The sequence below is a fragment of the Nuphar pumila genome, chromosome 1 (assembly GCF_984573655.1).
Source record: "Nuphar pumila chromosome 1, dmNupPumi1.hap1.1, whole genome shotgun sequence".
In the NCBI taxonomy this organism is placed as follows: domain Eukaryota; kingdom Viridiplantae; phylum Streptophyta; class Magnoliopsida; order Nymphaeales; family Nymphaeaceae; genus Nuphar; species Nuphar pumila.
The window spans coordinates 23,341,104-23,453,859 of record NC_143249.1 but is presented as its reverse complement, the minus strand read 5'-3'; the positions used below and the strand labels follow the sequence as shown (position 1 = coordinate 23,453,859).

At 36.5% G+C, this 112,756-nt stretch overlaps 5 protein-coding genes and 1 non-coding gene across 6 annotated transcripts; 4 read left to right on the top strand and 2 right to left on the bottom strand.

Moving 5' to 3' along the window:
• Positions 1 to 13,252: 13,252 nt before the first annotated feature.
• On the bottom strand, positions 13,253 to 14,966 carry EMB3137 (Ribosomal protein S13/S18 family). The gene is made up of 3 exons (XM_089992009.1): positions 14,749 to 14,966; positions 14,288 to 14,512; positions 13,253 to 13,579 (listed from the first exon to the last, which is right to left on the bottom strand). The coding sequence occupies exons 1-3, from the start codon at positions 14,863 to 14,865 to the stop codon at positions 13,406 to 13,408; spliced, it is 516 nt and encodes a 171-aa protein (XP_089848135.1). The 5' UTR covers positions 14,866 to 14,966; the 3' UTR covers positions 13,253 to 13,405.
• A 3,833-nt stretch (positions 14,967 to 18,799) lies between these two features.
• On the top strand, positions 18,800 to 34,018 carry LOC149848348 (putative thiamine biosynthetic bifunctional enzyme, chloroplastic). Its single transcript, XM_090011260.1, has 10 exons — positions 18,800 to 18,857; positions 21,691 to 22,009; positions 22,121 to 22,195; positions 22,371 to 22,446; positions 22,536 to 22,611; positions 22,921 to 23,055; positions 24,750 to 24,814; positions 25,021 to 25,148; positions 32,238 to 32,491; positions 33,314 to 34,018. The coding sequence occupies exons 2-10, from the start codon at positions 21,791 to 21,793 to the stop codon at positions 33,840 to 33,842; spliced, it is 1,557 nt and encodes a 518-aa protein (XP_089867386.1). The 5' UTR covers positions 18,800 to 18,857; positions 21,691 to 21,790; the 3' UTR covers positions 33,843 to 34,018.
• A 1,955-nt stretch (positions 34,019 to 35,973) lies between these two features.
• Positions 35,974 to 36,046, top strand: TRNAA-UGC (transfer RNA alanine (anticodon UGC)). The gene has a single exon. It is a non-coding gene; the product is annotated as a tRNA-Ala (tRNA).
• Positions 36,047 to 49,014: 12,968 nt separating this feature from the next.
• LOC149848346 (chromatin assembly factor 1 subunit FAS2-like) lies at positions 49,015 to 70,542 on the top strand. The gene is made up of 12 exons (XM_089992837.1): positions 49,015 to 49,128; positions 56,534 to 56,645; positions 67,042 to 67,068; positions 67,270 to 67,342; positions 67,421 to 67,524; positions 67,791 to 68,014; positions 68,120 to 68,222; positions 68,455 to 68,527; positions 68,824 to 68,912; positions 68,999 to 69,137; positions 69,290 to 69,390; positions 70,160 to 70,542. The coding sequence occupies exons 1-12, from the start codon at positions 49,015 to 49,017 to the stop codon at positions 70,390 to 70,392; spliced, it is 1,392 nt and encodes a 463-aa protein (XP_089848963.1). The 3' UTR covers positions 70,393 to 70,542.
• An 11,382-nt stretch (positions 70,543 to 81,924) lies between these two features.
• LOC149848345 (putative pentatricopeptide repeat-containing protein At3g49142) lies at positions 81,925 to 82,933 on the top strand. Its single transcript, XM_090004109.1, has 2 exons — positions 81,925 to 82,246; positions 82,518 to 82,933. The coding sequence occupies exons 1-2, from the start codon at positions 81,925 to 81,927 to the stop codon at positions 82,931 to 82,933; spliced, it is 738 nt and encodes a 245-aa protein (XP_089860235.1).
• Positions 82,934 to 110,511: 27,578 nt separating this feature from the next.
• LOC149848344 (transcription factor IND-like) lies at positions 110,512 to 110,940 on the bottom strand. The gene has a single exon (XM_090004099.1). It carries the CDS (start codon positions 110,938 to 110,940, stop codon positions 110,512 to 110,514), a length of 429 nt encoding a protein of 142 aa, XP_089860225.1.
• Between the last annotated feature and the right edge of the window lie 1,816 nt (positions 110,941 to 112,756).

Here is a 112,756-nt window from a genome sequence, read left to right as displayed (position 1 = left end):
TGGCATGAGCAGGTTTAAAGAGTTAGCTCCAACCGGCTTATATTTCTTCACAAGGGATGTCCAGGTTGGACTCTTTTCGGAAGGAACCAAAATAGCCGTTGGATCAAAGGTCGATTGATATTTTTTGATGCATAAATTAATATTGTTTTTATAATTCTAAAAGTTTTGAATAGTTGTTTTTTAATACATTATAAAATTTTATTTATACATCAAAACTTTTTGTACCAAGGGTTGGTCTCTAAGTTTTCAATCATGGAGATCATATCCATATGGTCAGACCTGAAAAAAAAACACTTTGTAACTTCTTTGGCTTGGACAGATCCCCTTCTTATGTATATATTTTATAGCGTACCACCGGCCTACTATGAGTGAATGGTGTTTTTGGGTTGTTTTTTGCAAATCCGACCCTACAGACGTGTTTGACATGGTCGATTCGCTAGGAAATGATACTTAGATCATGTTTTTTTGATAAAAAAATATGTTTTTAAGCCTTGAATATTTATGTAAATCTTATACTCTTATAAGAAAAATCAACGGGTTTCAGAATCAGACGATCCAAGAGTCAATTTTCATAAAACCAATTTTCATAACACATCTATATGGTCAGATTTAAGAAAAACATGTAAAAAAACTCTTCAAAAACTCAATGAGCTAGCAAAGTGGTGGGCAGCTACCACCTACTCTCTCTCTATATATAGTAATTGAAATATGTTTACAACTAAATTTGTTGACTAGTATGAACCAAGATTTTCATAGTTTTTTTTTTACTTTTTTTCAAATATGGATGTGATCTAGTGTAACGTCGTAAATTTATATAATTTTTTTTAAAGATTCTTTTTTAAACCAGTGAAAGTGATATATAATCTATTTTTTTACCCAAATAAACTTGGGCGGGTTACAGTCAAACTACAACACATATATGATTGAAATAGAGTACTCAACCAACCATTCATTAATTTAAAACGTTCAATCATAATAAAATCAGAGTCTTAACACATTATTAAAATATCTAAAATACCCAAAAACCAAAATATAAGCCAAGTATTTAGGAAAGAGCAATGACATTTGTCTTGATACCACCACAAGTATACTGCATCATCAAGTTACTCATTGCCTAAAAAATGATAAAAGTAAGGGGTCAAACCATACTCTAGTAGGTACGTAACACTCTGCCATATAATCAGGAAAATAAATTTTAAATATACAAAACATGCAATAAACATATCAATTAAGCATATCTCACCAATCCAGATTACATGTATACATATTTGAGCATACAGGTAAATAAATAACATTAATTACTCTTTGATTCGGTACCTGCATTCAAACTCATCAGTAAGCAAAATCATATACCATTACATACATTCATTTCATACATCTCAATATAAAGGATATGAATCATGTGAACCTCATCTCTAATGCATTGTCTCTTTTCTCGTACTGTAAGGGTACACTCTCGAGAACTTAACTTCAATCTAACCAATTCTATAGGGGTTCGTTATGCCATATATTTTATTAACCTCATGGACTCAGAAAGACCTGCAAATACCCACTGAATCGGTTAACCACTAAGAGACACTTCAGTGGTCCAGGAAATTAATTTCTACACTATAGAGTGATGAATCTACCAACCTAAGGCTTATCAAGTAGTCTTGGTTTCCTACGCTGAGGATGGGAAACCGAGGAGATGCCTCACTCTCCAAATTGATCATTTCTTTTTTCAGTCGTGTGAACCGTCTACCCTATCTAAGGTAGACACTGGTTTGAACATATACTTAGTGTTGATTAATTAAACTTGCAAATCAACTCAAGTACCTTAGCCACCAAGGGCCTCTAGCCCGAGCCTCCCTAAGGATGCTCTTACAACAACATAAGAAAAACGTTAACATATTCAAACCAAGCCTTCAATAACATATCCTCATTTCAGGATACCCTCAAGCTAGACTCATGGTAACATACTTCCCTCAAAACTACCCTTGAGGTTAAAGAGTATACATGAATGTATTACAATTATTCATTACAGGGTGTACTTAAACCCCACAATGGTTTCATCAAACCCAAGCTCACTCTCGAGCCATGTGCTCATAGGGTCCCTCATAACCCATGTCCCATTCTACATACTTTACATACATCTTTCAACGCAATGCATGATGATCATGTCTATACATAAATCATTTATGTATTATTCATACAATTTATCATCATACATGACTTATATCATTATGATTTATCGCATCAAGTAACATGGCTTTCAACATAATCATCATGCATAAACTTATCATGCCGTCACATATCAATTTTTTAGATTTCATAAACTATACACGAATTCATACATTGACTATGTGCATGTGAGCATGATATGCATCAAATCACATAGGTTCACAAATATTACTTAAAAATAGTAATTGACATAAATTATGCTACTCTTACAGGCTCTGCCATGTCTTGTATAAAGCTCTGTCAGCCAATCAAAAATTTTGAGTAATACTTATGAGTGTTTTCTAACATCTTCAATTTACAGATTCGAAAAAACTATTATATTTTTAATGTAGTAATTTTTGAACTGAAACTGGTTTTTCTGTCAAAAGACACATGTGCAAAACTCTGCGCTCTAAAGAAACAATGATTTATCACTCTATTGAAGGCCTATAATTTTTTTACTTTTTTAGATAATACCCTTATCTGTTATCTTTGAGCCGAATGTATTCTTTTTGCAAAATCCCTTGCCAATATTTTGAAATTTATTATGAAGCGAACCTCTATCAGAGAATTACATAGGTCATGATTTCTTGTAAGTAATAGATTCTCACCATATTGGATTCATCGTATTAGATGAAGTTTTGATACTTACTGACAAGAGTTATAATTTTTATTTTTTTTCTCGAGATGTTCAAGATTTTTAACGACACATATCAAAAAATCAGCTAAAAAATCTATAAAACAGATTTATTAGATTTTTCGTGGTAGGATATACCAAATCTAGTTTTGTACACAAGCCAAGTTTTCTGGTTTGTGTTATAGAAACAATAACTCTCAAACGATGGACCTTCTGGCCAAACCTTATTTACTGAGACTTTATGTACATGTCTACACGATCAACATAAAATGATTTCGTTAGAATCTAATTCGTTTGAGCATTATGATTTTCTCACCGACGCTCAATTATTAAAATACCAACCACATATATCCAATTTTCTGAATTAAAGCATAAACATGAAAATACTTATGCAGATAACTCTAATCATGGATTTATAAGCATGATACATACATATTCAAATGCTCATAATGTTGTAACATAGATTAGAAATCAATACAAGCATTATAGCACAATCAAATTCATGATCTAAAATACATCTTTGGAAAAACAATTTTTTCATAAACTCATATGGAATTTAATAAGACTAATTTTTTTCAAATCTATTAAACCATCATTTACATCAATTTTAACATCTTAATTGATCAAATCATGCATACAAATCCTTAAACATGCATATTAAAAACCGCTTTGCATCTAACCAACAAAACTACACGATTTTTTCCAAAACGGATTTTGGTAAAACCTCGAATCGAATATCGTTTTCAAAGAAGTCAATATTTTTGAAATATATCAGCATAAGGTATGTCATATACAAAAATTTAAAACCTCTCTAATGCAAGATCTATGGTTGATCCACTATGGATCTTGATTTTGCATTCCCTATATACCCAAAATCCATTTTCAAGCCTATACAATAGAAGTACCTACCTTGAATACTAGTTTCAATGGATTGAATGTCTTCTCCACTTGATGCAACCTCTAATTGCAGCTCTAATGACTACTGGAATCTCTTTTAAAGTTTGAAAAAGAAGAGAGGCAGACAAAGAGAGTAAAATAGAAAGAGAGAGAAAGGGGTGGGGACACCCCCCTTGTTATCTTCCTTTTTAAAAAGAGAGAGGGCACGACTTAGCAACCCACAATAAGATGAGAGAGAGGGTTGGTCGACCCCCCCCCCCCCCCCTTCCGCTTTTTGAATCTCAAAATCTAGCACAAGTTGGATTTAAAAGCTTTTCTTTTTTGCAAAATTTATTTCTTCTTCTTTCTTTCTTTCTTTTAGTAACTAAGGTTCAACCATGAGGGTGTGGGCCCACTTGGGGGCGTCCCACCCTCCTTGATTATTTACTTAATTAATTCTATTTATTTAATTATGAAAAACCTAATATTTTTAAAATAAATCTTGGGTCCATCCGATAAATTTTCAAACCTAATTTAGATTGAAACCCACATACTAAATCCAAATTTAAGTGAAATTATTTCTAAAACCAAATTCGAATTAAATTCTCATTAATTTTCAACTTACTCAATTTTAACTTTGGGGTTAAATTCATTTTTTTTAACTTTTGATAAAATCCCAATTCACTTGGAATTTTATTTTGAATCAATATACCATATAAATTACAATTCACAAGCATTTTTAAATAAGTAAAAATCAAATTTAAGATAATAAATCATTTTTTATTTATTTAAATAATTATAATTTTTTTTGCAGGTATTACATCTAGACACTTGGTTTTATAGAAACAAATTCTTGGATCATTCAATTACGATGTATAAGACAGATCTTTTAACGATTGAAAATCATTGTCTTAGAATTTTGATAAATATTGAAGCATAAAAAATCATATTTTTTATCCGAATATGATGATCCAATAGTCAATTCCTAGCAAATAGACCATGTTGAATGCATCTGCAGGGTTAGATTTACAATAAAACCTATGAAAATCTTGATTCTTACCAACAAACATATTTGGTTGGTAAACATATTTCAGTTTTCCTATTATATATAGTGATCTAGTAAACATAATGGTAGGAGGGTGTTGACAGTCTAAAATTTTCATTTTTAATAGTTTTTTGGAATCTAACCTTATAGATGTGATTTATATAGCTTGTTCAGTAAGAATCAGCTTTTTGAATAATCTGATTATGACATGCAAACATGTTTTCCTAAGGATTCAAAATCAATGGCCTAAATTTTTTATAAATCTTAAAGCTCATAAAATCATATTTTTTCGTCAAAATAACTTGATACAACAATCAATTCCTAGCATATAGAACATGTTGAACATATCGATAGCTTCAGATTTATCAAACATAGCTTGAAACATTGAAATTCAGTCCTGTCCACCACTTTATAGAAAAACCAATATATATATATATATATATATATATATATATATATATATATATAACACCTACTCTGATCATAAAAATGTTGAGCTAAGATTTCCATAGCCACAAGAAGCATTGAGCTTAACTGTTGTGAATTTAAAAAAAAAAAACAGAAGAGCTTAACTGTTTCTGGCGAGTGAAGGCATCTGACCGCCTTATTGTCACGCCCATTTGTCAGTATCAAACTTTATCCAAATAACCAATTGGGGGCTCCGCTTGTCTGGCAGGAGCAGTTGATACACGTCACCTTGTGTTGGGAGGTTGCAAGTTCGAACCCCAAATGGTATGGTTGTATAACTGTTAAGGGTCTGCCTAACCCCAGCTTTCTCTGTCGAAGAAAAACTTTATCCAAATTATGAGGCCTATTTTCGGAGTCTTGTGATTCCTTCCTCTTTACAGCAATAATTTCCATCACCTAAAGTCAATTCTCTCTCAAACGTTTCTTAATAACGATGAATGATAATGTAAAACATATTTAATGAGCTTTACTCTTATTGCAGAATCCACCATATGCTTGTATGCGTGCTTTTACAGATCAATACTACTCTCAATCATAAATTGCCCACATATGCCTCCCAGTGAAAAACGAATGGTTTGATGAAAGCCTTATATTTTCTCATGCTCTGACTGCAAAATTTTGTTGCATGCCATTTGCCCAATGTCACATGGAAGCTTTATTTTGACTCTCCTTTCACATCATAGTCACAAATATCGGTCGTTTTTTAAAATCTTACGATTTTGTTGTGAGATTTTCAAGAAATCAATTTTTTGAGAAAATTCAAAATGACTTAGAGAAAGCTGATTTCTTTGAATTTGAACTTTGAAATTGGAGATGTTAGAGCTTGGAAAATCGTGATTTTGAATTTTGGAAAATACTTGAAACATTCTTGAAAAACCAAAGGTTTTTGGGAAAATCGATTTTGAGAAAAATCAAGGCAAATTTGAGAAAATCGATTTTATGAGATGAAATTTGGAAAATACATCAAAAGGATGGGCTGTAGCCCTGTAAAATACTTTCATGATGCAGTCTAAACCTAGATGATGCTTATAATCCTGAGAAAATGTTACCTGAAAAGATTATATTTTTATCGCAATATATTATCACATTATTAATGCGGCATTTATATTTTTACATATTTTCAATGTTTATATAATTTTTAAATTTTTATATACTGATATGTTTCTGAAGTTTTTGGGAGATTTTTTTTTTAAATTTATCCTGAGATTTTTATTTGCTGAGAAAATTCCGATAATGAGTTTTGTGACTATGTTTCATATCTCCTCCCTGTACACTAGTTACATTAGAAACTTTCACAAAAGAGGACATTTTTTATGCAGCTGTGTTGCTGACCATTCATCTTGGTATTTCTGGTGATGGACACCTCACCCATCTTGAGAAATGCCAAGATGGATGACTGTCAGGTAGGTCAGCCGCATGCCACCATGCAGCAACGCTGCATATAATGTGAAATACTTCATAAAAATGGCTAAATCTCTGTTTCTGCAGTCGTATCCATGTGACAGCAGCTCTTGCCTAGCAAGTTACATGCTGCCAGATGGAAGATACATGTGCATATGTTAAATCACCAGATCTAAATGGATAACATTATCCACTTGAGATGGGGGAAGCTTGAGTAAGCAAAAGGGTGTTTTACTCAACTTTTACTTTTCTATTTTCTCTCAAAAGGATGAATCCTGTTTACTGCTACATTGTCTCTCAAAAGGATGACCTTTGATGCCATACAAGAGATCACAGAAGCACGAAAGAATAGAAAATATGCGAAGATGAACAATTAGAACATGAGACATAAAATAGGCAAGGGGTAAGCTCACAGAGTTTAAAACTGCCAGGACAATAATCGTAACTACGACAGGCAGAACCAGTGAGGTTATGTCTCTGCTCCTGGGGAGAGTTTATCAGTGCAAATATGAAAAAAGAATACAGCCACATAGCCACAACAGAGACACTCCTGGCATGCTATGCCTATGGAGAGGCTTGCTATGCTAAGAGACATCTCCCAAGAGGACAAATGCATCAGAAAGTGGGGACAAGAATAATTAGCCTCAAGATTCATGACAAAAGAAATCCAAATATATAGTATATCATTAACCCAGGAAATGAGAAATCAAACAAGCAAATATCATTCCTAACTGTACTAAGAGAGCCTACAATTATGATAGAGGGAAATGTTTTTTTTTTTTGGAGTTTTTTTGCAAATTGGTTCCCGCCTTTTTCGCCGTTATTACAAAGTAGTCCTTCTCTAGATGTTTGGTTAATGGTCCAACGCTGACCATGAAACTGACCATGCCCTTCGTCTCTCTCTCTCTCTCTCTCTCTCTCTCTTTTTCTCTTCTGCTTTCTTTATTTGTTTTGACTTTGCTCTTGTTCAGTTCATGGGTTCAACATTTTGTTGATCTTCGTGAGTGGTAATGTTGAATTTCTTTAGGCTCTCTCTCCCCAGTTGCACGCATCGCCAGCTTGTTGCTTCCTGAGAGAGAGAGAGAGAGAGAGAGAGAGAGAGAGAGAGGGCTTATCTTATCGTCGGTCGTCGGCTGGTGCTTTAATGTTGCCGTTGCCCTCTGCATCGCCAGCCAGTGGCAGCCGGTATCCGTCAGCGTCGCCAAAGAGAGGGAGCCCACAAGTGGCATCCGGCACCTCTCTGCGTTGCCAGAGAGAGGGAGAGTTCTTTGGCATTGTTGTCAGCCTCTACCCTTGGTCGCCATTGCCATTATGAGGGTAGAACTGTGAAATTTTCAGCTTTTAACAGTTTCCGTCAAGGGTGAGGGGTAGTTGTTAACCTCGGACCAATTTGCGAGGATTAACCAAAAGGTAGGGACCAATTTGCAAATAAGGTGGGGACTGATTTGCAAATTGCTGATAAGGCAGGGACCAATTTGCTAAAAATACTTTTTTTTTTATATATATAGGAAAGCTGGGGTTAGGCAGATCCCTACCTGTTCATTGATGAAAGAAAGAAAACATTACAAGTTCTCCAAAGTGGATGGGTGACCAATTAGGAGGTTTATCAAAACAGCCATACCATCTTGGAATGTGATAAAATGATTTTGGAACAAAGGAGATTTTGAAATATGTAAAACGATACAAAGAGTAAAGAACTTCCTCATGAACCGTAACTGGCAGTCCTCAGCCTTCCCACATGATTGTTGAGTATTCGAACTAAATCTCGTCTGGAACTCTCTATTATAATCTGATGATGACCATCCAACTGTTTTAGAATATGTGGCCAAAGATTCCATCATCTATTTTGTAGAAATATGGACCTCAAACAAACTAATCCTTTTGCCACCTTGTTACAATTTTGTTAAAGTACTGTGAGCTTTACCGATAGAATGCGGATAGAAATGTTTGTAAGATGCTCAAACTTCACCACTTATGTGATGCTAGGACACAAGTACTTGGATGCATTGATCCCATCTCCTCTGGGTTAAAAACACAAAGCTGATCCAAGTTATTTTATATTTCATCCTTCTATGATCTCAATTATTATGCATTACCATGAAAAAGGACTAGATTCCTCCCAATGTTCTTGTTACACAACCCACTAGATTTCTTTCCAGAATTCCAACAGATAATAATTCCAAAATGAGAGATCATGGTTTGTCCTTAAAACAAATTTTATCTTCGTACGGAAGACTCATACCAAACATTGCTCCTGTATTGCACATTTCATGAGAAATGTATTTTGGAGAAAACACATTTAGATAGAGTTATATGACACCTAATTTTATGTGAGCTGGCAAAAATTAACCAAGCAGGTGAAACTTATAAAACATAGAAAATCTGCAACTGTTCTATTCAAGATGCATTTTGAGGTCCCAGTCATACACGGCCTTAGTTACTCCAACCTCCAACTAGCCTTTTTCTTTCATCTTAACCTGTTTAGTTTCTAGATTATACTTTTACTATCCTGCAAATTGTCCAGATCAAATGCAATAGCGATAGAATGACACTATCCATAAATAGGGATCTATGGCTTAATCCATGATGTACTGCTCCCATAGATTGAATATCCAGAAGAACAAAAAGGAGAGAGAGAGAGAGAGAGAGAGAGAGAGAGAGAGAGAGAGAGAGAGAGAGAGAGAGAGAGAGTCTCCATTGCATATTTCCTTCATATGAAGCTCTGAAAGGGGTTGGTATAGGTGAAAATGAATCAAATAAAAAAGAAACCAGCCAGAATTTGCCTCAAGATGGATCTGACATTGATGGAGGGAGTGAAACATATTAATGATCATGGAAATGAAATTTCCAATAATTTATCAAACTTGTAAGTAGCACATGCAGGAACTTGGTCCTATTCCCTGGGTTGCGGATTAAACCATGTGGTGCAGGGTAGGAAACAACTCAAATAAAGGTTTCTTGCATGATGAGACACTTCAAAAGTTCTAGAGGTAATCACTTTGCACTAGCTGAGAGCTAGATGCTAAGTTGGAATGACTTTTAAAGTTTGCAAATCTTGAATATCATCCATGAGTATTCTCTTTTCATTCTACCCGTTAGGAGCATGACCATATTTAACCAAGTAAAATTTTCTAAAATATTCAAAATCATTTCAGAAGAAGGATCAAGATAGTTTTCAACGAAAGCAGCATCATCTCATGGGAATAGCAATCCAGTTCACCAGAAAGTTATTGAACAAAACCATTAATTGCATGAGGCAACCTGAAAAGAAGAAGCACTTTGCTGTTCAGAACCTGATACTGCCACCAGTTCCTTCTTCAACCAATTACCAATAAAGAGTTCTCAAGCAACCTTGTTGCAAAAGCATTTTGAGAATAGCAGATGACATTTCCAAGACATCTAATTTTTTGGCATTAACAGTGAGACCTAAATGTAATTCAAAAGAACCATATGAATGCACATTTTCTAGGTGTGATGAGGCAAAACATAACCCATAAGTAGGATGAAGTCATAAACTGAGAATGTACAAGCCAGATCATCGTCAAAGGCTAAAGAAATCAAAAGAACCATTGGCATTCAGACATTTTGTAAGATAACTACTGATTTTTCTTGCCTGTGGTATCAATCAGTCACCTGTATCATTAAAGGTAAGTTCTCAGCAAGAGTATTTCTTGGAGAGATTTTCAAAAGTTGATAAATCTCGGGAATATCTTGGAAAAATCTTGGGAGTTTAAAAAATTGAAAAAAATATAAATAACAACAAAAAACCTAAGAAAATAATAAGTTTTGTATTATTTTTCTTTCAAAATTACAGAGAAACATGTTTTAAAGGTTTTAAAATATAAAAGAAACAAAAAAATAGGAAATGCAAACTTAAAATTTAAAAAAAAACTCTGAAAATATTGTGATATTTTCTATTTGCCGATATTTTTTAAAATATCGTGATATATTCCTGAGGCAACCTTGAACTTGCCCAAAATATCACAATATTTTCAAAATATCGGCGATATTGGTGACTATGGTATCAATTGATTTGTGACACCTCATTATGGTCTTGTCAATCAACAGATGGGCAAATAACTGATTAAACTAGTTTTCCCCATAGACAAGAATGCTATCTCCACCCTTATGAGTAGATAGGAATCACCAATCACCAGTCAAAGGCCTCTTTATATCAGCTTCTTAGCAAGAAGCAGCAATTCTTATTCTTTCCTATTCATTTGGATCTATCAGTTAAGGATGTTCCCATTGCAAGTGTACGCTGATTCCTTGACATAAGTCACAGAAAAGCTGATCTAATGCACTTAGGGAGCATTTTGGCCATATTTATGTGAAACACAACCCAGCACTGATGTATGAACAAAATAGACTGATGTCAACGACTTTAAATTAAAATTTTGTGGCCAATACCACCTTCATGAGTCATTTTACCTTGAATAAAAGCATTTGGATAATCCCTGTAGTAGACGGGCTCTAACCCTTGCTAAGCCACCAATGGCCTTCTTGAATTCCTCCAAGGACTTTCTGAATTGGCACTTGGCACTCCAATCTTTTGGGAGTCTAATAAACCTTACAATGTCCAAACCCCTTGTAATACCTCAATTGGCTTGGCCAAAGGCTGCTATAATATGCATTCCAACTTCACCATCATAATTCATAAGAAAAATGCTGGTAGCTCTTCTATATGTTTCATGTTTTGACTCACTTTTGCCCAAGTGATTCTGATAATCCACTCTACAACATTTGTGATCAATACATGACATTTGCTCTCTGAACTTTCTTCTTGAATTGATAAACATACATAAGGTCTCACAATTGGCAATTTTAAATGTTGCTTTGAATAAAATGCAATATGAATGTTAATTGCTATCATCATGACAAATGCGCTTTGCATAGAAGATAGTATTCAGTCTGCATGCAGGATCTGAAAAATATGCAACCCTCATAGAAGTTCCGATTCCATTTTTCTAATTTTGCTCCTATTTTCTCATCCGACCTACTTCTTTCTTTCAATAATAAACATGGTGAAAATGATAAGGCAATGTATTTTTTCATGCAGCATTTTGAAAAGCTGCTTGTTTTTCAAATAAACAAAATGCTTGTCTATTTTGATCTTAGTAATACATAAGATGCATGACCAAATGGTCATATTTTCAGTCCAAGAATAACATAACCAAGATCTGGAAGCAGGATACATTGATTTTCAAAAACAAATGCCAGACATTTTGCCAAGACACTAAAAAAATGCATCATTAGTTTGAAATGAAAATTGTACATGTTTAAGGCTCTCTCTCTCTCTCTATCTATCTATCTATCTATCTATATATATATATATGAGGAGCCCCCTATATAAAAATGCAGCATTTGCTACCCTCTTGGGTAAGGAACCCCCTAATTGGAACTCATAGGCGGAGGTTGTTTTAACCAAATCTGACCTCATGGACGTGTTCTGCATGGTAAAAATAGAAGGAACCAACTCTTGGATCATAGTTTTTCAATGTAAAAATACTTTTTTTTTGAGGTTTGAAACTTTGGTACATTGTAGGCCATTGATTTTTCAGCCCTCTTAAAATTTGACATGTGCGTCTGAAAAACATGATCCAAAGGTCATATGATCAGATGTGAAAAAAAAAATATCACATTTTTCACTAGGGGGTTCCTTATGCACGAGTGTAGCAAACATTACCCATATATATATATATATATATATATATATATATATATATATATATATATATAGGGTTAGTCTAACATTAAACTAGTTGTGCTTAACATTAGATAGATTCAACCTTATGAAAATGACTAAAATATAATTAAAAGAATGGTACTTTTAGAAATGCACACCTACTTTTTGGGCATTACAGGTCTTTTAAACTTTAAGAGAATCGAAAAGTCAAACAACTTTTCAAAAAAAACAACTTTATGAATCCATCAAATTTACCTTTTTTGACCTCAAGAAGAAACCATATATTTTAAAAAATACCAGTTTTTAAGGGTATTTTAGTCATTGAATTCATCTAATGTTAAACACAACTAGTTTAATGTTAGATTAACCATTATATATATATATATATATATATATATTTCAGAACTAAAAAAGCAAAATAACCCCAAAAAACCCATTTTGCATATTTCATTTTTTAGGTTCCTATTGCTCCTGTGTATGTGTGGTCACTTTTTCGGAAAAAAAATCGCTTTCACATTTCAATTTCAAATTTGTAAAATACACCTTTTAACTTTTTGAAAAAATGTATTTGATTTTTGTTTCCCTTCAAAAAATAGACTACCTTTACTCGAAAAGGTAATGTGTTTTAAAAAATGTCATTGCTTTAATGTTGTTTGGTTGTTTCAATCAGTTAAATGCAACCAACGCTAATACAACTAATTTAATGTTGGATATATATATATATATATATATATAGAGAGAGAGAGAGAGCATGATTATAATCTAATGTGTATATCAGCACAAGTCATGATGGATAACTTTAATATTCAATATCATAAATGCTATATAAATAAAAAATTGAATCGGAAATCCCCTTGTGGTAGTTGGAAAAATATGCACCCTCTTAGCATGGTCTTCAATTAAACCGAAAAAAGAGGGAGAGAGAAAGGAAAAGGAAGAATGCACAGAAACCACACACTAAACGTTAAATCCTTACAAAAAGCAATTTCAAATATGGATATGGATGACACACAGTTCAAGCATTGTTGAAAGAAATAACCATCTCTGAGGAAAAAAACACAGAAATATATTAATGGCAGTACTCAAAATGCTTTTAACGAGCTCCAGGGGCCTTCTTCTTTCCAGCAATAGCAATCCTCTTTCCCTTCAACGTTCTGCAGTTGTTCTTCGTACGCTGACCCCTGCAAGGTAATCCAGCAATGTGCCGCATTCCCCTATAGCACTGAATTTCCTTCAACCTCCTAATGTCAAGTGCAATGGCACGCCTCTAAAATTCATCAAAATTGGCAGCAATGCATCAGTTCAAAGCACTAACCACCATAACAACAAGGGAAACAAAAAGGAAAAATAAATAAAATCATTCATTCTGGAGTAAGTGTAAAAAGCTCTTAAGAAGCATTGGTAGCGAATTCGAACCAAATTACTTAAAAGGTTTCGAGCTCAATGTAATATAGCAAACAGAAAGCATAGCACAAAAAAGTAAAAACTTAGGGCATGTTCGGCAGCTCCTTTCAGAAAGGATTTGAAATCAGAATGATTTCAAATCTTGTGATCTCAAATCAAAGGGGGTGTCCTGTGACTTGAGATCTCATGCTTTTTAGAAAGTGATTTTAAACACAAGTAAAACAAGTACAAATCACAGGTGGGCCCCTGTGATTTGAGATCTCATGTTCGGTTGCTCCTTAAAAATTAGCATCACTCTCTCATGCCCGTGAGAAAGTGATTCTAAAGGATGCAACAGAACATGCTCTTAATGATGGACTATTTCGCAAACTCTAGCACACTTAGCGATTAAGACCAACAAAACATACCCGAAAAATCATGTAAGAAATACCAACAACCTAAAATTGATAACTGGTCAAACTCAATCGCACAAGCAAATTCAAGCAATAGATAATGCACCGAGTTGGTCGATTTCAAGAATGCGGGATTCATGCATCACACAACCATGCACAACAGAAAGTATATATTTTACCAGGTCTCCCTCAATCTTGTACTTGGAGACTTCGTTTCGGATCAAAATCAATTCTTCTTCCGTCAATTCCTTTGTAATTTTGTTCTGCATGCCCAAATCATTCAGAATCTGTTTCGACGCCGTTCGGCCGACCCCATAGATATATTGAAGCGAGCACTGGATTCTCTTGTTGTTGGGAATTTCCACCCCACCAACTCTAGCACACTTGATAGTCAATCCCCGAAACTAGAAATGAAGAACATAAATTAAGGCCATTAATAAGAAAACTTTTAAAGCACGGGAAAACCCATAAAAAGGAAAACCAAGAAGAGATAGAATAATAGAAAATACGCACATAAATCACGGATTTTGTAACAACTAACTACCCAAATCGAAAAACCAACATCATATTCCATAACCAACAAAAATTCCAAGTACCCAACAAGGGAATTGGTGAGAGAGAGAGAGAGTAGGATGAATACCTTGGGAGGAGAAGAAGGTGGGTGGAAATGGGTGGGTGTTGAGACCCAATAAGTTTCTCCCTTGATGGAAAGCGAGGAGAGGGCATGAATTACCGGCAACGCTAAGGTATGGGCCATCTTCGAACACTACACGAGAGCTTGAGTGATTCTTCCTTATTCTACACCCTCCCCTTCCTCTGTATCCCCTCCCTCTCCCTCTCTATCTGTTTCAAGTGTTATCCATACTGGCACTCTTTTTACCAATTTCTTATCTTTCATTTACACCCATAGAAATTTATGGTTTTTCATTGGAGTGCTATGAATTGCTAAATTCCTTGAAGAGCGCAAAAATGTTAAATTCTATTCAATTAGGCAGTTTGAACTTTGAACCAACTTAAACGAGGATCCATTGGGGTCTGCAGTTCTGTTCCATTCATCCCCTATGTTTTTTTACCTTGCTAATGCAAGAAAAAACCCCGGGTGGAGCCCCACTATCACTTTGCCTTATGTAGCCCACCTCTAAAAGCTAGACACACGTGTGCCAGCTAAGTTTGATCCAAGGTCTCCAACTCAACACCTTCACAACCACCCTGCTCATCCCCTATGTTGCCCCCCATCTTTATACTACTCTTAAATCAAGTTTATCTGATCTTATAGATAGATTCAGCATAGTCAATTTAATAAGAATTGACCCTTATATCATATTTTTTTGACCAAAAAATATGATTAAACCACAAAATTTTGTATTTTGTCAACTGTTGATTTTTTAATCATCAAAAAGTCCGGAACATAAATCAGAATTTAGTGATTTAAATGTGGCTCACTAAATAAAGAATGTAGATTTATTTATGGAGTCCCATTTGATCAAAACAATTTGCATCAATGAAATCTCAATGAGGGATATGAAGATAGGGATGACATAGGAGATGAGTAACACCGATTTGTTGGGTCTGGACCATGCTGGTCTCCTTGGTTAAAGTCAAATGCTATGAACCGAAATGATACATTCCAATCCTTCATCTATGTATCTATATATGCATGTGCATGCGTGCTCGTGTAAGTGGACACTTATATGTTGGTAGACAAAAAATGGTTGTTTGTAATTGGATTGTCCCTAACTCAGATTATGGTTGATCCAGATAATTGCACAAAGTTTAGAGAGGTTTGAGATGAAGGTGGAAAGTGGAGAAGATTTTTTGCGAAAAACCCTTCACTGCATTTCACTTGCAGCAAATAATTGTTAAGGATTATTTTTTAAGCTTACTATGGGGTAAAAAATCATTCACTTGCCCAAGTTATTAAGGTCATGCTTCTACATTCTCACTACTTTGCACTTGGTTTGGGGTCCTTGACTCTTGTAACCCTCTCAATATTGCCTCAAGTTTGTCATCCATGGCTCCCATTCTTTCCTTAAGTTCACTTACTTCACGGTTGAAACCATCAAACCTTGGTGCTTTGTTCTAAGGCCATCAACAAGGTTTTGAGCTCAGGTAGTTATGGTTTGTAGGGATAATTGAGGTTCAAAAATTAGGTTGCAAGTAGGTACAGGTCCGGTTTCTTTGAGGGGTGTGTCAGGTTCAGTACAAGTGGATTTTAGGCTTTTGGCTCAGTTTGTTCTTGTAGTAAGGTATCCTGAAGGTGTGTGGTCAAAATTTTAGGTCAGTTAGCAATGTTTAGGTCGGGTTTTGGGTGTGCTCAAGTGGGAACAAGTCAAAACATGTTACGTTCTGTTAGACACAGTTGGGTTCAGACAAGCTTCGGTGCATAATTTTTTATCTCTGAACTCAGATCACTAAAAATTCTGAAATTTGGTCATGGAGCAGTTAACACGTGGATAAATCTACAGTAAAATGTTTGGGGGTGAAACTCCAGAAGGTTTGGGAGATCTAATTTTCTAAACAGGAAATAATTTTTCAGGACTGGCCTGGACTATGTTGGCACCCTTTCCAAATCAAGAACCAAGTTTGAGCACAAGCTTGAGATTCAGCCTAGCCAAACATTCCAGAGTGTTTTGTTTGCCAGCTTTAGAACAAGTTCAAGCATAGTTCTAAGTTTAGATACATATCAGTTTTTTTACGATGTATCAAAAGACTACAACAATACAAAGATCATAGTTGAATCAGTGGAACCTCTAAAAGTACAAGAAAACCACAATCAGAATATGCAAAAGAAGATTCTGTGCAATTCATTAGGATATTTGAGTTAACCAGCCAGTTTATACAGCTCAGGAAATCCACAAGCAAATGATGTAATAACAATCAACTAATAAATTAGACAAGTAACGAAAAAGAATTTAACAAATTAAGGCTCTGTTTGGGAGCCTTGAAGCGGAGGTATGTTGTGGTTTCTGCCAGTGCTTTCATGCTCTCTGCTGTTTGAGAGCAATGACGCTACCAAAACACCCCAATAAAAATAAACTTGACAACCCTAGCACCACATTTCAACACTATTCACATCTTCAATTCCACATTTTGACAAAACCATATTTTTGGCAACACATGAAAATGATGTTTTCATCTCAATGCAAGGCTCCCAAACAGAGCCTTACCTGTAAATAGTCAAATGAAAATACAAGCAAGCGCGCTTCACACACCCACAAAACAACTGCTGTCAAGCCAAACTGCGCAAAGATTGTTGTTGTAGGAGCTTGACTTAATTATTTTCTTAACATTAAATTAGTGTTTTAATTTGCATTGCTAGCTTAACAAATCATGAGTTGCATTGTTTGCATAAAATGAAATTGCATCGGGGCCAAACTCATCGCCTCCAAAAAAGAAGGGAGGACCAAATCTGAATGCCAATTGAAGTCTCTGTCTTAGGCCTAGTAAATTTGGGCCTGCCGAAAGTGTGTTTCTTGAGAAATGCACGTTCTCGCAGGAAAGTGCAACACGATTTTCATATGAAACTGTATGTTTCATATGAAATATGTGGGCACTACTAGTTATTTCTGATGGGGCCGTTCATTTCAGTCATGTGGGGAAGATGAGCACAAACGCCACCTTGGCCTGCTTTTATACACGGGAGGAGACAGAAGAAAGAGGGTACACCAAAAAAAAAGTGTGCCCCTTTTCGTATGAAATGGCTTCCCTCCATGGTCCCCACCCCAGTGGCAAAGCCATTTTCTATAAAAATGGTGTTTCCAGGGAAAAACATGAGAGCCACTAATCCTCCCCCCCCCTGAGTCCCACTTGAACAGGAGGGGGGCGGGGGTTAGTGACTGTCGTTGGTGGGTGACATGAGGGCAAACACACTGTAGTGTAGGCAGCACGTGGGTCTCACGTTTTCCTGTGGGCAGTTTGTTTCACACTGCTGGGAAAGGTGGCAATTTTCACACAAAAATGGACACCTTTCCCATAGAAACAAACAAGCAGGTGTTTGTTTCTCCCACAGAAAGGAATCCTTTCTTTTGAAAGCACCACTTTAGAGGGAAAGTGCTTGACCATGAGGGGAGGTATGAACCTATTTTGAAAGAAAAGCTATTTTTTTGCTCATATTGTCTGTCCCCCACTACATATTTCTCATGGATGTGTTTGTTTTACCTTTTAGCCCGTACTTTCCAAGGCACCTGGGAGGGAAAGTGCTTCCCTATGGGAGGAAGGTGTAAAGTTGTTTTTTCTGCTTTATTATGTGGGCTCCACCACATTTTTCTCATAAAGATGTTTGATTCGCTCCTCTTAGGAAAAATACTCATTTTCTTATAAAAGAGGGGTGTTTTATAGGACGAGCATGAAACAAACACCTTCCTGAAAAAACCGCCGGACAAATATCGCCATGATGTAACGCCAAACAAACCCAAAATTTTCGAAATATCATCTGTTTTAGAAAAAAAAGTACTGTGTTTCTTATCATGGTATCATTTATTAATGCGATAAAAATTTTCTTTTATAATTTTCATATTATTATATTTTTTGTGTTTATATATCTTTACGTTTTCGTATTTTTTTCAGATGCCAATATTTCCGTGATTTTACCGATAAAACCCCGATTTTTTCATCATTTGACGATATTTTCCATTCACGAGAACGAGATTTATGACAGTGAAGATAACGCCCATACTTTTGCACCCAAAAGGCGTCATGGCTTCTTCCCATCATCACCCTCTCTGGCTTTCTTTCTCCATCGGTGCTTGGGTATGCATCTCTCTCTCTCTCTGTGCATTTGCAGGCTATTGACGGTTGAGTGGTGTTGAACACTGCAGAAAATGCAACAATTTGCAGATGAAGCTTGATATTATATTGTTCGGTTTCGTGAGTTGATTCAACTCCGCATATTATCGTGACCCTTTTCTGCATTTTCCAATTCTCGCACAAGATTTTTCAGCGATAAACGGTTTACAAGTCCTAATACTTACCATCTCTAGTATCCTAAAGGCTTCCTCTTTGTTTCCCTTGGGTCATTGGCTCCTTCTTTTTCTCCACCTCCCAAATGAAAATTTAAGCCTTGCAGGTACCATCCATCTTCCCAGTTGCAACACCAATCTTCATCTTTCTCTCACTGGTAGACCCAGTTCATTCTGCTAAAGCATGAGTTCTTCCTTTTGTTGGTTTTTTTAACATGGGTTGTTGATATTCCTAAGCTTGGTGAAGGATTTCTGATTGGTAGGAGTGCCCACTGTTGGTTCGTGGTTGTATGAACTCGGTAACCCAGTTGATGGGCTTCTTAGTTATGGGCTATTTAGTGTATGGAGTCAGATTGTAAGACTAATAATGGAAATTCTTTGTTGGATCATTGCAACTTTTTTTGCTAGGTTAAACCCAATATATGAAGAAGGAATTGTCTCCAAACATGACAGGGAAGAAAAACGAGCCTGATTACATAAAAAGATTACAAGGTGTTGGAGAATAATTCCTTCTATTCCTAATGATTCTATTTCCTTCCATTTCCCTCCAATTCATTTCAATCAATTCTGCTCTATTACCATCTCCCAAACAGAGTAACTGCAGTTTTTATGGAGAGTAATTGGTTCCTTAGCGTTTGAATATGAATCGAGTGATGGAGTTTTGAAGTTTAGTGTTGATTCTATGAGTTTCATTAATGTGCCTTTTTTTTGGGTTATCCATCTCTCTTTTGGCCTATGCATGTTATTTTGTGGCCCAATTCCCAAATGGCAAAACGGGGTGGAACATCTGGTTTTTGTGTTGTGCAGTTGTATCTCAAAATAGTCTATTTTGTAGTATCATGGCTCTTGTTTTTTCACTGTTTTTGAATTGTTGATATTACTTGTGATTGGGTGGAACTCGCACCGGGACTCCATACCTGTACCTCAGAGTTGGATCCAGGTCTGGACCCACCTGAGTAGTGAAGATCTGTCTGATTGACATCCCTATTTATGCCTGACTGTTTCAAGGCCTTATATGTCACCTTAAGGTGCCATAGAACCTAGCATCTCATTGAAGCTTTTCATTTCATTATGACCATATGTTAAACTTTCTGTGTCTTTTGGTGAGAGAAGATTGTTACAATGATGTTTCTAATATAGTTTACTCTAGCATGAGTCATCTGTGATGGAGACATTTATGCACCATGTTGAGAGCGGTAATGTTAGTTGAGGTTCTAGTTAATGATAAGGAAGCAAGGTTGCAAGATCGTGGCCCTTGCCATTTGAAGGATCCTGCTACTAAGATGGTTTGATTATTTAGGCAGCATGTTGGAGGTAGTTCGATTGTGATTGTTAATGCATGGGTAAGCACATATATTTATCGGGTTATATAAGAATTTTCAACTTTTCATTGTTTCTGCATTGAAAAGAAAGATTGCTAGTGCAGTGACCACGTAGTTTTGATCACCAGGTGATTCAATGTCCAGTGATGCAAATCATCCTTCACTGAATATGCACTGTTTACACAACCAGTGACACAACAAATGAAATTGTTGACCTTGTTGCTTCTATTGTTTCCTGAACACATACTTGTAGCTAATAAAGCCTCAAACAAGGCTTCAAGTGTCTCAACTCTCTCAACCCAGCTCAGATCTGTTTTACATGGACACTTCACCTAGGCTGAAGTGTCAATTTCAGACACTTCTCGGCACTGTCACTCCTGGACACGACACTGACACACCATTTTTAGAATTAGGAGTGTATAAAATTTGGACACATGTGTCAAGTGTCCCACACCTTAAAAGGTGTCTCGACATGACGTGCCCAACGAGTGTCATGCCCGTGTCCAGTGTTGGGTATCATAGAAATGGGTGCCCAGTTTTGTGGAGACTTCCTTGTTTAACAAGTGTTGAGTATTTTAGAGTTGGAAGGTACTTACTGGGGAAGTATCTATCACGCATCGAGCATCCAACACTCCCATTAGTCTTGATGATTTGTTTTGACTTTTTCGCACTCAAAATCTTACATGTTCTCATTACATCATTGTCATTTGTATAAATCATCAAGGATTAGAATGTAAATGAGAAAGGAATGTGCATTTTATATTTTATAGTTTTGTTTGCATAACTCTCTCTCTCTCTCTCTCTCTCTATATATATATATATATATATATATATATATATATATATATATATATATATATATATAGAGAGAGAGAGAGAGAGAGAGAGAGAGAGAGAGAGAGAGACGTGTCCAAGTGTCTAGTTTTTTTAGACCTGCCGTATCCGACATTGACACCCATGTCAGTGTCCAAGTAACATAGGCTCAGATGCACTTTTTTAGCTTGATAGTTTAACATCTGGTATTAAGAGACAACTTACAAACTTGTAAATCTGGGTTCAAGTGTCTCCACTTGGCACCTAGTTGCATCAAGAATCTGACACTTTGTTTTACATGACTTCGTGGAAACTTGTTTGATGTAGTTCAGATCGGTTGTATTTGAGATGGCTCTGAGAAACTTAAGATATCCTAGTTTAAGATATGGTATACCAAAGCATTGATTTACTCTTTTGGTCCTCCCTGTCGAAATATTTATTGGCCGAACTTCTTGCAAAGCCTAATAAAGTTGAAACTTTTCTTGTCAGAACTGCTCTTCAAGGCACCGTATCCAAGCCTTCTTCTGGAAGGCTGCAGTTTGCTGACAATTTCACCAACAATTTGAGACCTTTAGGAATTACTATAGGAATGGCATCTGGAAATATAAGTGATGGAAATGTCAAGTATATGGAAACCTCCAAAGTGATTAGTGCAACTTCTAAAGTTCCTCATGTAATGACTGTTGCTGGTTCTGATTCGGGGTCAGGCGCAGGCATACAAGCTGATCTAAAAGCTTGTGGCGCACTTGGTGTTTTCTGTTCATCTGTCATTACAGCAGTTACTGCTCAAAACACTATTGGGGTTCAGGTGGTGTTTCTCCCTCAGTCTTTGTTAGATCTATTTCCATGCTTCGATTTTTAGGGTGTTTTTGGTTTCAGACAATGAAATGAAAACTTCTTGTCCTCATGTTCCAAACAGGGTATTCATCACGTGCCAGAGAACTTTGTTTCTGAACAACTCACATCAGTATTGTCAGATATGCATGTTGATGTGGTAATGTATCGGCATACCATTTTAATCCACAAGATTTGCCTTTTCTTATTCACATGTATTCTCCATAGTGTTCATGGACATGGTTTGATTAATGAATTTTGTAGTAATGTCATGAACCATGTGATAAAGTTTAGTTATCATTGTTGACTCCAGATGCTTATTGTCATATTGCCAGGTGAAAACAGGGATGCTTCCTTCTGTTGGTGTGGTTAAGGTTCTCTGTGATAGCTTAAAGGAGTTTCCTGTTAAAGGTACACTTCTATTTCTGTAAGAGGAAATTGATCAGTTTTTCATCAGATTCGGGGCATTAACTGTGGCATGATTTTGTTTTCAAAGGCAGCTTTAGTAGTAGATCCTGTCATGGTTGCTACAAGTGGGGATGTACTTGCTGGTCCTTCTATCCTAGATATATTTCGGTAGGTGAACTTCTTTTGCAAGACATATCACAATGTTAAGGAGATAACATCACCAAACATCTCTTAAATACTATGGCTGTTCTATGTGCTTGCTGGTCTGGGCCTGCTGCCCTAAGCATATTTCAATATCCAATTTTTCTTTTCAAAATATATTGCAGTGTTGGTGGTAACATTGCAAAACATCTCGTATATGGCTGGTCCACTATATAGAGAAGTCCTTCAATATCTGGTTACGTTTTTCTTTTTTTTTATTAACATATTTCTTAGTTGCTTCTAGTGTCTCATGGAGTTGCACATTGTGGAACCCAGGGAGGAGCTTCTTCCCATGGCGGATATTGTCACCCCAAATCTTAAAGAAGCATCGGCTTTACTTGGTGGCATTCAGGTTAAAACAGTAGCTGATATGCACTTTGCAGCAAAATCGATTTATGCATTGGGCCCAAGGTTGGAATTTGGCCTATAAATTTAAATATCTTCTTAATCTGCCAAGTTTCATATGCCCTTCAGATGAACTACATTTGTTGGCTGGAAATATTTCTTCGTTGACTTGCATAAACTGTAGTTGCTCCTAAAAATTATCTTAACTTTGGTCAGTTATCTTGCTTATTATTCCTAATGTGTGACTCACTTGATTCAAATGTTAGTGGCATGTAAAAGGACAATTTGAAGTTGTGGGTTGAATGTGATGGCTGGCTTGTTGAGTTGGAAGTTGAAACATCTTAGTTGAGGAATCTTGAGTTCTAATCTCATGTTCACTCGGGAGAAAAAAGGAAAAAATCAGAATTTGATTTTTATTTGAAGTCAATGTCCATGCAGGACATAATAACTGTGATGATGTGTGGAAAGAGACCTTTTCTTTTTTTCTGAATGATCCCATGGGAGTCTAATGGAGTTCTGAAATGTATTTGAAGTTCGCACAACTTAGGAAAATTGGGGGAATTTGTACCCCATAATGAAATCCACATTTTTTTCTATGATCACCTATAGTCTATGTCACACGGACTCGGCTAAGGAGGTGCCGCACCCGAGTCGACACGCCCCGACACGGGTGCAGACTCGGGTGCGGCTTCGGACTCGGCCCGGACTCGGTCAACGCCGAGTCGGACTCGGTCAACGAGTCCAGACCGAGTCCATCCACATTTTGGACTCGGTCAACTTTGACCGAGTCCAAAAATGTCCCTAAAAAACTAATTTTTTATATTTTTTATTTAAAAAAAAATATATAAAAAAAGGCACAGTGCAGATTGTGACTGTGCTGCGTGACTGTGACTGTGCACAGTCACAGACTGTGCACAGTCTTTGCAGTGTGCACAGTCACAGACTGTGCACAGTGTTGTGCCTGTGACTGTGCACAGTCACAGTCTGTGACTGTGCACAGACACACAGACTGTGCTGTCAGCTGTGGCATTTTAAAAATAAAATAAAATTTTATATATATATATATATATATATATATATATATATTTTTTTTTGCCGAGTCCCCGTGTCCAAAAATTTTAAAATTGTGCCGCACCCGCACCCGCACCCGCACCCGCACCCGCACCCGCACCCATGTGACATAGCCTATAGTTTTTATGCCTTGAAAAATGGCGTACTGCAATTTTTTAATTCTTATTGGATAAAGAAATGTTCCCATTCATCCTGAAAATGAATTTGGTGCTTGCATAAGGATGATATGATACAATTAGTAGGAAAGAAGTTTATCTGGAGTTAAAGAGCAGCGCTCTTTCAGGACCTACTAGCACAAACATGGACTTCAAATCAGTTTCTCCAAGCAAATAAGTGCTTGCCAACAATAACCAAATGAATAAATGGTTGGGGAGGTGATAAACTCCATTCTTTTCATTACAAAACCAATAAACTGTCATTTCAGGGTAGATTTTTTATTGTACCATGCTTCTTGGCAATGCACCTTGCCATAAACATAACTTGCATCATTGCTTTCTTCAAGAAGTAATTCCAGCAATTGTCTATTCATGAATGGCAATAGATATGTGTTAATTTTCCATTCTTTATAGGATCTATTTTTCTTGAAAGTCTTATTTCTAGGAGAAGTTTTAAGCTTAAGCATATGTATAATCCTCTGTTCTTTTTCTTGTGGTTTATTCTGGTTTAAAGTCTCTGTTCGTTTGTTCCAGAAATGTTCTGGTTAAAGGTGGCGATCTTCCAGATTCATCAGATGCTATTGATGTATTTTTTGATGGTAGGTTAAGATACTGTATCCTACGAATTTCCTATCTACTACCAAGAAAGTGCCATAATGCTTGCTTTCTCTTGACTGAGCTCCCGTGTGTGTGTGTGTGTGTGTGTGTGTGTGTGTGTGTGTGTGTGTGTGTGTGTGTGTGTGTGTGTGTGTGTGTGACACACACAGCATTCAGAGTAATGTAAAATTTTGGCTGGCATACATAGGTGTGCATTGCATTGAGCTCCAGGCACCACGTATCAAGACTTGTAATACTCATGGGACTGGTTGCACCCTGGCATCATGTATAGCTGCTGAGCTGGCAAAAGGTTCTCTGATGCTGCCAGCTGTCAAGGTAAGTTTATCATTAAGGCCTTATGATTTTTGTATAGCTAGTAATTCTCTCTAATTGTTGATTTCAAAAGTGGACATTCAGATTCTTTTCATTTCCATTAAACATTTAGTCTGAATTTTTTTGAAGGTGATGTTTGAATGCTACTTGTCTATGTTTAGAAAACCCTTACCCAGTGGTCAGCACCCTTAATCTTAGTGCAGGTGCTAAGAGGTGCTTATTCATGTTGATGATTTTTTCCTTGTAAATTCAAATGCTCTTCGTCTGGCTGATATTAGCGATTCTACTGTTCTTTAAGTTCATTTCCACTAAATGTGTCCCCTCAAAGACCACTATCTGGAAATGCATAGACCAAGTAGGATTCAAGTTGAACTGAGGGCTCTCTCAAGTATGGTTTATGTGCTAGTTTGGGGAGTTTTTGACTGCTCCTTTATTTCTTTTGTCGTGGTTGACTTTTTTACCACTTACAGTATTTCCTAGTCTTGTATTCCACCTCTATCTTTTAGTTCTCTTTCACATCTTTCTTGATTCTTTTGACTTTTTGATGATAGTGGAAACATGTGAAAAGGCCAATCATTTTTTTTCTCTCATGCTCAGTAGAAGGAAAATAGGTTTAAGGTAGACCAACAGTCACTGCCATATTTGGAAGTCCATACTGCAGAAATGTTGAAGGATTTGCTCCTTATGGATTGTTTGAGGCACATTTGTAGTGGCAACCTGTGACATTCAGATGCTTTTTAGCCATTAAAAACATGGATATAATTGGATTCTGAGTCAGATTTGGGTTTGAATGGAGATAAGTGTTAAATTGTAATTCATAAGACAATGTATTTTTTATATATATTTTATATATATAAAAGAAGATACATATACATATGTACATGTATCCATCTACTTATATATATATATAATATATATTTCTTTAGTTGTAGGGGTATTTTTGTCATTTCTACATTTTTACGCATATTCATGTTTTTGAATATGATTGTAATTCCTCTTTTTTATTTTTTCTTATTTTTGTAAATTTTCATTTCTTATTTTTGCTCTTTTATGTAATATTTCTGTACACAGTCAGTGGCTGACTGTGTACAGTGTACAACAGTCAGCCACCGACTGTTGTACACAGTTTAAAAGGTAGACGTTGGGCTAATTTCCAACGTCTCTAATAAGAGCAGTTGGGATGGGAATAGCCCAACGTCTCTTTAAGTGCTTATAAATAAGGGCTATGTGAGCCCATTGAAGTATGTTTTTTACAGTTGTCTCCTTAAGCTTATAAACACTGTGCATTTATTGCACTTCTTTTGTGGTGTAAAGCTTATAAACACTGTGCATTTATTGCACTTCTTTTGTTGTGAAAGCTTATAAACACTGTGCATTTATTTTGTGTCTTGAGTATTTGAAGTATCAAGTTATTTGAAAACTTGATTGTTTGCAAAGATTATTCACATGGTAGTTGAAGAAAGAAAGATCGTGTGGATTCTCACTTTTTCGGGTGCCTCAAAAAGCGTGCTTTCGATTTTTTGGTGATTGGAGTGGATCTTCTTGTTCATCCAATATTTTAGAAGACTCTTCTATCAAAAAAGGTCTAAAAATCCTTTGTGGTACGTATTCTTTTTCATCATCTCTCCTCTCTAATGGGCGAAAAAGACTCATTTTTCTCTCGGCTTCAAACTCAATGGGACCAACTATCACGTTTGGGTCGGAAACATGGAGGCTCATATTAAAGGGAAAGGGCTTTGGGGCTATATCCAAGGCTCGATTCCTGAACCGGAGCCAAAGATAACCTTGATGGAGAAAGGAGAAATAAAAATCCTTGAAGGCGAAGAAAGAGTCAAGGCTCTTGAAGATTACACCAAAAAGCATGAAGAATGGGAGATGAGGAATTTTAAAATTCTCTCATGGATTTTCTCATCCGTAGAAACAAGAATTAACGCCAATATTATCAAGTTTAAGAAGGCTTCTCAAGCGTGGGGGTACCTTGAGAAGAGGTACACCTCTAGGGACTTATCCCATAAATATTACCTCCAAAAGAGGGCGCTAACTCTTCATCAAGGAGAGATGACTATAAGGGAGTATTTTGTCGAACTTTCTTCTATTTGGGATGAGCTTGCTATGCTCGAACCCAAGTGGAGTGGAGAAGCCATAGAGCTTCGTCATAAACAATTGGAAGAAGATAATTTTTTTAATTTTTTGAATGGGCTTAGGCCTGAATTCGAACAAATCCGGTCTTCTCTTTTATCCGCCTTCACTTCCCCTTCTCTTGAAGATGTAATTACTAAACTAAGTGGGGAAGAGACTCGTATGGGTATAAGCAAGAACAACCCAAGTGTTCTAGCTACACCTTCCACTAATGAAGAAAATGAAGGAGTTAATGTCGTCTCAAGACCGATGAGCAACTTAAGGACCTACAAGCCTCCTCACTTCAAGAATCAAAACTCAAGTGGTCAAGGAGGGAAGAAGGATTATAACAAGCTTTTATGCCATTTTTGTAAGGAACCGGGGCATATCAAGCCTATTTGCCTAAAGTGGAAAAAGTTACTTGCCATGGCTACTACATCCTAACCTTAAAAGGAAGAGTGTTCGTCATCTTCAAATGGAGCTCTCTCATTGCAACAAATCGTGGATACACTTAAACCTCTTTTAAAAGAGGCTATGTCTGGAGCCGCCATGTCAACCTCTTCTCCTCCCGGTAAGACCTCTTGGCTTTTAGATTCGGGTGCTTCTTTTCACATGACCCCAAGTTTTAGTTCTTTTTCCGAATACTCAAAAAATCTTTCTCCATCTTTTGTTTCAACCACGGATGTAACATCTCTTGAAGTAAAAAGAATATGAAATTTTGAAAAACAAGGGTTCTTTATTCCAAAAATTAGATTTATACCCAAATTAAACTTGAATTTGCTTTCCGTTTCTCAACTCTCAGATCATGGGTGTGATATAAAGTTTTCATCTAACAAATGTTGGATACAGGATCGCCGGTCCGGGAGATTGATTGAGGAAGGCTCTAGGAAGGGTGATCTATACTATGTCGATTCTCTTCAAATTCCAAAGAACCCGTTTTGTAATGTTGTCCAACAAAAGGATATTAATGTGTGGCACAAGAGGCTTGGACATCCAAATATTGCAAAAATTTCTCATTTACCTTTTATTAAAAGTCTATGTAAAAGTGATTTCACTTGTAACGACTGTATTCTTGGGAAAATGAAAAAATTGCATTTTTGTCAAAGATCTATGTTTACAACAAGACCTTTTGAAATTATCCATTCAGATGTATGGGGACCGGCACCCGTCCTATGAAAAGGAGGCTTTGCATATTATGTCATTTTTGTTGACGACTACACGAGATATTGTTGGATTTATTTTCTTAAACACAAATATGAAGTTTTCTCGATTTTAAAAACCTATCATATGATGATTAAAAATCAATTTAATGGGAAACTAAAAATTTTTAGAACTGACTCTGGTGAAGAATACCTTTCAACTGAATTCAAAAATTATCTTGAAAGTCATGGTATTCTTCACCAAAGATCTTGTCCGAAAACCCCTCAACAAAATGGATTAGCCGAAAGGAAGCATAGACATATAATAGAGACAACTCGAACATTACTTGTTTCTCAAAACATCCCAAAAGGTTTTTGGGCTGAAGCGGCTTTAGCATCTGTTTATCTGATAAATCGGCTACATTCTAAAAACTTGAACAATATCTCGCCTTTTGAAAAATTGTATACCAAAGAACCCGACTATAGTCGGTTGATAATTTTCGGTTGTAAATGCTTCGTTCTTACTGACAAGAACGACAAGCTTTCACCAAAAGCCATTGCCTGTGCTTTTCTTGGATATTCCGAAACCCAAAAAGGGTTTCGTTGTTATAATATTAAGAATGACAAGCTATATGTTTCCAGAAATGTGAGTTTTCTAGAAAATGTTAATGGTTTTGAAATGAGTGAACCCTTTGAAGAAAACATGAATTACTCTTTTTTATTTGAAATGTTAGCACATGATGATGATAGTGATGACGATTTTATTCATAATGACGTCAATGATAAAGAAGATGACTCTTTCCATCCACCTATCTCCCAACATAGAAATGAAGGAGCATTGAGAGATCCTATAACATATACCCATAGAGATAGAAACAATTTTAGGAGTGCAATTGAAAAATTCAGTGAACCTAGTGGGTCCAATTCAACAAATGATGAAAACCTACGAAGAACTGAGAGAAGTAGAAAGATGCCTTCTAGGTTTATTTCATATGATTCGTTTACTCCTAAACATAGAGCCTACCTTAGAGCCATTCATTCCTATATAGAACTCCGAAATTTCGAAGAAGCCAAAAAGAATGATGAATGGCTGAAAGCAATGGAATGTGAGCTTTCAACTCTCAACAGGGCAAAGACTTGGGAGTTCCAAGATCTTCCTAAGGGTAAGAAAGCAATAGGGTGTAGATGGGTATTTAAGGTAAAAACTAAGAGCGATGGATCTCTTGAGAGATATAAGACTCGATTAGTTGCAAAGGGATATAGTCAAGAATACAGGATTGACTATGAAGAAACTTTTGCCCCTGTGGCTCAAATGGTCACTGTCCGATGTCTCATTACCATTGCCTCAATCAACAAATGGAACATCTATCAAATGGATGTTAAAAATGCCTTTCTAAATGATGATCTGAATGAAGAAGTATATATGGATGCTCCACCAGGAATGGAGACTCCCAAAAGGGAAAGTGCTTCGCCTTCGAAAAACACTTTATGGTTTAAAACAAGCCCCCAAGGCTTGGTATGATAGATTTAACTCCATAATGTTAGAAAATGGTTTTTCTTCCTGTTTCACTGACACTGCCTTATTTGTTAGAAAAACCAATGCAGGGATTGTCATTCTGCTCTTATATGTAGATGATATGCTTATAACCGGAAGTGATTCTAAAGGGGTTAAAAGTATAAAATCAATTTTGAATGATAGGTTTGAAATGTCTGATTTGGGATTTCTAACTTATTTTTTGGGTATTGAAGTAACATACTCTCATAGAGGGTATTTTTTATCTCAAACTAAGCTTGCCTCTGAGATTATTGACAGGTCAGGTATTACGGATGATAAGGTTTGTGAAACTCCTGCTATAGTAGGAGCCAAAATGAAGATTGATGATGGTATTTCTCTCTCTGATCCCACTCCCTACAGACAGTTTGTGGGATCTTTGATGTATCTGAGTATTACTAGGCCAGATATCTCTCATGCAGTTCATACTGCAAGTCAGTTCCAACATGCACCAACATCAGTTCACATGAGTGCCATATTGCGGATTGTGAGATACATAAAGGGCACATTGAACAAGGGAGTATTTTTATTCTCTTCTTCTGAATTAAAATTAATTGCTTATACTGACTCTGATTGAGGAGGTGACCCAAATAACTGTCACTCCACCACTGGTTTTGTGTGTTTTTAGGAAACTCGCTGATTTCATGGAGATGTAAGAAGCAACAAAAAGTGTCTCTATCCTCAACAGAAGCTGAATATCGTGTCATGACGACTACTACCATGGAAATTGTATGGATTCATCAGCTGTTAGAAGACATGGAGATCTCAATAGAAGGGCCCACCAAGCTATGTTGTGATAACAAGAGTGCAATTTACATTGCAAAAAATCATACTTTTCATGAGCGGACTAAACACATTGAGATGGACTGTCACTATGTTCGGGAAGCGTATCTGAAAGGAGTTATAGATCTTCCATATGTAACTTCAGAATATCAGTTGGCAGATTTGTTCACCAAAGCTTTGTGTGCTCCGCGATTCAATTTCCTCCTTGACAAACTTTCGATCATCTTGCCCGAAGTTTGAGGGGGGTGTTAAATTGTAATTCATAAGACAATGTATTTTTTATATATATTTTATATATATAAAAGAAGATACATATACATATGTACATGTATCCATCTACTTATATATATATAATATATATTTCTTTAGTTGTAGGGGTATTTTTGTCATTTCTACATTTTTATGCATATTCATGTTTTTTAATATGATTGTAATTCCTCTTTTTTATTTTTTCTTATTTTTGTAATTTTTCATTTCTTATTTTTGCTCTTTTATGTAATATTTCTGTACACAGTCAGTGGCTGACTGTGTACCGTGTACAAGTCAGCCACTGACTGTTGTACACAGTTTAAAAGGTAGACGTTGGGCTAATTCCCAACGTCTCTAATAAGAGCCGATGGGAATAGCCCAACGTCTCTTTAAGTGCTTATAAATAAGGGCTATGTGAGCCTATTGAAGTATGTTTTTTACAGTAAGGAGTTGTCTCCTTAAGCTTATAAACACTGTGCATTTATTGCACTTCTTTTGTGGTGTAAAGCTTATAACACTGTGCATTTATTGCACTTCTTTTGTTGTGAAAGCTTATAAACACTGTGCATTTATTTTGTGTCTTGAGTATTTGAAGTATCAAGTTATTTGAAAACTTGATTGTTTGCAAGGATTATTCACAATAAGCTATGCTGAATCCGGATCCGATTAGGGTATGTACCCTAATCAGATATGCATTTACGTGTAAACAGGTCAGATTTTGTCAGACTTAAGAGTCAGATTCAGGTTCGGATGTGAAAATACTAAAATACGATCTGAATCAGATTAGTGATTGAACTTGATTCGCTTTACCAAATCTGACTAAATGGACTCAGATTCAGTTGGACATCCAACCCAAACCCTGAATTTTTTGTATCCCTAATTAAAGTGCTTGTGCATGTGTCACATGAGAATTTACCTATAAGCATGTAACTGTTATTCCTTATACCATTTATGACCGCAGCTGTTGTAATAATATCGAGGTTCTTGTACCATACTGCTTTGTAAATGCAGCATTGCGAATAAGAAAAAGATTTTCATATATATGTGAATTTTAAACCTAGTCTGCTCAGTGGAAATAGTGGATATTCTGCAAACCTTCATCCTTTTTCTGGAAAAAAGAATTTCTTGTAGTTTCTCAATGCAGAAAGTTTTGTTAGGGAACTTTTTCTAGTAGGAATCATGATGTGAATTCTATTAGTCATTAATTTTACCTGTCCTTGTATGCTTCTAAAATTTCTGAAGTTTTAGCAGGCAGCAAAACAATTTGTTGAGCAGGCACTTGAGCACAGCAAAGAGTTTCTCATAGGAAATGGGCCTCATCGGCCCTTCAATCACTTGTTCATGCTTCAAACTAGTGATGCCAACCAGCCAATGAAGCAATTTAAGCCAGGTGACCTGTTCTTGTATGCAGTCACAGATTCTGGAATGAACAAAAAGTGGGGTCGTTCCATTTCAGAGGCTGTGAAAACTGCTATTGCAGGTGGTGCAACAATTATCCAGTTGAGGTTAGTTCTCTTTGAAAAATCCCTGCATGAAGTTGTTTCTCTGAATACTGAATGAAGCAATCTTTTAGATTAAAAGTAAATGCATGCCTAATCTTCACACTCTTGAAGAATATCAAATGACATTGTGACTAAAGGCGAATTTCTATCCAAATTGGTGATATATAGGATTCTCTTGTTGGTAATAATTTTAAGTCAGGAGATTTGTCTAATTTCATTCAGTTCATAGTGTTTAAATGTATGATGTCCAACATGTTTATCGAGTGATTCCAACTGACCTGCCAGCCAGGAGTCTGAGCTGGACCGGAAGGGCTCAGATATAATTTAAGTTGACTTAGAGATGACATGGATGACTTGGCTTGAGATTTTGGCAGATTATTGATAATTCAAATTGGAGTCTCAGTGATCTTGCTGAGCTGGTTTGGAGCAGAGAATATATCACAAAAACAGCACCAAGGCATCTTGGTCTTGAGCCAATAACTTTGAGAATAATCATCATTGGTGGTTATGTTTTTATATTCTAGTACTTTAGATTCACTTAATGAAGGGAATCTCTGTGCCAACCTGATTCTTTGGTCGTTATTGTATCAAGAGATGTAGAAGATTGGCGATTGTTTGGATTGTTGAGTTTGGAAAACAGCTGCAGTGTAATTGTGTATAAATTGGCTTACCTCAAAGTTGTGGAGTTAGGCTAATTGTTTGAGATGTCGTTGAGGTCCATTCATGGACTGCAAGACTTCAAATCAAAGTCCTTAATTGAGTCTGTCATTTTAGACTTTGATTGTTAGTGCTATGTGGTCATGACAGTAGTGATTCTTTTTGCAGAGAAAAGGGAACAGAAACCAATGAATTTGTAAAAGCAGCTGAGGACTGCATGGAGATCTGCAAGTCATTTGGTGTGCCCCTTCTGATAAATGATCGTATAGATGTAGCCTTCGCTTGCAATGCCGACGGTGTGCATGTTGGACAGTCAGATATGCCAGTCCCTGTGGCTCGCAAGTTACTTGGCCCTGGAAAGATCATTGGTGTCTCCTGCAAGACCCCCGCACAAGCCCGGCAAGCTTGGTTGGATGGTGCTGACTATATTGGCTGTGGTGGCATGTTCCCAACGAATACAAAGCAGAATAACCCCACTATTGGGTTGGCTGGACTGAAGGCAGTCTGTGAGAGCTCACCATTGCCGGTTGTTGCTATAGGTGGTATTGGCATCAACAATGCACATATGGTCATGGAAACTGGTTTTCCAAATCTGAGTGGTGTTGCTGTTGTCTCAGCACTGTTTGATCGAGAATCCGTTGCTGAGGAGACTCGTCGGCTGTGGTCAATCATGTCTAATGACGCACAAGGCTCATAGAAGTTGACAATATGCTTGCTTCAATTACCATGATTGAAAACAAAACTATTCTTTTTTGCTATTAACGATTTGTGTATTCAACTTTATTTATAATTGGTTTTTGCTGTAACAGCTGCCCACTGGAACTGAGCATAAGGAAAAAGGATATAAATAAATGATGGTTGTTTGTAGGACAATGAGAAAGTATGATGCTTGTAAGATGCAAAATTGTGGTACCCCACAGAAACTAATAAAACCCTAAAAAAGGCTGTTTCATAGATGATCATTTGTCATAAAGTAGTGGGAGCTGCATGGCTTCTAGCTTAATGAGTGAATTTTCTTCTTTTATTCTTCATTTTGGATAGTGTAGCTTTTTACTTGAGCACTGTGCTTCTTGCTCATCTTACACATCAATACTGGTTCCGGTTTTGGACTATTATCTGGATCATATATCTTACCTGTTTGCTGAATCGGTACCTGACCATGGATTAGTGTGACGTCTAACCTGTTGAATGGCCTAAATGAGGTAACAGGTTTGATACCACAGTTAATGATATTAATGCATATTATACACCTTCACTTCATCTATGCATGCTTGGCCTGACTTGATATTGATCTAATAATCATATTTGGATCCACCAAAGTAGGTCTAATAAGCTAACTTTTAGAATCGCCTGGTCCTACTAACTGGATTTGGATCTAGTTTTTGTTGATAGACCAGAGTGAAGTCCCACCCTAGTTCTGATCAATGCCACAATGTTAGATTGCAGTTATACTGTATGTAACTGATGGTCGATTGTATTCAATCCCCACCGCACATCTTGCCCGGGAACCGTGACACATGGCAGTGGGGCCCACCCAGACCTCCATCAAGTGAGATGTGCGGCGGTGATAGAATACAGCATCAAACATAATATGACAATAACTGTTCTCCAAATGTTAGGGTGCATCTGGAAGCCTCGGATCTGGTCAAATGTAGCAATGGGGATTGGGGAGTCACTGGTATGGGCGTGGGACCCACACGAGATCCAAGGCATTCAAATGATGTATCTCAGATCCTTGCTTTTTGAGAATGAGATGCATATTTCAATGGAATAAACTAAAATTGTTTTCTTATTTTCATAAAATTTTGGCATAGTATATATATTCTAAAAACTAGAAAAATGGAACACGAAAAATCAAAAACAAAAAAAAGGGGTTGGTATTGCAGTAAAAATGCTATATTTGGCAATATCACGATTCTATCAAAATTTTATCAATTTCGGAATTTCTCACAGTAAGATAGTCACAATGTCACTTATTTTGTGACATAAGTTCTGATTAAGATCCAAAATGCTCACTTTGCCTTGTTTTGAAAAATAAAGCTTTTAAGTTTTCTAACCTGCTGGGCCTGGACTTGATCCTGCATAGATCGAGATCTAATCTGACCTGGACCCAGTACAGGCACCTCTGAATTGGTTTTGGCTATGGATCTTATCAGATCCATGCAGGCCTAAGTCCCATACTTCAACAGCCTTAATTGTATGGCCATCTATCCTTAGAGAACATGGTATCAGGGTAAATTTATAAAATGATAAAATATCAATATAATCGTGATAAATAGAGAACATGGTAATTAATGTGACAGTTTTATTATGATATTATAGCAATCTTGATGTTTTTTAATTTTATTACATATTTTCTTATTTTGATTTTACATTTATTGAGATTTTCAATATTTTCTGAAAAAAACAATTATGGTATCACAATAACTTTACTTATTGCTATGGTTATCACTCAATCGAATTAACAGATAGATTGGCTTCGCCCGGCCTTTGATATGAATGCAGCACGTTGTTTTTTAACATAAGCTTTGAAAACCATGATCCAATGCATATCTGAATTGGATTTGGACCAACATGATTGAAATCCTTTTGGATTCAGATTCAAATAATGATCAATATCTTTTGTCAACATCAAACTCAAGATCAAACCCTGCCAATTTTTTATATAAAATCCTTATTTCCAATTTTTTTACTGGTTCCACTATTACCATATAAATTCGGATCCAGATTAAACACTACTATATCAGATCTATCTTGGATAAGGGTTCGGATTCGAGCTTTATATTTTATTTCATAAATAGATAAGTTTAGCTGATATTAACAGTTGTGGGGATGTAGCTCAAACGGTAGAGCGCTCGCTTTGCATGCGAGAGGCACGGGGTTCGATACCCCGCATCTCCACATTCCTTTAAATTTTCCATTTGGTTTCTTTGCTCCTTTTCATCTCTTGCATTATTTATTTGTATAAAGAATGAAATTCCTTTTTGTTTTTGCATTTAAACAAATTCCAACAAGAAATTGGTTGTCATGTCAAAAGAAAGCAAGCTTTGATGATCCAACACGGGGGCTACTTTTTGGCCAGACATGGATTGGATATTGATCAGTCTTTCAGCTGGTCCGTATCCACATCTATCAACCATGAACCGGCTCCGAGTACAATTCTGGTTCGATATCTAAGCAAACCTCATGAATCTGCTTCTTTATATATAGCCACATCTTAGAAGCTTATGTTTTACAGGGTTCATTTTTTATACGGATATTAGTATGAAGATCCATATCCTTAAAAAGGGAATTGGTTTAGATAGGAACCTGACCTGTACCCTAACCTATTTCATCTTGTAAAGAGAAACCCAAATATCAAATATCTTTCTGGCAAGGTTATACAAAGCGTTGCAAATATTGTATTTGGTTGGACCTATGACTCGAATCCGATAAAATATTCCTGGATATAGATCTTAAGATAAATCAGTATGCACATTAGGATTTAATTTCAATTTATTTGGCTTTTTTTTTCTCAGATCCAGATTTGGATTTGGATCAATGCTTTCTATCATATTTATGTTTGAATCTCTGGATCTAATCTGATCCATTTTTACAGTTTACATCCCATGTTTCCAACCTTTTCCAGATTCATATTGCCATATAAAATTTGGATCTGGATGCAACTGTATTATATCAAATCTAGTGCGAATTTGTAATTATTTCTTGAAATTGATCCGCCCTGTTTGCAGCCTTAAGCTGCTTCCTTTGGTCCTAATCTCTCATGGCCCATGGGGTTTATGCAAGAGAATTAGCTTTGAATCATGTTTCTTGCAAAATGGATGTGGGTCCCAAATTGTGGATCCCATATGGATTGGATTTGGCTTGGTGGGAGATGATGAAAAGAATTAAAAAGAAAAAGAACACGGCCAATTTATCCAATTTATATATAAAGTGAAGCTTTTAACATGTGTTACAAGATAGCCTGTTGCCCCCAAAAACATAGCATATAACACAAATAAGGTTTATTTTACTAATTAACAAGTTTGCTTAATTGGAGTCGGGTTGGATTTGGAGTTTGGAAGGCTCAGCTCACTGAATCGAATCACCAGGCAGATCGGACTCAACATGGTCTCACATTGGACTATGGCAAACCCATAACTGTTCAATTGAGTCTGAACAGGACATATATGCTTTTCTTAGCAGAAAATGACTGTACTATCCTTGAAATTTGTTGTATTCTCGAAAATACCTACTACTTCGCCAAAATTCTCTGCCTATCAAAAAATGTTGATTATCAACTTTCCTTGGATCATTTTACTCTTTACAGGTGTTTTACTTAGACCTGCGACATTCACAACAGATTATCGTGAAGCTCCTACTCAAAATGGATTTGCATTTTTATGAGGAATACTAGCGAATGTTTGGAGGTCAACATATATTTAGTGCACATCTTCCCTATGAGTTGCAACTTGTTTCAACAGTCGTGAGGAGATTGACATCTATTAGTCTCAGATGTTGGTTTTAATATGAGCTTAACAACTATTAAACGGATTGTTCTGAAATCATTCACTCGTTCATAGGTAGTCAACAACCATTAAATGCGTAATTGGAGAGATGTGTATCTATCAGTTTAGAATGTGATGATTTTTGCATAGGATGTTAGAGAAGTCATTTGATCATTCTGAATTCACTCACTTATTCATAAAAGGTCAACAATCGTTAAACGCACAACTGAAAAGATGTGAATTTATTAGTCTTGAATGTAATGGTTTTCGCATAGGAGGTTAGTTGTTTTATTTAATCGTTCTAAATTCACTCACTCATCAATAAGAGATCATCAACTATTAAACACGCAGCTGAGGAGATGTGCAACTATTACTCTCTCTCTCTCTCTCTCTCTATATATATATATATATATATATATATATATATATATATATATATATATATATAACAAAGACATTTCAGTTGCTCATGGCTTTGTTGTGTGGTGGGTTTGTGGTCTGATTACGATATTGATTTCCTCAATCTTTGTCATTTCTCTTACCGGTGGGGCTACTGACGTTCCTATGTGACATTCATCCCTCTTACAACACTCCAACAACACATCATCAATGAGTTTTTAGCCATTAAACACATCATCCACATATTTTTTGAAAAGACTTTGAATAAAATGTGAATCATTGTTTCCCATGTTTCTTCTTCCTCAATGATGCCCTTTGATCTTAGTGTCTTAAATTTAGTTGGTCCAAAATCATGAAAAAAGCCAAATGTTTTGCCAAAAAAGATGTTGTATCGAAAGAAGAGTTCTAAAAAGTCAATTTATTATTTTGTTGTCTTCACATTTAATGTTAACATGCAAATGAATGAACATTGCAAAACATTTTTGACCTAGTTGGAACTCATAGGGAGAAGTTGTTTTGGCCAAATCTGTCATGCATGTGTGAATGTTTTCATCATCATCAAAATAATAGGAATCAACCTTTGGATCATATTTTTGCAACATCAAAATGTGTTTTTTGAGGTTTGAAAATTTGATACATTGTAGGCCATTGATTTTTTAACCTTTGTAAAATCTGACATATACACCAAAAAAACCTGAACCAAAGGTTAGTTTATACTAAACTTAATAAGTTTATCGCATCTGAAAAGTCAGATGTGAAAAGTCAAAGTAGTTTGAATCAACTCTAGAATCATAGTTTTCAGACATAAAAAACATGTTTTTTGAGGTTTTGAAGATTTTGTACATCATAGGCCATTGATTTTTCAACCCCATAAAATATGAAATATACATCAAAAAGCTTGATCTAAATGCCAGTTTCTACTAAAATTAATACGTAGATCACATTTGGAGGGTTAGAAGTGAAAAATAATAATAATATTACATTTTTCAATGTGAAGTTCCTTACCCAACTTACATTACACCGCCCCCCCCCACCCCAGCTCCCCCCCCCCCCCCCCCCCACACACACACACATATATATATATAGGGAAAATGTACGAAGATATAAAGGGGAAAATTGTATGAACTTTGAAAGTCATAGGCATAGTTTGTTTTGGTTCAATCAGATCTTAATGTCCAACATGTTACAAATAGTAGTAACCATCTTTTTAGTTATGATATTTTGATGAAAAATGATTTTATGCCTTGGAAGATATTGCACAATGCAAGTTGTTGGATTTTAAAGCCTTATAAAGACATTCTTACATGTCATAACTTCTGGCTTGATTTTCAACATTGAATATTTATTAGACTAAAAATTTTGATATTGTGATTGGTTTTTTTATGGAGAGATTGAGATACAATGTCGGCCACGATAGGCCAATTTTATGCCCTCACACAAATGAAGGATGAGGATGTACAAGAGTTTATCACTCGGTGGATAGTTATGTATCATCAGATGAAGGAACCCATGTGCGAGTCCCGTGCTGTCATGATTATCTTCAATAACTTCAACTAACCACTAAAATGGCTTCATGACACCAAAAATTATGATACTTTTATAGTCCTAATCAATTCAACCACTTGCTTGTAATCCAACCCGAAAAAGGGCATGTATAAAGGAATAATATTCAAGGCTGAAGAAAGTAATGATAATGGGTCAAAAAAAGTTTGATTCTAAAAATTATGTCAACAGGGTGAATCCAAAAGGAGTCTAATCTAGGTCAAGGGCAAGTAGGGGCATCTCAAAATTAGGCCCATAATTGAGAAGTCACAAAGTAAGCATCAAGATCAAAGGGAGCCAAAAGCAGGATCCAATTTTAATTGGAACCTAAAATGGACCATTTTTTTTTTTTTTTAGGTTTAGAAAATCCTTGTTAGAAGTCCTAGAATCTCTATTACAGGAGAACATGATCAAACTACCTGGAGTTCCAAATTCCCCACTAATAAAAGAGAAAGATCCTAGAAAGTTTTGCAAGTTGCACCAAACTGTAGGACACGATAACAAGCCAATTGATCATCTTTCACCATGCCGTTTAGAATTACTTATAAGGGTAACTTCATCTCGTTGGTGAATAGAAATGAGAATCTCAGTATCTATACAATCTTTTCCTAGAAAATGATAATGTTGAAGCTGCAAATCAATTCATAAATTAGGATTACACAATTCGTTCATTTGAATCTCAAAAGTGGTTTGACATCATGGTAATTCCTCAAGTCATTGTCAAACCAGGTCATTTAGAAAAGCTTTGGGTTACTCTCAAGTCGAGAGTCACATACCAATTATTAAGGTAGATCAGAAAAGGCAGAACAATCGAATTAGCAACAAGTCAATGTTGTGTACCTTGACCAAGTTGTCAAAACTAAAGAACAACTAGATGTCAAAATCAATCCCAATTATTTCTCTTCATTTGATTGTACCTAGCACAAAGGGTTGATTACATCACATGATTCAGAAGAGTCTACATGCTAGTGCATCTCAGAAAAGGTGCTTCTTTCCTTCTCCATCAGCTGAATGAGTGTCGAAGCATCAACGGTATCATCATGCGCTTTGGAATCATAAATACCTAAGGACTTATGTTTGATGTGTTTATTATTCTTAGCAAAAGAGCTAGGAGATACCTAAGGACTTATGTTTGATGTGTTGTGTTGTTCTATTTGCTTTGGTGAAAGTGTTAAAGGGGCACATTTGAATCTAACACGTCATTTGTATTATCAATATTTATAAGAATGCCACTTGAATCCCACCAAGAAGACTGTTCATGAAGACTACATGTCACATTGAGTAGTCGAATTAATATATCTTTAACATTTCTTTTCTTTATCATAGCCAACAAATATGCACTTGACAACCTTTTTATCTAACTTGTCTCTCTCAATATCTAGAACATGAACTAAGCATACACAACCAAACACATGAAAGTGAGAAACATCGACCATACAATTTATATGGAGAGATATTGCCAACAGGTTTAAGAGGTGTCATGTTGACGATGTAGACACATACATTCTACCCAATATTCATATTTCACCTTCTTTGCATGAACCATACTATGAATAATCCCACTCAAGTAACTATTCTTATACTCATGTTTAGAATGATGTCTGGGTACGTGTCTGTATATAGGGTTTCTACTTTGTACTAGTGAAAATACTAAATTATCTAGCTGGAAATCACATGTTTGATATGAGTATAGTAATAATAATATAACAATAATATGTAACGAGTGATTGCATATTTACATAAACACTACAAGGATGAGGGTCAATAGAGGCAATTTTTTTCGCCGCTATTGCTATATTTCTCACTGCCTATAATGGTGTTATTTCTAGTTGATAAACCACCATTAAGAAATGATATTTGTTGACCAATAACGACGACATTTATAGGTCACCGTTTAAGGATAACCCAACACCAGCGTTGGAACTGAAAGCACTAATAGCGGCGAGGTTGTTTTAACGATGAGATCTTATCTCGTCATTATAAGCTATAACAAGGAGAATTAACTCACCGTTATAGGCTATAACAACGAGACATGGTTCTCGCCTATAACGGTGAGACAAGGATCTCACCGTAATCGGCTATAAACCTGCAAAAAAAAACAAAAAATTCATAATTTTGCTAACCGATTATTTAACCATTATTTATTTATACCTAACAGTTAACACTCTAAAAAACAAGCCATTATTTATTTATACCTAATACTCTGAAAAACAACATAGAAATCAATGGATTTTAAATAGCATCCATCAAACAATAGAAACTACTGACTAGCAAAATGCTGATTATCATTGTTCTTGAAAATTGTCTGCACGCTATTTCTCATTTGATCAATTATGCACCACATTGCTTCTCTCTGCTCACCTATTATGTATCCCTGATGAAAGTTCAGGTTCAAAATTAAGCACCAGAATATTCAACCACCAGCATCAAACAAAAAATATTAAATATAAAAGTCAACCACAGTTGTTTATATGTGTCAAGGTAGTTTGCTGTGAACAAATCTAATGCAGGATTTTAATTTACTAAAAAAAAAGGACCCTTGACAACATTGAATTTGTAACAAATCAAGATCAGTTGCCGTAACAACTCAAGCAATTGATAATACCAAAATCACAATCATAGCGTATCTCGTCAACCTCGAAATAGGTTGCGTAGTGAAAAAAGGGGGAGATTTGCGAGTACTCACAAAGAAACCAAACTTAAAGATGTGATATTTGAGCTTATGAGATGAAACAAATCTCAGAAACCCTAAGATTACCCAAAGATGACAACGTAAAGAGAAGAACAAAAATAAAATAAATACAAAAAGAGACAACAACAACGTCAACGCTAAACCCTAAATTTGTAATAAAATTGAACTTACTTAATTTATAGTAAGCTCAGATTTATTCATCCAGTAACAACGCAAGCACCACAAAACAAACATAAAAAACAACAAATCATGATAATGTGAGATAACCAAAACCCCAAAATCCATGGAGTTTAAACACTAGTTTTTGAGCTAGGGTTTTCTTTCAGACTTTGATCTAGTTTTTGACCTAGGGCATTGTTGAAGAGAGAGAGAAGGAGAGGGACACACCATTTTTGGGCTTTAGAAAGGACTCTGCAACTCCCCCCTTTTTCCTCTCGCAAACGCTTCTCTTGGTGATGGGTCTTGCATCATCCTCGCCCATGAGGTCGTCCTCCTTCAGCTCGAAGTCCACCGCTTTCATAAAATAGGCAAGAAGGCGAGAAGAGAGAGAGAGAGACACAAAAAGGGCTCATTGAATCCTTTTTATAGACATCACTCTACAACGGTAACATAATTGTTGCTCTTATAGAGTAAAACCTTATAATAGTGAGACTTACCTCTCGCCGTTATTGATCTATTCAGATTGCCATTATTGATGAAGCTAACCACAACAACATTCATGGTCGTAGTAGAGATAGCGGCGAGATTCATGGCTCGCCGTTATTGATGAAGCTAATAGAGGGTACACAAATCTCGTTGTTATTGCTTAATCAACATCAAGATTTTTTCTCATTGAAAAAGAGTCGCCACAATTGACCCTCATCCTTGTAGTGGTCACTCTATAACGACAACAATTATCTCGTCATTATAGACAAAGCTAATAGCGATGACAAAAATCTTACCGTTACCGATGAAGCTAATAGCGGAGATAAAAATCTTGTCATTATTGCTTTATCAACGGTGGCAAGATTTTTTTTTGCTGGAAAAGAGTCACCACTATTGACCCTCATTCTTGTATTGGTTACTCTATAATGGCGACCATTATCTCACCGTTATTATGAAGCTAATAGAGGGTACAAAAATATCATCATTATTGCTTTATCAATAGCGGCAAGACTTTTTTTCACTGAAAAAGAGTCACCGTTGTTTATCCTCATCCTTGTAGTGGTCACTCTATAATGACGTAACTGTCACCATTATAAAATAAAACCCTATAACGACATTCTAGGTACGTAGGGATGCCAGTAGATCAGAGAGAAACGAGGCTCCATCTCGCCTAGCTTCGTTTGAACAAGGGATAGAAGACATGAAACATAGAATAGATTAGGGATGGAGGTTAAAATCAAAACCTGTGCGGGGATGGACTTACTCTTGCCTCCGCCCCGCCTCGCTCATTCCCCGAACCCATTAAAAAAAATACTATTATACCTTTATATATTTATATATATTTTTCTAACCCTAATATAAAACCCTTTCTTGAATCTCTCCTCTCTTCTTCCTCTCCTTCCTCTAACGAATCACACAACCTCTCATTTCTCTTCTCTCTTTCCTCTAACGGTGGAAGGCGACAACTGTGGAATGATCGGAGAAATGGGCTGGGGTAGAGACCTTGTCCCCCGCCTTTGCCCCGATCCACTACCATCCCTAATTTCAGGGGATATCCAGCTTGCCATTATTGATGAAGCTAATAGCGGCAAGATTTATGGCCATAGTAGAGTAATGGCGGAGAGATTCATGGCTTGCCGTTATTGATCAAACTAATATCTGGGACAAAAATCTCGCTGTTATAGCTTGATCAATGGCAGAAAATTTTTTCTCACCGTTATTGACCCTCATTCTTATAGTGAATCTTTGCTTGTTACCTGCTTTATGATAATTACCTCCACCAAAATAATTATTTTCTTTCATAAAATGTTTGGAATACATTGATTGCACCTATCACAAGTTTCCACCTTATGTAAAGAATTATGCTTTGGGTTATAAAATAATAAGTATACAGCAAGTCCAACAAAATAGAGTGTTTAAATGTACCATAATGCAATAGCGTCCACAAAAAAATTTAAGAATTTTAGTAAAAATAGTGATCGTAGATCACAACACTTTCTCAAAGTTAGTGAAAAGGAAGAAAAGTACAGTTTGTAATTGTGATTATTCTTGCCTTGAATTATAGTCACAAGATCACCGACTTTGCAACCAAAATCACTGCTACTTTCTCATTTATGAGTCCCCACTTGTGACCAGCAAATATGCTCTAAATTATAAAATTACCATAATTTCATTTAGCATGCCACATACTTTTTAACATTTGAAAAGTATAAAAATTTATATGATATTTTTGCAAAAATAAATAATTAAAATATTGTGAAAATATAGTCATATCTAAAGGAGACATAAGAAACACATGAGAAATGTATAGGAACCATATAATGGAAGCATATTTCTTATGTAAAGTGAGAATGGTTTCTATGTGATGAGAAACATTTTCTTCCATGCATTTCTCACATTGTGTGAAATGAGTTTCCCATGTGGCTCTCGCAAGTTTTAGAAATTTTTTCGATTTCCTACATGTAGATGGAATCTTGGAAAATGAGCCCACTTCGCCTACCTCAAATCCACACGAACCTTATTGTTTGAACACATTGTATGACAACTATGTGTCCCAATCGGGTCATGGAGCATGTTTCATTCGTCCAATCTTATGACAGTCCTTACCTCTCTCTCTCTCTCTGAAGTTTTGGCTCTGTTTCACGCGAGGCCATATTAGAAACTGGATCTCTACTGATTCGAGTGAGTTCAAGTCACTGGTTATTGAAAATTGACACGAGCAAGTAGGGGTGCAAACGGATCAGATATCGGCTGGATCATAGTTGATCTGAATCCGAATATGATTTTAAGCAATGGATTCAAGCCCATAACACCAAAAATCCAGATCCAAATTTTACATGGTAATATTTGCATCTGCTATCGAAAAGCTGAAAACAATCAATTATTTTTTCCTTTTCCTTTTCTTTGTCATTCACATGTAAAACATGCAAATGGATTGGACTTGGTTAAGGTCTAAGCATATACAAACATAAGATGTACTTCAATACAAACAAGTTGGGTTTAGATTAGTTAGAATATGATCCAAATACATATGTAACTTTTATTTTAAGATTCAATCATGCTAATATTTTACTGAGTTTGAATGAAGCTTGGTTTGGGAGGCAGTAATTGCATGAATTTGATGGAAATGGGTTAGAGGGAAATGGTTACAAATGGATTTAGAAAGAATGAGAGAAATCCATCTTGTTTAATAGCTCATTCAATTCCTTCGAAGATTCAAGCTACAAAATTCTGTTTGATTATCTGTATTGTTTGGAGACATCTCTTGTTCATATAGAATGAGAGGAATAATAGATATAGGTAAAATAAGAGTTGGTAAATAGCGAGATCTACCATCTTTATTTATGGTCTCACTTTGATATGCTGTGCCTGCCCTTAACCCACCTCTCTCTCTCTCTCTCTCTGGCTTCGCCAATGTGAATAACCTTGAAAAAGAAAAAGAATATTAAAAAAACACACCTCAAGATTTGACAATAATAAGAAAACACAAATAGGATTTTGATATTGTTAAATTTATATTTTATTAATCAAAAACACATTTCCGTTAATGTAACTTAGATTATCTTAAACCCAACTTGAGTTGATAAGATAACCAAAGGGGTCCCCGCTTGTCTAGTAGGAGCAGCTAGTGCAAGTCACCTTGTGTTAGAACATTGCAGGTTTAAAACCCAATGGTACAGTTGTATAGCTGATAGGGGTTGGCCTAACCCCAGCTTGCCTTTAAAAAAAAATTAAAAAAAAATTGAGTAAAAAAGATAAAGGCGTTCATTTGTTTTTGGAAAAAGTTTTCCAAGGACACGTGGAGCTATTTGCATGCAAAAATGCACAGTATTTGATGTGTTTCGGTGGAGCCCACACCGCGTGGAAAGAGGCCTCAGATTCAGGTCCCCCCTTTCCTCGGTAGTGCTTCCCGAGTCGGACTTGAGTTTCGCGGAAGGGAGCTCCAAGCAGGCAGGTTATATGTTCCCCCAAGTGCGTGTTCCTGGGTCCCCACTGAGCACCGCGGTAAAGCTCCCAGTGAAGCTCTCTTCTGTGACACAATGGGCCCTTGAATTTTTTTTTTAAAGGCAAACCGGGGTTAAGCAAACCCCCACCAGTTATTATTCAATGTACCACTGGGATTTGAACCTGCAACCGCCCACTACAAAGAGACGTGCACTTACAGATCCTACCAACCACGCGTAGCCCCCGTTGGTGGGCCCTCCAAGTTTTGGTGAAAATAAAAAACACACTTAGTAATTGCAGCACGCATTTAAGCGTAACTCTAACAGAAGCCAACCTTGGCTTTTTTATTAACCATTGAAACGTTTTGGTGTCTTTTTAACATTATTAAAAACTTCGGTGTATTTTTTATTATCACCAAAATAGGTGAGTTTTAGAAAATTTCTCAAAAAAAGATTGTGGAACCCATCTAAGAGTAGGGATGGCAGTGGACCGGGGGAAAGCGGGGCCCCGCCCGCCTCACCCCGTTTGGACCGGGGATGGAGGGTATGAAACGGGGATGGAGGCGGGGATGAAGGTTAAAATCCATCCCCGTCCGGGGGTGGAGGCGGGGATGGACTGGCACGTTCCCCCGCCCCGCCCCATCCCCGCCCCGGCCCATCCCCGCCCCGCCCCCGCCCCCGCCCCGCCCCATCCCCGCCCCCAACCCTTTATATTTTTTTACATGTTTACTAACCCTAACTCCCTTTCCTAATTTCCTAACCCTGGAGCCGCCGAGCCGGGCCGTCGCCTCTTCCCCTTCCCCATCTGCATTATCATTGGAGCTGGGCCGTCGCCGACCACCGTTGGCCGACGCCAACCACCGTTGGCCGACAAGATCTCTCCCTCCTTCCATGGCTGATGCATTGTTTGACATTTTCTGAGATCTTAAAAACAACTTTTGACATGGCTGATGCATTGTTTGTTTGTCAGCGTATGAACTATCAAAAAAAGAAGGTAAGGTTGGGACACCTGAGAGACCACTCTCCGATCTTGGTAATCTAAGTTATCGTGGCTACTGGACTAGGGTTTTGCTTGACATTCTGAAGAAGCATAAGGGCAATATTTCCATCCTGCTTTCTTTCTGGACCTTCATGTTTTAAATTTGTGTTGCACTCTGTGGTTTTGCTTGTGCTGTCAAATCTTCTCATATAGTGGACACATTTTTCTGTGATTATAAAGCAGGTTTCAATAGGTTAATTTTTTCATTTATAGTGGTTGTTTGATTTGGCTTAATTTTTTTTAACATTTCAGATAAACTTATTTGCATATTCAATTTTCTAATTATTAAATAATATTCTCCAGTTCAGAAAAAATTGGATGATGAGGAACTGAGTCCATTCAATATCTTCTAGAGCATGATCCATGGATGTTATGTATTAGTTTACTAGGCACAAGTAAAATCTAATTTTTGTCTGGGCTATGAAGGCGGGGAGATCCTGTTTTCCATGTGGATGAATTCATTTATCATTAACTGAAATATTAACGTGAATGATTTCTAAGTAGGGATGCAATTTGACAAACGGGGACGGGGCGGGGGCGGGGCGGGGACGGGAAAGGGGCGGGGATGGGGACGGGGACGGGGACGGGGCGGGGGTGGAGGACATGAAACGGGGATGAAGGCGGGGGTGGAGGATAAAATCCATCCCCGCCGCGGAGGCGGGGCAGGGGTGGAGGATAAAATTTTGAGGCGGGGCGGGGGTGGAAACCTTGTCCCCCGCCCCGCCCCGCCCCACTGCCATCCCTATCTAAGAGTAGGGGTGGCAACGGGTCAGGTTTGGTTTGGACCCAGGTGAAACCAGACCTGTCCCAATTTTTGGAGTTTATTCGGACTCACCATAAGAGAAACTATACCCGAACCCGATAAGAACTACATGAACCAGTAAAACAATATTTTTCATCATTTTTACATTGAAAAATTATGGGTCTTAATCAGAACTTTGGTCGGGTCTGGGTCTGGTTTAAAATTTCACAAACTATACCCAGGTCCATGTAATAATCAGACCTTCGGGTCTGGACCCCGGTCTTCTTATTTATCACCATACCCGGACCTTGTAGGGTTTGGTTTGGGTCGGGTCTGCATAAACCCGACCCGTTGGCAGCCCTATCTAAAAGGTAAGCATTCAAACGACGATTGGTTGCTGTCAAGGGTATCCTTGACTAAGGCTGGGAAAACAAACCGAGCTGCCTGTGACTTGGCTCATGTTTTGCTCGTATCATTTGAACTTGTAGGATGGTTGGGTTCGTTGGATAGTTTACTTCTATTTTTTTTATTTTTTTTTTGTAATCCTATTTCTAGGCAGCTTAAACTTGGCTAAGTCAAGCTTAAACACTTCAGGCACGGCTCATTCAGCTCATTTACACTTGACCTGATCCAGGTGCAAGCTAAGTCCAAATGACTAGCTTTTAGAAATCAAGAACTACATAATCAACGTTTCCAAGTAGTGGAAGATATTGTCAAGGTTGGATTGGTTTTTTCCGTTATTAACGTACTAAAATAACGGGGGAGAGAGAGAGAGAGGTTTTCCCGCCAAAAGTCGGAGCGTCAAGAGAGAGAGAGAAAACATTTAGGGCAAATCTCTCTTTCTCTCTGGAATTTCGAAGAAGAAGAGGGGAAAAAAGGGATGAAGGGAGGGACGGTTCAGATCACATGGCACGATGGCAAACCCGTATTAACCCTAGATTTCCACTCCTCAACCGGACTCCTCGCCACCGGTGGTGCCGATCATGACATCAAGGTAAATTGCAATCCATCCCTCTCTCTCTCTCATACTATTCATTATCAAAGTCTTTTTCAGTTATTTCCTGGGCTCATGAGGAGCGTTGGTATGATCGAATTTTTAGGCTGTATTGGGAAATTTGTCTAGTTGGTAACGTGCTACGACCAATTTCATCATATGGGTACCGCCAACAATCGGTTCGAATTTAGAATTAAGGTCGGTTTGTAAAGTGGGTCTCACTCACCGATCATTGGTTGGAGTTTGGAACCAAGGATGGTCCATTAGTGGGTGCGCTTAGTCATGGAAACGCTGGTGTTTGAATTGATTTTCCATGTATGATTAGAAGGAAAGAGAAAAGAGATTGTGGGTGCAGTAATGTAATTCATATTGTATAAATTGGCCTTTCTTTTAGCGTTCATTTTCGCTTATTAGACACAAAGAGCACTGGAGTCAGCTGGTTTGCGCTTATGTTTCTTGCTGGGTTCCATTCAGCTGACTTGTTACTCACATTGCTGTGACTTCAGCTATTCTTGGAGCAATTAGTTAACCACGGACATATTTTAGTTTATGCTTGTCTAGTAGATTTACCAAGTCATCACCGCAAACCCTGAGATATTATCACTATGAAGGATAAACAAAAATCCAGTGCTTTGATTCAAAATCACATGGATTCATCCTTCAATACAGAACTGCCAAAACATTTGACTCTGCAGTCTGCATTCGTTGCAATGTAAAGGGGCAGTGAAATACATAATAGATGGTAAATGAGTTGGTATGAAAATCAATGAGCTGATTTCATAGAATATTATTATCCTTAAACTCGAACCTGAAATGGCAAGGGTTTGGAAAATTTTGTCCCCTTTTTGATGAAAGAAGTAGAGGGGTTTGATGCAGATTTCAATCCCATTCATGTATAGCAATTGTGATCAACTGTCATATTGTCATTCACTCTCAACTCTTTCTTGCGCCTTCTTTCATTTATTTTCCTTTTCCATATCACAATATTTGGGAATAGAAAATAAATTTCTAAAAGAAAGGTCTTACTCTTAGAATAAAATATCAATTAGTATTGGATACATTGTGTGGCTGGTAATATTTGTGAATTAGATTAAGATGGGAAAGCATGTTTCCCATCCTATGCCTTGAACCACTTGGCCATCTCTTCTACATAAACTTATTAATTATGATCCAGAAACCAAGTGAACAAAGTCAGTCTTTATTGAGTATAGGTACAACTGATCCATTGTCATATCAAACATTTTGTTGTAGAACAATCTTCGAGCTTCAAACGATAAAAAATTAAGACATCCTTGTTAAGACGATGCTCCCATCTTATTGATATTTCATTTCTACCAGATAATTACATGGGAATTATAGAATTCCTTTCTGTTTTCATTTAGAATTTTTGACAATCCCACCCATGAGATATGGACTCTGCTAATTGGAAATTTTATTGATAAAACCTCTTCAATTACAGTCAACATCTTCTTACGGATAATTTTGACAACTTCGGGAGAAAGAGGCAAATACCTATTACGGAGATGACATAATTTCATTCCTTTTTTCTTTCTTACTGTCATATTTATTCTTATAAGAAAAGAACAATTCTGTAATGAAGAAAAATATTGGCAATCACTTTTGTTGTGTATCTTTGATTTATGCAACCTCAGATGCTTTAATTACCAATTATAGTATTGACTGAATATCTCTTTCCTTTTTGTGCAATGTAAAACCACTTAAAATGTATTAAGATACCTTTTCCATGTTGATTTGGTATTAGAGTAGGGGAACACACCCAACTTTCATTTATTGGGCTTAGTCACACTAAACAAAAAAGCCCCATGCAAAAATTGTTATTTATAAATGTAATGAGATATTGCGGAAATATAAAGAGTGCATACAAGCACTTACAACAATGAATAAAAGAGACAACATCACAAGTCCACAAAGGGACAATACAATCACAAGCCTTTAAGAAGGCAACAATATAAAAAGCCTCTTATTGAGAAGAGAGAAAGCTCTCAAGAATGAAAATATACAAGGGGATCACCCCTATTTATACAAAAGGGAGAGGAGAGAAAGAGAGGCAAAATGCCTCAAAAGGGGGCTCCCATGGAGTCGTTGGGAGCCCCCAACGGTCACATTTGTGACCGTTGGGGGATCCAACGACTCTATGATTGGAGCCCCTTTTGGCCTTTAAGAAATACGAAAAATGAAATTAAAAAAATAAGAAAAGAAAAATACATTTAAACAAAAACTGAAAATAGTTGTTTTCTAAAACAACTATGTGAAATTACAAAAATACCCCTACCGGGTATTGATGTAATATACAGTATATATATACATACATATTAGATACATTTTAACAATAAATGCATATTAGACAACATGACAAAAGTTTTTTTGGAAATTGGAAAATGCTTTATAAATGTCAAAATACCTTGCTGTTGACAACATTTACATTTGCAATAAGATGGGATGATACCTAGTGCGATCTGGTATTTTGGTGTTCTAGGGAGTGGCAGACTGGAGATGGTCCTAACCTTTTGTCCTTTTCATGAAGCGGCTGCTCTTAGGACTCAAACCCATGTTTCCACACTAACAGCTATGAGGCAATTTCCTTCATGGACATTTGCAATGTGAGGTCTTGTAGAAATTCATAACTTCCATTTCTTGAATGGTGGACCATTCTTAACGATAACCATCTCATACAGGTAGTCCCATTTATAATTGGAAAATCTTTACCATCAAACCATCAGATTTGATTCCATATATTTTATAGGTTCACCATTTTCTTTACTTAATATTGTGAGCTGTCATATATTTTGAATTTCTCGATCAAGGTTGCCAAAAATTTAGCAATTTTCATAAGCACTGTGGGAGTGGAGGTGGAAGTGAGGGTTTTCTAGGCTCATGTGAAGCAAGAAGTGGGGAACAAATAGAAAATGCTTAAGATGCAAAATATAAAGATTTTTAGAATTCAGAACCTTAAAGAGTCAATATTGTTCTACATATGCTGTTACCTTTGTCTAACTAAATTTTGCTTTTACAAAATTTCTCATGTAACAAAAATGGATTTTCTTATTCTTCAATTACAATAATACCACAATAACCACTAAGGAGCACATAACAAATTAGCTTTGACATAACAACTCCGTGAATTGTATGCAGATTAGTACATAAGAGTGTGTATTATGAAAATAGGAAACTAAGTGAACGAGAGCAATAGACAAGAAAGAGAAAACTCTAGAGCAAAGCTTCATTACTTAGCCAAAAAGAAAATTATACATCTAAGAAGGGTCCCTCTTATGGTTACACTACAAGACAAATGACTCGTAACCACTAATTCCTACTAAAGTACAAAAATATCCTGAATAAGTAATCTATGTACACAAGCAAGGAGGGTAGCACAAAAATAATAATACATATGCTATAAACCATATTACACTTTTTCAACACTCCCCGTCAAACTTGAGATGATGCTAATGGACTCGTCACAAGTTTGGAAAGAAAGAATTGAAAGTGTAAAGGAGATAAACTCTTGGTAAATAAATCTTTCACTTGTTCCAACAAAATGATTCCATCTTCATATGCCCTCCTTGTAAAGTGGCAATCAATTTCATCGTATTTTGTCCTCTCATAAAATTCAGCATTTTAGCAATATATATGACACTACAAGGCAGTTCTTCCATAAACTTCCACACCAAACTCCTTAAGAAGCCACCTTATCTAAATAATTTCTGCAGTGACTTTTGCCATGGCTTTGTATTCTACCTCTGCAGTGGCAAAGCAATTCGCTGTTGTTTTTTGCTATTCTAGGAAATCAAAGAGCTTCCAATAAACACACAAAAGCTGGTAGTGGAGAGTCGATCCTTGTTAGATCCTTCAAAGTTTGAAATCACAGTATGCTCTAATATATATAGAGGATGAAGCCGAAAAGAACATCCCAAAGTGTATAGTGTCTTGCACATACCAAATAATCCTAGGCATAGCTGCAAGGTGCGCCGATGTAGGCGAACTCATAAACTGACTAACTACATGCACAACATAAGTAATGACTGGTCTGGTGATGGTCAAATATATCAAGATACCTACCAACTACCTATATATGGTAGGATCCTCAAGCATCTCTCCATCTGAATTTCTCAACTTGGTATTTGTTTCCATATGAGTAGACACTCTTTTGACATCATCTACCAGCCTCGCCTTGCTTACAAGACCGGTTGCATGTTTATGTTGTGACAAGAAGAGTCCTCTTTTTGAGTAAGCAACCTCAAGACCTACAAAATACTTCAAACACCCTAGGTATTTTATCTCAAAGATATCGACCGACCTCTCCTTGGTATCCATAACTTTCTGTACATAATCTCATATAATAATCATACACTTCCCTTGAGCAGAGGTAACTACAAACAAGGCAGGATCATGATGAATCCAAGTGACTTCACAACAGTGCTGAGCTTCTCAAACCAAGCATGAGGAGCCTGTTTGATCCCATATAGAACTCATCTCAACCTGCACAACCTTTCCTGAGAATTTGAATATCCATATAGTAGCTCCATATACACCTCATCCAAATCTCCATTTAGGAAAACATTTTTCATATCCAACTGCCAAAGTTTCTACTACCTTATAGCAACAATTGCAAACAATGTTCCTATAGTAGTAATGTGTGCCATTAGGGAAAATGTCTTTGCGAAGTCAATTTCGAATTGCTGGCTATATCCCTTAACCAGCAGTCTAGCTTTATAACTCTCAATTGACCCATTTGCATTAGTCTTGATCTTGTAAACCCATTTGTACCCAACAACATTCTTTCCTGGTGGGAACTCCACAAGATCCCATTTATGCATTCTCTCTAGTACACTCAAATCCTTAGCCGTAGCATGCTACCATTCCTCCTTATAAGAGGCCTCTGCATAAGAGTTAGGCTCAACATAAGAAAATATTAAAGCAAGATAGACACGATGCTGGGGTTTAAAGGAATCATAGGACGGAAAACGAGTAGGAGGAACAAACACTTTGGAGCTTCTACATACCCGAGGAAGTGAGGAGACTGAAGATGACTCTAAACTTGTGTGCTTTGGATCAATTGAGAGAATCAAAATTGGCCTCTGTGTTCCTTGCCTCCTCCATCTCTATATGTTACAACAACACAAAAGTGTGAATAAACAAGGACCACTTATGGGTCAAGTACAAAAGCACAAGGCCACAAGGGGCTGCAACAACACATAAAAAATATATTTTATAGAAGAAGAAGTGCTTGAGAGAAGCATACAAATGAGGAGGGGGAGGTCCCCTTATATACACAAGAGAGGGCTTAATAGAGCCGTTGGGAGCTCCCAGCAGCTCTATTTGGCTGTTTACGAAAAAAACCCTATGAAAAGGGGAAAACAAAAATAAAATAAAACAGATAAAAAGACAACCATGCCCTTAATGGGCCCAACCTATTACAATGACATAAAATGTTGAAATACCCCTGAGGGGTTAGAATAGGTATTTTTTAATTTGTATTTGTATGTTTATTTTTTAGTCATTATTTCAAGATTAATATTTTTGTAATTTTTATTTTTGGTCAAACTGTTTTGACCAAGCTAGTTGTATGGGCTGTAATGAAGTAAGCGGAATTACAAATAACAAAGTATAAAACACTTACAAGTCCAATAATAGACAAATACAAAGAGAATAAACAAGCACTTCAAGTGCACACACAAATCCACCAAGGGACAATGCCAAAAGGCTAACAAAAATAAGTATTATTGAAAAGTGAGAGAAAAGAAAATGATACATGTAAAGGGGGAACGCCCCTATTTATATACAAAAGGGAGAGAGAGGGACCCTTGGGAGCTCCCCACTCTTAGAGTCATTGGGGAGCTCCCAACGGTCGTATTTATGACAGTTGGGGCCCCAACGACTCCAAGAGGTGGGGCCCCAAAGCTCAAAAAGAAAAGAAATAAAAAAGAAAAGAAATAACAAAGTTTTTTCTAATAAACAACTATTAGTACATGTAAAAAGATTAAAATGCCCCTATCGGGCAATATATATATATATATATATATATATATATATATATATATATATATATATATATATAAACATGGGCTATGCCTATCGACAAGTTGGATGAGGTCCAACTAGCCATGGACCTCCCTCCAACTAACTGTTAGGCTAGTCCTCTCCTTTTTCTCTCTCTCACTTCCTTATGTAAACGGTGTGTATGTGTGTTTAAGTGATAGAGGATGGATGCATATTGAGTGTGTGTGCATGAGTGTTGTAGTGGGGTTTTTCTTGTATGTCTTTTGTGTTTATTTCGTATCAATAACATATTTAGCTTTTTATATCTTGTTTGTTCTCTTGTATTTGCATGGCTTATTGTATCTAGCCAAATGCATATTTATATTTGGATTTTATCTATGTTGTTATGTTTAGTTTCTTGTGTCTCGCGTTTCGTACCATTTCGAGACAGCAGCTTCTAAATCCCCAAAATCACCACAAACAAAGCATGATTCATAGTTACCAAGCTAAAACCAAAAAATCTGCAGCAATAGTGATAATATCAATAGTGTTACTAAAGAATCTTGAATTTATTGAAAACGAATGCATCTTCATCTTTGAAAGATATTACAGAAAATGAGTTATTGCTTATGGTTTATCCCCCAATTCAATTAAAATAGTGTCACTGTGGTTGCATTCTTATAAAAAAGCAATTCCTTAATTTTGTAAATGTTTTAATTATGTGAATACAGTTCTCATATCCAAATCCACATCTTTTGAAGCATACTTTCTACAGTATGAGAAGTGAACTTCAAAAGTTCCTAGCTATAAATGTATTATTTTTTAATGGGGGTGCAATCTTGTGTCAACAGTCCAAACTACACATCTATGGAAGCATGCTTTCTATCATATGAGAAGTGAGCTTCAAAAGCATAGCTTCCAGCTTTCGAGTAGCTTCCATGGAAGTGAGATTTTGATTTTTGATAGTTTCCATTTGATAAGCATCTCCAAAAGTGATGTTATGTCAAGAATCAAGATATATAATTTTGTTAGATTAAGCCATTTTATGGTTCTTAAAAATTTCACGTGATTATAGATTCGGTTCTCACGTTTGGTGCTCTGAAGAATCACTAAGTACCAATTGTTTGTTTCATGTTGGTTGAGTTTCTTAAGCAAGTCATCTATCATTGAATGGTACTTCCATATAAATTTTAGAAGGGTCAAATTATCTTTTTGAGATGGGGGTAATTGCAGATAGCTCCATGCTTGTTTTACATGAACATCGGTAATGTTAATGGAGTCATACTTATTTGCATGAATGCTACAAATGGTTGCCTATGTTTGTTGGCTTTTTCATTTTCTTTTTGCTTGGTACTTTCATTTGCTTGTTTATGTCTTGGCAATCACACCTAGTGACTTGATTTTACAGCTTTGGGCAATATCACAAGGTAATGCATCAAAAGAGATCCCAACAGTGTGCTACCGAAACAACCTTTCATACCATAGCTCTGCTGTAAACATTTTGCGCTTTTCTCCATCCGGTAAGCACACATATTTTTCTGTCACTGCAGAAGTTATTTTTGATGAAGAATAGTATGGGATCAATTCATAAATTACAATGCTACAATTAGTGGATTGTGAAAGATGTTGCTGAATGGTCATTTAGCCATGCAGTTTACTTTGTAGCATGAGACTTTTTTCCTTCAATATTTTATGTTCATGAAATTCATACATGTACTAATTATTTAAGGAAGCACTGTAACGACCCCAACTCATACCCTATGTCACATGGGTGCGGAGATGCGGCACTTTCAAAAACCTTGGGTGCAGGGGTGCGGAAAAAATAATATATATATATATATATATATAGAAGGGGCGTCCAAAATTGAAACTTCTAAATAAAATAATTTAAAACTTCAAAATATGGGTTTAATTTACACGTTGGACTTTAGGAGACCTTTCCTATTCTCAATGAAAGCTCTTAATTTCCAAGAATCTAAATAAAATCATTTAAAACTTCAAAATATGGGTTTAATTTACACGTTGGACTTTAGGAGACCTTTCCTATTCTCAATGAAAGCTTTTAATTTCCAAGATAGATTTTAGGAAACCGTTTTCTATTATCAACACTTTCCAAAGCTGCCTTGTTGAGAAACTCGTTTTATGTTTTTGGTGGATGAGAGGAAGTTTTATTACTATTAAATGAGGGAGAGAGTTTAATGAGAATTTATTCACTTGAAAATAATGTTGTTTAATGCATTTTAAATGAATTTAAAGCAAGGGTCTCTTTTTTTTAATTTTCCAAAGCAGATTTTTTAATCCAAAAATGGACCAAAATGACCCTGGATGCGTTGACCGCACCCAGGGTCGGATTGACGGCACTGGGTGCCACACCCGCACCCGCACGCGCACCCGCGTTGCGTCGTGTCGACGCGAGTGCGGCACTTGCCCTGTGCCATAGCTCATACCCCTTGAAAATGCGGATTTTTTTTAAATCATTGCGGAAGTCTTCCCAGAAACCCGGGGCCTATGTCACACGGACTCGGCTAGGGAGGCGCCACACTCGAGTCGACACGCCCCGACTCGGGTGCAGCTTCAGACTCGGCTCAGACTCGGTCAACGCCGAGTCGGACTCGGTCAACTAGTCGAGGACGAGTCCGTTTTTTTTTGGACTCGGTCAACATTGACTGAGTCCAAAAATTATCCATTTTTAGGGTAAAAAACAAAAAAATGATCTTTTGATATATATTTTTAAAATATATATATAGAATGAGTCTCAAACATAAGCCCCAGAAAAAAAAAATTCGGGGCAGGACCCGCGCCAGGGAGGAGCCCCAGGACCCCCCTTTTTGCAAGGGCAAAAGTACAATTTGCAAAGTTTATAAAAACACTCATGCTGGTGCCAAACTTTAGAGGACAATATATATATATATATATATATATATATATATAGCCGAGTCCCCGTGTCCAAAATTTTTAAAATTGCGCCACACTCGTGTCGCACCCGCACCCATGTGACATGGCCCGGTGTCTTTACAGTTTCACTCCCAATTGGATAACCAAACACACTACAAAAGAGCTTACACTTATCATCCACCAAACAAAACCATTATTCATTTATTTGAAAGAAAGAATGTTTAAGCAATAATTACAAGAGACGTATCAGAGTTATTTAAATGACATAAAAGTAAATAACAAAAAAATGAGCCACGCTGTCCTTCTGTGAACCGTCCAGCAAGAATGTGACACTCGTAACTTTCCCAGAAGTCAGTCGCTTCACTGATCACTTGCGACTGCGAAAAACTATAGAAGTAGGGTGTCAGAACTGAAATCCTGAGCACATGTACTTCTAATGAAACACGTGAGCATAACAAATACAAATAAGATTTCATGCAATCATTTAGAGGGAAGCAATTATGACAACTTCATAATTTTAATTAAGCATTCATACAACAGAGAATAATTTCTAAGCATGAAGAATCATTAAGCAATAGCATGGATCACAATTTAAGTAAGCAAGACATTTAGCATGCATTAAAAGTTAAATCTCATGCATTCACCATCATGTAACAATTAAGAGAACAAGTAAAATATGCATGTTTTAATGCATAGCAAGATTATGCATGATTTATGTGCAATGCATGACTACTTTATTATCTTTTATTAAAGTTTTACTTTTCTATATGCATGCCCTATTAAATGCGTACAATTTAAGTTTCTCTTTTTAATTATCGTTGCTCACGGATACACCAAACATGTATAATCCTCGAGGTCAAGTTAGGTTATCAGGGTAGCTTATACACAAGTTGTATTTTATTATTGGGTTTCAAGCTTAACCCTCGACCGATATCAGGAATCAACACAATCCATCGGAACATTGAAAATCAGTATCCAATGTCGAGGACACCATGAAAATCAACATTCACTGGTGCTACTTTCTTGGTATACTAAAACAACAGCTGTGTCTATACACCACCCCCAGGCAAAGTGGCGAAAACTCCCTAAAACCGTAGCCAGAAGAACGAATCTCAATGTCGGGTTCATGGGCAACAACAATGCACATAAAGGTTTTTTATCCTCGTGGTTTTCCCAAAACCGCAATTCCAAGAGTCCCGTACTCTCGACGAGACATCTTAGAAAGTACATTACACTATGCTTTTATTTTTATGGGATTATTATTATCCCATTTCTTTAAGTTGCAATTCAGCATGCAAACAAAGGCAACAACTCGCATATACCCCTGCGAGAGCCATCACAGGACTCTCGCTCTTGGAAACACATAGAACAATGCAATGCAGTACAAAATACTAATGGGATTTTTGCGATGCATTTAAAATAAATAAAGGAGCAAACTACAACTCGAGGCCCACCCGACCCACGATGATTCATTTCGATCATCGATGCACCATATGCAAAAAACATAACAACATGCCATATAGAAAATAAATCACATGCTTTCTAAATGCACATTCATATATGCAAATGTAGTATTCATGTGCATGTACCTTTATGTGACCATTTCACAAACATTTCATGCATTTATGTACATGCAAAACACACATAAATCTTATGTATGCCCATGCACTTGAAGCAAACTTTATCATAGTATGATGCTTAAGCATGTCACATCAAACATATAAACAATTCCAATCTTAACATGTAGTGAAATCAAAGTACATGTACATAACACATTCTTGAAATTTAACATGCATGGAGAGATTAAAATTCCAGATTTCACAAGCCAAATGCTAAAAGTGCATGTTCTTGATGCAGGCCTATCAGGCCAATTCAATTAACAAATCTAGAAATTGGTGTTCGCAATATAATATATCAACTATGCCCATATTTGAACCTTACATTATCACAACCCAATTCTCTCTCGAAGCAAACAAATTCTTTCATCCAAAGTTTGAACATGCAATCTTTGTGAATCTAAATCATGACTCTAGAAGCCCAGCTCGTTATAGTTACCAAATCAGCCTTTCCTTGTGCAAGGTCTCTCTCTCTCTCATATATGGGATCCTGGGTCATTTCAAGGGACAATTTTGCCATGATACTTTGGTCAAAGGCAATCTAATAGATCTCATTTCTATATAGGATAATAACTACCAGTAAAAGCAACATCTCTTCCCTCTGCAGGACTCATTTTGGTCTGTGCTGTCTCCACTTTGGGAAATGTTGAAATGAAAACTAGTTAATATTCAAACTGGATAGTCTGGAAAGTTTGAAAAGTGAAGTGTGACCAATCCTTTGTTTGGATTTTAAGAGGGAATCAAGCCTTTGCTTCACCCCAGGGCTAAGGTAGCTGCTATTTTGAGCTTTGGCCTTCATCCCCACTTTATCCATCCAAGCAGGGTTTAATTTAACAAGGAACAGTTGAACATAGTGTAGTTTTAGTTGCTGTACAATTGGCTGGTTTGGGAGGGTGGATCCCAGTTGCCTGAAGCAACCACATGGGATCAGTTTTACTTTAAAGCAATGTAGTCAGTATCGATATCGGCCATGTATCGTTTGGCCAACCATTCAGGTGAACTCAGTCAGCTGGGCACTGGCTGCCCATGGCCCAGAGTTTTTTTTAATGTTTATTTTATTTTTTTTAAAGAGTGCCTGCCCAGCCGAGCCCACTCAGCTGGGCTCAATGGCTCAGGCCTGGCAGGCCAGGCCTGTCAGCCCAGGGACAGGTCTGGCAAGGCCTGGTCAGTCAACCAGACTAGCCCAAAATAAAACCCTGTTTTTTTTGTAGGGATATGATCCAGCCGAACCTAGTCAGCTGGGTCTGTGTCCTGCTGAACAGGAAACAGCCCAGCCAAACCCAGTTGACTAGAAACACAACCAGAAATTTGTTTTTTGGTTAAGGATAACACCTGCCCAGTCAATCGGCTGGCCAGGTAGAGTCTGCCAGCACTTGGCAAGTGCTGCCAGACCCGCAGGGACTGGGTATTGCCCAGCCGAGCCCACTCGGCTGGGCTGTCAGTCGGTCCAGTACAGGTACGCGCACACACACACACACACACACACACACATATATATATATATATATATATATATATATATAGCTCATCTTTCAAACGTGTATGCATATGCATGTATCCATTCAGTTTAGCATGCAAGCACTGATTCATAATCCCAATATGCATATTCAGAATCATTGGGCATACATATGAAAAATAAAAAATTTAGGTACTCACGTGTATGTACCTACAGGCTCAACAGTACATGCATGAATTTCAAGAACATATGCACATTCGCATTTGCATAAATCTATAAACTTGTTTATGCTGATTTTTCATGACATTTTTTTATGGCACTTACCATGGGTATGCATTCATATAAAAAAAGATGAGATCCTTATAACGATTATGCAAATTTGTATTGCAATATGCATGCTTTCATAAGCCCTAGGGAACTCTATGACTCTAACACATTAGATAAAGCATGGGAATCAAATCCATTTAGAAACAAGCTCATAATACACCATTTTTGTCATGATAAAAATTGTTTCAATAAAGAAAAACATGTACAAAATTTTTTATGTGAGGAACGATCAAAAGAATCTAATGGAAACCGATATCCACCAAAAGAAACATCTAAATAAGCATGTCTACTAAAAAATTCTGTTTTAGCATATACAAAATTTTTGTTGCATGAAAGCATGAAAATAATTAAGAACACAACTATGGAGGAAGATCTACGCATCATCCTCCATGTGTTTTTACGAAAACATAGATTTAAACATTCTTTTCATGGATTTCCATCAAATTATTGCATGAAAATCCAATCTATATCAATTTCTCACTTGATTTAAGAGAGAAAACCCATACCTTGAATAAAAAAAATGAAGAAAAATATGGGTGAAGGTTGAAAAACGTGGCTGGAGGGCTGGAGCAACTCTCCTCCTCCTCTCCTTCCTCTCTTTTCCTCTCTCTTTCTTTCCTTCTCTTTTTTTTCCTTTCTCTTTCCTTGTTTTTTTTTTTGGACTTTATATAGACAAGAGAGAGGGTGAGGCCTCCCCTTCTCCAGCCCTCTTTAGATGGGCTGGAGAGGGAGAGTTTCCTCATAAGAGGACACTCTCTCACCTTTCTTTCCAAGAATTTCCAAAACTCAATTTTTTTTTTACTTTTTCAAAGTTTCCAAATTTCTTTAAAGTCCCTTCTTAAAATCTCTTAGCTCTTTCTAGGTAAGTATACAGACTCACATTTTAAGAAGTCTTAATCAGTCCTAAACCAAAATTTGGAATTAATATAATATAATATAATTAATTAAATATTAAATATTAATTAATTAAAAATATCTAAAAACTTTCAAAATAGCCAAATTAACCTAGAAGGCTCCCTAACCATATTAAACTCCAAATTAAAGCCTTATATTGAATTTAAAGCTGGGAAAACGTGGGGCTTGGATTTGGATCCGGATTCAGATCCAGATCTAGATTCAAAAATCCAAACCCATACCCAAAATGAAAATGGATCAAGAACTAGATTAAATCCAGATTTAAGTAGGTCTTAAATAAGATCCAAATCCATAATAATTTGGATCATAGACATTGGATCCAACCCGATCCAACTCCGGATCCGTTTCGACAAACTGTTCAATTTAAAAAAAATTGCGATTTTCGGACCAACCGTATCCCGAATCGAGGAAAATAAAATATCGTTGCGATCAGAATTCTGAGACGCATCCAACGACATATTACACTCATATCAAATTTCGCCCAAAATAACCTGAATTTCGCTTGAATTTAAAAGTAAAAAATAAAATTCTTTCTCACGCTTCGATTGGATTGTTAAGACCTTGTCGATGGGACCTGGGCCAAGCCCAGACTCAAAGACATCAGTCTAAAAATCGAGCCTCAAACAAATTTTCTCCCAGACTTAGCCAAATTTTCGAAAATCTCTAATTTAACTAAGTGTGAAAATACACGATATTACAAGCACATAGAAATGAATGACGTGTAAATATATAAAATTTTAAAAAGACTAGGGATTTAATAGAAATTAGTGAAGTTGCTTTGTCATCTCTCTCTCACCCCTTTTTGAAGCCTTTCTTGTCAACGTATCATGGCATAAGAAATTCCGGAGTGATACATTTTTCTTTTTTATTGTGTTGATGAGTGGTTTTTCTTGCTTCTGCTGCAGCTTTTGCCTTCCTATCTTGTCCATCCTCTTGTTAGCTTGGACCCCATGCTGCCATTCTTTTTTTCATATAGTTGTTTCAATCCTAATTGATCATTTACAGTTTTTGTGGGTCCCAGTACTGATACAGAAAGCCTCACCTTCCCCTAGCAGGTCACATACAGTGGTGTGTGATATCAGCCTTAGTAGTAATTTTTGCATGATAAGTGAACCCCTAACAAAAAGCTTATGAAAGATGACCTCGGGCTATGCATTTATAGTGGTTGAAGTAGTCAAAGAACAGTGATGACCTGAGGGTTCTACCTTTATCCTTTTGGCAACATCCATACAACTCTTCAAATTGTGCGTAAACTGTGATATTTAACTAAATATGCCAAATCTAGCTGAATAAAAGTCAAGTATTGGAATGATGGTCAAGTATTTCTGGCATCTAAATAGGACTATCGCCTTCTTGAACCAACTCGAGTCGAGTGTTTAATGCAAGGGGCGTCTTTGTGGTTTTGCATTTTCCATTCCAAATCTATTCAAAAGATCCATTGCATATTTAATTCAGTAACTTCAGTAGAGATCTACTCAAATCAACAATGGAGAATAATCCATGGCCCGTGTTGAAATGACCATATCTAAAAAAGCACCTCATGAGAGAGTTGCAATAATGCACATGACCACAGATTGGTCATTCTTCTTTATGTCACATGGGTGCGGGTGCGGGGATTCGGCACTTCCAAAAAACCCGGGTGCAGGGGTGCGGCAGGGGCAAAAATGTAAATATATATATATATATATATATATATATATAATTTTGAAGTTTTAACAGTTAACAGTAACACTAATAAAATAAAAAACAATTATCGTGAGTACATTTTAAAAAGCAAAAATTATATATATGCTAAAATTCATCATTATATGACTGTATTAACCAAGCTTAATCGAGTTTCTTCATTAAGCTCTACTGGTCTGAGCCGAGTTTAATAGTTTAATCGAGCACTGTTGGATGCATATATGGTTTTAATTTTTTGCTATTGAATCAAACAAATATCAGGATTTGATGGATATCTGATTACATGCAAAAGAACCAAATAAGATACGAACACCGATCCAAACGGGGCGAGACCCCATTTTCCCCCTGACCAGGACATATATGCTTGGTTTTCCATTAGACTCTTTTAGTTATTCTCTCTTAGTTCCGTAACTGAGCTACTATTGAATGGTAACCAAGCTGGTCATCCCTGAAGAAAGGCTGTATTGTCCATGATCATTACATCCTGCCCCAAAATCTGGCAGCTCATTGGATTTAGATATTTTGTATTAATTTTTGCAGTATGTAACCTACAGCCCAACGCATATCTCGAAGGAAATCAAAATCTGATTTAATATTTGCAGGCAGGTACAGTGGACTGCAATCTGTACGGGCCAACATCGGCATCATTACCCTTTTGCCTTCCTGAACCCTCTATTTTAACAGAACCATCTGTGCTCTCTTCAATTTTCAGGATACAGTATGGTTGTTTTCTGAGACCATCCAGATTTTCATGAAAAGTTAAGCTCTCATCAACTACGAGAGGTGTCAGATCTTCAGTAAAAGGTGAGAATGATGAAGAAAGCCACCAGGTGTAGTATCAATGCATTGCCTGATTCACTCCCCATCAAAGTTGCGGTGAGGACCAACATCCTGTCCAAGAGATAGAGGTATCTTCCGACCGCAATCCCCTCTGCAGATTTCGATGAGGATCATTTCCCTTCGACCACGAAGCAACTAAAGAGACAGAAGAAGCTCGGCGAGTCGCACTCGCTGCTAGAAGGAACCGATCTCTTCACCGTTGTCAATCGATTCTTGTTGAACCAAGCACCTAGCCTGCGCTTGACCCAAAGAAACGATTTGGAGAAGAGACTCCTTGGTAGTTGGCTACGGCATGTGGTTGTCGTAAAGAAAGTTGAAGATTTGTGTCTCGAAAGTCGCCATGTTGACAAACCAGTTCCTAAGTTTTCTGGCTGTCATGCCCATCTCAGCGGGCCTCTTTTTTTTCAAGTCCAAAAGTTGGATATAAATGACCTTGGGTGCGTTGACCGCACCCAGGGTTGGGTTGACCACACTGGGTGCGGCACCCGCACCCGCACGCGCACCCGCACCCGCATCGCGTCGACGCGGGTGCGGCACCTGGTTGGCCGAATCCCTGTGACAGTTTCAAGTGATATACTTTAGATTCTTGATGAGGAACTCTTGGCTGGAACACCTTTGGTTTGTTTGTCTTGGGACACATATCCCTGAGGTACTGGGACAAATCTGTTGAGGTATTTCATCAGATCATGAGCTCATGTGAAGGGAACAATTTGTTTTTGTTTATTTCCCCTCAGATAATGGAGGTGGTTGAGTCTAGTTTGTCAGTGACCAGTTGAGTAGAAAAGGAAGGATTAAGTCCTTGGGCCAAACTTGAAAAGGAAGAGGCTATGTAAAATGACTTCTATTGATTTGTTTGTATACATTCACAATGACAATATTTCCTTTTTACATATGCACATAAATACATGAATAGCTTATTTTAACTTGAGACACTAAGATACCCCTGGTAAATACAAACAAATCCAACTGCTAATGCAAAGAAATCAAGTGCATATAAATTGGCCATTTCTCAACAGTATACCCAAAGATAATTGTATATTTTGATCACCATAACTTGAATCTCATTTCCTTGTACCCCAAGTGTAATGTGAAGGCTAAACCCATATGATCTGATTAGCGTTGTCTTTTGTGAAAAGGTTGAATATCAGGAGATGAAGGCATGGTTAAGTGGCACCTGGAGTCAGCTAGTTAATACATGTATACAATCCAATGTATGATTGGCATTAGCATTTTGAAAGCCAGTTATCCATCGTCCAACTCTTACTGCAGCTTGAGCTGGTGCACTGGTCCATGCAATGATGGATTCTAGTGCATGTGTGGTTTGTGACATTGTTGCATTTGTGTTTACTTTTAAATAGTTTGATACTCAAGTCTTTTGGGTGCAGAACACTTTCTTTGGAAGTCAAAAGTAAACACATTGTTGAAATAAAGGAGGGAAGGTCGTGACAAGATATCACATACCCAAGATGCAAAGATAACTAGACATCTGTAGAAAAAGAAGATACCCAATGGCTTGTCGCCTTTTTTACTATGCCATGAGGTGTTAAAATATGATTCTCATTTTCTACTGAAAATCCAATTATCATGTTTCTTTTATGCTTTCCATCAAGTGGAAAAGAGCCACCAGTGCCATGCCAAAACCATTTTGTACCCTTCCAGTAAACAGCCTTCTCCTCTTTTGTTTAACAGTCATTTCGAACCCTTGTCTTCTGATGTTCCATCTTCCTCTTATTTATTCATAACCATGTCTAGAATAATGAATACAAGAACATCTTAAATTTCTATACTGTCTGAAGTTACAGAAGCCTTTTCCAATACCACCTGTCTGAGGCTAAATATCTTCATATCGAAAATTTTTAATTTTGTACAAAACCACAACCATCATTGTAATATCCTAATGCACACATTAAGAAGGTGGCTTTTAATTTCTGCTTATGTCTGCTGGAAAAACTTGCTCCTTATTTTTCGCTGTTGTACCACAGATATTGGCAACTTGGGCCATCCAGCATTCAACACTTTCACACTCTATATGAATGCATCTTATTACTCATTTTAGCACCTTCTTCTTATAGAACGTTTAAATGTATCTTAATCTTTCATACCCTTGTTTATGTTCGGTGCTAATGGTTGCTCTTGTAAATTTTGATTCTTTCATACTGATAATTTTTTGCGTTGATTATTCAGGAGAACTGCTTGTGTCTGGTGCTGATGGTATGTTTCCTTTTCTTTAATATTGTCAAATATCTTTAGTATTTGGTGTTCTATATACTAGTGGCTTACTATATCTTACTTGAAATTTACCAAGTGTGGCAGCTTCATCCATTAGAAAGCTTGTGACATATTTAGGGGTTTTCTGTTGTATCTTGATTAAATTCTTGGTAAAAGATGAACCTATCATTTCTTGAATCTCAGGTGGAGAGATGGTACTGTGGAAGATGCACAACACAGATGATGATCACACTTGGAAAGTATTGAAGACACTATCGTAAGTCATTCTTTTGTCAATTTCCATCTGTAATTATAACTTCAAACAACTCATTTGTTTTACCTGTTTTTGGGCCAGATTTCATCGGAAGGATGTGTTGGACCTGGAGTGGTCTTCTGATGGTGCATACCTTATTTCTGGATCTGTAGATAATTCATGCATCATATGGGATATTAATAAAGGTAAGAGGATTTTGGAGACTATGGAAGTGATGCAATCTGGGCAATAGCTTTAGAAAAGGAAATTGTATTCATTTTCTGATAATCAGCCATGCTGTTATATTAAGGTATTGAAATGCCTGTTAAACAAGCCATAATATATGCTTGACAAAAGCAAAAAAAGCTAATGTGTACCCATGCAGAATTGAAGATACACCATTGTGTTTTTTTTTCAATAATGTGAATGGAATTGCTATTTACACAACATTTGATGCTCTGTCATCAAGCAGGATCTGTGCATCAGATTTTGGATTCTCACTTGCACTATGTCCAAGGAGTTGCATGGGATCCATTAAGTCATTACCTTGCTTCCCTTAGTTCAGACAGAACTTGTCGCATATACATGAACAAGCCTCAAAAAACTAAAGGCCAAGAGAAGTTGAATTATGTTTGTCAGCATGTTTTGACAAAGTCAGAATCCCTAAAGCAAGATGATACCAAGGGTGACACTAAGGTTGGACAGCTTTTTTTCTTTGTCATGCTTGTCTGTGATCTTGTTTGTCCGTTTAACTGCATGTTCATCAGTTTACTATACTAATGTGATCCACAACCCTTCCAGTCATCATCAGATAAACACCATCTCTTCCATGACGAAACACTGCCTTCTTTTTTTCGAAGACTGACATGGTCACCTGATGGGTCATTTTTAGTTGTACCAGCAGGTAATATTGTAACTAAATGTATGTTTTTTTTCCCAAGAAAGTGTTTATGAGTGCTGTTTGAAATGCTTCAGTGCTTTATCTGATTATTCCAGTTGTATTATTTGCTTTGAAGTATGAATCAAGTTTTGTCCATTCTTTCTGCTGTATGCTTCCACTCACTACCTCTAATTTGGATATCAAGATTGGTTTTGGTTCATTTGATTTGACTTGCAAGTTTTCGCATCTGTGTCAGGTGTTTCCAAGTTTTCGCATGGTTCGACAACTTGCAACACTGCTTACATATTTTCAAGGAAAGATCTTTCAAGGCAAGAATTTATTTTTTACAGTTCTGTTTTTCTTTCTTAAATACTTTTTACAAGGATCCTCTTTATTGAACATCATTTACATGCATGCACATATATACAAGAAACACATACACATGCTCATATGTGCACTTGTTCCATGGCTTTAAATGAACAACTTTATCGAGTTTCTTTGTTCCATGTAATTCTTATAGTGGTGTAGTAAATGAAGAAAATTTTACTAATTTTACGAACTTGCAAAACACATTTTGGTTTCTACTTACATTACACATTCTTTATGTAAATTATTTTGGTGCCAGGCCAGCATTACAACTTCCAGGTGCCAGTAAACCTATAGTGGCAGTGCGTTTTTGTCCCATCATCTTTAGTTTATGTGGATCTGTTCCAGGTAATATTTTTTAATATATTACTTCATGTTTAGATGCTTCCATGAGTTATTTGGATGATGAAGTTGCTCTTTTTTGTGCAATACAGCTGCTTTCTTCAAGCTGCCATATCGCATTGTCTTTGCAGTGGCAACCCTGAACTCCCTCTATGTATATGACACAGAGGGTGTTACCCCAATAGCAATCTTGGCTGGCCTTCATTATTCAGCGATAACAGACATTGCATGGTACGGATCTTCCCTTTTTGCATCTTTTATACAACGATCTCATTTAGAAGTAACAATCTCCTTAGTTATGCTTAGTTATGGAGGACATCCTACTACAAAGTATAAAGTAACATAATTGCTGATTGTTTCCGGTGCACGTGATTTTTCTCTAGGTCATCTGATGCCAAGTATCTTGCTGTTTCATCTCAAGATGGCTATTGCACAGTTCTAGAATTCGAAAACAATGAACTGGGATCTCCCATATCCATGTCAGGTACTTGCCTTTTGTACTTTTCTTTTCTCTCTGGTTCTCTTTGCTCATCTCAATCTTATCGATTTGTAACCAAATAACCCATTATTAGCAGTTCAGATAATCTCTTATCAGGTTTTACTTGTAAATAAAGAATGATGCCGTTGTATCTTTGGATTTCATTTATTTTTTGTTGTTTAAATATCGTGCTAACTGTTGATAGAGAATAGTGCCCTTGCACTATGTAATGCAGGTGTTTCCTTGTTTGTGGAAGAACTAAGAAAAATTGATTAATTGTTAACATGTTACCTTTATCATCAAATTTAGTTGTCTCAAATGCATCAATTGAAAATAACTGTGATTTACCTATATGTAATTGTTCAGATTATTCAGTATAACATGCTTTTCAAATATTTTTAATTGCATTGGTAGGAAAAGAAAGGAAAATTATGGGAAAAAAAGGATATTTTGTTGGTTGAAATCGTGACCCAATTCAACTTTCAAATAGCTTCAACTTCTCAATCTAATCTAAGAATATAATTTCATGCTGTTTCAATCAACTTGGTTTGCATCACTAATTCTTCATTTACATCAAAACAGTCCAGAGTTTGTTCATTTCTTACACTTAAGGCCAATGAACTTCATATTCTTTTAGTAAGACTGAGCTTATGCAATCCAACAGAAGCCAAGTCTTTTCTGACCAACTTTACTGTCTCCATTCTAATTTTTCATGCTATAATGCTAAAGACAAGGCACTTGCAGCTAATGTAGTTCTCCTTTCATTTGTTATTAGAAAAAAGAAAAATGATTGGGAATTTGAAGTTGACAACAGAAACTGAAGAAAAGACGCCTGCTGTGGAGGTTAGTCCACCAGCTGATAATGTTGCATCCACAGTTGATGAAAAGATGGATACAAATGTGAACAGTGGCAGACGGTTGCCTCCTGTCCAAGCAGACACTTTGGGAGCCGATAAGCCTGCTAGAAGACGTATCACCCCTGTTGCAGTTGATAGGTCAATAGGGTGAGCTTTGTGGATGTACTCTTGAAGCCTGTACAGTACTCATTCTGGACCTGAGAGACAACACAGAAACAAGGTAGTTTTGTTTCTTTCATATTTGTAACTTCAGTTACCACTTTATGGGTTTAATGAAAATGAGTTGTTTGTAGCCTGCAAATGCATTTCTCTTTACAATTTTATATCACAGGTAGGCATTGATGTCTAATTTCGGGAAAAAGAAAGTTTACTACCTTGTAAATCTGCTAAAAAATTGTAGTGAGCTATGCTTATTCACTCCAGTTTTTAGGTTAATTAACATGATAAATGACCAGTCTAAGCAGATACCATCATCGAAGGACTTTTGATACCCAAGCATATTTCCACTGACTTTACTAAAATTCTGGAAACAAATATTGATTTTCCTTGCATTGCATTGCTTGTGCTGCTTGTGTGTTTGTTTTTGCAGGATGTGCAGATGGGATATGCTCCGTTGTGATTGCATGCAAAGCTAATATTTAGATCCCACAGGGTTCTTTCCTAAGCATATTTATATACAAATCTAGGTTCAGATCTAACCGGCAAGGTTTAAGGCCTAATAGTCTTTGTCAATTGATTGATTGTCTCGAGGATTTACTTGTGCCTGATCATATTAAGAACATGACTTGACTTAGCCAATCCAGACTCAACTGTCATGCTTGATTGTCAGGCCTTCCTCTAGGAGGTGATATTAATTGGAAAATTATTCAGTCAAATGACATGGTTTTGGGTACACAACACAATTTAGTTTTGTTTGGACCAATTCCATTAAGATTTGGCTTGAGTATAACATTTAGATCTCATTACTATTAATATACTCAATAAAAAAAATGACGTATGTGACTCAAATCTTGGATCCAATATGAAGCTTTTCTCCTGTAAGAGAGAGAGAGAGAGAGAGAGAGAGAGAGAGAGAGAGAGAGAGAGAGAGAGAGAGAGAGAGAGAGAGAGAGAGAGAGACTCCTGCTTGACAAATAAAAAGAGCCAAGGCCAGGCAACACTGGCCAGGTTTGGCTTAAATTCATAAACCTTCGTAAGGCTCCATGATAAGATCATATGCTATCATGCACAATATTACATACAATTTTTATGTGGAAAAAATACAATCCAATTGTCGGTTCCTACTATTTTGACCATGTGTCAGAATTGGTCAAAATGATCTCCCCTAATGTGTTTCAACTAGGAGAATTAGCGACCCCTTCGTTCGTTAAGCTAACCATCCAGTTACCTCATTCGATCCCTAATCATCATGTTGTTCACAGCAAGGTCTTGATCTTTTTAGAACATATTCAACCGGCTAGTGTCACCCAGTAAGGGTGACACCAGTTGGGCCATTCACCGGCCAATGGCTGGCCAGAAAATGCCAGCTAGCTCAAAAACGAAAAACAAAGCAAACAATGGCTGGGCATTTTTCGGACAGCCACCAGGTGGGAAATGGCTGGGTTGGTGCCACCCTTGCTAGGCAATGCCAGACTGGCCAGTGGCTGCCTAGAAAATGGCTGGCCATGCCAAAGCACTAAAAGAACGTGAAAAAAAAGTATGGCCAGCCATGTTCCAGCCAGCCACTGGCCAAGAAATGATCGGGCTGGTGCTGTCAAAATAAGTAAAATATAAAAAAAGAAAATCCACTAGTTTCCGACAATACCAAAAGGAACCAAGCTTAAACACTTTATGTTCGGTTCATTTGACTCTTTTGCCAGCCCTAGTTATGACAGAGAACATCTAGGATTATTAATTATAGATTTGGATTAAATTGTTAGAAAATTTTGAATTCTTCTCCATGATCCAGATAGCAACCGTTGTAGGAGATCAGAAACTCTTTTTTATTTGATCGGTGGGAATGATGTTTAAAGGTGCGCAATAAGGTGCTTTCTTAAAAGCAACAGTTGCCCAACCGAGAATGAACCCGAGTATAGTAGGGTTGTGCACAACTTTGCTTTTAAGATACAACCAAGCTTGCATCTTCTCATGCTATATTAACCACTCCTTGCATCGGGTAGGTTAGCCTCCATGACACAACTACCCTGAACAACTTCACAATCAAGGACGAGAAGAAAAAGAAAAACCCACAAGATAAATAGGAAAACACAAAGCGCCCATTTCACACTTTTGTTTTTGTTTATTAAAACTGACCTTTTTTGGACCATAAAAAGTAGCTGACAATGTAATTGGCCCACCAAGGGCGGCCACTGCCCAAAACCGGGTGCCACATGCACAGATCATGTCAACGTGTAGACACATTGAGGTTAACCCAAAGGTTGCAAGGCATAAAGAAAATTTACATGTCATAAAGGAATTTTGCAAGTCAAAAGAAGTTTACAAGTTATAAAAGAAGTTTGCAAGTCACAAAGGAAATTCGCAAGTCATAAAGAAAATTTGCAAGTCACAAATGAATTTTGCAAAATAAACAAAAAAGATAGGTCAAAGACCAAATCTAAAGCCAAAGGCAAGGCCAAAATTAAGATCAAAACCAAAACCAAAACCAAAACCAATCAATATTTATATTTAAAGTTTATTTGACAAGCCCAAAATTTAATGTACCTTGAGAGCCTTGCCCTTTAAGGCAACTCTCATCATTATAAACACATGGAGTTTTTCAAAGATGATGAAATATGAGACTAAACATTTTTTCATAAAACAAGTCTTTTCCTTTAAAATGCTTTGTCAAAAAACTAAGCAAAAGAAAAAAGTATTTTGCCAAAAACCTTGGTTCCAAAGAGGTATATTCTTGAACCAAATAACATTAGGACTGGCCAATATTTGTTAGATTAATGTGAATCAGTTCTAAAAGACTAAAACATACAGGTCAGGTCTAATATTAAAAATTTGGATCCAGGTCGGAACTGGTTATAAATCAACCAGTTTTGCTTTTCCGTACAACAGAAAAGTAGTAGGGATAGTCATAACGATTTTTATTTATTTCCATCTCTTTTAAAGCGATATAAGAATTTAAAGGGGCATGTTGCAAAATTTAAAATTATTAGTTTTATGCTCAACGTTAGTGTGTACAAAAAGTTGCTGCTCACACTCATAAAGGTGTATATCCCACCTAAGTGGTTCCTAAATAACCTTTCTTCAGCCCCATCTTTTTTTTTAAAACTTTTTAGATGTAGCTATTTTATTAGGCATAAGATACGCATCCCTCTTCAATCCTCTCATATGAGCCTAATTTAAATAGTAGATAAAATATGCACATGAATATTGAAAATGTAAACTCAAATAGTCCATTCATTGTTATCATCTCTCTCTCTCATAGAAAATGGCATTATTAATTTATTATGCATTCCTAAGTATTAAAACATATATATAACTCTCTCTCTCTCTCTCTGAAAAGTTATTATTAATTTATTATCCACTCCTAAGCATCATTCATTAAGGTTATCCTGTAGGTAAAACATCTTCTTATGAGAAAAGGATATATATTTTTTTGAGGAGAAAGAATATTATCAATTTATTGTCCAGGTAGGGCTGGAAACAAGGGGAGCTGCTCATGGCTCAGCTCATGTTCAACTCATAAAACAACTAGTTCAAACTCGTAACATAGGCTCAGCAAGCTGAACATGAACAGCTTGTTAAGTAATTTAAGATATATTTTACATCATATATATCATAAAATATATGATCAAACTATTTGGTTTGGTATAGTGGTAAAATCTTATTACTTTTATCTCTGAAATGATGCATTTTTTTTTTGTTATCCTGCTTCTTCAAGCTCTAAAACAATGTACTTTTTTTGTAAACAAGCTGGCTGGAACTTGATTTGTTTAGCTCAGACCCGTTATGAGCTCAAACTCGGCCTGGCTTGAATGAGCCAAGTTTGAATGTTTTGAGCTGGGCTCGTTTGGCTAGTTTACCAGCACCATTCTTAAGTGTGTTTTTTGGTCCGGGTTAAGGAAGAATCCTATTACCAACCACACATTGACAGGCCTCTAGTTGGTAACATCCTTGACTTGAGGTCTCCTGTTGTATCATCTAGGCAAAACATCTCTCTCTCATAGAAAGGGCATTTTAAATTTGCTTATCTCTAAGAGCTGGATACACCTAGCTAGGGAGGGAAGATCAGGTGCAATGTGATTGCACACTTTAGTGCGCTGCTGTACGTCATCACCTTCTATCTTTGGGATACAACTTGTCAGTTGTGGGGCCCAAGCAACGATGAAAGGTGATCAACTGATCATCCCTGGCTAGGTGGGTTGGCTTAAGAACATCCAAGTTGAAGGGCGTTGAGAGTTTGATACCACAAGGCACGTTTCTTGCCGCAAAGCTGAAGCTGAGAGTGAGAGTATTACCAGAGGGTGCAGTGTGCATTAAGGGTTTTACCAATGGTACCCTGCATTAGGGCTGGCTGGGTTCATGCCCATCTTGATTGCTGCTGATAAGAACTGGGTTTACATATCCCAGCTAGGGATGGCAGTGGAACTGGGAAAAGCGGGGCCCCGCCCCGCCTCGCCCCGTTTGGACCGGGGATGGAGGGCATGAAACGGGAATGGAGGCGGGGATGAAGGTTAAAATTCATCCCCGTGCGGGGATGGACTGACACTTTTCCCCGCCCCGCCCCGCCCACTTAATGATATTACTAAAATATCTTAAATAAAAAAATAAAATTACAAAATAACCACATTCATTAATACCCTTTTCTTATTAACCCTAACCCTATATTTCTTTATTCTATCGTCACAAAAAATCAAAATGCAAGATCGCATGCTTTGTTATGCGGTTTAACTTTGGATTGCCTTCTGTTGCTAGATTTCTCCCCCGATATCCCTTAAACCGTTGTGTTTCGATGATCGTTCGTGGTTTTGGCGTCTGATCGTGATTCTGGGGCTCCGATTCTTATGGTGTTTTGTGGTTCAGATTCTTCATCGTCTGTGAAATTAGGGTTTCAGTCGTTCGGTGGAAAAGAAAGTTAAGGTTTTGGGCATGTCGGTGATGGTTGCTTTAAGGCTTTTGGTGTCTTGAAGAATCGTGATTCAAGTTTCTTTCTAGGCGTTTGGTATCGTCGGTGATCATCGATGGGCGGAATTTGATGAGTCTTGTGGAATTAGGGTTCCTTGTTGTTGGTGGTGAAAATTTAGGGTTTTCTGGTTGGAGCTCGAAGGGAGAACGCGTGGTGGAAAAGAGGGTTTAGGTGTTTCGAGCTATTTGAATTAAGGTTTTGTTTCCAATTGAGATATGGAGCATGTGATCGGTAGCAGGTTTCAGCTCGGCCCGAAGATTGAAAGCAAATCTTTTGGTGAGCTTTATCTGGGTATGGCTTCCATCCCTGTTCTTTAATTACGCTTCTTTTGTATTTTGTTTTTTGTTATTGGAGTTGTTAATTTCGATTTTCTTTCTAATTCGGTTTCAATTTTTGATTTTTTCTATTTGTTTAAAAGCGCGATTTTTTCTTTGGGATGAAAATGCTTTCTTAGATTATGATTTTTTGCAAAGATTTTAGATTGTTGATCATTCAAAAGCCTGATATTTCTGGGATTTGTGCGATTGAATTTGTTACAGGCCTTAATACTCAAAGAAGAGAAGAAGTGGCTATTAAACTTGCACGTCTTTATTCATTTTTCATTTTTTTTGTTCATGTGTGCTGGTCGTAAAGTTATATGAGAGATGCTTTATTGCTTGTGCTAATTACCCTGAGTTTTTTGATGTGGCGATGGTGAGGCGGGGATGAGGTGGGGGTGGGGACGGGGATGGGGATTCATATATTGAGACGGGGCGGGGGTGGAGGTCCAAAGTCTCCCCCGCCACGGGGATGGACCGGAGATGAAGGTTAAATTTTTGAGACATGGCGGGGTGGAGACCTTGTCCCCCGCCCCGGTCCACTGCCATCCCTAATCCCAGCTATATATATATATATATATATATATATATATATATATATATATATATATATATATATATATATATATATATATATATATATATATATATATATATATATAGCTGGAGAAACCGCCATGATTAGAGACTGCCTGCTGTACTTATGATCACTGTCGGCTACTCTTTGGCTTGCGCAAGGGATAATGCCTAGATTTGAACCTAGACTCCCTACCTAGTGGCCTAGGCCCCATCCCACTATGTTGTTAAATGGGTTTTTGAGCTTTTCTGGTGCTTTTTACGCGAAATGTCTTGGGCACGATCGATTTACTAAGAATCCATGCTTGGATCATGTGTTTTTTTTTTATGAAAAAATAATGTTTGGAGCCTCAAAAATTTACAAAGATTTTAGACCGTTGAGTTTTTAAACTTTATAAAAACCCACTTATGTGTTGGAATTTGATCCCTATAAAATCAAGAAAATATATCACATCTCAGAATTTCAAAATAAAATAAAAAAGCCTACAAAACCCATTTAGCACCCAGTTTAGCACAAAATGAGTTTAGGACTGACCCATTACTCTCTCTCTCTCTCTCTCTCTCTCTCTATATATATATATATATATATATATATATATATATATATATATATATATATATATATATATATATGATGACGAGAAACCATGCAAAGAACTGGTCACTTAATGGCCCCACCCCCTGCGGGCAGGAAGTAGATCAGGTCATGCTGAACATGAACTTTTTGGTTATGCTAACATCATGGCCGTCTGTTTTGTATTTTGGATGAATGCCACGTAGCATATAACTTTTTCGTTTAACTTTTTAACTTTTCCGTCAATGGTTAAATTTTGAATGTAAAAAAAAATAAAAAACAACTTGTACGACCCCGAAAAGGCGCCTGCCCTTTCGGGCATCTCTTTGCGATGCCATTGTGGGTTGAAGAGGGTCTCTCTCTCTCTCCATTAACAATAGGAACCTCTCACTCTCAACGCTATTACCCTCTGCAAACCGACCCCTAATACTTTTTCAGCATCAATTTACAACAAGATGATGCAGGAATCTATACCCAACCCCTAACCTTTCTGACGGGTAGGATGATCTGGAGCAGAAGGTAACTATAAGATGAAAAAAAAGCGCTACATCAATGGTGTTGGTGGTGGCTTCTTCTTCCCACAAGGAAACCTCTTATTGGTCTCTCTCTCTCTCTCTCTCTCTCTCTCTCCTCCCATCCAATATTCTGTTGGATGTATTTTGGTAATGTTGAATGGTGAATGCTCTCTCTCTCTCTCTCTCTCTTTCTCTCTCTCGCCTCATTTTTTTTGCAACTCTAACCTGTTTATTATTTTTTGTGTTTCACTCCCTTCTTTCCTCTCCATCTAACCTTATTTGTTTACAAAATAAAATTCTGGTAATTTTCCAGTGAATATATTGAAAGACGTGTTGGTGGAACCTCAAAAAGCACTAACTTCTTCCTCCAAAGGATTATTGCATATATGTTCTCCTTTTATTTTAATATTATGGGTTAACTGAGATGCCGAGTTTGATTTTGTAAAAAAATTTATTGGGTTTTAGCTTTTTGCAAGTCTTGTTTCGTTTGTGAAAAATCTTCCTTTTTACATTGACATTATTATTAGTCTAATTTTTTTAATTTTTTGGTTTGTCAAAAAACTTTCTGAATTGATTAATTTTGTGGTAAAATTTGTTGAACTCACTAATTTTCTGGTATGTGGCAAAATTTGTTGAACATTGATGTTAAAGTTCATTGATGGGAGAGGTTGGTGTGCATGAGATGTATTCTTAAACAATGATGGTTTAGTTAATAACATTGACAAAGCTCAATGATGGGGTTAAGAGGAGGGTATGGAAACTATGGTGGTGGGGGACATTAAGTCAAGGAGGATTTCAATTACCAACCACGGTTTGCAAACATATGCAGTGAAGGAGGTTCATCAAATTATACTTTGATGCCCAAGCATCTGGTTATTTAATAAAATGGATCACATCTAGATTGGTTCCCCACATAGGTAGGTTGGGTATTTAGTGTCAAGATTACCAATTTCTTGTATCAAAATGAAAAATTATATCTTACCCACAAAAGAGTTTGGAAAATGCTTTTAAATTTGTTGGCATGGTACTTGGAAAGTCTCTCTAGTATCCTCTCCCAAATATTATTCACCTTTCTTCTAATTTCATATTATGCCTCTAATTTTATATAATTGGTACATGGCATGATGAAAGCTTGACTTAACCAATTTAAGTTAGTCCCAAAGTAAGTCAGGTTATGGTACTCTAAGAATCCATAACTTGAAAGTCAAAAAACAAACAAACAAAGATGGTCCAAGTTCTAAACCCATCTCATCCAGATAGAAGTAAATTGAACCCATTGAGCTGATCCGGGTATGAACTTCAACTAGGCTTTTCACAAGGGCTAAAATTTTCAAGTTAGCAAAAACATAAAGTGTCGAGTACGGTGAAATTCTATTCAAATATTGGACATGAGGCACTAGCATTCACATGAACAATGGTGTGAATGATGTTTCTAGTTAAAGCTGCTTTCATGGCTTTTTTCTTCTCTTTTACAAGAATAACTCAATATATAATACATGCAATGCACGCAATGATACTAAGGATAATTGCATCCGAATATCCATGAGTAAAAGCCACTTAGAGGTAGGTTTTGGAAAGTTTCTTGATGCATAAAGCGTGATGCGAGAGGCAGAATTCCCAACAAATGCTCACATGCACGCAGTAGTGAAATATTTAAGCATAAAGGGAAGTAAGTAAGAAACAATAGTGGAATCAGCTAGAAATTTAAGACCTTGATGCTTCCAAAAAAAAAAAATTTAAGACCATGTTTATACTAAAAATATTTATCGTATTACACTTTTATAATAAAAATATACATTAAAGATAGAATTCTTTTAACATGAGAAAGTTATACAAATTCAACTAGTAGCAATATATAGCCTACACAAGTAGAGAAGCGCTCCTCAAATCCGATTGTAAGAAATCAAACACCAACAACATTCCAAGTCATCCCAAAAGAACATAAAAGCTACTCCAAATCACATGCCACAAATCAAGAATCCCATCAACAAATAAGGGATAACACCATCTTCATTTATCTGCAAATAAAAAAAAAATCAATTAGAGAATAAACATATTCAAAAAATATATTCTATTTAAGTTCGTTGCATTACCATGGAACTCATAAACTGGTTGGTCATATGACATTTGCTAAATTTTAGATTATTTTTAAATAATCAAAATTTATTTTCATAATTCAACTTTTTTGGTGTTTTCAATTAATTCAGTTCACAGTTTTGTCGCCTATGCTAATGATTAGGTTACTCAAGCAACGAAGGAACCATCACCTAGGGCAAGCCTAAGATTTTTTTATAATGTTCTTGATGATGATGATTTTTCAAAGAAATTGTTGTGATGGGTTATTTTAGCAGCCAACTAAAAACTTATAAGTATCACCAAAAAAGAGAGCTTTGTCATAGTTGAAACTTAAATAGAAATGTGCTAGTTCAAATCTTAATAATTCAATAATTTTTGCCACAATCTAGAAAAATTAGTAAAACATATTTTCAAATATCATGGTACTAAAAAATTAGCATTTGATGACAATGACATTAAATCCACAACAAAATCAACTTGCTCCATCATGATCGAACCATTGTTTGCAAATTCATCACATAAGCAGCAACTTGCTCCATTAATAAACTCAAAGTTTCATCAATGTTTAGCGAATTTTGCCACAGACTAGAAAATTAATGAATTCAACAATTTTTCTACAAATCAAAAAAATAATAAATAGATTTTTTTAAATATCATTAGCATCTAATGTTAATGACATGATAAAAATAAGATTTTTTACAAACAACAATATTAAAGGTATATAGAGCTTGCAAAAAGGTTAAAAATCAAGAAAATCCACAAAATTCAACCATTGTTTAAAAATACAACACATACACAACAACCTCTTGTATCAATGAAGGTAGAGTAACATGGATGTTCGACAATTTTTTCACATACTAGAAAATTAATGAATTCAGCAAATTTTTCTACATACCAAAAAATTAATGAATTCATAAAGTTTTTCCACAAACCAAAAAATAAAAAAATAGACTAATGATAATGACATTGTAAAGGAAGGATTCTTCACAAAAGAAACAGGGCTTGCAAAAAAACTAAAAGCCAATAAAAAATTTAAAAAACCAAACTCGGCATCCTAGTAAAGCCACAATATTAAAATAAAAGGAGAGAGCGACCCATCAAAAGTTTTTTTGTGGAAAGAAGAAGCCACCACCAACACCATTGATTCAGCCTTTTTTTTAAACCTTCTAGTTAGCTTCTGCTCCGTATCATCTTAATCGTCAAGAACCCTTGCATAGAGAGAGAGAGAGATTAGGGGTTGGTTGTAGATTCTTGCATCATCCTGCTGTAAATTCATGTTGCAAGAGAAAATTATTAGGAGTCGATTTGTAGAGGGTAATGGCGTTGAGAGTGTCGTTAATGGAGAGAGAGAGAGAGAGAGAGAGAGAGAGAGAGAGAGAGAGAGAGAGACCCTCTACAACCCAAAATGACATCACAGAGATTAGAGAGAGAGAGAGTACAACCCAAAATGACATCACAGAGATTTACATTCAAAACTTAACCGTTGACGGAAAAGTTAAAAAGTTGAAGGAACAGTTGTACGCTACGTAGCATTCATCCAAAATGCAAAACAGACGGCCACGATGTTTGCATGGGCAAAAAGCTCATGTTTAGCATGACCTGATCTGCTTCCCTCCTGCGAGGTAATTAGGTAAACCCGAGTGGGTTTACTGACACTCGAACCCTTACGGAGCCCACTAGTTAAAATAAAAGCACCTGCCATCTGCACTAGCCCTCTACCATGTTTTCCCTCATAGATGAACGACCCTTAACATGGGCATCAAGTACTGTCCATCTTTGAGATGGACGACTCTTGTTGAACCAAGCACGCTGATGCTCTGCGTAGGATCCTCTACACAAAATGGGTTTTGATTTCTTCCAACCCTTGACCCATCGCCGGTAACAATGCAAAATGTTCGACGAAATGCCTCGAAGAAATCTTCTATCACCAGCCACGCTGTTTTCCATTCTCAGAAGTTGCGGCTCTCACGAATCGTTGGTGAGAGGGAAGGTCGCTCACGTGCAGATTCTGGTTGGTGGGCTTCTTCCGGACGTGGTTTTATCGACGGATCTTTTGCTGATGTACTCAAGATGCCAGTGTTTAGGAGAGGCGCGCAAAGTGTTCGACGATATGTCCCGCAGAAATCTGCATTCGTGGAACATCATGATTGATTCTTACGCGCAGAATTCACTGTGGAGTGAAGCTCTATATGCATCTTTAATGAGTTTCGGAAGATGGGTTTTCACCCAGATCACTACAAAATCCCATGCATTCTCAAGGCGTGATCTGGAATGAATGATTTGTTGGCGGGCAGGAAGCTTCATGATTGTGTGATTGTATCTGGATATCACGACAATGTAGCCGTCGGTAGTGGGCTTGTGGATGCAAGATGTGAAAGTTTATTTGACGCTCGACAAGTGTTTGTTGAAATGTCTCACAGGGATGTTGCTTGGAACGTAGTTATTTCTGGGTTTGAGAGAGCTGGGTATGGGAATGAAGCTTTGAGGATGTTTTGTGAAATGCAGAGAGATGGGGGTGAGAATGGATGTGATGACTGTTCCAAGCATACTGGCCTCGTGTGGGCAAGAAGGAGAACTGAGAGTTGGTAAAGGAGTCCATGGAAGTGCTCTGAAGCTTGTGTTCTTTCCAAACATTGTAGTTGGTAATGCCTTGATCGATATGTATGCAAAATGTGGGTGCTTGCATGAGGCACACCAAGTTTTTGTTGAGATGCCCTGGAGGAATGTGGTCACTTGGACATCATTGATTTCGTGCTATGGGATTCATGGGAAAGGGAAAGGGAAAGGGAAAGGGAAAGAAACCTTGTTATTTGATGAGATGGTTGCTTGTGGTATTGCACCCAATTATAGAACCTTCACTGCTGTTCTTACTTGTTGCAGTCATGCAGGCCTGTTGGATTAGGGTCGAAGAATTTTCAATATCATGAGCCATGACTATGGGGTGGATCCGTGTGTGGAGCATTATGCTTGTATGATGGACCTCTTAGGTCGGCATGAGCTACTTGATGAAGGTTTAACATTCATCCAGGTTATGCCTTTGGCCCCAACTGCAACCGTATGGGGAAGCCTTGTTGAGTTCTTGTAGAACATATAATAATGTAGAGATTGGAGAAATTGCTGCAAACGCACTTTTTGAGTTGGAAGCAAGAAATTCAAGCAACTATGTAGTGTTAGCTAGAATATATGCATCTGTAAGCAGATGGGATTGTGTTTCCAAGATGAGATCAAGAATGAGAGAATTAGGATTAGTAAAAGAGCCAGGTTACGGTTGGTTATCCAATAGAGTGCATTGGTTTGTTCAAGGTGATGCTTCACATCCAAAGACAAAGGTCATATATGAAGTATTAGATGGGATGTCCCAAGTGATGATGATGGTGTTGGTGGATGAGTATGGTTGTAGCAGAATTACAGCAGTAGTTGAAGCTTTAATTCCATCATGGAATTATGAAGCAGAGCTTGACTGTGGACTAAATTCTAGGGCTGGGAGGAGGTACAGGGTGACTTGTTTCCTTGAATGACGGAAATCGGTCAAATTTCTAAGTAAATGAACTAATAATCCCAGTGATACTCAGTTCCATAACTGCATCAGATGTGGAGGCAAGTTGGTTCAGTTCTCAAGCTAGATAAATGTATGACCGAATTGGTCAATTTTCTAAAAGCCCAACCTTTTTGTCACTGATTCTTTTAGCATCACTGCTACATTCAGGTTGATAATTTCTTGTGGCCTCTCCAAATTGCCTTAAAGATCATGATATCATCAAAATGGATACCTGGCTAGTAGTTTGAAGAGAACAGCCATTTCATATTCACCTGAAGGTTCTATGTGAAAATCCATGAATATTGGTACAATGTTCCAATTTACACAATTCAATGAAACAGTGTATTCATGTCTTCCTCGATGATGGCAATACTAGAGTATGACTGCTTTGGAAGTCCCCAATCTCATCTCCTGCTGAGGCAGTTCAATGACCATTTAACTTGCAGGATCCATTAAAGCTTCCTCGAACATTGCAAACCATAAATTGTACGCATATTTACTGCTTAATACATATAAATACTCGTTGCATGAGACTCGTTGATTCATAAATGTGTGCTTTTAACCTGTTGGATGGTTTGGATCTACGTTGAACCTATGCATGTTCAGCTCCACATTGGACCACACAGGACAAACCAACAAGATCATTATTGATATTCCCCCCCCCCCCTTCTTTTTCAAACATGGAAGAAAAATAGAAGACTTCCCTAATAGATGGCTGAACTGCACACTTTTGAAGTCTGATTTATGTGCATGATTTCCTTCATAAAAAAATAGAAGATTTATGTGCATGACAAATTGAATGAACACACTTCCAAAGAATGGCAAGTCATAGAAACACTTTATGTTTCTTATTACAAATAAGGAGCAATACCAAAAACAGTAGAGGGTACGAGATTATTGGCATCCACGAGTTTTTTTTTTGTCTTTTTCTAGAATTTAATCAGCCCTTGTACTGAAGATGCAGCAGACCATGATTATGTGAAGAAGAAGAAGGCTCCTCATGTGTGATGATCGAACCTTCACTAGTTTCACAAACTTTCTCATCCTTCATTATTTTCTCTTCAATCTTGATGTCCTCCTCCATGGATAACACAACAGTTTCCTCACCATGGTGGCCAGGTACTACAGCTTCCTGGATCCTTAAGTGCTCCTCCATGCTGATTATCTCCGACTTCTCCACCTTCTTCGTCTTTTTGATGAAGCAGCATAGAGCAAGAGACAGGAATGCAAGGAAGAAGAGCCCTCCCAACGACACAAACACCACTATTATGACAGTGGAATGGTGTGCAGGAGTAGTAGGTGAAGGTGGTGGTGGTGGTGGTGGTGGGAAGGCATGCGATGGTGGTGGTGGGAAGGCATGCGATGGTGGTGGTGGTGGTGGAAAGGCATGCGATGGTGGTGGTGGAAAGATATGAGGCGGTGGTGGTTGGAGGAAATGAGTTGGTGGTGGTGGTGCTTTTGATGCGGGTGAGTATGGAGGTGGGTGAGTGTAGCCATGAGGTAGTGGTACCTGTGGAGGTGGAAAAAGGGGAGTTGGTGGTGGAGAGAAAGTGGGGAAATGATAAGGTTGGAAGAGAGCCATGGTGAAGAAGGAATGAGTATTTCAGTATTTGGTGTGATGAGAGAAGCATCTGCAAGGAGGGGATATTTATACATGGATTCTACTTAGATTGCTGGTTTGAATCTTTACTCACATGGCAAGATTTTGATGGGGTCATGGTTGCATTGTAATGCACTTCTTAGTGTTTTCAACTGTTTGCTTTGGTACCTGGGCAAGTAATACCCATATCAACAAGTAAAAGAATACAAAATCATAACTTTGTTATCAACAGGCGAATACATTAATCTGTTGGTATTTGGTCTTACAGACAAAGATTCCAAAAACTACAAGATGATTCCACGAACACTGATCCCATCATTTGAAATAGGATGGGACAAGTCAATATTTTCATTGATCCTTGATGTTCGCAGAAGCTTCTTTTTTATTAAAGAGAACAAAAAATATTATTAACATAGTAAAATAGTAATACAGATCAAATCAGACAGAGGGTTGTAACCAGATATCACGTTCCCTTAACAAACAGGTGGAATCAGGAAACAGATCCCATCATTTGAAATAGGATGGGTAGATGCTACCCATCCTATTTCAAATGATGGGATCTGTTTCCTGTTTGCCAAGGGAACGTGATATCTGGTTATAACCTCTAAGGGAGGGTGGTGTGTCTCCCCCGAAGACGACAGTTAGCCACAGTGCGTGTTCAGGGGTCCCAATGAGCACCATGTATATAAGAACATGTGGCTCGTATTCCCGTGTGTGTCGGCATCACTTAGCATTAGAGTTCGGTGTGGTTGCAAAGACTTAAGTACCCTTTCCTGCTATTCTCTCCATGAAACGATGGTTCGAGAAAATGACAAAAATGTTCTCCATTCAAAAAAAAAGAAATAACTGTTCGAGAAAAGGATAAAAATATCCTCCATCCAGAAAGTTGAGGATGATGTTAACTCTTCAAAGTCCAAACATTTCATTTTCGCCCTAAGCAGTAAACTTTTGCACCATCTGTTGTAACATGAGCTCCCTTTGACGACACAAACTTTGCCACCAGAGTAGCAACCTTTGTCGTCGTCTTGAGTCGAGGTTTCCGCCTTGGTTTTTAGCTTGTGTTACAATACATTGTTCCCTTCTCGTTCCTACCTTGTGTTACAAAACATTCCCGGGTTCATGATCGACTGGTTCGATCATTGGTGGGCGTCATAGGGCATTTGTCGGCCATCTCTTTTTACAGTCTTCTCTATTTTTTCGTTGTCGTTAGGCATTATGAAAGAAAACAATGATGCACAAACATTCCAACAAGTGCCATTATGGCATCGTGAGTACATTTCCATGTCATCATGTTATCATTGAAGAACGTATGTCATCGTGAGTGCCATTAAATCATTGTTTTGTTATTGCAGGTGGTTCTTGTTCTTTCGATGGTTGAAAACTTAACGATATTTGTAAGACGCTGGGACCTATTGACAAGAATGCTTGTTTACAGATGCGAGGAAGGGCCTCTACCCCATCTGGTATCATTCATTCACTCAGTATATGCAATGTATTGCAAATCGCGGTTGTAGTAACATACTACCGATTTGTGAGATATTGTTTTGTTTGTTAATATCGATTTGTAAGCTATTATGCTGAATTGTTGTATCGATTTGTAATATATTATGCGATATGTATATCGATTTGTAAGATATTATGTGTTTTCTAGTATCTATTTGTAAGATATTTGCAGAAAGACTTTTAAAACATGTGCGTGCAGAAATACATTGTTACGCGCTTGCAGTGGCAATTTTCGTATTCAAATCGCTGCTCATTTAGAGATTTTTATTGAAATCGCTTCACAACATCGTAGATATAATTAAATCGCTATCGTCAACACACATATATCACAGATCGTTTCTTTTATTGGCATGGTAAGTAACAACTTGATGCATAGTATAAGCAAATAACAAATTGTTGTTGCTTTTATACTGTGATTCATTCAATCGTTTCTTTGACTTGCTTAACCTTATCGGTATCCGTTGTTATATGCATCCTGAATAAATCATAGTAAATATATGCGTTTGCTAACGCAAATTGATATCTTGCTTATAATTGTGGTGAGCTTATCATCTGGTTGTAATGAAGATGATCTATCTCAATCATTTGAAAGATATGGAGAAGTGAACATCTGTACTAATGACGTACCTGAAGAAGTGAACATGTGCACTAATGACACATGCATGTTGCAGATTTGACATCGAAAAGTGAAGAAACATGTATGCATGAGAAAGGCGTCAAGGGAGTTACTTGAAAATGTGCAGTTAATTCACCATCAGTTCATTGTAGCTCATGAAGACCAGTCGAAGAAAATGACAACGAACAACGGAGGTAAAAATCATGCTTCCCTTGACACTCTTGAGAAGTTGCACCGAAGCGTAAACATCATCTTCAATAAGTCAGGAGTGAATGATGTAGATTATGATGAAAAAATTTACCTAGCGAAGTGTATCAAAAAGAAACCTGCCTCTGATCGCAGTCGTCGAAGGACAAAGGGTGGACTAAAATTGGTTCGCAAGAAAAGGTCTAAGAAACAACCAACCTATAAGCAAAAGCAATCAAGCCCTTCACATGAACAAGTATGTAAGATATTATATTGCTTCCCATGTAAATTGCATTTTGTGAAGCAATATCTAACTTGTATAATTTTCAACATGCAACAATACCCTACAAACGTAATTTTCAACATGCATCAATACCCTATGGACGTAATTTCTAATAATATAACCTTCAATCCTTCCGACCAGTTTTTCTAGAATGATAGTTTCAGTTTTACAAGTCTTTTGGTATGTAATCAATGTTGGGAGGATGTATGCATTTCTTCTGAAACTTAATGTAGTTCTTATATTGTTCTGTTTCATGACAGACTCAGATCAATTCAAAAATGAGCTATGGAACATAGAAATCACGTGTGAATTCTGTTTAAGTCTTACCATAAAGTTAGTTGTCATGCCTCTTTGCATGACCTAATTTCCACATTGTCAGATATGTTAAGAGTTTAACAAAACAGGAGGTGAATATGCTTATACACTGGATGATCTTATTAAGAAAGAGTTTTTGGATGAAGCCATTTTCATGAATCGTGAGCCACAAAAATAGAATTGTATCTTTCACATGTATTAAAGATATAACTTTGCTTAATAATGTATCTTTTACATGTATAAATCCTTGTAATATGTATCATTCACATGTATAAATCGTATTTAGTGAAAATCGGGAATTATATGTGAACTCAGTATTTATACAATTAGTGAAAATTGTTTTCTCATCTAGCCTTCACATATACAAATCGTTATATATAAATTGTATCGTTCATATTGTATAGGAGGGCCTCTACAACATCCGGTATTGTCCGAGAAAAATTCATTCACAAACAAAGCCACACGATGTACAAACTTAGTAAAGAACAAATCACGGATAATTCAACAATATAAATCAATGTAACTTTATAAATACAAATCGATTTCGTTCACAAAGACATATCGTTGTCGTGGTAACTTCATAAATACAAATCGATTTTCCAGTCCTGGGTAATTAACGGGAATGGTTTACAACTGATGTCATTTATAATCGATAACTTTAAAACTACAAATCGATGTCATTTACAACCGCAATCATTTACCAAAAAACCTAGTCTTTTTTACCTGACCACAATGGTTTGGCTTAGATAAAACACATGACCATCATCATCAACAAAACAGATATCATCACCAATAGGTAATTAACGGGATGTCTAATTGTATAAAAAAAAAGATATGTCTTTGTTTGTCTATGTGAACGATATTGATATGTAATATAGCGATTTACTCATAATGTTTTGCAACTGTTAATTGGATTTGTACTTTACCAAGACTACACATCGTGTTGATGCCTATACATATGCGTAAAACCTTGCAAAATATAAAACCCTAATATAAATCAATATATAAAACCCTACCCTACCCGACCCATTGTCCAGGTCTAAAACCCTAATCTATTTAACCTCTCTTTCTCTTTCTTTTCTGTAGCAACGCGACTTCTTCTTCTTCTTTCTCCTCCGCCTTCTTCTTCTTCTTCTTCCTTGTAATTTTCTTTCTTCTTTCTTCTTCTGTGTTCCTTCTACTTGTGCTTGATAGATAAGGGGGGGGGGGTGATGCAGATGCCCATCTATTTTATCTATTCCTACTGTCGGACCCTACATTGTTCACAAACCATACTTCACAGTTTAAAAAATATCTGCCTAATCTTCGATATACTTCATGACAAATACGTAGGGTGAGTGATCTATCATGTAGCCCCTCGGCTCTTTCAAGGGAACAATTTCTGTCCTTTGAAACTTATTGTCAAGAGCGCACCAATGCTAGAGTCTCTAAGAATCGGCCTCAGTCCGAGGAAAATGGTGTAGTGGGATGCCATTACTAACGAGCTCATTTTCTTGCAGAGGATGTATCCTCAGCACAGAAGGATGTGACGATGAATGATACAAATATTTTGGTGATCTCTTCTGTAAAAATTTGAGTCTCTAAAAGATATATATGTGTTCGACGGAATTGTCCTCCCATAGATATTATAACTAAATACTAATATTTTTTCTATATGAATGTAGTTATAAATCATGTAAATCATGTAAATCATGTGGATTTGTAGTTACGAAGTTACAGCGAGAATGATATGTCTTTGTTTGTATTTATGAACGAAATTGATTTATATTTAAGAATTTAACTCATTTTGTATCGTTGAAGTAAAACCCAAAATCCTTAAACCCTCAATCCCAATCGCCCGTAAAAGCGATTAGAAAATTTCATTGACATAGACATTGCCCATAAAAGCAAATCACGATAGCACGTAGCCTTTATATGTCATTATATTAAACTAACTTTCTACAAACCATTTAAGGAGTTTAATCTATGATGATTATTTATCATCATTATTCACATGAAAAGCAAAACTGAATTGTGTTTACACTTTTCTTATGCATATCACTTTATCAATGCAAATCACCACATATCAAACACATGTATTATTTCTTAGGATAAAACACAAGTCTTTTAATCAATTTGATATGAATTATATCCAAACTCAATATGAGATTCTTTTTTCATCTCATTATAATGATTATGTCAAAGGTTATAAACTCAATTTTAAGACTCTTGACATATCAAATGAACACATAAACTTTTAGATCCATATATATATATATATATCTAAGAATAAGTTTATTAGATTCAATTCATATCCAAATCCGACTTTAAGTCAAACAAAATAGGCATCAAGTTTATTTAAAAACCAATCATATATCATATAGAATTTGACTATCATCTAAATTTAGATGATTTTCATCTAAGTTGAATAGATATAATAGTGTATTCAGACATAGAACATATCTACTTGGTTATGCATTCGATTATGGGTCTTGCAAGTTTTGACTATAGTCTAAATCCATGTTATTGGCATACTCATTCCAATAGATTCATATGGGTCATATGTAAAATTTGCTTGAGATGTTATCATCAAGTTTAAAATTTGAACTTTATCTAAGATTAGAAAGCTCAAGCAAAAACATGTGTTTCCTAAGATTTGACTATAATTCAAATTCATTATATAATGAATCCAAAAATATCCAACACCAAACTATTCAGACACATTACATAATTTTGTAACAAATCATATACCATTTATAAATCATAACTCTCAAGGTAATTTTTAAATCTCATTATGCTATACAAGTACAAAGTTAAGCAATTATATGGATCCAACTTGATTATATATCAAGTTCATTCATATGCTTAATTACAAGTCATTATGATTCAACTGTAGTCCAAATCATAATTTTCACATGCTTAGGATAAAAACTTATCCAATTTTTTTATAGTTAAACTGAGGTTAGGCAAACCCATACCAGTAAATTAATTTCTTTGAAAAAGAGAAAATTATAACTTTGTAAAAAATTATCAAAGTGTAATTGGGTGCCAATCTGGGGGCCTATCCTTCCATGATTGGTTTAGTCCCTCCCCTTGCCAATTTAGCAAGAAACCTACTCAAAAAATCAGGTTTACACAATATAAATCTAACCTGTATGCTTTCAAAACTATAGAGTTTTTCTATGATCGACATTGGAACGGTGTAGCTGCAAGCTCGCCCTTCTGGGGTCTACTGGATCACCTTAGCCACGTCCACTCTACCAATTTCTAAGACCACACTTTCTGTTATTCTAATTTACTGTATAATGTCCATCCACGCATTCTATTCCTTGTCTGCAATCACCCCCTCTTTGCTAAAGCACCAAGCTTGTTGTATATTCCCTTCGTGTGTACTCTATGTGTATCCTACATGTCATTTGTTGGTGTTGGTGTATACAGTATTGATATTGAGCTTTGTCCACCTCTTGGGTGGTGGGTCCCAATTATGCAAGTGTCTCCATCGATTAGCCATGACGTGATCAGATTGATGAAGTATTCTCATGACATGCTCTCTTACAGTTTTGGTGATCTCCTCCACTAGACATTGCTTAGACATAATTTTTTTTATCAAAAATCTTTGCATTCAGTGTCATCCATAGACTCCAAATGATAATGTGAAATGTTATATCCCAACTACATTTCACCTCTTTTTCTTTGATTTTTCTTCTAAACCACCTTGCACAATCATTTTTAATATTTGTCCCTGGGTTCCACCTATCTCCAAAATATGATGCAATTATTTTCTAGACTAGTTCCACCCATGGGTAGCACAAAAAGAGATGCTCTTCATATTCTTCATTTGCTTCACATAGACCACATCTACTGGGCATAAGGCGGTTGAGTTTTTTTAACCCTGCTTAAATGAGGAGTCTTTCATCAAGCGCTAGCCTTAAGGCAATCACTGCCTGTAGAGGTGTCTTGCTCTTCCCAACTTTCTAAAATATGCCATCATATTGCCATTTGTCTATAATGCTTTCCCAAACATTTTGCATTGCGAACCCATTCGACGCATTTCAAGAGAATGTGTCCCTCATCCTAGGCTGCCATGTATGATCCTCCACTTTCTGCAATATAAGTGGAGGCATCCACACTCATAGATCAATGCTTTTTATATTGGGAGATGTAATTGGTCTGCGAGTGTCGTAGAGCACCTCCTAAGAATTATTAGGCAACTATAAAAAAACTTAGGCCCTTGTCCATCTAGGGGTCAAATCAAACTTATCTAGTTTTATCTTATTCATATCCACCATAAAAAACTGGACTAAACTGAATTCATGTATCAATAAATTCTAAGCATGAAATACCAATAAAGCATATCCAACAAAACATGTAGTGTCAATAAACATGAAGCATTCCTGGATCTCATACTATCAATATGGATCCATATCTAACATAATACTCTTTTGATCCAATAAATTTTGGGCCAAGATTATCCAAAGTACATAGGAAAGTAAAACATCTCATAATTCCATTATGTTTATCCAGATCCATCTTCAACTTGGATCATAAAAAAATATATTGCATGAGTTTGAGCTAACTTTTTAATTTTTAAATTCATATAGACAAATATATGAGATCTAACTCATTCAGTCAATATTAATTATCACCAACTTGAGCCAACCAACATAATCAAAATTAATTATCATTGATTTAAACCAACCAATATGTATGGTTAAGAGTAGGGGTGTCAATAGGTCGAGTTTAGTTCAAACCTAGGTAGAACCAAACTTGAGCCCAATTTTTGGGTATGGTATCAGGTCCGAACCCGAGTCTAATCAGGTCCATATAAGAGAAACCATACGCGGACCCGATAAGAACTACATGAACCAAACCCGGTAAAATAATATTTGTTATCATTTTTATATTGAAAAATTACAGGTCTTAATCGAAACTATACCTGGGTCTGGTATAAAATTTCACAAACTATACCAGATTTATGTATTAATCGAACCTTCAGGTCTGGACCTAGGTCTTAATCGGGTCTTATTATTTATCACCATACCTGGACCCTATAGGGTTTGGCTCGGGTAAACCAGACCCGTTGACACCCTTAGTTAAGAGGGATTGACCACTACTATAGCTCATTTAGTTTAAGTCAAGAAGATCTAATCTTTAAAAATTGGATTATATCTAGTCCAACATGATCAAACTGGTTTAACTGGATCAAACTGCCTTAACTAGGTCGATTCAAATCCAATTCGATTTGATTGCATCTAATCTAGTTCATATAACCTCAAACAATCCATTAAGGCTCATCCAGATTGAATCATCACAACGAATCTAAGAAAACTGCCCTAATGCAGATCTAATCACAATAAGCACGATTGCGCCTCATTCAAATCAATTTTATATCAAATCTATCAGGTTTGAACTAATATGATGAATCCAAAATGATTCAATATGAAATTCATGACTCGAATAAGTCTGATCAGATCTTCTAAGTCCAAACACATCCTATAGATCCAACTTGGTATTCATATATCCAAACAAGGTTCAAAAGATTTGATATAATCTAACATTGGACTAAAAAAAACAATTTGTCATGTTCAAAACTTAGTCATCAAGTTTCACATGGCCTCCTGATTTAAATAGATCTAATACAATTCATCATAATTAGTATAATTTAGTTACTAATATAATCCAATGAATTTGATTATGTCTAATTTTAGATCAATATATACAAACCAATCCAAAATACATTATTTGATCCAAAATGACTTAATCAATTGAATTCCAATTTGGTGATACAAGTTCAATGGATGATTACCCAAGTTGTTCATTAGAACTAGCTCAATTACATATATGTTGTATTTACAATACATCTCATTAATCCATTAAACATGATAGAAATCATGTCAAGACCAAATGCATTATCATAACATGGTATAAGCAAAAACTTTCAATACATAATCATGTATAAGCACCTATTCAAAATATCGAACTGACACATGTTGAATCATATATAACATAATATGAATTTGATTATAATGGATCTCAATAACTGTTTTGGGTCTAGGTAATCACGTATATGAACCCAAATATGATAAGATCCATACCCATAACCAATTATATTTTAATTTGTATGATGGTCATACCAAAACCAAGATTATTATGTTTGTTATTTGCCTAAACATAGAGAAATATTAGGATTAAATATTTATCAACTAGTAATTTTTAATTTATTCTACAAAAATAAATAAATTTAAACTTTTGTATCACTACTCTAGTTTAGGCATGCAATAGTAAATCTAAGTGCACATATGTTCACATAAAACATTCTTTTTCATGCAATTTTGGCAAAGTAAAGCACTTAGGTGGTTTTCTGAAAATATAATCACTTTTATGTAAAAACATAAAGGTTAAGAGATAGGTTTGAACAAAACACAAATTATAATTACCATTTTGTAATTTTTTTGGTTAATAAAAAATGATCATACCCTTTTCTATAATATAAAAAAAATAAGAATCCCTTTTGAGCAAATAATATAGATAGAAACCTCAAACTATAAATACAGAGGCTTTTAGAGTTAAACAGAAAGTTACATGCACCTTTTTGTAATCTTCAAAAAACCAAGAAGTTGGTTTCTGAAAAACAACAAATAGAAAACCAGTTATTGCAAAAATTCAGGATATAGGTTTGTTTCTGAAAATATAAAAAATAGGACCTCTTGTTTTGATTTTTTTAGAAGACTCTAAAAGAAATATCAACAATATTAAGGACTAATATTATAAAGGCAATTATAAAATTAAAATATAAAAATTTTAAGAAAATGAAAGAAGGGTCTTGACCCTTCTTCCTACTCAAGCCGAACCATAAGGGGGTCCCTTGTGATGATGTCCCGCCAGTCCCTTCTGAAGATTCAATCACTCACGGGAAGGCTCTCGATAGGTCCCCTTCAAAGCTTCTGTTGAAGGGTTTGAGAAAGAGGGAAGCATGTTTTCCAGCAAAACCAAGTTCTCCAGCGATGCTCAGGCCAGACTACACAGAGAATGACCTGCCCCTCTTCTCTTCTTCCTTTGTAAACAAGGGTTTTCCCTCTTTTCGAGTAACCAACCACCATCGTACTGGCGGTGGTTTTCGGTGACTATGGAAAGTGCTATAAAGGTTCTAATTTCATCGGCAACTGACAATGAATTCAACAACTATCATTTTTTCAGTGATATAAAAATAATAAATTTTTATTGTATTCGGATACTAATCACACTCCCTATGCTTTTATAGTGAGGAGTGGAAGAAATCTGTCGGGTGCACTCCAACAGCAAACCCTTTGGTAAAAGAATCTTCGGCATCGCCCCTCTCAAAATGAGTAAGTCCTTGAGGAACGATCTCCTTTTCGGCTTTTCACACAAATAGAATTTGCTCTCTTTTTCATTGTTTGTTAAAAAAATAAGGATTTACAGACTTGTTTCGCTAAAATATCCTTTTGATTTCACCAATGTGCACGCACCAAGCACTGATCGAGTGCCAATAGGGTCAACCGAACGAGGGTTCTGATACCAAAGTTAGTTCTAGGACACTTGTGAAAGAGCGAACCCAAGGTTGAACGTGAGTTGTTATGCATGGAATTGCCAAGGATTATTCTTTGGATCACAACCTCTTCGCTTTCAGGTATTTTTTGTAAATCCCAGAAAACCAGTAACTTGATTTCAAGAATTCTGTAACTTAATTCTTGTATCCACTGTATATCCGGCCCCTTGAGCCCTTCTTAAAGGGTGCAACCGTTGTAGTGGGCCTCCCAACGGTTGTCTTATGGTCACATCCTTATACCAAAGACCAAATCATGCTTCCACCAGATCTCTAGTAAAAAATAGAGATTGAACAAATGTGCAAAGCACTAAACTCGCTAGATTTATAATATATATAGTCACTAGAATATGAGAACTAGAAAAATGGGCATTTTCAACACTTTGTTTTTTTTTTTTCAAATCCAACCATGTGGATGTGCTTGGCATGATGAATTTACTAGGAATCAACCATTGGATCATAAAAAATGTGATTTTTGAATGCTTGAATGTTTATGAAGATTATGAGCCATTGATTTTAAAGCCTTAAAAAATCTCATTTATGCATCAAAATCAGATGATTCAAGAGCGGGATCTTATAAAATCAAGAATGTAGATCACACCCACATGGTTAGATTCAAGAGAAAAGAATAAAAAATCATAAAAATCATGGTTCATACATTAGTTCTCATATTTCCAGTTCTCATATTCTAGTGACAATATATTATAAAGTTGCTTGATTTATAAATTGAACACTATCCATTTCTACTTATGTTACATCTAACACAAATCAAAATTGTAAAAAAGATCTATCGCCCTTTTCGACCTATAAATTAATCTCAAGTTAGGGGTACAAACGGATCAGATTAATTTGGGGTCTGATCTCCGATATGGATCCTGAAAATGAGACCTGGATAAGGAACTTGTTATCGGATTCTAATTTCTTTAGTTGAATTATTTTTGGATTTGAATTTTATTCAAATCAAATTAATGGTTTTGCCGAATTTGTGAATTCTGATCAAATTTGATCTATATGCAAATTTTAACATGTAAAACTTTCTGGTTCAAGGAGGTTAAGGAAACTGTTCTCATATTCAGTCCTCATTTTACCCGATCCAATATTACTAGTACTTGTATGATCCGAATTAAACCCGATGTCTGAGTCGATTCAGTTTCACTCAATGTAATCTGACTATACATGAGTTCTACCATTGGAGCTAATTAATATAGAAAGGGTTCCATTGGATCCTTAAATCAGATATGTATCTTTTTCATATATGGATCTAAAAGTAGGATCTATTTTGATATCCAGATTCATTTTTATTTTATTTAATCGCTTTTAGCTAGGCATTTTACTGGTCACTCATTTCGCTTATTATATAGGTCCATAATCCAAATAAAAAGGAAATCTAAACAAATAAAAACTAATCCCAAATAAATAAAGAACAACAACAACAATAAATCCGAGCCTAAATGTCAAGGAGATCGTGTCTACATTTGCAAGGTGATCAAGTTTTTGAATTTGAAATCAAATTAAATTTCATACATGGTCTTAAATCAAATCAAATTAAATTTCAATCATGGTAGCTCTACCATATAATGCTTTCTTCCTGGCGTAGTGACATCTCCTTCATGTTTTGTTTGTTCAATCTTTTTTTTTTTTGGAAAAGGAACTAAGGCTGGGAACGAGATGAACTACACTTGAACATCTCATGTTAGGCTTGTTTACTGGCCATATGAGGAACTTACCCAAGATTAAGCCATACTAGGCCCCACCTCGAGCAGCAGGCTCCGAGAGGAGAAATTGGCCCCACAATTATACTCTTGGTAAAGTTATGGGCATGCCCTATGGTGATTAAACAGGTTGCTAGCCTAGGCAGCAAAAGTGAGAAGTGAGGCATTTTAAAATTTTATATGAAGCAATAAGAGATGAATAAATTTGAAAGCCAAATAGGAATTGAAAAGGAAGTGATATGAGAATCAAATGAGAAGAAATCGAGAGCTGAATGGAAATCAAATAAAAACAAAAACAAAAATGCTATTCTTAAATTTCATGATTGTTTAGTGTAAGAATTAAATTTTTTGTTAAAATCTAAATATGGTAATTACCATTTTATAAAAAAATTATGGGAAGTGAGTGGGAAGCATGAGAGAAAGCACATGAAAAATATGAAAACAAAAAAAAGCATATAAGAAACATACACAAAGCATGGAAGAAGTATAGAAGAATTGGGACTCTCATCAAGTTTCGGAAGGAAGTAGCATTTAGAAGTGGGTTTCTAGGAAGTGTATTTCCTACCTATCTAAAAAGCATATACTAACTCTGGATTAGACCTCAAGCCATGTAGGGCCTTTGCACTACAAGAATTATGTGGATTAGCGATGGATGTTATCCGATGCTAATCCATCGCAAATTCGTTTAGCGACGGATTGGCAATGGCTTAGTGATGGATAGCATCCATCACAATTTTTTGGTCGCTAATTAGCGATAGAACTGATCTGTCGCTAATTCACGACCGATTAACGAATGTCATGATTCCTCGCTAATTCGTCGTTAAATAAGCACTGATTTGGTTTTGCGACAGGTACATATTCATCGCTAAAATTTAATGATGAATACATATCCGTCTCTAATATTTGTCGCCAATTTAGCGACGGATTAGCGATAGATTACATTCTGTTGCAAAACATTGGCTGATTCAATTTTTGAGACAGATAAATATTCATCCCTAATCTGTCACTAAATTGGCGACGGATATTATTCATCGTAAATTTTTAAAAAAATAAAAAAAATTGTTTGAAATATAAATATCGAGAAAAAAATTTTTATTATACAATTTATATAACCTATGTATAAAAAACAAAGTACATATACAAAGCTGGTGAAACAAATTTAACACAAGTTATAAGTGAAACAAATTTTACAACCGAGTATAATCTTCGCCAAGTTCTAATTAGTTACAAGTAAACATATACAAAGAGTTTCGTTTGAAACAACAAGTACGTGAAACAAATTCAACACATGAATCTAATCATCGCCAAGATTCAGAGCATCATCCTCTTCATTGTCTCGATCTGCCCCTTCATCCATGCCTCTATCAGCTCCTCTACGTTGATCATCTCCAGCATCCTACAAGAGAACCAAAATGTTAGTATTGATAAACAAAATATAATGAAATAAATTATATGCAATGCACCTAATCTAAGGCAATCAAAGTAACATGGCTTAATGACACATAGACTAGCAATAAAGTAAAGGACATTAGCAGAATTCAAAGGTTGTCAAAAAACTTTCATAGTTATTCAATCATGCATATATGTGTTATAAGGCAGCTAAAAAAAATTCATAGTGATTCAATCATGCATATATGTGTTCTAAGGTTGTCAAAAAAAAAATTATAGTGATTCAATCATGCATATATGTGTTCTAAGGCTATCAAAAAAATTTCATACTGATTCAATCATTTATATATTTGTTCTAAGGCTGACAAAAAAATTCATAGTGATTCAATCATGCAGATATGTGTTCTAAGGTTGTCAAAAAAATATCATAGTGATTTAAGCATGCATATATGGTTTTTAAGGCTATCAAATAAATGTGTTATGTATCACAATCATGCATATATGTGTTATAAGGCAATCAAAAAACTTTCATAGTGATGAAATCATGCTTATATGTGTTATAAGGCAGTCAAAAAACTTTCATAGTGATGAAATCATGCTTATATGTGTTCTAAGGTTGTCAAAAAACTTTCATAGTGATTCAATCATGCATATATATGTTATAAGGCAATCCAAAAACTTTCATAGTGATGAAATCATTCTTATATGTGTTCTAAGGTTGTCAAAAAACTTTCATAGTGATTCAATCATGCATATATGTGTTATAAGGTAGTAAAAAAACTTTCATAGTGATGAAATCATGCTTATATGTGTTCTAAGGTTGTCAAAAAACTTTCATAGTGATTCAATCATGCATATATGTGTTATAAAGGAGTCAAAAAACTTTATAGTGATGAAATCATGCTTATATGTGTTCTAAGGTTGTCAAAAAACTTTCATAGTGATTCAATCATGCATATATGTGTTATAAGACAGTAAAAAAACTTTCATAGTGATGAAGTTATGCTTGTATGTGTTCTAAGATTGTCAAAAAACTTTCATAGTGATTCAATCATGCATATATGTGTTATAAGGCAGTCAAAAAAATTTATAGTGATGAAATCATGCTTATATGTGTTCTAAGTTTGTCAAAAAACTTTCATAGTGATTCAATAATGCATATATGTGTTATAAGGTAGTCAAAAAATTTTATAGTGATGAAAACATGCTTATATGTGTTCTAAGGTTGTCAAATAACTTTTATAGTGATTCAATCATGCATATATGTGTTCTAAGGTTGTCAAAAAACTTTCATAGTGATTCAATCATGCATATATGTGTTCTAAGGTTGTCAAAAAACGTTCATAGTGATTCACTCATGCATATATGTGTTATAAGGCAGTCAAAAAAATTTATAGTGATGAAATCATGCTTATATGTGTTCTAAGGTTGTAAAAAAAAATTCATAGTGATTCAATCATGCATATATGTGCTCTAAGGCTATCAAAAAAATCCATAGTGATTCAATCATGCATATATATGTTATAAGGCTGTCAAAAAAAAATTATAGTGATTCAATCATGCATACATGTGTTCTAATGCTATCAATAAAATTGCATAGTGATTCAATCATGCATATATGTATTCAATCATACATATACATATTGAAATCTAACGACATAAAACTAATGACATGAAACTTTATACCTGACGGGCACTGGAGCTCATGTTGAATGCAGACAAAGTTCCTTTGTCCCGAAAAAAGTTGCACAACTCATTATGGACAAGGTTGGGAATGACTTCATGTAAAAAGTCATGCATTGTGTCATGAAAAAGCTGGCGGACACCATCCCAAGAAATAGTACGGTCAATCGGTCATTGGGAGTTTATGCTGGCGGAAGAACTCTGAGAGCTCTGACTGGAGAAGGCAATGACTGGTGTGGTGTTCATATTACTCTCAAACCCAAACACATGACCTTTTTTGGGTTCACTGGTTGAAATCACCCATGTTGCAGGATCAAAAGGTGAATGTTGAGTGGTCATCGCCATATCGCTCTACCATCTGCTGCTCGTATGACTCCTACAAAGTAATGATTATAGTATGAATTAATAATTAATAATTAATAATTATAATATTTATGATAATGTAATTCATGGCAACTTGTATATTACAATGTTTATTAATACAATAAATACATATCGTTGTCGCTCTCGCCTTCTCTGATACGAACCCTCTCGTGCCGTTACGTTTATGTGTTTCAACAAACACATTCTTATAAGGCACAATGCCTCCTTTTTCGGCTTCCTGCAAGGTTAAATGATAAAAAAATTAATTAGAAAGTATGTAGAAATACTTATAAATTTGACAATATATATTAATGAATTACCATTTTCTTCTGGTGGCTCCCAAAAGTCCTAGAACCACCTGTGTGTAGATGGGCATCGGGCATCTTTACTCAGTTTTGTGCAGCCTTTGCTGAACAGTTTCAAAATTCATGGCTTGCCTACTTATCACACATTGCATCCCAATAATCTGACCTGATAGTAGAAGGGTCATGACCCTTCCACTCCAGTGGATCATCTATCCCACCAGCTGCTTTTATTGCTGCAGTTTTTATATTGTGAAGCATGTCAGTAAATCGACTGGCAGTCACCTTCTGCCACACTAGCCTCGCGTCCTGTTCCTCCTTCGCAGTCGCCTATAAATAATTTCAGAAAGTTAGTACACATGACCATAACAAAAAATTAAATATAAAACACATTAGCTATGATAAACGATTATATACCATGAATGAGGACCATAATCTATCAAACACCTCCTTCGAATACTCTTTTCATTGAGCGATCGGTCCTGGAAGATGCTGAACTAGTGATTTCTTAATTTCTCGAATCACTTCTTGTGGCTCAAACCTCGCGCTACATATGAATTGGTACACATTAACAATCGATTATCGATATACACTATTTATAAGATAAGTATTGGACAAGTGACAATGAAATACTTACGATCGACGATCAATATATACTATTTTAATGAGTCATCGTGTGTCAGACTAAGAAGACCTAGCATCCGACATTGTCTCGTGATGTATATGAGTGGCTGATGTAGGTGGGTCATGTGCAGATGAAACATCTAAAAATAGAACAATGAGTTAAAAATTCACACAATGCACATTTAAACTAATCAAATATATAATTATTTAAATGATATACCTATCGAAGCATTACGTGAAGACGAAGGTTGAGACTGGCTATCACTGAGTTGGGATCCTATAAAGACGATTACCAAGTAACAATTTTTATATCAACATATAAGTCAAAACATAATGAATGCCTATATCTAAATATAACACAAAAACATCTACCTAATGTTGTCCCATGACCTCCACTTGGTCCTCGACTACTGGGTGCTCGATCACTGTGACCTCCATGAACTATATTCTAACAAATAAAAATGCTATTTGGATCAGTTACATAACTCTTGATCTTAGCATGAACATGACATATGCATGAAATGTAAAGATTTAAAGGTCCTACATGAATCAATTTTATAACTATGCATGAATTGTGCATGTACATGCTAAGTATGTATGGAATGTAACATGATATGCAAGATATAATGTTAAAATAGATGGTGCACATGCGAAAGTGATGTGATATGTATTACAAGATGTATTTCACTAGCTTGAGTATGCGTTCTCATCACTTGTTTGACTTTCATATTCTTCTTCTTCCTCCTCGTCATCTTCATTGGGCGGCCATCCACTTGGTATATCATTTAGATTACATTCTTCTATATGTGCGTCATCAGACAATGGAGATGTGACATGCAGACCATGTGTCACATCGTGATCATAAGAGAAGTCATACATATCATCTGATTGATAGTAATCACCCTCTTCAATAATCTTGTCTTCAAGTAACTGATCATACTCGGGGTTTAGTTTAGACTTAACCTTGCAAATCGCTCACCATTCATTTATATCTGGCTTCCTTGTATTCATATATGAAGTATAGTAAACTTGTTGAGCTTTCATATATTTCAAACTTTAATTTATGATTCACCTCCACAATGCCTGAGTCTTTGTTGACTCGTGTTGCTGTGAGATCAAACCAATGACACTTGAATAAAGTTACTGTGTTATTTATGCCTAAGTAAGTCAACTCCATTATTTCTTCAATAACACCATAGTAGTCAAATTCATTTTCACTATAAATGTTACCCTTGACACACACGCCACTATTCATCATTGACTTGTTTACACCGTAGTCTTTTGTATGTAATTGATAACCATTTACGATGTACTCGTTGTAACATTGTACAACTTTGGTCAGACCATTTTGTAAATCACATATTCCTTGGTCATTAACATCACCATGACAGACCTACAAGCATAAACAATAATTGTAATCACGACCAATTATGTAACATATTGTTGTTTACACAGAAAGAATGCATGCCATCATCCTTACCAACTCTTTAAACCATGCCCTAAACTTATTTTCACATTCTTTCTGCACTTATGAATCAGTGAGATGTGGAAGTTCTATTCGCAACTTTAGATCAAATCGCCTGCACTTAACAAATAATTATACTACCGAACCATGTACGTACGTAGAGAACTTAGTGTAACATATTATGTATACTTACTCAATGTAAGGGTCGATCTCTGAGCAATTAAAAAGGATATCAATAGTTTGTCAGCCACAGTAACTTGTTCTCCATCATCATTATGAGGTGGGCAAGTGTAACGTGTTGAAATGTGAGGTTCAAAGTACATAGATGAAAATTTTGAAATCTCTTCTAAAGTGTATGCCTCACAAATTGAACCCTCCACTCTTGCTTTATTCTGAACCTTTTTTTTAGTTCAAACATGCATATGTCAACAATATACACCTCATAATACAATAAATTTCCAATAGAATTAGAGAGAAAAATATATAAAAAAATATGCCTTTCAAATGGATACATCCACCGATATTGCACATGACCACCAACCCTAAGTTCATATAGAAAGTGTATGATCACATGTTCCATAACATCAAAAAAAGCTGACAGAAATATCTTCTCTAGTTGATAAATAGTAGTGACTACAGAATCCTTGAGATTCTTTATCTCAGTTACTATAACTTCTGATGCATACAATGTTCTAAAAAATTGACTCAACTCGGATAATACCCCCCATATAGATTTGTCCAACATATCATGAAATGCTAGGGAAATCAATTGTTGCATAATGACATGAAAATCATGGCTCTTCAACCCATATAATTGTCCCTCGTCTATCTTCACAGCCCGAGTAATATTAGATACGTATCTATCTGAAAATCTCAACTATCTCAACCACTGACATACCTCTTTACTTGATCTGGTTCAAGCACGTACCTCGCCTTTTGTTTAAGTACTTTGCCATTGTACTCTTGGAGTTCCAATTTTGGTCTTTTATATATTACTTTTAAATCCATACGGGCCTTCGGATTATCCTTCATTTTCCTTTTGACATTCATTACCGTATTGAACACATTATCAAACACATTTTTCTTTACATGCATCACATCCAAATTATGGCGTATCAATAAGGTCAGCCAATATGATAGTTCCCAAAATATAGATTTTTTTGTCCAATTATGATCCTTTCCAAATACAAGAAAGGACGTCGCACTACGGGCATCTGTCAGTCCATATAGAAAGTATTGCAATCATCTTAAAATCTCTGTGCCAGATAACTGTGTAAGTGGGCCTTGTATTTCAGTTGTTCCTGCTCGGAACACATTCCTTTATCGTTAGAACAAATGGTCGCTGGGTAGAAATCAATGGTAACAATCAAACCATCATGGCTTCCTTTCATGCATCAATCTAAAAGATTTTGTATACTCTATGCAGTATGGACATGCCAACCTCCCATGTGTGCTCCAACCAGATAACATATCATATGCAGGAAAGTCACTAATTGTCCATAGAACAATAGCCTTCATATTGAAGTTTTGTTTTTTGTGGGCATCGTACGTGAGAACACTGTTATCCTACAATATTTTCAGTTCATCAATCAATGACCTTAAATATTCATCAAGATTTTGGCCCAGAGACGTCGGATCAGTGATCAATAGATACAATAAAAGATTTTGATGTTTCATACACAAGCTTGAAGGAAGGTTGTATAGGGCGACAAATACCGGCCAACATGTGTATGGGGTTGATCTACCCCCAAATGGATTAAATCTGTGTATACATAAACTGAGCCTAACATTTCTCACTTCCATTGCGAAGGTCTAATGAGTACGATCAAAGTACTTCTAAGCTTCCGCGTTAACATTATATGTGATCTTGTCTTCATCATGTTGAACTTTATTTGCATGTCATCTCATGTGTTTAGCTATCCTCGAAGACATACAGTCATTGCAAAGTGACCTGTATGGCACTTCTTTTGTCCTCATACTAGCATTGCCCCTTGTCTTTGGCTTGAATCGAGGATGCCCACATGACGGACATGATCTCCTATTTTTTTGATCTTTGAAATACAATATGTAGTGATTTAGACAAGCATCTATCTTTTGATACCTCATACCTAGAGCGTTGACCATAACCTTCGCACGGTAAAAATTTTGTGGCAATTTCTTATCTTTGGGCAACATATTCTTCACAATAGAGCACAGACGATCAAAACATGATTAACTCAAATTATACTCTAACTTCAAATTCAATAGTTGAAGAGCTGCAAACAAGATAGTATGACTCTCACAACCATTCAACAGTGGCTCATCAGCATCTCTAAGTAAGTCATTAAATCTACTAGCTGCATCGTTTGTTGCTTCTTCCTTTACACTAGTTGATACATCACTATGACCCATAGCAAAACTCAGTTCTGGTCCTACGATATCAAATATCAAATTCACATATGGATTATCGTGCACCATATTCACCCATGCATCAAAATTATTCTAACAATCTTTACCATAAAGCGTTCAATTCTGATAACCACTAACAAAACCTACCTGTATAGGTGATGTCTAACACCATGAGGTTCTACAAATTGATTATTCTTACACATCGTGCAGGGGCACTTGATCCAATCTGTGAGATCCACTGTACTGACACTTACCGTTGCAAATTCAATAAAACTGTCAACACCATCTATATATTCAAGCGATACCTCATTATCAACTATCCTACGATACATTCATTTATAGTTTACTGTCATTTTGTCCTATAATGTTACAGATATTATCTTAACCAGTTAAAAGAAAATCATAATAATGCTATGATGAAGAAAATATCTAATTTATCATGCATTGATGGTGGATGTACGAATATTTAGAAAGATAAAATCACATTCACAAACATGATACATTCATTTTAAGCATGTTTTCATGATACAATTTCATATGGAATGCATAATCAAATAAAAAATAACTTCATGCAAGCATGGATAGTCATATCAAACATTATAATACATTCAATCATTCATATCACAACAATGTCAAACATGTACCTACAACAAACACACTCCAATATCTCGCTAACTACAATCATGATTAGCATGGTTTCCGAACTACAAAAATAAGAGCACTTCTATTCTCATACATTTAAATCATGCACAACATGATCCCCAAACTCCAACAAAACAATCCTAGATATCCACAACTAAGTGAGTGTGTGAACAGGAAAGTATTGCATCCAAGAAAGTAAATAACCTTTGATGTGCTTGCATCACTTACTCATCACGGGTATTTACCTGATTTGCATGTTTTTGCCTTTGCGTTTTTCTTTTTGCATGGCATTTTTTAGCCACATGTGATGCTTAACACTAAGCATTGCGTAATTAGCTCAGCTACGCATTTGCAAAGCACAAATATACAAAAAAATACAATACAAAACATTTCTACGTTGTGCCCGTGGTGCGAATTCAGTGTACGTACAAAAAATGCTTTTTGGAAAAATATAATTATATTTAAATTTTAGAAACTCATATACAAAATATATATAAATTAATAAGAAACACTAACAATATGTAAAATAGCACGTTAAATAGTAAAAACAAGTTAAACGATATTTTTGAAAATATCGCATTTTTTGGGATTATATTTGTTTTAAAACTCTATCGATAAAAATGTGAGATTTTAAAAAAGTAGTCGATATTTGTCATTGGCAACTGGTAAGAGGGAGTGGCCTTAAACGCTAGGGCTTTAGTCTCTCTCTCTCTCTCTCTCTCTCTATATATATATATATATATATATATATATATATATATATATATATATATATATATATATATATATATATATATATATATCGTAAGATGGCCTTGAGGGTTCTCCTCTCGGGGAAATCAATGTCCAAATCCCTAGACCAGCTACTTCAATCCCCTTCGACGAGCTCATCTTCGATCTTCTCGTCGTTGATCGGAGTTGTCCGTTCGTTCTCTTCTCGATTCGACAATCTGCAAAGCCATCCCTGGATTCAGCCTCGCAGGTCCATGGTGACATGGTTCTCCCACCGCTACGACATCGTCGAAGCCGCTCCACCGCTATCAACACCCTTTCGGCAGAAACCTATCAACGGGCGTTCATTTTCTCATGGCCCAAAATGTCGAAACAAACATGGGACCACCAATTTGCATTGACGGGCATTCCAAAATGCATGCTGATTCCACCCACCCACCCCCCACCCCCTTTTGTAGAAAGTGTTCAGGGGGGGGGGGCAGCAGAGGAATCCATGGAGGCACCCCGTTCTATGACAACATGATCGGGATGGTGGTGCTGAGCAAGAGGGTGTTCGAGAGAGAAGGGAGTGAGTTATCGAACGAGTTTAAGGAGATGGTGGTGGAGCTCATGACGTCGGTTGAGTTGTTCAACGAGAGGAGAGAGCCGAGAAGGAAGAAGATGAAGAACAAGACAACGAAGAGGGGGGGAAGAGATCACCTGAGAGGGCCGAACGTGGAGTGGGGGTCGCCGGCGTTGGGTAGCCAGAATATGGTGAGCGAAAGAGAGTGCTCACAGATACGGCGATGACGCGACTCCGACAGATTTGAGGGTAATCAGAGAAAGAGAGAGCGAGGGAGGGAGAATGTCGCGCTCTAGATGAGCCATTTTATATTGAAAAGTAGTGACGGCTTAGCGACAGAAAAAATCTGTCTCAAAATCTGTCACTAATTAACGACGAATTAGTGACGAAAAAATTATGTCGCTCATCTGTCGTGAAGTTACGACGAATTTTGAGACTGAATTTTTTCGTCGCTAATTAGCAACGGATTTTGCGACAAAATTTTTTTTCGTTAATTTCGCAACTAATTCCAATTTTAAGAACGGTTAGTTTTCTCTAGCTAATCCGTCGTAAATTTGTGATGAATTATTTTTGTCGCAAATTTCCGTCGCTAATTAATGTTTTTCTTGTAGTTTTGGACTCTTGACCCTCTCTTCTACCTAGGGGAGTTTTAGGATTCATTGATGATCACTATATCATTACTTTTCACTGCACTTTGGTTCTTCTGATAACACAAACCACCTTATAGTCTATTGGCTAAGAAGTTAAATGCATGATATTGAATGTATGACAATTTTTTCATTTGACTTTTTGGTATTAATTTGGATATGTGCAAGAGAAAGTTCATTATGAAGTATCACTGCTACCGCATCGATGCTGGTTAGTTGCAGATTGGTATATATCCATGGTCATTTTCTCATTAGATTCAAGCCCTCTAGAAAACCACAATGTTATCTTGTAAGGGTGGAAAACAAGATGAGTGTTCGGCTCGGTTCAGCTTGCATAAGCTCGTTAATATAATTAAATATATTTTATACCATATGATGTCGTGTACAACAAATGATTGAAGTGTTTTGCTTGCAAATCTGCAGATTTAAAGTGAAAATGCTTTTGCTTTCAATATTAAATTAATATATTTTCTTTGTAAGCAGGTCAGCTTGAGCAATGTTTGTTAGGTCTAGAGTATTCAAAATCATTTACTTTCAACTTTAAAACAATGTATTTTTTTTTACAAAAAGAACCAGCTTGAGCTTAGCTCATTTAGGTCGGGCTTGTCATGGGCTCGAATCTGACTCGACTCATCACAAAAACAAGCCGAGCTTGAACACCTCATGCTTGATTTTTTGATGACAAAGGAAAACACTCACAGATAACCCAGGTCACTTAATGGGCCTGCCTCCCTATGAGGTAAAACTCCAGGTTGAGGACACGACCACTCAGCCTTCGGTGCCCCAACCGTGATAAAGCAGCAGCAGCCCTCGTGCTCTAGCGGGATTCGATCCTGGGCCTGCTTAACACAGGACCCCGCTGATTCATCTTGTTTACTAGGCTATTACTTTGGACAACCAAACAGTAGTATACAAGCTGCAAATGCATTGGCACAGTGATAAGGAGAATCACTGCTATACCAGCCAATGAATCATGACAAAAACTTTATGCGTTCTAAAAAGGGTTTAATATGCTAAAAGTTTTAGCTTTGGATAATTGAGAATCCAGCAACCATCTAATAAAAACATTAAAAAAATTAAAAGTTATGCATATCTTAATAAATGTACAACTTGTACAAAGCTATGGTACCGGGACATGCCATTTAAACTTTGGTACCTATGACACTACTCCATCTTACCTTCTGTACATACAAGTTTGTATTCAATTTATAATTATATTTTTATTTTATAATTTTTTATTTTTAGTATATAATATATTTTAGATATAGCATATATACTTAAATTATATTCAGCTTATTTTAAATTTATTTTGTATATATATATATATATATATATATATATATATATATATATATATATATATAGCGTGTCACTGTACCCATATTTTTTTGAATTGCCATGTAGTATCCTCTCTACCCACATCCGTACCGAGTTGACATAGGCACAAAGAATGATATTAATTAACGTGCATAGTCTTTTATGATGAATTACAAACGTATCCGCGGAACACAGTAATCCATGGAGTACTGGTATTTCTCAGAAAAAAGAAAAAATTCCAGGAAAGAATGTAATTTTTGGTCCCAAATATAAGGCTGGTAAACGAGCTGCAGGAACCAAACAGAAGGCGTTCAAGCTAAGGACATCTGGAGCTACAGGAGCCGAGTTTGAGCTGGCGCATTTACAAAGAAATACAGTTTTTCAAGGCTGAAAAACATAGAAATCTTTTTTTTAAATGAAGAAAATAATAGAATTCAAACTGTAAACATACTGACCCATTGATTTGGATTCAAAACTTATCGCTTGCAAGCCAAACACTTCAATCATCTGTAAAATATATTGTATTAATAAGTAAAGAACCTATATGAGTTGTCCCGATTGAACGAGCTCTTTATGAGCCAAACACGACCTGAGCCATGAGTGACTCAATCTCATTTTCCAGCCCTGCCTTTTTTTCTTTTTGCTTTAGGAGGCGTTTGCATGTCACGGAATGAGGTTCCCTGGCACCCCTTTCTGCGGAATGCACTGCCGATGAAATGGAACCGGACCCCCTCCCACGGGAACTGTTTCTGTGGAAAAGAGGGGTCCAACGTGCATTTTGGCACACCTGTCAAGGGGATTCCACGATCCTCTGTTTGCTTTGGAATTTTGGGCACCTCAGAAACGCACTCCATGCATTTCCACGAAAAATACCTATTTTCCGTGACATGTAAACACCCCCTTAATGTTCACACATGCACAGACATGTACGCGCTCAGAAAGAGAGAGAGATACTACCGAAATCTGACCAATCCTTAGTGTACAACTGCTATTACATGTTAATAGTACCAAAGTTCAAGAACTGTACGGAACTTGACACTAAAGAAGTTTATTCGTGTCATTTTCTGCCTGAAAAACTATTCTGGCATCTCATAATCTCATTTAAAAACCTTCCTAGCAGTAGCCACACAGCTTTGCTACTGAATTACTCCATATTCTGTGGTCAATCTTGACATACAAGCTAATCTTGCTAAATAACCTGTGATTTTAACTTATAATATAGACATCTTTTCATTCATTTGCACCCCACATGCCCTATGCACCTGCTTATCCTTGCATGATGTTTCTGCACACACACCATGTGTCATCATCACAAGAACTCACAAGTCAACAAAATCTGAACCACCTAGCCACATATTTGAGAAGAAAGATACCATATATTCAGCATAAACTGGCCTAGCCTGGACAACAGTGACTTATTTCTACTGTATGACCCAGCATTAAAGGCACTAATTCTCATACCATGTAATCAATCCATTGGTACATAACTCACATAGATAGATATAGCATAAGCAATATATATAAGTTACCACGAACCATGCATTTCTGTTTTTCTTAATTACCTTCTTATTCAAGAAGATGATCACCTATTGCACCAATGGAGAAGCAGAGGGAAGTAGATGCAAGAGGCCCTATGGAAGAGGTGCAACTAGAAGAAGGTGAACGATTGGTCATGTGCCCCACTGATCAATCATGACATGGTACATATGCACCTCTGCCACCTTGGTTAGGATGGCTGGACTGCAGCTCTCCTACCAGCCTCTTCAAGAACTTCACATAGAGAATGGCTTCATCCAGCATGGAGGCTGTGTCCATCTTGGACCCCCCTGGAACCAGTCTCCTGAGGATCCTGATCCTCTCGCTGATCCGTTCGCGGCGGAGGCGGGCGACCACACTTTGCGGGTCGTTTGAGATGCGCATGTTCCTCCTCTGGGGCTTCTGGATAGTTGCTGGCTCAATGTCCACCGGCTGCATCACAGCAATCATGTACATCATCTCCTTCGTGGTCCCTATGTTGTCTTCCCTATGGCCCTCCATGCCATATCTAGAACTAGGAAGTTCTTGATTTAGTATAGGTTGGAATAATGAAAGTTGGCGTGTATGAAGATGCCCCATGGGGGAAATGTATTCATGGGAAGATTGAGACCAAGAGAAAATTTGATCATTCATGATCAAATGGAGAACCCAAATGCCAATATGTGGTTGGGATGGTGTGAAAGAAGCCAAGGATGGAGAAATTTGATGTGTTCTTGTGGAGAATAGGATGGAGAAATTTGATGTGTTCTTGTGGAGAATTGAATAAAGAAATTAGTAGGAAATGAAAGCACATATAATAAAAATAGTGGGTGGAAAAAGGAACCATAATTACTTGAAAAGAAATTTAGGTGATGTTACTATCTTTTCATTAATTTCTATATATGTAATAATGATGTATGCATAAAAATGAAACAACAAAAGAAAGATGGTGTAGACCCACAAAAGCTGATGGCCCCATATGTGCACCTCATGAAAGCTTGCAGCATTTTGAAATTCCCTAGGGTTAATTTGTCTTTGTCTAGAAGCAAGGATTGCAGGCAAGGGAATTTCTAGGCTTCTTTTTCTTAATAGGGACCTACCAACAATCAAACAGCCCCATACTTGGGGAGTCCTTGTGATATCATGTTCCCAGTGTAGAAAGGATATGGCGGGTAGCTGTTTGTAACTTTTGAGGGAAGATTGATAGGTTTTTGGCAGAGTTGTATCATGACCCACCTCATCCAAGTTCAATCCCTAAGGACTGTGATGATGAGTCTGTTATGTACTCTCTCTCTCTCTCTCTCTCGTTTGGGGGATGTACAGCATGACCATGTTCTCAAAATAATCTCACCAAGCCGATGGGACGTCACAAGTTTGAAACCCATGGGTGGTACGTGTCCCTTACCGCAAGGTCGAAGCTGGGTGTATTCCCTCGTAGGAAGGGGAGACCTCAAAGGTTTTACGAACCAAAGACCAGCCAATGTGCTGCCCAAGAGGGGAAGGCTTTTTTCTTGGATTATCCAAAAAAAAAATTTGTTGCCAAAATCCTCCCCTAACATACATAGACACACAAACTAGAACAACCAGGGCTAGATGGGAAAGCAGCCTTAAAAAGTGGTGATAGAGATAGCATTGTCTCAAGCTAGTGACCAAATTAAAGTTAAATTCCCGTATAATTGAATTTGATCAAACAAGTCATGCCATTTCTCATGTGCATATGGATTGCCTTGGGACTTGACCAAGCTGGAAGTCTAGCTTAGCTTCTGTTTGGAGTCCGTACAATGAGTTTAATTCAATGTTTTTTTCTTCGGAAAAGGAGTTTTATTTTTTTTCATTTGAAAGAAAGAGAGTTCAATAAAAAATTGATAAAAAGCTTTGTGACTCGGTGAGGTGAGCAATCACCTTGATGACACAGGAAAACACGAGGCAGTGGAAACCATTCGCAAATCTCAGTTTCGGAATTTTCTCGGCAAGCAATAATAGCAATATTTTAAAATTTCTTCTCAAGAAAATCACGGTATATTTTACATTTTTAAAATATATAAAAATAGAATAAGAACATTTTAGATATAAAAATATAAAAAAAAATGTTGCAGATCATGTTAATAACACAATAATTCTGTAATATAGTGAAAATATCATGGTTTTTAGCATTTGTTACCATAATAACAAATATTGGTAATATTTTGGAAATATCATGATATTAAAAAAAACATCACAATGTTTTCAAACTATTACCGATATTTGTTACTATGGTAGAAACCACAAAAGCTAAAAGGTATCTTCTCCCTCTCCGGGCAGCAGGAGGCAGGTGGAGGGCGACAGCTCAAGAGGAATGCCAGTTGAGGAGCTGGTGCAAATGTGCATGGAAGATCCCGCCGAACCAGCTTTCAGATGGCTCTCCCGGTTATCCATC

Excerpts from the sequence above, each read along its gene's own strand:
- EMB3137 (XM_089992009.1), bottom strand. The coding sequence starts at position 14,865 with ATGGCCCATACCTTAGCGTTGCCGGTAATTCATGCCCTCTCCTCGCTT. Across the intron at positions 14,513-14,748 it reads CACCTTCTTCTCCTCCCAAG|TTTCGGGGATTGACTATCAA; the intron begins GTATTCATCCTA and ends CTTCATTTCTAG. Across the intron at positions 13,580-14,287 it reads ACAAGATTGAGGGAGACCTG|AGGCGTGCCATTGCACTTGA; the intron begins GTAAAATATATA and ends GATGAATTTTAG.
- LOC149848346 (XM_089992837.1), top strand. The coding sequence starts at position 49,015 with ATGAAGGGAGGGACGGTTCAGATCACATGGCACGATGGCAAACCCGTA. Across the intron at positions 49,129-56,533 it reads GTGCCGATCATGACATCAAG|CTTTGGGCAATATCACAAGG; the intron begins GTAAATTGCAAT and ends TTGATTTTACAG. Across the intron at positions 69,391-70,159 it reads ATCTCCCATATCCATGTCAG|AAAAAAGAAAAATGATTGGG; the intron begins GTACTTGCCTTT and ends ATTTGTTATTAG.
- LOC149848348 (XM_090011260.1), top strand. The coding sequence starts at position 21,791 with ATGGCATCTGGAAATATAAGTGATGGAAATGTCAAGTATATGGAAACC. Across the intron at positions 22,196-22,370 it reads CAGATATGCATGTTGATGTG|GTGAAAACAGGGATGCTTCC; the intron begins GTAATGTATCGG and ends TCATATTGCCAG. Across the intron at positions 23,056-24,749 it reads ATTTATGCATTGGGCCCAAG|AAATGTTCTGGTTAAAGGTG; the intron begins GTTGGAATTTGG and ends CGTTTGTTCCAG.
- LOC149848344 (XM_090004099.1), bottom strand. The coding sequence starts at position 110,940 with ATGGGGCATCTTCATACACGCCAACTTTCATTATTCCAACCTATACTA.
- LOC149848345 (XM_090004109.1), top strand. The coding sequence starts at position 81,925 with ATGGGGGTGAGAATGGATGTGATGACTGTTCCAAGCATACTGGCCTCG. Across the intron at positions 82,247-82,517 it reads TGATGAGATGGTTGCTTGTG|AGATTGGAGAAATTGCTGCA; the intron begins GTATTGCACCCA and ends ATAATAATGTAG.